General features: G+C 44.3%; 7 protein-coding genes across 15 annotated transcripts in view; 5 read left to right on the plus strand and 2 right to left on the minus strand.

Annotated features, from left to right (window-relative positions):
* Window positions 1-15,075: 15,075 nt before the first annotated feature.
* mmp9 (matrix metalloproteinase 9) lies at window positions 15,076-23,987 on the plus strand. Of its 2 annotated transcripts, NM_001124370.1 has the most exon segments (14): window positions 15,100-15,382; window positions 15,774-16,012; window positions 16,343-16,491; window positions 16,614-16,742; window positions 17,012-17,185; window positions 17,513-17,686; window positions 17,966-18,139; window positions 19,315-19,470; window positions 19,994-20,186; window positions 21,494-21,633; window positions 22,335-22,485; window positions 22,829-22,932; window positions 23,219-23,823; window positions 23,917-23,987. In NM_001124370.1, coding segments are annotated over 13 exon segments (2,028 nt in total). In that variant the 5' UTR covers window positions 15,100-15,247; the 3' UTR covers window positions 23,329-23,823; window positions 23,917-23,987.
* Window positions 23,988-25,107: 1,120 nt separating this feature from the next.
* On the plus strand, window positions 25,108-64,495 carry znf335 (zinc finger protein 335). 8 transcript variants are annotated; one of them, XM_090185412.1, is made up of 30 exons: window positions 25,108-25,607; window positions 26,839-27,078; window positions 28,335-28,475; window positions 29,688-29,850; window positions 30,109-30,192; window positions 30,972-31,088; window positions 31,228-31,373; window positions 31,638-32,715; window positions 34,778-34,927; window positions 36,802-36,972; window positions 37,184-37,442; window positions 38,149-38,323; window positions 42,867-42,979; window positions 43,294-43,312; window positions 45,080-45,220; window positions 45,473-45,549; window positions 46,369-46,529; window positions 46,798-47,018; window positions 47,873-47,972; window positions 48,182-48,270; window positions 48,961-49,095; window positions 51,002-51,159; window positions 51,315-51,438; window positions 52,478-52,684; window positions 53,854-53,996; window positions 55,037-55,179; window positions 55,422-55,714; window positions 59,670-59,813; window positions 60,886-60,991; window positions 62,943-64,495. In XM_090185412.1, exons 2-30 carry the CDS (start codon window positions 26,839-26,841, stop codon window positions 63,062-63,064), a joined length of 5,220 nt encoding a protein of 1,739 aa, XP_090041538.1. In that variant the 5' UTR covers window positions 25,108-25,607; the 3' UTR covers window positions 63,065-64,495. The 8 variants fall into 8 exon arrangements, 6 of the variants coding, with proteins under 6 accessions (XP_090041538.1, XP_090041539.1, XP_036844809.2 ...); XM_090185413.1 differs by having other exon boundaries at window positions 55,425-55,714; XM_036988914.2 differs by having other exon boundaries at window positions 45,101-45,220.
* Window positions 64,496-64,954: 459 nt separating this feature from the next.
* On the plus strand, window positions 64,955-72,133 carry LOC110532798 (uncharacterized). Its single transcript, XM_036988916.2, has 6 exons — window positions 64,955-65,088; window positions 68,514-68,825; window positions 69,044-69,173; window positions 69,301-69,410; window positions 69,590-69,636; window positions 70,180-72,133. Exons 1-6 carry the CDS (start codon window positions 65,055-65,057, stop codon window positions 70,357-70,359), a joined length of 813 nt encoding a protein of 270 aa, XP_036844811.2. The 5' UTR covers window positions 64,955-65,054; the 3' UTR covers window positions 70,360-72,133.
* LOC100301637 (pepsinogen) lies at window positions 71,829-75,232 on the minus strand. The gene is given in 9 exon segments (NM_001160475.1): window positions 71,829-72,131; window positions 72,306-72,404; window positions 72,657-72,801; window positions 72,966-73,082; window positions 73,292-73,488; window positions 73,824-73,942; window positions 74,363-74,480; window positions 74,883-75,024; window positions 75,141-75,232. Coding segments are annotated over 9 exon segments (1,134 nt in total). The 5' UTR covers window positions 75,200-75,232; the 3' UTR covers window positions 71,829-71,993.
* A 6,772-nt stretch (window positions 75,233-82,004) lies between these two features.
* Window positions 82,005-87,841, minus strand: prok1 (prokineticin 1). The gene is made up of 3 exons (XM_036988917.2): window positions 87,290-87,841; window positions 83,059-83,184; window positions 82,005-82,538 (listed from the first exon to the last, which is right to left on the minus strand). Exons 1-3 carry the CDS (start codon window positions 87,362-87,364, stop codon window positions 82,419-82,421), a joined length of 321 nt encoding a protein of 106 aa, XP_036844812.1. The 5' UTR covers window positions 87,365-87,841; the 3' UTR covers window positions 82,005-82,418.
* Window positions 87,842-111,519: 23,678 nt separating this feature from the next.
* lamtor5 (late endosomal/lysosomal adaptor, MAPK and MTOR activator 5) lies at window positions 111,520-117,712 on the plus strand. Its single transcript, XM_021616944.3, has 4 exons — window positions 111,520-111,698; window positions 111,786-111,847; window positions 113,378-113,495; window positions 116,749-117,712. Exons 1-4 carry the CDS (start codon window positions 111,664-111,666, stop codon window positions 116,807-116,809), a joined length of 276 nt encoding a protein of 91 aa, XP_021472619.1. The 5' UTR covers window positions 111,520-111,663; the 3' UTR covers window positions 116,810-117,712.
* A 3,153-nt stretch (window positions 117,713-120,865) lies between these two features.
* The window catches only part of slc16a4 (solute carrier family 16 member 4), an 81,023-nt gene continuing 69,388 nt past the window's right edge, over window positions 120,866-132,500 (plus strand). The window contains exon 1 of the mRNA XM_021616945.3: window positions 120,866-121,490. The gene's annotated coding sequence lies outside the window, so the exon portion shown is untranslated. The remainder of the gene's footprint in view (window positions 121,491-132,500) is intronic.

Consider the following 132,500-nt stretch of genomic DNA (forward strand, 5'->3'; position numbering starts at 1 on the left):
TAACCTCCAAACTGACTACCTCTCAATATCCTCATGCAGTACAGTACTAATGTAACCTCCAAACTGACTACCTCTCAATATCCTCATACAGTACAGTACTAATGTAACCTCCAAACTGACTACCTCTCAATATCCTCATGCAGTACCGTACTAATGTAACCTCCAAACTGACTACCTCTCAATATCCTCATGTAGTACAGTACTAATGTAACCTCCAAACTGACTACCTCTCAATATCCTCATGTAGTACAGTACTAATGTAACCACCAAACTGACTACCTCTCAATATCCTCATGTAGTACAGTACTAATGTAACCTCCAAACTGACTACCTCTCAAGATCCTCATACAGTACAGTACTAATGTAACCACCAAACTGACTACCTCTCAATATCCTCATGCAGTACAGTACTAATGTAACCTCCAAACTGACTACCTCTCAATATCCTCATGCAGTACAGTACTAATGTAACCTCCAAACTGACTACCTCTCAATATCCTCATGCAGTACAGTACTAATGTAACCTCCAAACTGACTACCTCTCAATATCCTCATGCAGTACAGTACTAATGTAACCTCCAAACTGACTACCTCTCAATATCCTCATGCAGTACAGTACTAATGTAACCACCAAACTGACTACCTCTCAATATCCTCATGCAGTACAGTACTAATGTAACCTCCAAACTGACTACCTCTCAATATCCTCATGCAGTACAGTACTAATGTAACCTCCAAACTGACTACCTCTCAATATCCTCATGCAGTACCGTACTACTGTAACCTCCAAACTGACTACCTCTCAATATCCTCATGCAGTACAGTACTAATGTAACCTCCAAACTGACTACCTCTCAATATCCTCATGCAGTACAGTACTAATGTAACCTCCAAACTGACTACCTCTCAATATCCTCATGCAGTACAGTACTAATCTAACCTCCAAACTGACTACCTCTCAATATCCTCATGCAGTACAGTACTAATGTAACCTCCAAACTGACTAGCTCTCAATATCCTCATGCAGTACAGTACTAATGTAACCTCCAAACTGACTACCTCTCAATATCCTCATGCAGTACAGTACTAATGTAACCTCCAAACTGACTACCTCTCAATATCCTCATGCAGTACCGTACTAATGTAACCTCCAAACTGACTACCTCTCAATATCCTCATGCAGTACAGTACTAATGTAACCTCCAAACTGACTACCTCTCAATATCCTCATGTAGTACAGTACTAATGTAACCTCCAAACTGACTACCTCTCAATATCCTCATGCAGTACAGTACTAATGTAACCTCCAAACTGACTACCTCTCAATATCCTCATGTAGTACAGTACTAATGTAACCTCCAAACTGACTAACTCTCAATATCCTCATGCAGTTCAGTACTAATGTAACCTCCAAACTGACTACCTCTCAATATCCTCATGCAGTACAGTACTAATCTAACCTCCAAACTGACTACCTCTCAATATCCTCATGCAGTACAGTACTAATGTAACCTCCAAACTGACTACCTCTCAATATCCTCATGCAGTACAGTACTAATGTAACCACCTAACTGACTACCTCTCAATATCCTCATGCAGTACAGTACTAATGTAACCTCCAAACTGACTACCTCTCAATATCCTCATGCAGGCTCCTTTGAAGAATCGAAAATTATTTGTTTAACACTTTTTTGGTTACTACATGATTCCATATGTGTTATTTCATAGTTTTGCTTATTTAGCAGAGTTCTCTTCAAATGACGTACTCTGTCACCATCAAACTGTCTTCTGGTTTGATGCAGGGTTTAATCTCATTCAGACACAATCACATGGTTATTTCTGTTTATGTGTGGCTCCTCAGGCAATCCACAAGCCTTCCTTTGAAAACATTTCCCACTAATTTCACATGGCGTCGAACACTTTATGAACACGGCTCTGTGGATGTCAGCTCTGAAAGACACATATGTTCAAATGTTTACTCTCTCTCTCTGTCTCTCTCTCTCTCTCTCTCTGTCTCTCTGTCTCTCTCTCTCTCTCTCTCTGTCTCTCTGTCTCTCTCTCTCTCTCGCTCTCTGTCTCTCTCTCTCTGTGGATGTTAGCTCTGAAAGACACATATGTTCAAATGTTTACTCTCTCTCTCTGTCTCTCTGTCTCTCTCTCTGTCTCTCTGTCTCTCTCTCACTCTCTGTCTCTCTGTCTCTCTGTCTCTCTCTCGCTCTCTGTCTCTCTCTCTCTCTGTGGATGTTAGCTCTGAAAGACACATATGTTCAAATGTTTACTCTCTCTCTCTCTGTCTCTCTGTCTCTCTCTCACTCTCTGTCTCTCTCTCTCTGTGGATGTTAGCTCTGAAAGACACATATGTTCAAATGTTTACTCTCTCTCTCAATCTCTCTCTCTCTGTCTCTCTCTATGTCTCTGTCTCTCTCTCTGTCTCTCTCTCTCGGTCTCTCTCTCTCTCTCTGTCTCTCTCTCTCTCTCTCTCTGCCTGTCTCTCTCTGTCTCTCTTTGTCTCTCTCTCTTTGTCTCTCTCTCTCTCTCTTTGTCTCTCTCTCTGTCTCTCTCTCTCTCTCTCTCTGACTTTGTCTCTCTCTCTTTGTCTCTCTTTCTCTCTCTCTCTCTCTCTCTTTGTCTCTCTCTCTGTCTCTCTCTCTTTCTTTCTCTCTCTCTCTTTGTCTCTCTCTCTGTCTCTCGATCTCTCTCTGTCGCTCTCTCTCTCTTTGTCTCTCTCTCTGTCTCTCTCTCTCTCTCTTTGTCTCTCTCTGTCTCTCTCTCTTTGTCTCTCTCTCTTTGTCTCTCTTTCTCTCTGTCTCTCTCTCTCTGACTTTGTCTCTCTCTCTCTTTGTCTCTCTCTCTGTCTCTCTCTCTCTCTCTGTCTCTCTCTCTCTCTCTCTCTCTGACTTTGTCTCTCTCTCTTTGTCTCTCTTTGTCTCTCTTTGTCTCTCTCTCTGTCTCTTTCTCTCTCTTTGTCTCTCTCTCTGTCTCTCTCTGTCTCTCTCTCTCTCTCTCTATTTCTCTCTCTCTGTTTCTCCCTCTCAATGAACAGGACTCTGTAGATGTTAGCTCAGAAAGGCCCACAATGTCTGAAAAAACACACATTTTGCCACGTTTGGCAGCGCTCCCCTTATTACACACAGTCACTTAGCAGTATCCTGTCACATATGTTGTCGGATGGTGCTCAGTCATCAACAAGCCCTTGAGTTAGACTAGAGGACGGCGCTGACAACGACATCAGGGTTGTGGGTTCGATACCCGCATTGGGAAACTTATAGTGAATCTATCAGTGGCAACAACAGGAGGTAATGATGCTAAAGCATCAACAAGCCCATCGGTGGGGGAGAGTACGGCACTGGCAACGTCAGAGTTGTGGGTTCGATTCCCGCACAGACCATATATAGAGTTGATCATATCAGAGAGCTGATGATGCATCACCAAGTTCAACACAACACAGCTACCAGAAGTAACAGAGTATCATAAAGCATATTGTGGTTCAGTCGTACCTTCATAAGGAGGATCACATTTACATCATAGGCCATTCAAGATAAGTCTCACATCCCAATGTGCTTATCTGTGATCAGTCTCTGTGCTTACTGGGATAGCAGAGAGAGACTGAGAGAGAAACAAAAGCTTTATAATATTGTCCACTGCATGTTTAAATGTTATATTCAACCATAGCTGTGGACCGTAACAATGTCATGTAGCACGCTGCGCTCCACATTGGAGTTGGAGCCCTCAGTTCAGCCAGTTAGGGCCTATGATCCAGGATCACTCCGTCTGGTGCCCTGGCCTATATAGCTTTTGTGATCACATTAAATTAAACTCCTTGTCATACCAAACATTGTGACACGGAGTACAAGGAGTGGAACCTGGATTTTAGGTTATGGCCTAGCCACCTTCCTTCTCAAATGTTTACAACTCACCACTTTTGGTTGACAACAAATCATCAGTTTTGGTGCTTAATCGTAACATGGCATGTCTGGTTTTAAACTGGCTTGTTAAATGTTTAAACAAACTGGCTTGTTGTTTCTAGAAGGCGGTAGGGTGGTTAGATACGCCACACTCACTTCCTGTCCCCCCCCCGTCCCCTCTCTCTCTCTCTGGGTTGTTTTGCAGTGTCTCTCCACTTCAGAAGCCCTCCGGTACTTTGTGGTCGTTGGTTTGTTGATCTAGTGGTCCACTGTTCAGATGTTGCAACACACTGCAGGGCATCTAGTGTTGTCCGTCCCCAGGGTCCAGGTCCATTACCCAGGCCTTGCTGAGCAGGATGTGTTGCAGAGGTTTTCTGAGAAACGTTGGTGTTTTTATACCCAAGCTTAGGGTTGGTGTACTGACATCATTTTTCGCCTTAATGACAAAACATATGAGGGGAGGCTAGTCCAACTCCAGGGTTGTGTTCCAAATTACATACTTGTGTGCTGCGTTCTCCCATTATTTTAATGGTGATCTTTCAAGGACACCTGAAAGAGCATACCTTCTAGTATGGGAGAACGCAGAGCGTTAGAGGTCGACGTGACCTCTAACCTAAACAGGAAACTGCGTCATCACACAGCCGGCGTCAAGAAAGCTAGCTTTTATGCTAGCTAGCTACGTCTGTAGCAGTGTGAGCAACTAGTACTAGCAATTCAGTGAACAACTATCCCAGAATGGAAATATTTAACACAAATAACAAGTAAACAAGTAACATAATAGATTTTATCAGTACCTGCTTGTAAAGTAAGCTGACACCGACCAATCATTTTTGTCCTCCTCTCACAAATTGCTTGCTCTGCTGCTACATCGTTGTGGACGTATGGCAGGTAAGTTTTCATGCATTGTACAGAGGCTGAAAATAAATTTTAAAAAACAATAATAATAGCAAAATAAACTATTTTGCTATCTGTTTAAGAATGATAAATAGACAGAATTTTGGTGTGTCACTGTAAAGCTAATATTGCATTGCAATAGGACGGCTGGTGTTGTATTTCCAATGAGCAGGCTTGCATTTTGATAAATAGTGATACATTCACTATAAACTATAACACCCCATGCATATTGTTAAATGACACTGATGTTCAAGATAGCTTGGTTTTATATTCACTGTAATGCTGTGCATTTGTCACACCCTGATATGTTTCACCTGTCTTTGTGCTTGTCTCCACCCCCCTCCAGGTGTCGCCCGTTTTCCCCATTAACCCCTGGGTACTTATACCTGTGTTTTCTGTTTGTCTGTTGCCAGTTCGCCTTGTCTCGTCAAGCCTACCAGTGTGTTTTTTCCCCGTACTCCTTTCTAGTCTCTGTATTCTAGTTCTTCCGGTTTTGACCTTTCTATCTGCCCTGACCATGAGCCTGCCTGCCGTTCTGTACCTTACTGATTCTGCCCTGGATTACTGACCTCTGCCTGCCCTGAGCCTGCCTGCCGTTCTGTACCTTACTGATTCTGCCCTGGATTACTGACCTCTGCCTGCCCTGAGCCTGCCTGCCGTTCTGTACCTTACTGATTCTGCCCTGGATTACTGACCTCTGCCTGCCCTGAGCCTGCCTGCCGTTCTGTACCTTACTGATTCTGCCCTGGATTACTGACCTCTGCCTGCCCTGAGCCTGCCTGCCGTTCTGTACCTTACTGATTCTGCCCTGGATTACTGACCTCTGCCTGCCCTGAGCCTGCCTGCCGTTCTGTACCTTACTGATTCTGCCCTGGATTACTGACCTCTGCCTGCCCTGAGCCTGCCTGCTGTTCTGTACCTTACTGATTCTGTCCTGGATTACTGACCTCTGCCTGTCCTTGACCTGTCGTTTGCCTGCCCCCTGTTTTGTATACAAACTGTCTGCATCTGCATCTGGGTCTTACCTTGATTCCTGAAAGTACGAACTGTCCATGACTGACCCAGCAGACTCGGACCAGCTCTGCAACAACATCTCCTGTCAAGGAGCCACCATTGGGAGACACAAGGAGTTATTTCTAGGTCTTATGGAAAGATTCCAGAACTTGGCGGAACGCCATGACCGTGCCTTGAATACATTGCTGCAGCAATTCCGTGGATTGTCTGTTAGGTAGCCAGCCATGACAGTAACCTCCCAGCCCCTCAGTAACCCCGCTGGCAGCAGCTCGTCTCTCCAGGCCTCCCCGGATTCCCGAGAACCCTGCTTACCTCCTCCGGAATGCTTGGCTGGAGAGTCAGGAAACTGGCGGGTGTTTCTCTCCCAGTGCTCCCTCATCTTCGAGCTGCAGCCCTTGTCCTTTCCCTCGAAGATAGCGTACCTCATAACGCTGATGTCCGGGAGGGCTCTCGTCTGGGCTAAGGCAGTGTGGGAACAACAATCTGCCGTGTGCTTCAGTCTGGAGAAGTTCATGACTGAGGTGAGAAAGGTTTTAAATTCTCTGTTGTCCGGGAGAGAGGCTGCCAGGAAGTTACTCTAACTTTGGCAAGACTCCCGCAGTGTGGCAGACTATGCGGTTGATTTCCGCACATTGGCTGCTAAGAGTTCCTGGAACCCGGAATCCCTGTTTGACACATTCCTTCATGGATTATCGGAGGAAATTAAAGACGAGCTCGCAGTCTGGGAGCTGCCTAAGGATCTCGACTCATCGCCTTGGCCGTCCGGATCGATGGGAGGCTACAGAATTCCGGTCTCACTTGCTCACTTGCTTGATCCCACCTCGCCTCCAAGGGATCCCAGAAGTCCCCAGCATCTATGTTCACGAGTCTTCGAGGTCTGCCGATTCGCCTCTACCGGAGCCGATGCAACTCGGCAGAGCTAGGTTGTCTCCAGCTGAACATTTACTCAGACTTAACACCAAGAGTTGTCTTTATTGTGGGACTATCAGTCAGTTTTCCTCCTCCCCTTACTCGTACCCCTCTCCATGCCATCCTGCTGTGGGGCGACCAGTCAAAATGTATCCGGGTACTCATTGACTCTGGGGCCAATGAGAATTTAATGGACACTATCCTGGTGTCAGATCTGGGCATCCCCACTCAGCCCCTCCCCATTCCCATGGACATCAGCAGCCTGCCCCGGAACGTCTTCCTGTGGGCTCGGAAGAAGCCTTGGACCTCTCCACCCTTCCCGCGGAGTACCAGGACCTCCGGCAGGCTTTCAGCAAGGCTCGGGCCACTTCGCTTCCTCCGCATCGACACTACGACTGCGTGATCGACCTTCTCCTGGGCACTACTCCACCCCGGGCACGGCTGTATTCTCTGTCGGGTCCGGGGAACAAGGCTATGGAAACATACATTGAGGACTCCCTGGCTGCAGGGTGTATCCGTCCTTCTGCCTCCCCCGTCAGCGCAGGGTTCTTCTTTGTGGAGAAGAGGAACAAAACCCTGCACCTGTGGGGAATTCGACTACCGGGGCCTTAATGACATCACGGGTTAAGAACCGCTACCCGGTACCACTCATCGCCTTGTCCTTCGAGCCACTCCATGGGGCCACCATTTTCTCCTTCAACACAGCTAGCGGACACTATGACTACCAGGTGATGCCATTCGGTCTGACCAACTCTGCTGCTGTGTTCCAGGCCCTGGTTAACAACGTTCTCCGCAACACGTTGAACCTGTTCGTGTTCGTCTACCTCGTCGACATCCTCGTTTTCCCCCCGCTCAGTTCAATGACACGTTCTCCACAGCCAATAAGTCCTCCAGCGTCTCCTGGAGAACCAGATTTTTGTCAAAGCAGAAAAATGCTAATTCCATCGCTCCACCTTTCTCCTTCCTAGGATACATCATTGCTGCTGGTAATGTGCAGATGGGTCCCGCAAAGGTGAGAGCGGTAGTGGATTGCCCTCAACCCACTTCCAGAGTGCAGCTGCAATTCTTCCTGCCTGCCACCATGGCTCCCATTGGAGCCTGGCCTTTGTGTGACAACGCTTTTGGTGGCCCACCATGGTTTCTGACGTCTCCGCGTTCATCGCCGCCTGCACTGTCTGTGCTCAGAATAAGACTCCTTGGCAACCACTTCCTGTCCCTCACCGTCCCTGGTCACATATATCCCTGGACTTTGTCACTGGTCTCCCTCCATCTGATGGCAACACCACTATCCTTACGGTGGCGTGCGGGTTTTTCAAAGCCACCCATTTCATTCCCCTCCTCAAGCTACCCTCAGCCAAGGAGACGGCCCAGCTCATGGTGCAGCTCATGTCTTCCGGATCCATGGACTTCCGGTGGCCATGGTGATTGACTGTGGTCCTCAGTTCTGTAAGGCTTTCTGCACACTCATTGGGTCGTTGGCCAGCAAGTCCTCTGGGTTTCACCCCCGGTCTAACGGCCACTCGGAGCGAACCAATCAGGATCTGGAAACGATTCCTCGTTGCCTCGTCTCAGCCAACCCCCCCACCTGGAGCCAGCAACTTGTGTTGGTGGATTACACCCGCAACACCCTTCCCTGCTCAGCCACTTGTCTCTCGCCTATTGAGTGTTTGATGGGTTATCAGCCCCCTGCTCTTCCCTGAGCAAGTGGAAGAGGTCAGCATAACCTCGGCCCAGATGTTCATCTGGTCGCTGTCACCATACCTGGAAGTGAGCCCAGTGTGCTCTCCTTAAGACCACCTGCAGGTAGCGTAGACAGGCAGACCGCTACCGGACCCTCGTTCCCCGTTATCGTCTCAGGCAGAGAGTATGGCTGTCTTCTCAGGATCTGCCCCTCCGGATGGAGTCCCGCAAACTCCACCCCCCCCCCCTCCCCCCGTTTTCTCTGCACTTTCCACATCTCTAAGATTCTTAGCCCCTCTGTGTTCATCTTCTGTTGCCCCGCACCCTCCGTATACATCCCGGTTTTCATGTATTAAGGAGTAAACCTCTGTCTCACTGCCCCCTGTCTCCTCTTTCCATGTCTGCATCTGGGACTTATCCCGAGTCCTGATAGCATTAAGCTTTCCTGAATATCTGGGCCAGGAGCATTTGTGGCCACGTTATTAAGACGACTTGGGAAAATGCTGATCCGCAACAGACGGTGCATCTCAGTATCAGCCAGACTGGTCTGCTACTGGGCACATCTAGACCTTATAAACTGTAGAGATTAGACACAGAACTGATCCAAACTGGAAAAAATTATTCAATCACCGGTGGCGCCGTTATTCAAATTAAATGTTCACTTCAGTTTAGTGCCTTGACTATAAATTTGTACTCACTTGAAAAGTATAGTTCAATTATTGATTGCATTGTGCTGTTGTATGTTACTATAGTCTAGGTCGGATAATTGTATTGTAGTGTTATGGGCTAATCTAGGTAGGATAATTGTATTGTAGTGTTATGGGCTAATCTAGGTAGGATAATTGTAGTGTTATGGGCTAATCTAGGTAGGATAATTGTAGTGTTATGGGCTAATCTCGGTAGGATAATTGTATTGTAGTGTTATGGGCTAATCTAGGTAGGATAATTGTAGTGTTATGGGCTAATCTAGGTAGGATAATTGTAGTGTTATGGGCTAATCTAGGTAGGATAATTGTAGTGTTATGGGCTAATCTAGGTAGGATAATTGTATTGTATTGTTATGGGCTAATCTAGGTAGGATAATTGTAGTGTTATGGGCTAATCTAGGTAGAATAATTGTATTGTATTGTTATGGGCTAATCTAGGTACGATAATTGTAGTGTTATGGGCTAATCTAGGTAGGATAATTGTATTGTAGTGTTATGGGCTAATCTAGGTAGGATGATTGTAGTGTTATGGGCTAATCTAGGTAGGATAATTGTATTGTTATGGGCTAATCTAGGTAGGATAATTGTATTGTAGTGTTATGGGCTAATCTAGGTAGGATAATTGTATTGTAGTGTTATGGGCTAATCTAAGTAGGATAATTGTATTGTAGTGTTATGGGCTAATCTAAGTAGGATAATTGTAGTGTTATGGGCTAATCTCGGTAGGATAATTGTAGTGTTATGGGCTAATCTAGGTAGGATAATTATAGTGTTATGGGCTAATCTAGGTAGGATAATTAAGTAGGATAATTGTAGTGTTATGGGCTAATCTCGGTAGGATAATTGTATTGTTATGGGTTAATCTCGGTAGGATAATTGTATTGTCCCTATACAAGATCAATAGGGGAGCTTTTTGAGCTTCTTGTCTTCACTGTTCTTTTATACACAATGACACCTCTCCGCTTATATAAAAAATTGGTGCAACTTTGAAAGATTTTATGTGTGGTATGATGCTAGTTAGCCTATTGCAGATCTGGACAAACAATCCACCTACCACTATTGTCACAATACATGGTGGATAAGAGGGCAGGACAGACAGACTGGTAGACTATATTAACCTGTGGTATAGTTAGTCTGTTAGAGGGAGGTATACACAGTTAGACTGGTAGACTATATTAACCTGTGGTATAGTTAGTCTGTCAGAGGGCAAGATAGACAGTTAGACTGGTAGACTATATTAACCTGTGGTATAGTTAGTCTGTTAGAGGGCAGGATAGACAGTTAGACTGGTAGACTATATTAACCTGTGGTATAGTTAGTCTGTTAGAGGGCAGGATAGACAGACTGGTAGACTATATTAACCTGTGGTATAGTTAGTCTGTCAGAGGGCAGGATAGACAGACTGGTAGACTATATTAACCTGTGGTATAGTTAGTCTGTCAGAGGGCAGGATAGACAGTTAGACTGGTAGTCTATATTAACCTGTGGTATAGTTAGTCTGTTAGAGGGCAGGATAGACAGACTGGTAGACTATATTAACCTGTGGTATAGTTAGTCTGTTAGAGGGCAGGATAGACAGACTGGTAGACTATATTAACCTGTGGTATAGTTAGTCTGTTAGAGGGCAGGATAGACAGACTGGTAGACTATATTAACCTGTGGTATAGTTAGTCTGTTAGAGGGCAGGATAGACAGACTGGTAGACTATACTGACCTGTGGTATAGTTAGTCTGTTAGAGGGCAGGATAGACAGACTGGTAGACTATATTAACCTGTGGTATAGTTAGTCTGTTGGAGGGCAGGATAGACAGACTGGTAGACTATACTGACCTGTGGTAAAAGTTAGCGCATGGAAAAGCGTAGACAAGGAAGGACCCGAACACCAGGATATAGGGGAGGCTCATGCAAGCAGATGAGGAAACATGGCTAGGATGGATGCAAGCAGATGAGGAAACATGGCTAGGATGGATGCAAGCAGATGAGGAAATGTGGCTAGGATGGATGCAAGCAGATGAGGAAACATGGCTAGGGTGGACGCAAGCAGATGAGGAAACATGGCTAGGATGGATGCAAGCAGATGAGGAAACATGGCTAGGGTGGATGCAAGCAGATGAGGAAATGCGACTAGGATGGAAGAAATTATTTTGTGAAACCTGCAAAATGTTTTTCATTTCCATCGTTTTATGGTTGTTACATTCAGCTGACTCCCACATGTTAGGGGACAAGAGATTTCCTCCAGTTTTATCAACACCTGTATCATTCCCAGCTGCAGACTGCTGCTCAGGTCTAGTGTATATGGGGGACCGAGTGGGCTGTCAGCCGTGTGCCCATCGGGGAAAAAAAGTCCCTCGTCCAGGTTTCTGTTCATGAGTCATCTTTCTGCTTTACTGCCACAAAGTGCTGCTGCCTACTCCCACATCATCATAACAGACTAGATGATATCACCTTGAGGTCACCAGATTGTAGCTGGTCTTTCAAGGTCATTATCCCCATTTTGTTTGGAAAGCTTAAGACCAAACTCTACCCACCGGGAACACACTGGTTGAATCAATGTTGTTTCCCGCGTCAATTCAACACAATTACTTTGAATCAGCGTGGAATAGACATTGAATTGACGTCTCTGCCCAGTGGGTATTTAGACTCTATTTATACTGATGAGAGTTTTGGCGAGAATATATACATATAATTCTATTTGAAATGTGTTGCACTGAAACTGCACAGGCCTGTGTAATGTGTTGCACTGAAACTGCATAGGCCTGTGTAATGTGTTGCACTGAAACTGCATAGGCCTGTGTAATGTGCTCGGATGGGCCGGAAATAAACCCGTCTTGACTGAGGAAATATCTCCTAGGCTGAGAAGAAAAAAAAAACACTAACGAGTTTGTTACCCCATGACCTAATATCCGTCACAAGTTTGATCACAATGATTTGAGTTACGATTCATGGCATGTCATCACTGACATGGTGACATTAAAGTAGATCGTTCCTTAAATTGAATTAACCACAGAGTATTGCAGCGACATTATTACACAGTGATGTACAGCAGGCCGTGTTGTGCAATGTGGCACAACGTGTGTGTTGTCTGTGGCTTTATATTTGATTAGTAATGTAGGTAGTATTAGTAGATGCTATCTAAATTCTCTATCAATGTATTTATCTTCATGATTGTAGCTATTTGGTTCAATGTCCGTTTTCATTCATACTCTTCTGAACCATACAACAGTTGCTGTACATGAATTTCACTACAACAGTTGCTGTACATGAATTTCACTACAACAGTTGCTGTACATGAATTTCACTACAACAGTTGCTGTACATGAATTTGATTATTGATATGTAGGGTCAAACACAGAGCGTTTTTTGATTGGCAGCCCTAGACAGTTACATAGTTTAGTGGGGATTGGCAGCCCTAGGCAGTTACATAGTTTAGTGAGGATTGGCAGCCCTAGACAGTTACATAGTTTAGTGGGGATTGGCAGCCCTAGACAGTTACATAGTTTAGTGGGGATTGGCAGCCCTAGGCAGTTACATAGTTTAGTGAGGATTGGCAGCCCTAGGCAGTTACATAGTTTAGTGAGGATTGGCAGCCCTAGACAGTTACATAGTTTAGTGGGGATTGGCAGCCCTAGACAGTTACATAGTTTAGTGGGGATTGGCAGCCCTAGACAGTTACATAGTTTAGTGGGGATTGGCAGCCCTAGACAGTTACATAGTTTAGTGGGGATTGGCAGCCCTAGGCAGTTACATAGTTTAGTGGGGATTGGCAGCCCTAGACAGTTACATAGTTTAGTGGGGATTGGCAGCCCTAGACAGTTACATAGTTTAGTGGGGATTGGCAGCCCTAGACAGTTACATAGTTTAGTGGGGATTGGCAGCCCTAGACAGTTACATAGTTTAGTGGGGATTGGCAGCCCTAGACAGTTACATAGTTTAGTGGGGATTGGCAGCCCTAGACAGTTACATAGTTTAGTGGGGATTGGCAGCCCTAGGCAGTTACATAGTTTAGTGGGGATTGGCAGCCCTAGACAGTTACATAGTTTAGTGGGGATTGGCAGCCCTAGACAGTTACATAGTTTAGTGGGGATTGGCAGCCCTAGACAGTTACATAGTTTAGTGGGGATTGGCAGCCCTAGACAGTTACATAGTTTAGTGGGGATTGGCAGCCCTAGACAGTTACATAGTTTAGTGGGGATTGGCAGCCCTAGGCAGTTACATAGTTTAGTGGGGATTGGCAGCCCTAGACAGTTACATAGTTTAGTGGGGATTGGCAGCCCTAGACAGTTACATAGTTTAGTGGGGATTGGCAGCCCTAGACAGTTACATAGTTTAGTGGGGATTGGCAGCGCTAGACAGGTACATAGTTTAGTGGGGATTGGCAGCCCTAGACAGTTACATAGTTTAGTGGGGATTGGCAGCCCTAGACAGTTACATAGTTTAGTGGGGATTGGCAGCCCTAGACAGTTACATAGTTTAGTGGGGATTGGCAGCCCTAGACAGTTACATAGTTTAGTGGGGATTGGCAGCCCTAGACAGTTACATAGTTTAGTGGGGATTGGCAGCGCTAGACAGGTACATAGTTTAGTGGGGATTGGCAGCCCTAGACAGTTACATAGTTTAGTGGGGATTGGCAGCCCTAGACAGTTACATAGTTTAGTGGGGATTGGCAGCCCTAGACAGTTACATAGTTTAGTGGGGATTGGCAGCGCTAGACAGGTACATAGTTTAGTGGGGATTGGCAGCCCTAGACAGTTACATAGTTTAGTGGGGATTGGCAGCCCTAGGCAGTTACATAGTTTAGTGGGGATTGGCAGCCCTAGACAGTTACATAGTTTAGTGGGGATTGGCAGCCCTAGACAGTTACATAGTTTAGTGGGGATTGGCAGCCCTAGACAGTTACATAGTTTAGTGGGGATTGGCAGCCCTAGACAGTTACATAGTTTAGTGGGGATTGGCAGCGCTAGACAGGTACATAGTTTAGTGGGGATTGGCAGCCCTAGACAGTTACATAGTTTAGTGGGGATTGGCAGCCCTAGGCAGTTACATAGTTTAGTGGGGATTGGCAGCCCTAGACAGTTACATAGTTTAGTGGGGATTGGCAGCCCTAGACAGTTACATAGTTTAGTGGGGATTGGCAGCCCTAGACAGTTACATAGTTTAGTGGGGATTGGTGAGAGACGGAGAGTTTTAGATGTCATATGTTTGATTGGCAGCCCTAGGCAGTTAAATGGTGTAACACATAGTAGTTATATCTTGAACCTCTGTGACCACTGACTCTGTTGTTTTCCCCCCAAAAACCTGAAAACAGAAAAGTAGAGGCAAACTTCATTCAATAAAATGTTGCAGCTATAATGTATTATTTTAAGATAACAGACGTACAGGTTCAAGTCCATTTTAGGTCATGATTTTACATTTTGGTTTCCACACGTCTTACAGTTACCTAAACCCACCGGCTAAACCTCACAGATGAATATGTCCATTGAATAAGCATACTGTTACCGCAGCTATTTATCTATTTATCTATGCGAGTTATATGTCTGCAGGGGCTTTTCCTAGAAATACAGCACTAATAGAATTCAAAAGATGCATGTGTTACTACAGCACTCGCTGTCGCCTTAGAATATAAGAAAACGGTACTTTTAGATTCGCATTATGTCAGAGTCGCTCTTCTAACCAAATGTCGTGCAATCTTTTGGCTTGAACAAAGGCAAAACATCCTAACGTAATTATTTTGATCATTTCCCTAATTGTATTGGTCAAATACTTCACCAGAAATGTGGCTAAAAAAAGGGTTCATTGATAGGAAGTGATGTACTGGGCTAAATGTGTAGATTAGTATATTTTGGAAAAACCCTAACAACAACATAAAGCCTAGTCCCTGTGGGAGTGGTGATGACTGGTATAGGCAGAGAGAGGGGGGGGGTGTCTAAAACTGAGAGCATAAATACTGAACCCAAAGCACCAAGGTCACAAAGGAGAACGGCAACAAGTCTCAAGAGCCGGCCACAACAAAGAGATTGAACAGCAACAAGAGCCAAGGGAGAAACTGTGCTTTTTTTTGTGTGTTTGTGTGTGTGTAGGCTGTCATTGACTGTCTATCTGGCACATTCTTGCATCTTCTCTGTCACCTTTGGTCTCACCATGAGAAGAGTTCTAGCTTTGTTTGTGTTGGGGATGTGTATGCTGAGTGGATGGTGCGTTCCCCTGAAGAAGTCTGTGTCCGTCACGTTCCCTGGAGATGTCCTCAAGAACATGACGGATACGGAGCTGGCAAATGTGAGTAACCAATAGAAAAATAGAGATTTGATCTATGTCTATGAACAAATGCTTTGTTTGTCCTGTTTTCTGTTCTGAAGACAAAACACATGACGTGAGGGTGGGAGATTTCTTTATAGTCACTAAAGAAATGTGGGTAATTGTCCAACGTCTTCATGTTTCAATGTTTTGGATTACGGCAACCTAAAGGGACACAAAATTCTGCATAGTTGGACATCATTTTATGATTTGCAATCATCTCAAAATTTGCTATAATCTTATCATCGTAATTTATCATCAGAACTACCTGAAGCAGACCTGAAGCATGTGTTATAATTTGACCTCATTTCATGAATTTGCAATGATGTAATTATCAAATAATCTCATGGTATTCATTATTTCCTACCTCCAGAGCTACTTGCAGAGGTTTGGCTACATGGACGTTCAGCACCGCAGCGGTTTCCAGTCCATGGCGTCCACCTCCAAGGCTCTGATGAGAATGCAGAGGCAGATGGGGTTGGAGGAGACAGGGACGCTGGACAAGTCTACGGTAGCAGCCATGAAGGCACCTCGCTGCGGGGTCCCTGATGTACGCTCCTACCAGACCTTCCAGGGGGACCTGAAATGGGACCATCACGACATTACGTACAGGTATGGTGAAAGATGGGATAATACAACCAAAAGACTGCACAGAGTGATGCTCCTAATACCTCTTGGTGCGCTCATGTATATTCATTAGCCCCGTAGCTAAGTGTAATGAGATGCATGTATTATCCTTACAACCCTTTTCCCCGACTGAGAAAGCACATTCCAGAGTTATGTCCGATGCTGTGCCTCAACAGACTTGAGTTGGAAATAGATACCTGAAACGGTGCGCTAATAGCGCATTGCAAAACAATGGCCTGCGATACTATCTAATTGAATCTGTGGATGTTGACTGCATTAGTGAGTTTGACCGTACTCTCTTGCTTTTCTCTCTAGGATCCTGAACTACTCTCCAGACATGGGAGCCTCTCTGATAGACGACGCCTTCGCCAGAGCCTTCAAGGTGTGGAGTGATGTCACCCCTCTCACCTTCACGCGACTCTTCGACGGCATCGCTGACATCATGGTGTCATTTGGAAAAGCAGGTAAAAAGGCTGCTATTGAAGAAACATGAAAGGAAGGAACTGAATTGACCAAACGGAAATGGAATTGACTCCGACTCTGCATGAAATGTATGCCGTTCATTCAATGCCTTGTTATTTTCCAGACCATGGAGACGGCTACCCCTTCGATGGTAAGGACGGCCTTCTGGCCCACGCCTTCCCCCCTGGTGAGGGCATACAGGGAGACGCCCACTTTGACGATGACGAAAACTGGACCCTCGGCAAAGGAGCAGGTCAGCATGGTGTATAGTCAAACCTGGCTGTTTCAGGCAGACAGTATTTCATGGAGCTATGACTCCCCCTACTGTCCATTTTAAGCATTTTCTTGACTGAGATTGAAATGAATTATATGCCTCTGCCAACATCTCAACATCAATCTGTAGGGTTGAATCCTTGAGCTGCAGTGAGCCATTTTTTTTTGTCAATTATACGTATTTAATAATGTCGGACATAGCTATCGTTCACAATTTCACCCAATAAAAACATCACTTTTTTGTTCCAGCTGTGAAGACTAGCTTTGGCAACGCAGAGGGTGCTCTGTGCCACTTCCCTTTTTCCTTCGGGGGCAAGCAGTACTCCACCTGCACCACAGAGGGGCGCTCTGACAACCTGCCCTGGTGTGCCACCACAGCCGACTACGGCAGAGACAAGAAATTCGGCTTCTGTCCAAGTGAACGTAAGATTGACAGTTAATACTTGAGAGGAATGATTGGTCAGAAAGTATTTTAGACAGAGAGTGCTATGACATGCCTCTAATCATATGCCCCTCCCTCTCTCTCTATCTCTCTCTCGATCTCTCTCTCTCTCGCTCCATCTCTCTCTCTCTCTCTCTCTCTCTCGCTCCATCTCTCTCTCTCTCTTTCTCTCTCTCTCTCCCTTTCTCTCTCTCTCTCTCTCTCTCTCTCTTTCTCTCTCTCTCTCTTTCTCTCTCTCTCTCTCTCTCTGTCTCTCTCTCTCTCTCTCTCTCTCTCTCTCTCTCTTTCTCTCACACACACACACACAGTTCTGTACACATTCGACGGAAACAGCAACGGCAAAGCATGTGTGTTCCCCTTTGTGTTTCTCGGGGAGACATATGAAGGTTGCACGACGGAAGGCCGCAGCGATGGATACCGCTGGTGTTCCACCACAGAGAACTTTGACAAGGATAAGAAATTTGGCTTCTGTCCCAACAGAGGTGAGGGATTGTCACTGTCACCACTACCAGACCTGGGTTCAAATAGTATTATTTTTATTTCAAATATTTTGAGTGTTTGATTGAGCCTGACAGGAGTAGCAAATGCGTGTGGTTTTGGGCCTATCCACTGATTCCATTGCACCAAGAAAAATCAATCGAGCACAGTTCAAATTAAATAGTATTTAAACCCAGGTCTGATCGCTGTCACACATACATGAATCACTAGCCTGCCGTCAGTGACACATGTTCGCTAATAGTATTGTGTCTGTGTTATGATAGATACGGCTGTGATTGGTGGAAACTCTGAGGGAGAGCCGTGTCACTTCCCCTTCGTCTTCCTGGGAAATAAGTATGACTCATGCACCAGCGAGGGACGGGGAGACGGCAGGCTGTGGTGCGCTACCACCAGCAACTTTGACACAGACACGAAATGGGGCTTCTGCCAAGATAGAGGTGAGTGATATAGACAGCGTCAGTGCACCTACCGTGCTGACTCAAACTGCTGGCTGACAGTAAGAGACAAACTGCTGGCTGACAGTCAGAGACAAACTGCTGGCTGACAGTCAGAGACAAACTGATGGCTGGCAGTCAGAGACAAACTGCTGGCTGACAGTCAGAGACAAACTGCTGGCCGACAGTCAGAGACAAACTGCTGGCTGACAGTCAGAGACAAACGCCAGTGCATCTATACCTGTTTCAAACTATTGTGCCGACTCGAACCGCTTAGTCAGATTTCCTTTCACATTGTCCTTTCCAGCATGGTTCTAGGTGGATGCATAACCAGCTCAATAGTATGGAAACTGTGTATTATTAGGTGCACTAGCCTGATCCCAGATCTGTTTGTAGCCAGTTAGCCTGATCCCAGATCTGTTTGTTGACAGTTAGCCTGATCCCAGATCTGTTTGTAGCCAGTTAGCCTGATCCCAGATCTGTTTGTTGGCAGTTAGCCTGGTCCCAGACCTGTTTGTTGACAGTTAGCCTGGTCCCAGATCTGTTAGTAGCCAGTTAGCCTGATCCCAGATCTGTTTGTAGCCAGTTAGCCTGATTTGTAGCCAATTAGCCTGATCCCAGACCTGTTTGTTGACAGTTAGCCTGATCCCAAATCTGTTTGTAGCCAGTTAGCCTGATCCCAGATCTGTTTGTAGCCAATTAGCCTGATCCCAGACCTGTTTGTTGACAGTTAGCCTGATCCCAGATCTGTTTGTAGCCAGTTAGCCTGATCCCAGACCTGTTTGTTGGCAGTTAGCCTGGTCCCAGACCTGTTTGTTGCCAGTTAGCCTGGTCCCAGACCTGTTTGTTGCCAGTTAGCCTGGTCCCAGACCTGTTTGTTGACAGTTAGCCTGGTCCCAGACCTGTTTGTAGCCAGTTAGCCTGGTCCCAGATCTGTTCGTTGACAGTTAGCCTGGTCCCAGATCTGTTTGTAGCCAGTTAGCCTGATCACAGATATGTTTGTTGACAGTTAGCCTGGTCCCAGATGTGTTTATTGCCAGTTAGTAAATGTCAAGCCAAACATGACAATGTGTGACGGGTAGTTAGCATGATAGCACAAACAATACTGACACTCAGGCTACAGGTGCAAACCACAGCTGACTTAATGATGTGTTTCTACTCACCCTCTCCTCTCTCAGGCTACAGTCTGTTCCTGGTTGCGGCCCATGAGTTTGGTCATGCCCTGGGTCTGGACCACTCCAACATCAGAAACGCCCTCATGTATCCCATGTACAGCTACGTGGAAGACTTCTCCCTGCATAAAGATGATGTTGAAGGCATTCACTATCTCTATGGTATGATATTATCACCATGTGACGTGATTAGAAAAGGCATTTTCACTGTATTTGAAACTTGATTATGCAATATCACTAGTCAGGGTCCTAGATCTGTTTGTGCTGTCTTGAGTGACACACAGACCTCCCACTGGGCACATACGTCAGTTTAACTTCTAGCTTTGATTTACATCTAACTGTGAATTCAACGTGAAATCAACAGCAAATGTCACCATGTCATTAGATTTAGGTTAAAAATGCCCATTGATGATTTTCTGCAAATCCGATCAGTTTTCCTCATTGACATATCATCACATACATTTTTTTTTTTTTCAACAATGTTGATTCAACCAGTTTTTGCCAAGTGGGCTGGGACCAGGCTGCAATGTCATGAGATCATACAGGATACACAACATACAGACAACAACGTAGCATTTCCCCTATATCACCACGGAGACCAGATGGCAATGGAACAAAAAATGACTATAGTTAAGTGTTGTTCATTTCATTTCATTGCATTAATTTCTAATATCTTCCCACCCAGGGTCCAAGACAGGCCCTGACCCCATCCCCACCATTCCTTCACCTGGCCCTGAACCCAAGCCTGACACCACTACCACTAAGTCCACTACCACTACCACCACACACCCTGTGGACCCATCCCAGAGCCCCTGCCAGATTAACAAATTCGACACCATCACAGAAATTGATGGAGACCTGCACTTCTTCAAAGATGGGTGAGCAACCTTTACACTAGAAGAAAAAAAAGAAAGGTTTCTTTGCGGTTCAACACTGCAACCTTTTTTAGGGCAGTGACGTTAAATGGGTGTGTGCCCCTTTAAGAGCGCACAAGAGTTCAAATCAAATCAAATTTTATTTGTCACATGAGCCGAATACAACAGGTGTAGTAGACCTTACAGTGAAATGCTTACTTACAAGCCCTTAACCAACAATGCAGTTAAGAAAATACCTAAAAAATTAAATCAATAAGAATAACAAATAATTAAAGAGCAGCAGTAAATAACAATAGCGATGCATAGATAATAACAGAGACTAGCAGCAGCGCAAGGGGGGGGGGGGATGCAAACTGTCTGGGTATCCATTTGATTAGCTGTTCAGGAGTCTTGTGGTTTGGGGGGGTAGAAGCTGTTTAGAAGACTCTTGGACCTAGACTTGGCGCTCCGGTACCGCTTACTCTGCGGTAGCAGAGAGAACAGTCTATGACTAGGGTGGCTGGGATCTTGGACAATTTTTTTATGGGCAAATGGAGAGATACCCAGAGAGAGAAACAGAATAGTTATGGGCTAAGGGAGATATAACCAGAGAGAGAAACAGGATAGAGTTACGTGCTTCTACACCTGCATTGCTTGCTGTTTGGGGTTTTAGGCTGGGTTTCTGTACAGCACTTTGAGATATCAGCTGATGTACGAAGGGCTATATAAATAAATTTGATTTGATGGGCTAAGGGAGATATAACCTGAGAGAGAAACAGGATAGAATTATGAGATAAGGGAGAGATAACCAGAGAGAGAAGCAGGATAGAGTTAACCAGAGAGAGAAACAAGATAGAGTTATGGGCTAATGGAGAGATAACCAGAGAGAGAAACAGGAGAGAGAACCAGAGAGAGAAACAGGAGAGAGAACCAGAGAGAGAAACAGGATATAGCTATGGGCTAATGGAGAGATAACCAGAGAGAGAAACAGGAGAGAGAACCAGAGAGAGAAACAGGAGAGGGAACCAGAGAGAGAAACAGGATATAGCTATGGGCTAATGGAGAGATAACCAGAGAGATAAACAGGAAGTTTACAGGACAGAATGCAACTAAAGAAGCCATGGTTCACATATTTCTCCCGCTGGAGTCCCCTCTTACTACTAAGCACAGCTACACCACAACGACCATTAGAGCTAATGAACACTTGTTGGTTCTTTCTAGAAACCATTTCTTCTAACAGTGTAGCCCATTATCTTACAATGTAAATACTAGCGTTGAAATGTAGCTAAATTCATAATTGTGATGTTTTTTTTTGTTGCTGAATCCAATAGGCAATATTGGAGGATGTCGAGCAAGACTGATGGTGGCCTGGAGGGTCCGTTCTCCATGTCAAAGAGGTGGCCGGCTGTGCCAGTCGTCGTTGACACGGCCTTCGAGGACCTTGCGACCAAGAAAATCTACTTCTTCTCAGGTAAACAGAATATACACACACACCATTTTTTTAAATTTAACTAGGCAAGTCAGTTAAGAACAAATTCTTACTTACAATGACGGCCCAGGAACAGTGGGTTAAACTGCCTTGTTCTGGAGAAGAACAACTGATTTTTACCTTGTCAGTTTGGGGATTCAATCTAGCAACCTTTCGGTTACTTGCCCAATGCTCTAACCATTAGGCTACCTGCTGCCCCTACACTCTAACCACTAGACTACCTGCCGCCCCTACACTCTAACCACTAGACTACCTGCCGCCCCTACACTCTAACCACTAGGCTACCTGCCGCCCCTACACTCTAACCACTAGGCTACCTGCCGCCCCTACACTCTAACCACTAGGCTACCTGCCGCCCCTACACTCAAACCACTAGGCTACCTGCCGCCCCTACACTCTAACCACTAGGCTACCTGCCGCCCCTACACTCTAACCACTAGGCTACCTGCCGCCCCTACACTCTAACCACTAGGCTACCTGCCGCCCCTACACTCTAACCACTAGGCTACCTGCCGCCCCTACACTCTAACCACTAGGCTACCTGCCGCCCCTACACTCTAACCACTAGGCTACCCTGCCGCCCCTACACTCTAACCACTAGGCTACCTGCCGCCCCTACACTCTAACCACTAGGCTACCTGCCGGCCCACATCACTCTAACCTTTGTCTCTGTTGTCCCACAGGCACCAGGTTCTGGGTGTATACAGGACAGAGTGTCCTGGGACCCCGCAGCATTGAGAAACTGGGCCTGTCCTCCACTGTAGAGAAGGTGGAGGGAGCACTGCAGAGAGGGAAAGGCAAGGTGCTCCTCTTCAATGGAGAGAACTACTGGAGGTGAGTCAATCCCGAGTTCACATGGGAGGACTGGGTGCTGAGATAAGGTTCTGGGTTCAAGTTTCGAAGGGATCACACGCATACTAGAAATGTATGCATTGACTGTATTGTAAATTGCTTTGGATTAAAAGTGACGGTATTGTAAATTGCTTTGGATTAGAAGTGACTGCTAAGTGGCAGAATATAATATTATTAGCTGTATCATTTCATACAGCTAAACAACCTCCAAACGTAACTGGAAGTGGATCAGAAGAACTCAATGGAGGATTAGATGTATAACTATTTAAGTGTATCTGTAGGTCTGTGTCGTAATAACCAAACCAAATGTGTCTGATTCTTACAGGCTGGATGTGGAGGGCCAGAAAATCGACACGGGATATCCTCGCTTCACAGACCTGGTCTTTGGAGGAGTTCCCCTCGATTCCCACGATGTGTTCCAATTCAAGGGTAAATATTCAACTATATTTCTCCACTCACACCCTAGGCTTTTTTTAATAAGAAACAGCATAAGTATTGCAGCAAACTGACAAGTTTATACTTTTGATAAAGGGAATGACATGGATTAGTCCAGTTCTTAATTAAAGGGGATCCTTATTTGTAATGGGGATGCTCAGCCAGCCTCCTGTAATTGGAACCATGGCAACAAGACACTTCACACTGCTGTGTACCATCGTGTGTACTAAACACACAACACGTGAAAGAAGGTTAATCCTTGTGATTGTTTGTATTGTAGGCAACTCCTACTTCTGCCGGGATAGTTTCTACTGGCGAATGAACTCCAACAGACAGGTGGACCGTGTGGGATACGTGAAGTACGATCTCCTGAACTGCAGTGGCTCTTAACTATGGGGGCTGAAGATTGAAGAACCCTTTCAATAGGGCCTTAGAGTAGGGTCCCATATCTGTTTGTTGCCGTCTTGCCAACTTATATATTTAAATTGAAAGTAATTTAGCAGACACTCTTATCCAGAGCGACTTGAGAATGACGGCGAATGTCTTACGGTACGGTTTGTGTTTATGCAGTACCTTTTGGAAAGTTGAAACGTCACCCCAAAGCTTGTGTTTTGTAAAATGATTGGCCACCTTCCATGTACCAACAGTAGAATGGGTACTTTCCTTCAAACGGCGTGTGAGTTAACAGGTTCCTGTCATTTAACCTAGACTAGGGTCCAGAGAGATATAACCACAGCCCTGAAATAACCACAGCTCCAGCAGAATCGCTTCAAAATCTGTTGTGGCTTTCACCTGTCTCCCTGGCACAGATATTTTGGATGAGACATGAATTTATTTTTATTTATATTGCTCTTCAGTTTTATTTTTTGTGTTCAACAATACAATGTGTTTATTTAGAGTTATTTTTACATTTTTTGAACTGGCTCAAAAGCCAAGTATTTTGCACTGAATGGCACGCCATGGTCTCTCTCACTTAAGTTATTTTAGTATGTAAATCAATGTTTTGTATTAAAACAGAACTGAAAATTCAATAAACAAATAGCACTTCATTATCAGTCCTTGTCTATGTCACCATGTAGCTAGCTAATCATCTAGTGCAGCCGTCTTCCTCTCTGCTGTCAACACAATGAGGCTCCGCATAAACTACACAACAAAACTATAAACGCAACATGTAAAGTGTTGGTCCCATGTTTCATGAGCTGAAATAAAACATCTGCGGACATTGTCCATACACACAAAAGCTTATTTCTCACATTTTGTGCACAAATTTTACATTCGTTACTGAGCATTTCCCCTTTGCCAAGATAATGCATCCACCTGACAGGTGTGGCATATCAAGAAGCGGATTAAACACCATGATCATTACACATGTGCACCTTGTGCTGGGGACAATCAAATTTTAAATTTCTCTACCATAAGCCTCCTCAAGTAATTTTTAGAGATTTTGGCAGTACGTCCAAGCCGACCTCACAACCACAGACCGTGTGTATGACATTGTACGGGTGAGCGGTTTGCTGATGTCAACGTTGTGAACAGAGTGCCCCGTGATGGCGGTGGGGTTATGGTATGGGCAGGCATAGGCTACAGACAATAAAATTGCATTTTATCAATGGCAATTTGAATGCACAGAGATACAGTGGAAAGATCCTGAGGCCGATTGTCGTACCATTCATCCACCGCCATCACCTCATGTTTCAGCATGATAATGCATGGCCCTATGTCATAAGAATCTGTACACAACTCCTGGAATCTGAAAATGTCCCAGTTCTTCCATGGCCTGCATACTCAGACATGTCACCCATTGAGCATGTTTGGGATGCTCTGGATCGACGTTGAAGACAGCCTGTTCCAGTTCCCGCTAATATTCAGCATCTTCACACAGCCATTGAAAAGGTGTGGGACAACATTCCACAATCAACAGCCTGATCAACTCTATGGAGATGTGCGGCGCTGCACGAGGCAAATGGTGGTCACACCAGATATTGGTTCTCTGAGCCACGCCCCTACTTTTTTTTTTTGTATCTGTTTTCCCAGTCATGTGACATCCATAGATTAGGGTTTACGAATATATTTCAAGTGACTGATTTCCTTATATGAACTGTAACTCAGTAAAATCTTTTGAAATAGAGCTATGCCTGTTTTTTTGTTGAAATTCCACACAGCAGAGCCAGAGAGACTGAGCCAAACATCCAGCGATATTAGCCACTGCCATTATGTAAATCGATACATTGTATCATCTAACCAAACATCAAGCTACTATTTACAACTATAGTAGAACATTTTACAGCCATAACTACTGATTTTCCGAAACATTGCAGCATGTTCGCGCTACAATTGATATTGTTACTGCGCCCAGCACGCCGCTCGTTGGTAAATGATCTAATACGTCTTCATCTGGAAAAAAATGTCCTGTAATTTGCCATACGGTGCTCTATTGAAACTAAGATTTAAGACCTGCCATTAATATCATGAAAAAAAAACAAGGAGCTCATTTTAAAACAGCTTCCACTTTTCAGCAAAACAGAGAAATAAGATCCGGTCGGTCAAACAGGAAGTGAGGAGATACTGATGGCGCCCGACTAGAATGGAGGAGCAATTATCGCGTACAACTTCTTATACAGTTTTGTCGTGTCTACTAAGTCATAAACAAATTCAACTCGCAATACACAGTAAGTAAAAATCTCAAGGAATCTCGTGTTATATAGATACATTAATAAAATTTTCTTCAGGGACGGACGTTGGACGGTCTGTTTTTTTTTTACTGAGGCCCTCGAGGTCCCTCCGCCTTAGTAGGTTTTAGAATGCCTGAATGCAAAAACGTGGGCTCGCAGAGCAGGCAGGAGAGAGGGCAGCTAGGCCTGTTGAAATCCATAAAGATGGGTCGTTGCTAGCTCACACGCTGAACTCAAGTTGTGTTTAGTTAGAGTTGTCAACATACACAAATAAACAATAAGGACTGTTTGCGCTATTATTTCAACCACGAAGTATATAACTATGCCACTGATCTTGTTGCATGTTGATGTGCAACCTCACGTCAGCAGCTTTATTAGCAGGATCTGAACGGCTTGTCCGAGAGCCTTGTTGTCTTCCCAGAAAAACTACTATTACTAGTTTAGCTACTAGATAGTATATTTGCCTCTAAAGGTCACCAATGTGCTGTCTAAGCGCAAAGAAGAAGGAAACCACGTCCAGCGCAATTTACATTTACAGTTAGCGATGAAGCTAGCAAGCTCTCCAATACAGTGTTCCATCTAGTGTCAGTAATATTTACCTCTACACTGACTTCTCTAATGAACCTCAGAAATGCTACTCTACAGAAACTCCTTAAACTTATTTGCAATAATCTGCAATTCACACAATCAATATCCAATAAAAGGTACACACATTTTGTGTAAAAGCACACTAATGAAATAGTATGAAAGTTAAACTGGTATCCATCATCATGTCTCAGTCTCAATAATGTCTCTGTAGTGTGGCATTGCATCTTAGTGCTAGAGGCATCACTACAGACCCTGGTTCGATTCCAGGCTGTAACACAACCGGCCGTGATTGGGAGTCCCACCGGGGCGGTGCACAATTGGCCCAGCGTTGTGTAGGTTAGGGTTTGGCATGATGTTGACAATACCAAGGTTGTGGGTTTGATTCCCTCACACTGAACATGTGCCACTCATAAGTCCCGTGTGTCTCAGTTGGTAAAGTATGGTGTTTGCAATGCCAGGGTTGTGGCCTTGATTCCCCACTGGGGACCGGTATGAAAATGAACATACTCACTACTGTATATTGCTCTGGATAAGAGCGTCTACTAAATTACTAAAACAAACATATTTTTTTGGGGGGGGAGTCTGGGGAAAATGCAGTTCTATTCTTGAAGCTTAATGACCATATTATTTTCTATGCTAGATGGAAGGGGAGATAGAGGTGGAGAGCAGCAGTGATGTGGGTCCGTCGGGGTCCGGGATGGAGGAGCCGTCGGAGAGCGGTATGGGCATGGAGTCGTCGGAGGCCATGTCTGCAGACAGCAGCGACGCAGCGGCACCACACGCCTCACGCCACCACAGCCAGCACCGCCATGGGCACGGTCACCATGGCCAGGCCCCAGAGTCAGACTGCCATGTGGGACAAAGCTCAGAGGGTATCCCGGTAAGAACAGCACCACTATGTGAACTGTTCAGAATCCTCAAACTTTATTGGTATTCAACATCAAATCAAATTGTATTCGTTACATGCACATGCTTGGTAAACAACGGGTGTGGACTAACAGGGAAATGCTTACTTACGGGCCCTTCCCAACAATGCAGAGTGAAAGAAAATAGAGAAATAATAGAAAAGTAAAACATTGATGCACAACGTGTAACTATAACTTGGCTATGTACACAGGGTACCAGTACAGAGTCGATGTGCAGGGATATGAGGTAAATGAGGTACATATAACTAGGAATACATTGACAGATAGTAAACAGTAGCAGCAGTGTATGTGATGAGTCACAAAAAGTTTGTGCAAAAAGGGTCAATGCAGATAGTTAACCAAATAGCTAACCTAACAACTATTAGCAGTCTTATGGCTTGGGGGTAGAAGCTGTTCAGGGTCCTGTTGGTTCCAGACTTGGAACCAACAGGACCAGACTTGCGTAGTCTGGAGTTCCAGACTTGCGGAGAAAACAGTCTATGACTTGGCTGAAGTCTGCAACCATTTTTAGGGCCTTCCTCTGACACCGCCAGGTATAGAGGTCCTGGATGGCAGGAAGCTCGGCCCTAGTGATGTACTGGGCCATGCGCACTACCCTCTGTAGCGCCTTGCGGTCTGATGCCGAGCAGCTGCCATACCAGGAGGTGATGCAACCAGTCACGATGCTCTCAATGGTGCAGCTGTATAACTTTTTGAGTATCTGAGGACACATGCCAAATCTTTTCAGCCTCCTGAGGGGGAATAGGCTTTGTTGTGCTTTTTTCACAACTATGTTGGTGTGTTTGGACCATGATAGATCCTACAAGAGATAAAAACTTTTCATCTGTAATGGTAATACAAGGGAAGCCTGTGTGTTTGGACCATGATAGATCCTACAAGAGATACAAACTTTTCATCTGTAATGGTAATACAAGGGAAGCCTGTGTGTTTGGACCATGATAGATCCTACAAGAGATAAAAACTTTTCATCTGTAATTCACAAGGGAAGCCTGTGTGTTTGGACCATGATAGATCCTACAAGAGATAAAAACTTTTCATCTGTAATTCACAAGGGAAGCCTGTGTGTTTGCGATGATAATCATAATACATTTTAATAAAGCGCTTTTCAAGAATCCAAAGACTGTTCAGTGTTTGAATGGCTCGGTAGGGTCTCTGGTAATACGTTTCAGTTAGTCTCCATCTCCCCTCACGCTTGTTTCTGTGTTTCCAGGCGTTCTTACCAGAGACCAGCTCCAGTACAGACGTCACCCACCACAGAGCCACCGTCCACCTCCCGGACTCCTCCTCTGTGGCCCAGTCCACCAGCGTCTCCACCGTAACCCAGTCCATCCTGGTGTCCGGGTCGGCCCAGGTGAGCATCTCTAATATTCAAGAGCACCCTGGTTGACCCCCATAGCCAGCCTAGGTACCGGCCGGCCTAGCTGCCGTACTAGCTACCGGCCGTACTAGCTACGAGCCGTATTTGACAGGCAACAGGTGGCAGCCCACGCCGGTCAACAGGCAGAGCTAACTGAGCTAGAGATAATATTTAACACTGCTTACTGCATTGCCAAAGGCGATGGCTTTTACCAAATTCAGACCCATGTTACTTACCCAGAAAAATTATGAATTACAAATCAACCCACTCGTATGGAAACGAGTGGTCTTCCGTTAAACATTATCGGCACCATAGCGGACACTATCCGGGAAGAGGGTTAGTGCTATCCGGGATCGTTGGGATGTCCCTACTCTAACCATAAAACCAAGTCGTTTTTTTTTTTTTTAGCTTTTAGCTAGTCTTGTGATGCATTCTACATCAAAGCTAACAACTGATGACAATTTAAGAATAATAGGGACAGTCATTTGCAGTTAAAAAAATATATATTTTCTGTGCTCCTTACTTTTTGAGTGTAGTATTACACTCATATTACTCATATTACATAGTATTACACTCATATTACATAGTATTACACTCATATTACATAGTATTACACTCATATTACATAGTATTACACTCATATTACATAGTATTACACTCATATTACATAGTATTACACTCATATTACATAGTATTACACTCATATTACATAGTATTACACTCATATTACATAGTATTACACTCATATTACATAGTATTACACTCATATTACATAGTATTACACTCATATTACATAGTATTACACTCATATTACATAGTATTACACTCATATTACATAGTATTACACTCATATTACATAGTATTACATTCATATTACATAGTATTACACTCATATTACATAGTATTACACTCATATTACATAGTATTACACTCATATTACATAGTATTACACTCATATTACATAGTATTACATTCATATTACATAGTATTACACTCATATTACATAGTATTACACTCATATTACATAGTATTACACTCATATTACATAGTATTACATTCATATTACATAGTATTACACTCTCCCTTGTCTTTTCTTCTTCCCTAACATTGATTTGGCTAATAGTTGTGTTGAATGTCACTGACTAAGTCGCTTTGGTATAAAAAAAAAAGCGTCTGCTAAACGGCATACCGTATGTTGTATTACAGGTGACAGTCCACTCCAGTGCAGTGGTGTCAGACTGCGGGGGCATGATGGTGTCAGACTGCGGGGGCATGATGGTGTCAGACTGCACAGCCTCTACCTCCTCGGACCTGGGATCAGCCATAGACAAGATCATAGAGTCCACCATCGGACCTGACATCATGAACGGTGAGGGAATGAAAACCTTTGCCCCCCCCCCCCCCCTCCCAACGAAGGAAATTTGATTCCTAGTAATCATGAAAATATATATATAGAACAATAGACACAAACGTAACAAACCATGTGAGTACAAATACACCATTCAGGTCAATTATTATTATTATTTTTTTTTTAAGGACTTGGGTTGGTGTGATTCCTTTGTGGAGAACTGACCACACACTGTAACCTGTCCATCACAGCCAATATCTATGTATCACTGTTCTCCAGGATGTATAGCAGTGACCAGTGCAGAGGATGGAGCTGCAGAGACCAGCGAGGGGCAGTATTTAATACTACAAGGACCAGACGATGGTGAGCTTTTCTCTGAGGACTCTTTGGTATCGACTGTAGCTGTTAGGTCTTCCAAGTAGCACACTATATTACAGCAGTGGGTTTGGAGCAGTGGTTCCCAAACGGGTTTAGAGCAGTGGTTCCCAAACGGGTTTAGAGCAGTGGTTCCCAAATGGGTTTAGAGTAGTGGTTCCCAAACGGGTTTGGAGCAGTGGTTGGTTCCCAAATGGGTTTAGAGTTTGGGAACCACTGTGGGAAAGGGTCGGCAGGGGGGTCGCAAGCGAAATTGGGTAGTGCATCATCATTTTTAACTTGTCAGAAATGTCTACATCAACTAGCCCATGTCAGCTAACATTTTTGAGCTAGGTTTTTTAGCCCATAGATTTTGTTATAATGTTTGAGTAACTCAAGTATCACATGAACACATAATACATGGCAAAAATGTGTATATTACAGGAATTATGTTTTAAAACGGCAACATTTTATCTGCACCCCATGACACATTTGTAGAATTGAAAGAAATGAGATTTAAACCTGATACATTTTCTCTCCGCCAACAAGAAGGGTAAACAGTTTGTGTCATGAACAGTGCTTGTGCCCATACAAATAGACGTGGCGCGTGCAGGGAGGGGGCGCAGGTTGTTCCCCAATGCTGGAATGGGGGGGGGGGGGGTGTCTGAGTGCAATATGTTTTGGAAACTCTTATTTAGAGAACCAATGTTTCAGCAGCCAGTACGTTGTACATAGGAAAGTACATTTAGTTTTTTCAAGGGAACACAACATGCCTGTTTTCTTTCCAGGGGCCCCTATGGTAGCCCACATGTCGTCCTCGGCTCTGTCCAGCCATCACCGCATCGCCATCGAGGCTCTGGGAGAGGGTCCTACCTCCACCTGTCACGACCAGGGAGACATGCAGGGTATTAAATATACAACCTATGCCAGTGTTTGGTCATTGTAAAGTTAGTTTTTTTTTAAATGTTTTATGAAAGAAAAGCTTCATAAAGACTTCAAGTGAGTGCTATCCCTTATTTGGTTGATATGTTTATGACATGCAAGATAACCTGGATCCAGACCAGCCCTCTGGGAGTCACTCTCACTCCGGCCACTACCCAGACCACGAGGACCAGGACAACCAGCCTCAGCACTCACACGCGTCCCAGTACATGGAGTGTAGCGGTGGAGATGCGGACGGACCTGATCAGGTATGAGGGACAGACTCAGTTGAGGTTTGAAAACGTACGTTTTTTTTATTTATTTTTTTAAACTTGACCTTTTTTTAAATCATTGATTTTATTGTTCTTTATTTATGTTCTGTTTTTGATGCTTGTTTTATCTTCATCACCTTTATGTATTCTGTATTTTTTTGGGGGGGGTGAGGGTGGTATCTGTCATTCCATTGTTTTATGGTGGAGTGTGTTGTGATTTTTAAATGCATTTTAAATAAAGTTTAATTTTGTTTTAACCAGACTGGAGAGTCCTCCTCCTCATATGTAGACGATGAGGAACCCGACCAGACACGTTCCTCCCGCTCCCTCGTCCGGTCCCGTTTCCCTGAGTACGGTATGGTCGACAACTCTGGCCAGGACCTAAGGGGGTACGTGGAGTGTAGTGGTAGCGGTGCCACCGACTCCAACCCCTCGTCCCCTGCCCGCCTACGACACACCCACTATATGGTGGACTGCAGCGCGGGGACGGGAGCGTACCTGGAGTGTGCCGGGGACGAGGAAGAGGATTCGATGCAGCACCACTCTCGGAGTCACATCGACAGCAGCAGCAGTGCTAACCATTCCCAGAATCACCAAACTATGTCTAACCACTCCCAGAGTCACCAAACCCTGCGGCAGTATGTGGAGTCCGGGGCTGCGGTTGCAGATTCAGAGCAGCCCGGTTGTTCCAACTCCCACTCTCAGAGTCACCAAACCCTGCGGCAATATATGGAGTCTGGGGCTGCAGATTCGGAACAGCCACGATGTTACCAATACCAGGCTGAGGAAGGGCAAGGAGAGGACCCAGACCAGAACCAGGACCCAGACCAGCCACAGCACTCTGACCAGCAGCAGCCTCAGCACTCACACTACATGGAAACCACCAGCAGCAGCACTGGCCCAGAAGGCGAGGGTTCCACCACAGACCACCACCACCCCCAGGCAGACACCGCAGACTCGGGCTCAGCAGATCATCCAGAGGCTATGGAGTGTTCTGAGAGCCAGCCTGGCCCTTACATCAGTAGCAGTGGAACCTATTCCTACCACCCGGAGCCTGAGATGGAAGAGGCCCCTGAACCTACATGGTCCCCCAGTTTGGAGAGGCCTTCGAGGGGAGAGGAGGAGGAGGGCGGCGTGGTGGGGGGGTCTGGGGCTCCAGTCGTGGAGGAGGGGGCTGGGAGTGGATCAGGGGTCGCCGTCCCCCACACCATGGCTGAACTGGAGGAGATGATGGAGGTGGTAATCGTTCAGCAGTTTAAGTGCAAGATGTGTCCCTACAAGAGTGTCTCCAAAGACACCCTCATCAACCACATGAGAGACAGGCACTTCAAACCCACAGGTACAGTAGCCCCATCCCACATAGAGAGAGCTGAGAGACAGGCACTTCAAACCCACAGGTACAGTAGCCCCATCCCACATAGAGAGAGCTGAGAGACAGGCACTTCAAACCCACAGGTACAGTAGCCCAATGACACCTAGAGAGAGCTGAGAGACAGGCACTTCAAACCCACAGGTACAGTAGCCCCATCCCACATAGAGAGAGCTGAGAGACAGGCACTTCAAACCCACAGGTACAGTAGCCCCATCCCATCTAGAGAGAACTGAGAGACAGGCACTTCAAACCCACAGGTACAGTAGCCCCATCCCACGTAGAGAGAGCTGATAGACAGGCACTTCAAACCCACAGGTACAGTAGCCCTATGACACCTAGAGAAAGCTGAGAGACAGGCACTTCAAACCCACAGGTACAGTAGCCCCATCCCACGTAGAGAGAGCTGATAGACAGGCACTTCAAACCCACAGGTACAGTAGCCCCATCTCACGTAGAGAGAGCTGAGAGACAGGCACTTCAAACCCACAGGTACAGTAGCCCCATCTCACGTAGAGAGAGCTGAGAGACAGGCACTTCAAACCCACAGGTACAGTAGCCCCATCCCACGTAGAGAGAGCTGATAGACAGGCACTTCAAACCCACAGGTACAGTAGCCCTATGACACCTAGAGAGAGCTGAGAGACAGGCACTTCAAACCCACAGGTACAGTAGCCCTATGACACCTAGAGAGAGCTGATAGACAGGCACTTCAAACCCACAGGTACAGTAGCCCCATCCCACGTAGAGAGAGCTGATAGACAGGCACTTCAAACCCACAGGTACAGTAGCCCCATCCCACATAGAGAGAGCTGATAGACAGGCACTTCAAACCCACAGGTACAGTAGCCCAATGACACCTAGAGAGAGCTGAGAGACAGGCACTTCAAACCCACAGGTACAGTAGCCCCATCCCACGTAGAGAGAACTGAGAGACAGGCACTTCAAACCCACAGGTACAGTAGCCCCATCCCACGTAGAGAGAGCTGATAGACAGGCACTTCAAACCCACCGGTACAGTAGCCCTATGACACCTAGAGAGAGCTGATAGACAGGCACTTCAAACCCACAGGTACAGTAGCCCCATCCCACGTAGAGAGAGCTGATAGACAGGCACTTCAAACCCACAGGTACAGTAGCCCTATGACACCTAGAGAGAGCTGAGAGACAGGCACTTCAAACCCACAGGTACAGTAGCCCTATGACACCTAGAGAGAGCTGATAGACAGGCACTTCAAACCCACAGGTACAGTAGCCCCATCCCACGTAGAGAGAGCTGAGAGACAGGCACTTCAAACCCACAGGTACAGTAGCCCAATGACACCTAGAGAGAGCTGATAGACAGGCACTTCAAACCCACAGGTACAGTAGCCCCATCCCACATAGAGAGAGCTGAGAGACAGGCACTTCAAACCCACAGGTACAGTAGCCCTATGACACCTAGAGAGAGCTGATAGACAGGCACTTCAAACCCACAGGTACAGTAGCCCCATCCCACGTAGAGAGAGCTGAGAGACAGGCACTTCAAACCCACAGGTACAGTAGCCCTATGACACCTAGAGAGAGCTGAGAGACAGGCACTTCAAACCCACAGGTACAGTAGCCCTATGACACCTAGAGAGAGCTGATAGACAGGCACTTCAAACCCACAGGTACAGTAGCCCCATCCCACGTAGAGAGAGCTGAGAGACAGGCACTTCAAACCCACAGGTACAGTAGCCCAATGACACCTAGAGAGAGCTGAGAGACAGGCACTTCAAACCCACAGGTACAGTAGCCCTATGACACCTAGAGAGAGCTGAGAGACAGAAACTAAATGAATTCGAATCGAACTTTATTGATCCTCAGCCTAATTAATTAGAATGAACCTTTTATTTATCCCCAGCTGAATTAATTGGAATTAAACGTTATTGATCCCCCAGGGAGAAAAAAAATAGACTAATACAACCCTTTATCATTTATCGAACAAGCACTCTGCCAAAGAGGAAGTTTGAATTGATTAGCTGATTGATGGTGTTTGTGTTACTTCCAGGTGGCCCCCCTCCTAAGAAGCGTGGTCGTGGTCGGCCCCGGCGTAGTGATACGTTGGCCCGTCAGCAGGCTGAGGTGAAACCAGAGCCCCAGCCTGAGGAGCCAGAGGACGATGACATCGTAGACGCTGGGGCCATCGATGACCCTGAAGGTACAGTCCGTGGAGATCCCTGTCATTTTAGATCAATTATTGTACTTTACAGAAATGCATTGTCGCTAGGCAAAAGCAGATAGTTACTCACTCACTCACTCACTCACTGATCCACTGTCATCACTTGCTCATCAACTATAGCTGTTGCTGTGACCATATTACTGCCACACCAGCAGTCATGAGTCATGCCTGCAGGAAAATTGTTAATATCTTCTTATGCACTCTGGACAGTCAAAAGTTTGGACACATCTACTCATTCCAGGGTTTTTCTTAATTTGTTTTACTATTTTCTACATTGTAGAATAATAGTGACGACATCAAAACGATGAAATAACACATATGGAATCATGTAGTAACCAAAAAAGTGTTGAGATTCTTCAAAGTAGCCACCCTTGGCCTTGATGACAGCTTTGCACACTCTTGGCATTCTTTCAACCAGCTTCATGAGGTGATTCCAGATATCTTTGGTACATTGGTCTAGCCTAAATTAAACAAATTCACAGGTAGCCTACAATTATAGTTCATCTGTATTTGAGTTTGAATAGCCTAGTAATAGGATATTCTTTTAAATATTTTCATAATTAATAGGCTGACACATTACCTTTAGCTACAGAATACAGTATCTCACCACTGGGCTCCCGAGTGGCGCGGCGGTCTAAACTGCATCTCAGTGCTAGAGGTGTCACTACAGACCCTGGTTTGATTCCAGGCTCTATTGCAACCGGCCGTGATTGGGAGTCCCATAGGGCGGCGCACAATTGGCCCAGCGTCGTCCGGGTTTGGCTGGTTTCCCAAATTAAGCACTGGAGGAACTGCAGGAACAGGTTGGCGAGCCCTTGGCATGCAGAGTTTGGGCAGAATATCACCTGTTGTGCTGCAAAATGACCAGAGTAGCCTACCCGACATGAGTGGAAAAACGTACTGGCGGAGAAGTGGCTACAATTCCATTGCTTACAGGTGACATGTATTTTTGCTCCTTCCCCTGTTCCTTCCCATTTGATAATGGGCCATTCTAAATCCAAACTAATTCTACATATTAGTAAAGACCAGATTACATTGAGAATAGTCTGATGGGTGAAAATGATGATCACTTGATGAGAGAACAGCTGTGTAGCCTGAGGCAAGGAACAAGCTTTTTTTTTTTTTTTGACTTTCTCAACTCATTAACTGCCTTTGGTCGCATCTTGCAGCCCATATATGTGTTCATCTCTAAGACATTCTAAGGTTTGTATCATTCACAACTAAAGTTGCCAAATAACTCTGAATCTATCATATAAGACCTGTTTCAAATGACCACTTTAATGCTCAACGTAGCCACTCCAATATGCACACTCACTCCGGGATGGGAAAATATATATCCTTTCCATTTTATTAAGCTAAGTTAAATTATATTCTTCTTTATTCTAAAATAATGAAACTAATAAGCATATCTAGTCTTCTAATTGAACAAGTATACAGCCTATATCATGGGGCATAGACAGATAACGCACAGTAGGCCAACTCATATTCTGTTCTCCGGAATACAAAAAATATTCATATCATGTTTCTTTAGACCTGCCTAAAATAAAACATGGATTTATTGTGATGGTTTATATTGATTTATGTATTTAGATTTATTAGACTTTTTAAAATGTAGATGTTCCAAAGGTGCACATCAGCGGCTTGTAGCCAATGAGGAGGCCTGAAGATGCTAAACGTGTTTATGCTTAATTAGCTGTCAATTACCGTGAGACTGGCAGTCTTTTCCATAACAATAACCGGCTGGGAAAAAAATGTAATGATTGCAGATCTGCGCCTAGGGGCTAGCAGTTGATTTGGGATTTACACACTCACTCTCTCTCTTCCCCCCCCCCCCCCCCCCCCCCCCCCCCCAGAGGACAGTGACTATAACCCAGCAGATGAGGACTGTAGGGGCAGACAGCCTGCTCTCCTGCGACAACCTGTCCCCCCTCCCTGCTCCTCGTCCTCCTCCACAGACCGCCCCAGGCGCAGGGTGGGACGACCCAGGAAGTTCACCTACACAGAGGGCAGCTACAACGGCAAGGGTGGGTATCATATATACTGCACAAATACTCATGCCATGCACCACCTCTGTTTTTCTGAATAATCTGTCCATTGTAATATGAAGGCTTTCTAGCTGAAAAGCTGGTGGGAAACAAACTGCAGGAAGAGAATGCCGTTTTGTCTTTCATTTGAATTATCTTATTCAATAGGTTTGCTATCAGGGCATGAACTTCTTGTTTTGGATGTATGCAGAGGCAGTAGCAGACGGGACGTCAAAGCCTAAGGGGAGTGTGGATCCTCAAGGCTCGGAGGAGGCCAGTTCCTCAGGCCTGGGAAACGGCCCAGGTCCCTTGGCCAATGGAAACACAGCGGAAGCCGGCATCAGCCAATCGGACTCTGAGAACAAAGACCCGTCGTCCAATGGGAGGCCAGAAGAGCTTTTCCCAAGGAAACGGGGTCGACCCTCCAAGCGGTTCATCAGAAAGAAGTACAAGAAGTACATGAACCGCAAGTAAGACTCAGTTTCATATTATTACTGACACCTGGAGCGGCCTTTCTCACTGAGTCCTGTCAACAGCTATATACCCTTGTTGAAGTATTGGGAGGGCCCCAACTGTACTGGAAGTGAGCTGGCAAAAATACGTTTTATTTTCAAATGGTCCTTTTCCAGCAGATGTGATGAATGCAGTGCAGGTAGCTCAGCATTTCTCTGTAGTGTGAAAAAGGTATAACATTCTGTCAATAGATGTATCTGTAGGAAGAGCTCTCGCAACCAAACCATGACTACCTCATCCCCTGCATCCTCTAGATTGGTATTATAAGAGCTCTCGCAACCAAACCATGACTACCTCATCCCCTGCATCCTCTAGATTGGTATTATAAGAGCTCTCGCAACCAAACCATGACTACCTCATCCCCTGCATCCTCTAGATTGGTATTATAAGAGCTCTCGCAACCAAACCATGACTACCTCATCCCCTGCATCCTCTAGATTGGTATTATAAGAGCTCTCGCAACCAAACCATGACTACCTCATCCCCTGCATCCTCTAGATTGGTATTATAAGAGCTCTCGCAACCAAACCATGACTACCTCATCCCCTGCATCCTCTAGATTGGTATTATAAGCTTGTCAGTCTTCTCTGCGTCATCCAGAGATATAAAATACTGTGTGAGCTATGAAGCTTTTAGGAACCTCTTCCCCGTCTGTGCTGTTAGGTACTGTAAGTCTCTGAAGCCGCTCCTGAGGCCTCACAGTTGTTGGATCTGCGGCTCTCGCTTCCTGTCCCAGGAGGACCTGAGGTTCCACGTTGACTCTCACCAAGGAAACGACCCAGAGTGCTTCAAATGCCTGCAGTGTAACTACCGCTGCAAACGATGGTCCTCGCTTAAGGTGAGTGGGCCGGGGCGTACAGTCAGACGATCAGCCAGTCAGACGGTCAGCCGGTCAGTCAATTGTACAGTGCCTAGTGAAAGTTGTACAGTGCCTTGTACAGTTGTCATATTTTGCTGCCATAAAATGTTCTAAAACCCATTGCTCGTGTTTCTTGGCCCAGGCAAGTCTCTTCTGCTTATAAAAAGGGACTCAATAGTTTTATTTTTTTATACCCTACAGATCTACACAACCTGGTCCATATTTTCAAAGTGAAAGAAAAAAATATATATTTCAATTATTATAATTTTTTAAGCAAATGTTTTTTTTGTAACAAATTAGAAGCACCTTTGGTAACAAATTCTGCTGTAAGTCAATTTTAATAAGATTCGACCCACTCTGCACAACTCTTAGGGCAACATATATTCATTGTTTTTGTCAAAATCGCTCAAGCACAGTGCATTTGTTTGGGAATCATTGATGGACAACAATATTCAAATCTTGTTTATGATTTTCAAGCAGATTTAAGTCAGGACCGATACTGGACCATTCAGGAACACTCCACACCTCTTGGAAAGCCATTCTGGTGTGTCTTTGGCATTAAAATGTGTATAATTGTCCCACTGAGAAATAAACTCTATCCCAGGGTTTGGTTTTCAAAAGACTGAGGCATGTTTTCCTCTAACTTTTTACCTGGGTTTTGCTCCTTTCATATTTATTTTCATCCTGATAAACTCCCCAGAACCTGTCAGTAACAAACATACCCATAACATGATGCTGCCACCACATTACATGGAAATACAGAGGGTTTCACTCTGTGACGTGTTGGATTGGATTTATTTTTAAGCCATGTTGTCTTGCAATATTGTTGCTAACATAATTCAATTTTATTTTAAATTTGATGCATGCTTCCTTCTTTTCACAGGAACTTGGTACTGGTACTTCCTGTCCTGTACTTCCTGTATATATCCATCTTAATTTTACTCGTTATTGTTATTCCTCGTATCACTATTTTTTTTAAATGAATAAGAAGTTTGTATCTTTATATTATTTCTAACTCATATCAATGACCTTGTTGCCATGACCTCCACCATACCTCCATGACCTCCACCATACCTCCATGACCTCCACCATACCTCCATGACCTCCACCATACCTCCATGACCTCCACCATACCTCCATGACCTCCACCATACCTCCATGACCTCCACCATACCTCCATGACCTCCACCATACCTCCATGACTTCCACCATACCTCCATGACCTCCACCATACCTCCATGACCTCCACCATACCTCCATGACTTCCACCATACCTCCATGACCTCCACCATACCTCCATGACCTCCACCATACTTCCATGACCTCCACCATACCTCCATGACCTCCACCATACCTCCATGACCTCCACCATACCTCCATGACCTCCACCATACCTCCATGACCTCCACCATACCTCCATGACCTCCACCATACCTCCATGACTTCCTCCATGACCTCCACCATACCTCCATGACCTCCACCATACCTCCATGACTTCCACCATACCTCCATGACCTCCACCATACCTCCATGACCTCCACCATACCTCCGTGACCTCCACCATACCTCCCATTCTCTTTGCTGATGAAAACCAATTTGATTTTATCACACAATAATTTTTATTCACTAAAAATGTTCTGAATAATTCCAGATGAACAAATTATCTTTTAAATGTAAAAAAAAAACTAAAAGCCAGAATCTTAAAAGGTGGGAATGAAATGGAACTTGTCAAATCCACTAGATTCCTCTGAGTTCTAAGTGAGATCATAATCAATGTGTCTGCAGCAAAGTGAGGAAATCTGTTTGTATCATCTGGTGGTTTGGTTCATCAGCCTTGTTTCTTAAGTCTATACTAGAGCTTCTTTTACCCATCTCACATTTACTGTAATATTGTCTGTGCCAGAACATATGCCTTCTACTCATCGTACAAAATACATTTGTAAGACTAGCCACCTCTAATTACCTGGCTCCATCTGCACCTTTGTTTAAGAAACTCAATATCTTGTCTATTTACGACATTAATTTTCGCCAATTATGCACTTTCCTCTACGAATATTCATACCTCCCAGACAGTTTATCTAAACCCTTCAATGGATTCTTCCAGGTTAACACAAGACACTGCGATAACCTTCACCCTCCCCACTGCCGCACCTCACATAGTCAATTCTCTATCAAATACAGAGGAACCATATTCAGAGGAACCATATTCATAGGAACCATATTCCACCAGGAGGTGTGGAGTGTTCCAGGAGTGTTCCAGGAGTTTTCCAGGAGGTGTGGAGTGTTCCAGGAGTGTTCCAGGGGGATACAGTCTGTCTTTACTTTAAATCCGTTTGAAAATCAGACACAGTTTGAATATTGCTGTCCATGAATGATTTAAAAAATAAAATGGCTGCCAAACGTGCTACCACCAAGTATTACCTCTGGGGTGTGAAGACATATGCCAGGGATCATCAACTAGATTCAGCCACAGGTCGCTACATTTTTTTGTGGGGGTGGTAATCCCTTAGATTATATTTTCTGTGCAAGGGGCGTGTAGACTTTCACTAGGCACTGTACGGCTGACTCATTCACTGACTGACTGGATTACTGACTGACTGACTGGATAACTGAATAACTGATTGACTGGATTACTGAATAACTGATTGACTGGATTACTGAATAACTGATTGACTGGATTACTGAATAACTGACTGACTGGATTACTGAATAACTGACTGACTGAATAACTGACTGACTGAATTACTGAATAACTGACTGACTGGATTACTGACTGACTGACTGGATTACTGAATAACTGACTGGATTACTGACTGACTGACTGGATTACTGAATAACGGACTGACTGGATTACTGACTGACTGACTGGATTACTGAACAACTGACTGACTGGATTACTGACTGACTGACTGGATTACTGAATAACTGACTGACTGGATTACTGACTGACTGACTGGATTACTGAATAACTGACTGACTGGATTACTGAATAACTGACTGACTGGATTACTGAATAACTGACTGACTGGATTACTGAATAACGGACTGACTGGATTACTGACTGACTGACTGGATTACTGAACAACTGACTGACTGGATTACTGACTGACTGACTGGATTACTGAATAACTGACTGACTGAATAACTGACTGACTGAATGGATTACTGAATAACTGGATTACTGAATAACTGACTGAATGACTGGATTACTGAATAACTGACTGTCAGGATTACTGAATAACTGACTGACTGGATTACTGAATAACTGATTGACTGGATTACTGAATAACTGACTGACTGGATTACTGACTGACTGACTGGATTACTGAATAACTGACTGACTGGATTACTGAATAACTGACTGACTGGATTACTGAATAACTGACTGACTGGATTACTGAATAACTGACTGACTGGATTACTGAATAACTGACTGACTGGATTACTGAATAACTGACTGACTGGATTACTGAATAACTGACTGACTGGATTACTGACTGACTGACTGGATTACTGAATAACTGACTGTCAGGATTACTGAATAACTGACTGACTGGATTACTGAATAACTGAATGACTGGATTACTGAATAACTGACTGACTGGATTACTGACTGACTGGATTACTGAATAACTGAATGACTGGATTACTGAATAACTGACTGACTGGATTACTGAATAACTGAATGACTGGATTACTGAATAACTGACTGACTGGATTACTGACTGACTGACTGGATTACTGAATAACTGACTGTCAGGATTACTGAATAACTGACTGACTGGATTACTGAATAACTGAATGACTGGATTACTGAATAACTGACTGACTGGATTACTGAATAACTGACTGACAGGATTACTGAATAACTGACTGACTGGATTACTGAATAACTGACTGACTGGATTACTGAATAACTGACTGACTGGATTACTGAATAACTGACTGAATGACTGGATTACTGAATAACTGACTGACTGGATTACTGAATAACTGACTGACTGGATTACTGAATAACTGACTGACTGGATTACTGAATAACTGACTGACTGGATTACTGAATAACTGACTGACTGGATTACTGAATAACTGACTGACTGGATTACTGAATAACTGACTGAATGACTGGATTACTGAATAACTGACTGAATGACAGGATTACTGAATAACTGACTGACTGGATTACTGAATAACTGACTGACTGGATTACTGAATAACTGACTGACTGGATTACTGAATAACTGACTGACTGGATTACTGAATAACTGACTGACAGGATTACTGAATAACTGACTGACTGAATAACTGGATTACTGACTGGATTACTGACTGACTGTACATAGCCCTCATTACAGCAGCAGGTCATTAGTCTTTATTGCAAAATAATGACTTTGATTGAAGAAACAATCATTGAATCAGTCTTCAGTTGTTCTCTTGTATCTCAGGCCTTGTCTGTTCACTGTACTTTCTGTAATAACCACAGTGGAATGGTAAGAGCCTGTTGTCTCTGCTGTGTTAACAGGAACACATGTTCAACCACCAGGGGAACAAGCCCTTCAAGTGTGAGGAGTGTGACTACAGCAGTGTGTATAAGAAGGATGTCATCAGACACTCTGCAATACACAACAAGGACAAGTATGTACACACACACACACACACACACACACACAGGATATCATCAGACACTCTGCAATATACAACAAGGACAAGAATGTATACGGGCACACACACACAGGATGTAATCAGGGTACTCCGCAGTACACAACCAGGACCAGTATGTTCTCTCCTGCCACCACGTGGGCCATTCCCCTGTGAGCTCAATACAACTCGCCAGACCTACAGTACATTTACTGTTTTTTAAGATTTCAGATTGATCGACTTGATCTAAAAATACATTACAGTTCAATCAATCAATCATCAACCGTAAATTATTTTTCTTCCGTTCACAGGAAAACAAAGTCTGAGTCAGTAAGTATTTCCCCCTTCTCTTTTTTTAAATCTATGAATATTCAGTTACCATAGTAAGGCTTTTCTATCCAGATCATCCCTTTATAAAAGAACCAACTATATCAGTATCCTATACGTATATACATGATGTAGTCCTATAACCTAGCTCACTACGGTAAGACACTGTTCCTCACCATGATGTAGTCCTATAACCTAGCTCACTACGGTAAGACACTGTTCCTCACCATGATGTAGTCCTATAACCTAGCTCACTATGGTGAGACACTGTTCCTCATCATGATGTAGTCCTATAACCTAGCTCACTATGGTGAGACAGACTGTTCCTCATCATGATGTAGTCCTATAACCTAGCTCACTACGGTAAGACACTGTTCCTCACCATGATGTAGTCCTATAACCTAGCTCACTATGGTGAGACACTGTTCCTCATCATGATGTAGTCCTATAACCTAGCTCACTATGGTGAGACACTGTTCCTCACCATGATGTAGTCCTATAACCTAGCTCACTATGGTGAGACACTGTTCCTCATCATGATGTAGTCCTATAACCTAGCTCACTATGGTGAGACACTGTTCCTCACCATGATGTAGTCCTATAACCTAGCTCACTATGGTAAGACACTGTTCCTCACCATGATGTAGTCCTATAACCTAGCTCACTATGGTGAGACAGACTGTTCCTCATCATGATGTAGTCCTATAACCTAGCTCACTATGGTAAGACACTGTTCCTCACCATGATGTAGTCCTATAACCTAGCTCACTATGGTGAGACAGACTGTTCCTCATCATGATGTAGTCCTATAACCTAGCTCACTATGGTAAGACACTCTTCCTCATCATGATGTAGTCCTATAACCTAGCTCACTACGGTAAGACAGACTGTTCCTCACCATGATGTAGTCCTATAACTTAGCTCACTACGGTAAGACAGACTGTTCCTCACCATGATGTAGTCCTATAACCTAGCTCACTACGGTAAGACAGACTGTTCCTCACCATGATGTAGTCCTATAACCTAGCTCACTACGGTAAGACAGACTGTTCCTCACCATGATGTAGTCCTATAACCTAGCTCACTACGGTAAGACAGACTGTTCCTCACCATGATGTAGTCCTATAACCTAGCTCACTACGGTAAGACAGACTGTTCCTCACCAGACAGTTGCTTCTACATCAGGTGTGTGCCACACAGACACCGACACACCACACCTGTTCTGCTCCTCCACCAGAAATAATCATTAGAACAGATTTGCCATTGCTTGCACTTGCCAGGCTTTAAAAAACATATTTTATCAGGATCCGTCTCGTTGCTGTGGCGATTTTGCGCTACAGCCCAACTGTCATTTTAGCTGATAATTTTTTTTGGGGGGGAGGACCAATGGGGGCAATAGAATCTTATATCACAATATTTTTTGGGTACATAATCACGATAGGACAAAGGTTGACATGGCGCAACCCTACTAAGGTGTTGTCGTTCCCGTTTCCAGTGTGGTCTGTCTGACTCTCAGCTGGTATCTAAGGTGTTGTCGTTCCCGTGTCCAGTGTGGTCTGTCTGACTCACAGCTGGTATCTAAGGTGTTGTCGTTCCCGTGTCCAGTGTGGTCTGTCTGACTCACAGCTGGTATCTAAGGTGTTGTCGTTCCCGTGTCCAGTGTGGTCTGTCTGACTCACAGCTGGTATCTAAGGTGTTGTCGTTCCCGTGTCCAGTGTGGTCTGTCTGACTCTCAGCAGGTATCTAAGGTGTTGTCGTTCCCGTGTCCAGTGTGGTCTGTCTGACTCTCAGCAGGTATCTAAGGTGTTGTCGTTCCCGTGTCCAGTGTGCCACAGAGTCTACCCCATGCAGAAGAGACTCACTCAGCACATGAAGACACACAGTACCGAGAAACCACACATGTGTGACAAGGTAACAGCACTGAGACACACATACGCACGCTCACACACACGCATGTTCAAGAAAGTAAATTAAATGAATTCATCTTAATTATCAACTTTGTTTTTAAATGTGAACGAGGAGACCTGTGTATTATTGGAATAGTTAATCACTGTCACCATTAATCATTACAATAATCCACTCAAATCAATAATGTTTTTTGAGTTACAATCTCAGGTTTTCATTTAAAATCTTTATAAATCTCTGTATGTGCTTTGACTGCAGTGTGGGAAGTCCTTCAAGAAGAGATATACGTTCAAGATGCATCTCCTCACACACATCCAGAGTGTTGACAACAGCAGGTCAGTACAGGATGTAGTGCCATTTTCGCTAACGTAGCCCCTTAGCGGAACTTGGCCCCTTAGCGGAACGTAGCCCCTTAGCGGAACGTAGCCCCTTAGCGGAACGTAGCCCCTTAGCGGAACGTAGCCCCTTAGCGTAACGTAGCCCCTTAGCGGAACGTAGCCCCTTAGCGGAACGTAGCCCCTTAGCGGAACGTAGCCCCTTAGCGTAACGTAGCCCCTTAGCGGAACCTAACCCCTTAGCGGAACGTAGCCCCTTAGCGTAACGTAGCCCCTTAGCGTAACGTAGCCCCTTAGCGGAACGTAGCCCCTTAGCGGAACGTAGCCCCTTAGCGTAACGTAGCCCCTTAGCGGAACCTAACCCCTTAGCGTAACGTAGCCCCTTAGCGTAACGTAGCCCCTTAGCGGAACGTATGCCCCTTAGCGGAACGTAGCCCCTTAGCGGAACGTATGCCCCTTAGCGGAACATATCCCCCTTAGCGGAACATATCCCCCTTAGCGGAACGTAGCCCCTTAGCGGAACATATCCCCTTAGCGGAACGAAGCCCCTTAGCGGAACGTAGCCCCTTAGCGGAACGTATCCCCTTAGCGGAACGAAGCCCCTTAGCGGAACGTAGCCCCTTAGCGGAACATAAACCTAGTCAGTCCTGTGAGGCCATGGTGGTGTTCAGTACACACTGGAGCAAAAACAATTTGCACCGTGAAAGAAAAATCTACTTCGAATTCACCCTGTTTCAAAACCTTTTTCTCCTACCATACAAGACACAGTCGACATGTTTGGATTCAAGACCTGCGATCTAATGCATGTTTCTATTCCAGGTTCAAGTGTGAGTTCTGTGACTATGACTGTGACAACAAGAAGCTCTTGCTCAACCACCAGCTGTCCCACACCAACGACCGGCCCTTTAAATGTGACTACTGTAAATACTCCACCTCTAAAGAGGACTTCCTGGTCTCACACCTGGCCATCAAACACACAGGTGAGTCACCAATGATTTGATTTGGCAGAGTAGCTAGCCTAGAGGCTAGCGAGACGGAGCAGTAGCCAAAAGGTTGCTGGTTCAAACCACAGGCCTAGCGTACAGTGGGAACTGAACTGCTGGTCTCTGATCTCCTGTCATTGTACCCTTGATTATGGCACTCAGCCCCTTAATTGCTCTCCTTCCAGGGGGCGCTGCACTGAGACTGACCCTGTGCCTCTCCGTGGCTAATGCATGTTTCCGTGTGTAAAACATTTCTTCCTCCCAGGAGAGAAACCGTTCTCCTGTGAGATGTGCCACTTCATGACGAAACACCGTAAGAACCTGCGTCTGCACGTCCAGTGTCGCCACCCGGAGGCGTTTGAGGAGTGGAGCGCTACGCACCCTGAGGAGCCCGTCAGGCGGAGGAGGAGACCTTTCTTCACCCAGCAACAGATAGAGGAACTCAAACAGCAACACGACGACACACCGGGCCTACAGAACACTATAGTACGTCTGGAGAGCCTGGTCCCAGATCTGTTAGGGTTGATTACAGGCATAGCCTGGTTCCAGATCTGTTAGGGTTGATTACAGGCATAGCCTGGTCCCAGATCTGTTAGGGTTGATTACAGGCATAGCCTGGTCCCAGATATGTTAGGGTTGATTACAGGCATAGCCTGGTCCCAGATCTGTTAGGGTTGATTAGATGCATAGCCTGGTCCCAGATCTGTTAGGGTTGATTACAGTCATAGCCTGGTCCCAGATCTGTTAGGGTTGATTACAGGCATAGCCTGGTCCTAGATCTGTTAGGGTTGATTAGATGCATAGCCTGGTCCCAGATCTGTTAGGGTTGATTACAGGCATAGCCTGGTCCCAGATCTGTTAGGGTTGATTAGATGCATAGCCTGGTCCCAGATCTGTTAGGGTTGATTACAGGCATAGCCTGGTCCCAGATCTGTTAGGGTTGATTACAGGCATAGCCTGGTCCCAGATCTGTTAGGGTTGATTACAGGCATAGCCTGGTCCCAGATCTGTTAGGGTTGATTACAGGCATAGCCTGGTCCCAGATCTGTTAGGGTTGATTACAGGCATAGCCTGGTCCCAGATCTGTTAGGGTTGATTACAGGCATAGCCTGGTCCCAGATCTGTTAGGGTTGATTAGATGCATAGCCTGGTCCCAGATCTGTTAGGGTTGATTAGATGCATAGCCTGGTCGATTAGCCAATTGGAAAGACATCACAAACTGATCTGTAAACAGGCTTGGTGAGCTTCTCTTGCATTTCTATGCTTTGGAATATGAACAGCTGCAGGTTCAGAATAGAAAAGCTGCAGGCCTGTGACTCAGTTTTTTTCCCCTGTGTTAGCTGGCGGTGGATCCTGATACACTACAAGCCATGCAGACAATGCAGAACGCCTCAGTCTCCCAAGATGCAATGGGAAACACCACCATCATCTACGAACAGGGTCAGTGATTCCTGCCATACAAAAGGACAGACACAAATGACATGGATGAAAAAATACCTTTTTATGGCTCAATATAAATGTATTGTCTCAACAGAAATTGATCAGTTGATCTCCTCCAAACACATTAACAACATTTGCATGTACTGTATAGTATATTGAGTGTAAGGCATGACTGAACCATGTCTGAGACTCTCTCGCCATCTCCACAGCCGGAAACTCAGACCTGTCAGCCCAGAATGCTTTGGATCTGCTGTTGAATATGAGCAACGCCAGAGAGCTGGTGGGAAACTCACTGCAGGTACTGCCCAAAGCTTTGGTTTTTACATCCTGACAAAGTTCTATCCTGCCCTCTATCTGACAATCCATGGTTAGTTGATCTATCCATGGTTAGTTGATCTATCCATGGTTAGTTGATCTATCCATTGGTTAGTTGACCTATCCATGGTTAGTTGATCTATCCATGGTTAGTTGATCTATCCATGGTTAGTTGATCTATCCATGGTTAGTTGATCGATCCATGGTTAGTTGATCGATCCATGGTTAGTTGATCTATCCATGGTTAGTTGATCTATCCATGGTTAGTTGATCTATCCATGGTTAGTTGATCTATCCATTGGTTAGTTGATCTATCCATGGTTAGTTGATCTATCCATGGTTAGTTGATCTATCCATGGTTAGTTGATCGATCCATGGTTAGTTGATCGATCCATGGTTAGTTGATCGATCCATGGTTAGTTGATCGATCCATGGTTAGTTGATCGATCCATGGTTAGTTGACCGATCCATGGTTAGTTGACCTATCCATGGTTAGTTGATCTATCCATGGTTAGTTGATCTATCCATGGTTAGTTGATCTATCCATGGTTAGTTGATCTATCCATGGTTAGTTGATCTATCCACCCAAGGAGCAGTAGAAATGCTATGGTCTGCGTGAATAGGAATGCATCTGCATTCTGTCTATGAGCAGCCTTTCTGTCTGTTACCTCAGGTACAGGTGTTGAAGTCGTCTGACTCCAATGTTCTAGAAGCAGGCTCCTGGACGGGCGTTACCTCGGCGACAGGGGGAGGGCAAAAAGTAGTGACCTTTCACGTGTCTGAGACCGGCGAGACCCTGGTGCAGGAGGTACATTTATGACATATATTATTATATACTAGTATTATGATATTATATGCTATTATTATAGTATACTATTATAATATATTATTATATACTATTATTATAATGTATTATATTATTATTATTATTATTATAGTATACTATTATAATAAATTATTATATACTATTATTATAGTATACTATTATTATTATATATTATTGTATATTATATACTATTATAATATATTACTATATACTATTATTATAATACATTATTATATACTTATTACAGCATACTATTATAATAAATTATTATATACTATTATTATAGTATACTATTATTATAATATTATTGTATACTATTATGATATATTATTGTATACTATTATTATGATATATTATTATATACTATTATCACATTATTATATACTATTATTATGATATATTATTGTATATTATTATTATAATATGTTATTGTATAATATTATTATGATATATTATTGTATATTATTATATACTATTATTATAATATACTATTATTATGATTTATTATTATAGTATACTATTATTATTATATACTATTATATACTAGTATTATATTTATTATTATAGTATACTATTATTATGATATATTATTATATACTATTATTATTATTATTTATTATATACTATTATTTTATATATTATTATATACTATTATTATTATATTATTATATACTATTATTTTATATATTATTATATACTATTATTATGATATATTATTGTATACTATTATGATTTTTTGTTTATGATATGATTTATTATTATGATATACAATTATTATTATATATTATTGTGATATATTGTTGTATACTATTATGGTATATTGTTGTATACTGTTATTATTGTATATTGTTGGATACTGTTATTGTTGTATACTATTATGGTATATTGTTGTATACTGTTATTATTGTATATTGTTGTATACTGTTATTATTGTATATTGTTGGATACTGTTATTATTGTATATTGTTGTATACTGTTATTATTGTATATTGTTGGATACTGTTATTGTTGTATACTATTATGGTATATTGTTGTATACTGTTATTATTGTATATTGTTGGATACTGTTATTGTATATTGTTGGATACTGTTATTATTGTATATTGTTGGATACTGTTATTGTTGTATACTATTATGGTATATTGTTGTATACTGTTATTATTGTATATTGTTGGATACTGTTATTATTGTATACTATTATGGTATATTGTTGTATACTGTTATTATTGTATATTGTTGGATACTGTTATTGTATATTGTTGGATACTGTTATTATTGTATATTGTTGGATACTGTTATTGTTGTATACTATTATGGTATATTGTTGTATACTGTTATTATTGTATATTGTTGGATACTGTTATTGTATATTGTTGGATACTGTTATTATTGTATACTATGATTGATTTATCATGGGCGTTTGATTTATCATGGACGTTTGATTTATCATGGGCGTTTGATTTATCATGGGCGTTTGGTTTATCATGGGCGTTTGATTTATCATGGGCGTTTGATTTATCATGGGCGTTTGGTTTATCATGGGCGTTTGGTTTATCATGGGCGTTTGATTTATCATGGGCGTTTGATTTATCATGGGCGTTTGATTTATCATGGGCGTTTGGTTTATCATGGGCGTTTGATTTATCATGGGCGTTTGATTTATCATGGGCGTTTGATTTATCATGGGCGTTTGGTTTATCATGGGCGTTTGATTTATCATGGGCGTTTGATTTATCATGGGCGTTTGATTTATCATGGGCTGGACCTTTTTACTTCTAGATGACGTTGTGTGGTGTCGACTGGGTTTGTTGTCTGTTCTGTTTGTTGGTGTTCATCTTTTGTTTTTCACACAATCAAAATGTTAATCACCCAAATAATGATCCATTAGGTCCAGGATGTGCAGGAGGGTTATGAGGCAGGGACCAATGAGAATGGAGAGATCACCCAGGTGGCCATCCAGGCCTATGAGGGGGCAGAAGGCTTCAGTGTGTTGGAACAGGTGGAACAAGCTACAGAGGAGATTCACAGCACCGGACCTGGGTACAGGTACAACACCATGGTCTCACCAGGGTCGTGTTTAGTAGAGCAATGTGAGAGAGAAAAAAATCCTCTGCTCTCATTGGACAAGTTCAGGAAGTTCAGGAAGCACTCCCTCGTTTTCACTGCATTCCTATGTGTGTGTGTGTGTGTTGTGTTTTCAGCAGTGGCGAGGGGAGTCCTCAGCCCATGGAAGAAGAGGAGGAGGGAACAGAAATAGTCAGAGAGAATGGAGAAAAGTACTACCTGACCTCCGGGCTAGGGGATGGGGTGCTGCAGCAGGTCGAGGTAAGCCTGAAGCGAACCACCGCATCCATAGCTCTGTCTATGAGTGGTTACATTTATCCAGTCCCGTCCCTCAGCTTTATACCAAACCATGTGGTCAGGATTGTGGCTTTTTGGTTCTGTTCGGTTGAACAGAAGATGGCTGAGAGGTCATCAGTGGAAAATTTTAGTACGGTTGTACTAGATGATTTTGCCGTTCCAGACTAATTTTCATGATTGGGGTGAAATCCTGTGAACTTGGGCTAGGATCAGTACGTCGGGTCTCTTGTAGTATGAACGGGTCAGATACGCGTCGATGACGGCTGTTCCGTTCTCCAGACTTCTGTCGGAGGTCCCGATTTGTAGTACATTTTCGGACATGTCAGAAATGTTGGTGGTGCGATTTTGTAGTCTGAACAGCGTTACGACGCGCAATTGGGCAAAGGGCTACAGCCAATAGCCAATGAGCACTCAGCATGTGAGACCAAAACGACGACGGTGAAGAGGAAGTCATCATCATCATCATCAACAACAACTAGCAGCAGCAAGGCACCGTGTGGACTGAAGTGATGGGAGACAGACTGGTGGAGCTGTGGAGAGAACACTGCTGGCTTTTCAATATTAATATTATCCACGTCTGCCCAACCATTGGCTGGTCCATAATTTCCGCCTCTTTTTTTAGAAAATTGATTTTATTTATTTTTTATAATAATAATGCAGCAGCTCGGGAATTTCCGTGGATTTTTTTTTTTTTTCCCTCTCCCGACACCTGAGAAACGCAGGGCAGAATCAACTAGGGAGTCATGGTGTAAAGTGAGCACCCACGTCCTGGGGTTTGGGATGGGCGGAAGGAAAGATCTGGGATCAAGGAAATGTGAGCAGGTCCAAGTGGTTAAGATTTTAGAAGTCATGTAGTTTATGCCTCGTATTAGGCTGCAGAAAGCCGTCTCACCCTGGGGCATCTAGACAGAGGGAGGATATCAGAACCAAGTCCACCCCAGAAGTCTGCGTTCTGATAAGTCTCATCCTCACGCTCTCTTTCTTTCTCTCACTCTCTCTCCAGCTGAGCAGTGAGGCCCCGGGTTCTCCCTCCATGGTGGGTTCTCCCCAGCAGAACCAGCTCAACCCTAAGAGGTTCTCCTGTCGTATCTGCATGGAATCGTTCCACGGCCGCAGTGACATGGAGAACCACAAGAGGGCCCATATCGACCCCTCCACCTTTAAGTGTCCCGACTGTGACTTCACTGCCTCCTCCTGGCCAGTTGTCAAGGTGGGTGGGGGGGTGTAAACTATCTTTGATCAGCTTTGAGACATTTTAATTACATGGTGAATTACTTGGTGAAATACATGGTGAATTACATGGTGAATTACATGGTAAATCTCAAAAGGGTTTTTCTTGAGGAGAAGGTCTGAGGGGCTGAAACGTTCTCCTCCAATGCCTTTTCAAAACAAGGGTAGGAGATGGGGCACGGAGGGCGGCTAGGAGATGGGGCACGGGGGGTGGCTAGGAGATGGGGCACGGGGGGTGGCTAGGAGATGGGGCACGGAGGGCGGCTAGGAGATGGGGCACGGAGGGCGGCTAGGAGATGGGGCACGGGGGGCGGCTAGGAGATGGGGCACGGGGGGCGGCTAGGAGATGGGGCACGGAGGGCGGCTAGGAGATGGGGCACGGAGGGCGGCTAGGAGATGGGGCACGCAGGGCGGCTAGGAGATGGGGCACGGAGGGCGGCTAGGAGATGGGGCACGGAGGGCGGCTAGGAGATGGGGCACGGAGGGCGGCTAGGAGATGGGGGGCGGCTAGGAGATGGGGCACGGAGGGCGGCTAGGAGATGGGGAATGGAGGGCGGCTAGGAGATGGGGCACGGGGGGCGGCTAGGAGATGGGGCACAGAGGGCGGCTAGGAGATGGGGCACGGGGGGCGGCTAGGAGATGGGGCACGGAGGGCGGCTAGGAGACGGGGGCGGCTAGGAGATGGGGCACGGGGGGCGGCTAGGAGATGGGGCACGGAGGGCGGCTAGGAGATGGGGCACGGGGGGTGGCTAGGAGATGGGGCACGGAGGGCGGCTAGGAGATGGGGCACGGGGGGTGGCTAGGAGATGGGGCACGGAGGGCGGCTAGGAGATGGGGCTCGGAGGGCGGCTAGGAGATGGGGCACGGGGGGCGGCTAGGAGACTGGGCACGGGGGGCGGCTAGGAGACTGGGCACGGGGGGCGGCTAGGCGACTGGGCACGGGGGGCGCCTAGGAGACTGGGCACGGGGGGCGGCTAGGAGATGGGGGGAGGCTAGGACATGGGGCACGAGGGAAGACTTTTGACAGTCACCACATAAATAGAGGTTGAATGTATCGTTTACAGCCTGTAAAGGCAGCGTTGATCTTGTCCTGATCTACAACTACTTCCAAAGCATTTCAACACATGGTTGTCCCATTCCTTTCCCCAGACCCACATGGTCATGCATGCCTACCTGAGACCTCACAAGTGTCCCAGCTGCAGCTTTGCCTCCAAGAACAAGAAGGATCTGAGGAGACACATGATGACGCATACCAACGAGAAGCCCTTCACCTGCCAGATCTGTGGACAGAGGTATGTACCCAAAGACAGTCAGATTGCAGATTTCTCTTGTTCTATTAAGATTTATACATACAGTGCACTGAAGCAATTCCCTACACAAAGGCATTGATTGGTGTAAACATAAGCTAAAGCAGTGATGACACTGGTGTGTCCTGAGAAACTATGAGGTGTGCCTTGAGGAACTATGAGGTGTGCCTTGAGGAACTATGAGGTGTGCCTTGAGGAACTATGAGGTGTGCCTTGAGGAACTATGAGGTGTGTCCTGAGGAACTATGAGGTGTGCCTTGAGGAACTATGAGGTGTGCTCTGACACTTTCCCTAATCTGAACACTCACTTATGAATGGTTAACTTTTTATTAAGGAGAACCAGTGACACTGGAAGGAAAAATCCCGCCCAGAATAGCCAGGCACACGTGTGAGAGGCTGTTCCATTTTGTATCATTTGAGGGGCGCGCATCACGAGTCAACTAATTTTGTATAATTTTTACTTCGCCTGTAAGAACCATTAGCACAGGCAAGTCTGATTTTAGGTTTAGCTGTGCCAGCTAATCAAATAAATGTATTCATCACGGTGGGACCATTTTACGAAGCAGAAAGCCGCTCGTCTCAAGCCCAAATCGTTGAAAAGTAAAGACCCATGCATATCAAGTTATTATATTGCATATTCGCCGGACGCTCTTAAAGGGGTACACACAAATTAATCATCATGAGTAAGGAGCTATAACAATAGTTCAAATCAACACTACTTAATCTATTTTAAAATTTTAAAAAATGTAAAGTTTGTACTGAAGAAGTGATGATTTGCAGTATAGATCAGATGAGATGGAGGGCATTACCACTAAATAAATGACTGTGTCACAGTTCCAAATCGTATGGGAACCACTGGGCTAGAGAAAGGTTCCGCCATATTTCTTACACCAGTCCTTTCCTTTTTTTAAAACATTTTTTATTTTTTTTTATTCATGAGGGGATGTGAAAAAGTGCACACTTGGAGCAGAAGGGTAGAGAATGGTGACTCATGATTTAGTGAAATATCCATGTTATTCTTTCAGGTTTAATCGCAACGGCCACCTCAAGTTCCATATGGAGCGACTCCACAGCCAGGACCCTCCGACAAAGAAGAGCCGCTCTGGAGCAGGCTCCCAGCAGACCATCATAGTTAACAATGACGAGGAGGCTCTCGTCACGCTACAGTGTAAGGGAACCATACTTAAGAGCCTACACACTAGCACACACACACACAGATCGTTTCACTGGTTGAATATGTCAATCTCCATCCATACCATCTGACAGTCTGGTTGATATACTGTACACACACCCTAGGGCAGTACACATAGCTCCCCCAAAGGTGGTTTTGAAATGCTCACATTTTAATGTTATTCTATGGTAGACATTAGCCTATTGTCTGACCTGGTCTTTGTCCCTGTGTGTCTCCAGCAGCTCTGCAGGCAGGACAGACTATCAGCCCAGAGCAGCTACAACAGGCCTTGGGTCAGGACCACATCATAGTGTCCCAGGAACAAGCCTTGGGTCAGGACCACATCATAATGTCCCAGGAACAAACCTTGGGTCAGGACCACATCATCATGTCCCAGGAACAAACATTGGGTCAGGACCACATCATAGTGTCCCAGGAACAAGGCCTGGAAGACCAAGAGGAGGCCACGTACATTCAGCAGATCACCACAGTGGACGGACAGACGTTACAGTACATGACAGGAGACAACCAGGTGACTGATGTACACTGTAGATCAGGGGTGTCAAACTGGGGCCGTGATGTACACAGTAGATCAGGGGTGTCAAACTGGGGCCGTGATGTACACTGTAGATCAGGGGTGTCAAACTGGGGCCGTGATGTACACTGTAGATCAGGGGTGTCAAACTGGGGAGGGGGGGGGTCAACAAGGTCCAGGAGGTCTTCAACGAGGTCCAGGAGACCGCACTGAAAATCGGTTATATTTTCTCGCCACTAAAATTTGATAAAAAGTCCTCTATCCAGTACTTTAGAATTTTCAATGTTCCATGACTATCTATCTTTCATTTCTGTGATTTATTTGTGAGCTGAACACAGTCAATAAACTGTATGAATGTGTAGATCCATCATATTTTATGAACAGTTTTAGAGTATTTTAAAGTAATATTGAGTTTATTATAATTTTTTACTCAAACCAACCGCGGGCCGGATTGGACCCCCTGTCGTACTGGATGTTTGATACCCCTGCTGTAGATAGAGCTATATCTAGATACCAGAGGTGAACAGAGGTGGATAGAGATATAGGAGGACGGTCACATGGTTTCCATGTGTTCGATATCTTTCCACCCGTTCCATTCTAGCCACTACAATGAGCCCGTCCTCCTATACTTCTACCCACCAGCCTCCTCTGCTAGATACATACAGTAGATTCCTTTACAAATGGAGCTAGATATGACTACTTACAGTGTATTCGGGAAGGATTCAGACCTCTTGACTTCTTCCACATTTTGTTACTTTACAGCCTTATTCTAAAATGGACCAAAACATTTTAATTCCTCATCAATCTACTAGACACAATACGTCATAATGGCAAAGCGAAAACAGAAATACCTTACTTACATAACTATTCAGACCCTTTGCTATGAGACTTGAAATTGAGCTCAGGTGCATCCTGTTTATTTATTATGGGGTATTGTGATGTCATTATGGGGTATTGTGACGTCATTATGGGGCATCGTTTGTAGATTGACGAGGAGTAATTATTTATTTCATCTGTTTTAGAATCAGGCTGAAACGTAACAAAATGTGGAAAAAGTCGAGGGGTCTGAATAATTTCCGAAGACACTGTAACAGTATGATACAGAGACGGGACAGACAGTGACAATCTAATTCTCCTCCTTTGCCCTCCCAGGTCTAGTTCTCCTCCTTTGCCCTCCCAGGTCTAGTTCTCCTCCTTCGCCCTCCCAGGTCTAGTTCTCCTCCTTCGCCCTCCCAGGTCTAGTTCTCCTCCTTTGCCCTCCCAGGTCTAGTTCTCCTCCTTTGCCCTCCCAGGTCTAGTTCTCCTCCTTCGCCCTCCCAGGTCTAGTTCTCCTCCTTCGCCCTCCCAGGTCTAGTTCTCCTCCTTCGCCCTCCCAGGTCTAGTTCTCCTCCTTCGCCCTCCCAGGTCTAGTTCTCCTCCTTCGCCCTCCCAGGTCTAGTTCTCCTCCTTCGCCCTCCCAGGTCTAGTTCTCGTCCTTCGCCCTCCCAGGTCTAGTTCTCCTCCTTCGCCCGCCCAGGTCTAGTTCTCCTCCTTCGCCCGTCCAGGTCTAGTTCTCCTCCTTCGCCCGCCCAGGTCTAGTTCTCCTCCTTCGCCCTCCCAGGTCTAGTTCTCCTCCTTCGCCCGCCCAGGTCTAGTTCTCCTCCTTCGCCCACCCAGGTCTAGTTCTCCTCCTTCGCCCTCCCAGGTCTAGTTCTCCTCCTTCGCCCTCCCAGGTCTAGTTCTCGTCCTTCGCCCTCCCAGGTCTAGTTCTCCTCTTTCGCCCTCCCAGGTCTAGTTCTCCTCTTTCGCCCTCCCAGGTCTAGTTCTCCTCTTTCGCCCTCCCAGGTCTTGTTCTCCTCTTTCGCCCTCCCAGGTCTAGTTCTCCTCCTTCGCCCTCCCAGGTCTAGTTCTCCTCCTTCGCCCTCCCAGGTCTAGTTCTCCTCCTTCGCCCTCCCAGGTCTAGTTCTCCTCCTTCGCCCTCCCAGGTCTAGTTCTCGTCCTTCGCCCTCCCAGGTCTAGTTCTCCTCCTTCGCCCGCCCAGGTCTAGTTCTCCTCCTTCGCCCGTCCAGGTCTAGTTCTCCTCCTTCGCCCGCCCAGGTCTAGTTCTCCTCCTTCGCCCTCCCAGGTCTAGTTCTCCTCCTTCGCCCGCCCAGGTCTAGTTCTCCTCCTTCGCCCACCCAGGTCTAGTTCTCCTCCTTCGCCCTCCCAGGTCTAGTTCTCCTCCTTCGCCCTCCCAGGTCTAGTTCTCGTCCTTCGCCCTCCCAGGTCTAGTTCTCCTCTTTCGCCCTCCCAGGTCTAGTTCTCCTCTTTCGCCCTCCCAGGTCTAGTTCTCCTCTTTCGCCCTCCCAGGTCTTGTTCTCCTCTTTCGCCCTCCCAGGTCTAGTTCTCCTCCTTCGCCCTCCCAGGTCTAGTTCTCCTCCTTCGCCCTCCCAGGTCTAGTACTCCTCCTTCGCCCTCCCAGGTCTAGTTCTCCTCCTTCGCCCTCCCAGGTCTAGTTCTCCTCCTTCGCCCTCCCAGGTCTAGTTCTCCTCCTTCGCTCTCCCAGGTCTAGTTCTCCTCCTTCGCCCTCCCAGGTCTAGTTCTCCTCCTTCGCCCTCCCAGGTCTAGTTCTCCTCCTTCGCTCTCCCAGGTCTAGTTCTCCTCCTTCGCCCTCCCAGGTCTAGTTCTCCTCCTTCGCCCTCCCAGGTCTAGTTCTCCTCCTTCGCTCTCCCAGGTCTAGTTCTCCTCCTTCGCCCTCCCAGGTCTAGTTCTCCTCCTTCGCCCTCCCACGTCTAGTTCTCCTCCTTCGCTCTCCCAGGTCTAGTTCTCCTCCTTCGCCCTCCCAGGTCTAGTTCTCCTCCTTCGCCCTCCCAGGTCTAGTTCTCCTCCTTCGCCCTCCCAGGTCTAGTTCTCCTCCTTCGCCCTCCCAGGTCTAGTTCTCCTCCTTCGCCCTCCCAGGTCTAGTTCTCCTCCTTCGCCCTCCCAGGTCTAGTTCTCCTCCTTCGCCCTCCCAGGTCTAGTTCTCCTCCTTCGCCCTCCCAGGTCTAGTTCTCCTCCTTCGCCCTCCCAGGTCTAGTTCTCCTCCTTCGCCCTCCCAGGTCTAGTTCTCCTCCTTCGCCCTCCCAGGTCTAGTTCTCCTCCTTCGCTCTCCCAGGTCTAGTTCTCCTCCTTCGCCCTCCCAGGTCTAGTTCTCCTCCTTCGCCCTCCCAGGTCTAGTTCTCCTCCTTCGCCCTCCCAGGTCTAGTTCTCCTCCTTCACTCTCCCAGGTCTAGTTCTCCTCCTTCGCCCTCCCAGGTCTAGTTCTCCTCCTTTGCTCTCCCAGGTCTAGTTCTCCTCCTTCGCCCTCCCAGGTCTAGTTCTCCTCCTTCGCCCTCCCAGGTCTAGTTCTCCTCCTTCGCCCTCCCAGGTCTAGTTCTCCTCCTTCGCCCTCCCAGGTCTAGTTCTCCTCCTTCGCGCTCACAGGTCTAGTTCTCCTCCTTCGCCCGTCCAGGTCTAGTTCTCCTCCTTTGCCCTCCCAGGTCTAGTTCTCCTCCTTTGCCCTCCCAGGTCTAAATCCCCTCCTTCGCCCTCCCAGGTCTAGTTCTCCTCCTTCCCCCTCCCAGGTCTAGTTCTCCTCCTTCGCTCTCCCAGGTCTAGTTCTCCTCCTTCGCCCTCCCAGGTCTAGTTCTCCTCCTTCGCCCTCCCAGGTCGAGTTCTCCTCCTTCGCTCTCCCAGGTCTAGTTCTCCTCCTTCGCCCTCCCAGGTCTAGTTCTCCTCCTTCGCCCTCCCAGGTCTAGTTCTCCTCCTTCGCCCTCCCAGGTCTAGTTCTCCTCCTTCGCCCTCCCAGGTCTAGTTCTCCTCCTTCGCCCTCACAGGTCTAGTTCTCCTCCTTCGCCCTCACAGGTCTAGTTCTCCTCCTTCGCCCTCACAGGTCTAGTTCTCCTCCTTCGCCCTCCCAGATCGAGTTCTCCTCCTTCTCGCTCCCAGGTCTAATTCTCCTCCTTCGCCCTCCCAGGTCCAGTATATCATCTCTCAGGATGGAGTCCAACACTTCCTACCTCAGGAGTACGTGGTGCTATCAGACGGGAACCACATCCAGTTGTCAGATGGCCAGATCATCCAGTATGAGCATGATGGGGCCTTCCTGCAGGAGCAACAGGTGAGGGAGAGAGGACCCCCAAAAACAAAATGACTCAATCCAGAATAAATATTTATTTTAGTATAATTATGTAATGGAAAGGTGCTATACAGTGCCTTCGGAAAGTATTCAGACCACTTGACTTTTTTCAAATTTTGTGACGTTACAGCCTTATTCTAAAATGGATTAAATAAATAAAATATCAATCTACACATAATAGCCCATAATGACAAAGTGAAAACAGGTTTTTAGATTTTTTTGCAAATGTATAAAAAAAAAAAACATATCTTATTTACATAACTATTCAGACCCTTTGCTATGAGACACGAAATTGAGCTCAGGTGCATCCTGTTTCCATTGATCATCCTTGAGATGTTTCTACAACTTGATTGTCCACCTGTGGTAAATTCAATTGATTGGACATGATTTGGAAAGGCACACACCTGTCTATATAAGGTCCCATAGTTGACAGTGAATGTTAGAGCAAAAACCAAGCCATGAGGTCGAAGGAATTGTCCGTAGATCTCCGAGAAAGAAAGGATTGTGTCGAGGCACAGATCTGGGGAAGGGTACCAAAACATTTCTGCAGCAAGGTCCCAAGAACACAGTGGCCTCCATCATTCTTAAATGGAGTTTGGAACCACTAAGACTCTTCCTACATTTGGCCGCCCAGCCAAACTGAGCAATCAGGGGAGAAGGACCTTGGTCAGGGTGACCAAGAACCTGATGGTCACTCTGACAGAACTCTAGAGTTCCTCTGTGGAGATGGGAGAACCTTCCAGAAGGACAACCATCTCTGCAGCACTCCACCAATCAGGCCTTTATGGTAGAGTGGCCAGACGGAAGCCACTCTTCAGTAAAAGGCACATGACAGCCCCCTTGGAGTTTACAAAAGGATTCTCAGACCATGAGAAACAGTATTCTCTCCTCTGATGAAAGCAAGATTGAACTTTACAATAAGTCTGTAATGTAACATAATGTGGAAAACTCAAGGGGTCTGAATACTTTCTGAATGCACTGAATGTGCATTGCTTACTCTATTGTTTGATAACCGTATGTTAGATTGTTAACTGTTTGTCAAACTGTCTTGCAGATTGCCCTGAGTCATGACGGGCAGATCCAGTATCTTCCCATCAGTTCAGAACAACAGATGGTCAGTCCTGAGGACCTGGAGGTTGCTGAACATTCTGCCATTACTGGTATGTTAACACACGGTCTGCTTCATACACACGGTCTGCTTCATACATGCTGTCTGCTTCATACATGCTGTCTGCTTAATACATGCTGTCTGCTTCATACACACTGTCTGCTTCATACACGCTGTCTGCTTCATACACGCTGTCTGCTTCATACACGCTGTCTGCTTCATACACGCTGTCTGCTTCATACACGCTGTCTGCTTCATACACGCTGTCTGCTTCATACACGCTGTCTGCTTCATACACGCTGTCTGCTTCATACACGCTGTCTGCTTCATACAAGCTGTCTGCTTCATACACGCTGTCTGCTTCATACACGCGGTCTGCTTCATACACGCGGTCTGCTTCATACACGTGGTCTGCTTCATACACGCGGTCTGCTTCATACACGCGGTCTGCTTCATACACAGTGTCTGCTTCATACACGCTGTCTGCTTCATACCCGCTGTCTGCTTCATACCCGCTGTCTGCTTCATACACAGTGTCTGCTTCATACACAGTGTCTGCTTCATACACGCGGTCTGCTTCATACACGCGGTCTGCTTCATACACGCGGTCTGCTTCATACACGCGGTCTGCTTCATACACGCGGTCTGCTTCATACACGCGGTCTGCTTCATACATAGTGTCTGCTTCATACACGCGGTCTGCTTCATACACGCTGTCTGCTTCATACCCGCTGTCTGCTTCATACACAGTGTCTGCTTCATACACAGTGTCTGCTTCATACACAGTGTCTGCTTCATACTCAGTGTCTGCTTCATACACAGTGTCTGCTTCATACACAGTGTCTGCTTCATACACGCGGTCTGCTTCATACACGCTTTCTGCTTAATACACGCGGTCTGCCTCATACACACGGTCTGCTGCAATCACACGGTCTGCTGCATACATCTGACCAGGGTTCTCAACTCCTGCCAGCTACGGGATGTGCAGGCTTTCCTTCCAACCCTGTAGCAACACCTAGTTCAGTCCATCCAACCCTGTAGCAACACCTGGTTCAGTCCTTCCAACCCTGTAGCAACACCTGGTTCAGTCCTTCCAACCCTGTAGCAACACCTGGTTCCGTCCTTCCAACCCTGTAGCAACACCTAGTTCAGTCCTTCCAACCCTGTAGCAACACCTGGTTCCGTCCATCCAACCCTGTAGCAACACCTGGTTCAGTCCTTCCAACCCTGTAGCAACACCTGGTTCAGTCCTTCCAACCCTGTAGCAACACCTGGTTCAGTCCTTCCAACCCTGTAGCAACACCTGGTTCAGTCCTTCCAACCCTGTAGCAACACCTGTTTCAGTCCTTCTAACCCTGTAGCAACACCTGTTTCAGTCCTTCTAACCCTGTAGCAACACCTGGTTCAGTCCTTCTAACCCTGTAGCAACACCTGGTTCAGTCCTTCTAACCCTGTAGCAACACCTGGTTCAGTCCTTCCAACCCTGTAGCAACACCTGGTTCAGTCCTTCTAACCCTGTAGCAACACCTGGTTCAGTCCTTCCAACCCTGTAGCAACACCCGGTCCTTCCAACCCTGTAGCAACACCTGGTTCATGTTATCCCAAGGACTTCTGAGTGGCGCAGCGGTCTAAGGCACTGCACCTCAGTGCTAAAAGTGTCACTACAGACCCTGGTTCGATCCCCTGCTGTATCACAACCGGCCGTGATCGGGAGTCCCATAGGGCGGCGCACAATTGGCCCAGCTTCGTCCGGGTTAAGGGAAGGTTTGACCGGGGAAGGCCGTCACTATAAAATTAGAATTTGTTCTTAACTGACTTACCTAGTTAAATACAAATCCTCATGGTCTCTATACGTAACACCAGGATTTGTTGATTATTTGAATCAGTGGTTTTAGAGGGCACGGGCTGGAACAAAAGGGCTCAAGAACTGGAGGTTGAGAACATTGAAGTGGTTGTTCATTAGTTTATTAACACTACCTGCTCTCCCTCCCTCTCTGTTCCAGCTGTAGCAGATGCAGCCTTGCAACAGACCCAGACGGTCTATACAGAGGCCACACAAGAACAGCTGGAGCAGCTACAACAGCAGGGAATCCAGTATGATGTCATCACCTTCACCGATGAGTAGAGACCCTCGGATGGAAGTCGGGAGGGATGGCTCTCTGTGATTGCGGACTTGTCTCCTAGTATGATGTCTACTATTGGCTGCCTGATGTCCGTATGTAGTGAAGGACTAGTACGGGGGAACCACGATGACCAGTGACCTCCAGCATGGTTCGACATGATCGGCCCGAGCGAGACTGCAGAGAATCTAAAAATCATTGTATAAAATCATCCAAAACAGCTACTCATTATGCGATCAAGATTGGCAAATCTTGGCAGGGTCTTGCCTAGGTCCATCCCCTAGAACACACTGCTCTACTCTCTAGAAGCTCTGCCGTGCTTCAGATACCCAGAACCCACTGCTCTACTCTCTAGGAGCTCTGCCATGCTTCAGATACCCAGAACACACTGCTCTACTCTCTAGGATCTCTGCCGTGCTTCAGATACCCATAACCCACTGCTCTACTCTCTAGGATCTCTGCCGTGCTTCAGATACCCATAACCCACTGCTCTACTCTCTAGGAGCTTTGTCATGCTTCAGATACCCATAACCCACTGCTCTACTCTCTAGGATCTCTGCCGTGCTTCAGATACCCATAATCCACTGCTCTACTCTCTAGGATCTCTGCCGTGCTTCAGATACCCATAACCCACTGCTCTACTCTCTAGGAGCTCTGCCGTGCTTCAGATACCCATAACCCACTGCTCTACTCTCTAGGAGCTCTGCCGTGCTTCAGATACCCAGAACCCACTGTTCTACTCACTAGGAGCTCTGCCGTGCTTCAGATACCCAGAACCCACTGCTCTACTCTCTAGGAGCTCTGCCGTGCTTCAGATACCTGGGATGCTCGAAGCAGCCCCAGAGAGGATTCTAGTGGCTGGTAGATCTATCACTCATAGTGGGAGTGATGAATAGATGAACTCTCACTGTTAAGTAGATCTATAAACAGAAGCTTTTGTAAATTCTAAATATTGTACCCGTCGCTTCTAAGTTAATCAATAGGGGCTGATGTACATTAAAGAACAAAGTTACACATGGTTGGATGATCTAGACTGTGTCTGAAATGCCACCCTATTTCCTACATAGTGCACTACTTTTGACCAGGGCCCTTCAAAACTGGTGCACTAAATAGGGAATAGTTTGTATTTTGGTACGTAGGCACACTCTGTAATTATTTAAGATCTGCGGTTTCCTCAACACCTGCTTTGACTTGCAAGACAATGTCACAAAAGAAGAAATTGAAATGGACTGTGTGAAGACTGCCTCTGGAGGATCGGAGGACTGTCAGACTACAGGGTTGATTGTGATTTGTGGTTTAAAAGGAGTGATTAATCATTTGGTCATTTGTACATATCTTTTTGCATATGAAGCATTTTGTTCCATGATTTGCTTAAATGAAAATTGCTGAATAAGCTAAAAGCTGATGCCAAATAAATCACAACATTTACATATGAATCATTTTGCAGACGCTCTTATCCAGAGCGATTTAGAGGAGCAATTAGGGTTAAGTGCCTTGCTCGAGGGCACATCGACAGATTTTTTTCACCTAGTTAACGCAAAGATTCAAACCAGTGACCTTTCGGTTTCTGGCTCAGTGCTCTAATCGCTAGGCTAGCTGCCACATTACTACATTCTGTCAGATCTTTCACTTCCCTTATTGTGATTTTGTTTTCTGATGCTTTAATTTTGACCAGATAATTTTGTTTTTCTATGACAAAAACATTCTAGAGGTGTTGTGATACTACTTGAAACTGTGATACCTGAGCTGGTACCATGACAACAGTACAACCAATCATCCTTCTACTCTAAGCCAATAATAAGTGTTCTGAAACTTGTAAATTGCAAGTTAGAGACGCCCCCCCCCCCCCCCCCACCCAAATGAAGGAAGTGTGAATCACAAGGCTGGTCTCGGAACAATACAGTAAAAGACCTGTCAACTCCAGTTGCCTTTTTTTGGTTGGTGACTAGGATGTGTGCGAACAGCTGCACAGCCTCAGTGAGTACTTGACTGAAGATGAAGATTCTCTTTCTCTTGATTCTTCTGTTAGGTGAGATTTTATCCAGTTTTGTCTCATTTAAGATTAAAAAATATATATGTATATATATAAAATTTGCGAGAGTCCCACATGAAAAAATTATCTAGTATACTGTAGTGTTTTTGCAGACTGTACTATACTGTAGTATTTACTGTAGTGTTTTAAAAAATATATATTATTATCTTTGGCATTGAGGCTTTCTCCTTCAGGAATCCTACTGGAGAAATACTAAATCCTTGTTCACACTTCAGACCTTAATGCTCTAATCAGGTTTGTTTTCAAAATCTATTTTGGACAACTGAGCAAGTTACAAATGACCAAATTAGATGTGTGTTCAGACAGCAGTCGTTTGCTGACACGGCTACGCTAGTTGTCATAGTAACGACAGGAAGTTTCCCAGTTGCTTTGAATGTTGAAAATCATAGTGTAAAAACACTTTTAAAGCCTCAAAGGACAAAGATGATCCAACTTTCAAAACAAGTTAATTTTGGTTATCCACAGCAGTTAACTAGCTAGCTAGGTACAGCGCATTCAAAAATAATTCACACCCCTTGACCTTTTCCACATTTTTGTTTTTAAAATGGACTCAATTGAGATTGTGTGTCACTGGCCTACATATTACCCCATAATGTCAGTGAAATTGTGTTTTTTTTTAGAAATGTTTACAGATGAATTTAAAATGAAAAGCTGAAATGTCTTGAGTGAATAAGTATCCAACGCCTTTGTAATGGCATGGACTCACTCTGTGCAATAATAGTGTTTAACAGGATTTTTTTAATGGCTACCTCATGTCTGTAGCCCACACATACAATTAGCTCTAAGGTACCTCAGTCGAGCAGTTCATTAAATTTCAAACACAGATTCAATCACAAAGTCCTGGGAGGTTTTCCAATGCCTCGCAAAGAAGGGCACCTATTGGTAGATGGGTATAAATAAAAAAAGACATTGAATATCCCTTTGAGCATGGTGAAGTTATTTATTATACTTCAGGTGGTGTATCAATACACCCAGTCACTACAAAGATACAGGCGTCCATCCTAACTGAGTTCCCGGAGAGGAAGGAAACAGCTCAGGGATTTCACCATGAGGCCAATGGTGACTTTAAAACAGTTTATAGAGTTTAATGGCTTTGATAGGAGAAAACTGAGGATGGATCAACAACATTCTAGTTACACCACAATATTAACCTAAATGACAGAGTGAAAACAAAGGAAGCCTGTACAGAATACAAATATTCCAAAACATGCATCCTGTTTGCAACAAGGCATTGAAGTAAAACTGCAAATGTGGCAAAGAAATTAACTTTGTTCTGAATACAAAGCTTTATGTTTGGGGCAAATCCATGGTGGTGGCTGCGTCATGTTATGGGTATGCTTGTCATCAGCAAGGACTAGGGAGTTTTTTAGGATAAAAAATAAACGTAGTAGAGCCAAGGACTGGCAACATCCTAGAGGAAAACCTGGTTCAGTCTGCTTTCCAACAGACATTGGAACAATTCACCTTTCAGCAGGATAATAACCTAAAACAGTTGTGATTTAAATCTGCTTGAATATCTGTGACAAGACTTTGAAATGGTTGCCTAGCAATGATCAACAACCAATTTGACAGTGCTTGAAGAATTTTGAACAGAATAATGGGAAAATATTGTACATTCTAGGTGTGCAAAGCTCTTAAAGACTTAACCAGAAAGACTCACAGCTGTAATCGCTGCCAAAGGTGATTCTAACATGTATTGACTCAGGTCTGAATACTTTTTTTTTTTTTTGTAACTTTTTTTTATGTGCAAAAAAAATCTAAAACAGCTTTTCACTTTTATTATGAGATATTGCGTGTAGATGGGTGAGGGAAAAATATATATAATCTGTTTGGAATTCATGGTGTTAAACAACAATGTGGAATAAGGCAAGGGTTATGACTCATTTCTGAAGGCACTGTAGGAAGGTGGCTTGAAATGGCTTTTTGGCTGTTCACAATGCAGGAAAAATAACAGATTTTAATCAGATATGCAAAAAAAAAACACTTCAAACTGCCCATGGAAACGAGGCTTAAAAGAGCACATTTTCCATAACCTGTAGGTAGGACTGGGGTCTGAATGGATTCTTCTCTCTTTTCAATAAGCTGTAGACAACACAATATGTTCTATACTTGGCATGTAGGTCTCTCACTTATGGGTGGCACACAATAAGATATGGGGAAAGGGCAGGGTGCATTCAGAAAGTATTCAGATCCCTTGACTTTTTCCACATTTTGTTACGTTACAGCCTTATTCTAAAAATGTATTACATGTTTTTTCCTCATCAATCTACACAGAATAAAAAAACAGTTTATATTTTTTTATTTTAGCAAATTTATTCAAAAATATCTTATTTACATAAGTATTAAGATCCTTTGCTATGCAACTTCATCCTCCTTGAGATGTTTCTACAACTTTATTGGAGTCCACCTGTGGTAAATTCAATTGATTTGGACATGATTTGGAAAGGCAAACACCTGTCTATATATGGTCACACAGTTGACAGTGCATGTCTGCAAAAACCAAGCCATGAGGTTGAAGGAATTGTCCGTGGAGCTCCGAGACAGGATTGTGTTGAGGCACAGATCTGGGGAAGGGTGGCCTTTATGGTAGAGTAGCCAGATGGAAGCCACTCTTCAGTAAAATGAACATGACAGCTCGCTTGGAGTTTGCCAAAATGCACCAAAAGGATTATCAGACCATGAGAACCAAGATTCTCTGATCTGATGAAACCAAGATTGAATTCTTTGGCCTGAATGCAAAACGTCACTTCTAGTGGAAACCAGAACAATACCATCACTACGTTGAACCATGGTGGTGGCAGCATCATGCTGTGGTGATGTTTTTCAGTGGCAGGGACTGGAAGACTAGTCAGGATAGAGGGAAAGATGAACAGAGAAATGTACAGAGAGATCCTTGATGAAAACCTGCTCCAGAGCGCTCAGGACTTCAGACTGGGGTGAAGGTTCACCTTCCAGCAGGACAACAACCCTAAATACCCAGCCAAGACAACACAGGAGTGGCTTCAGGACAAGTCTCTGAATGTCCTCGAGTGGCCCAGCCAGAGCCCGGACTTGAACCTGATCGAACATGAAAATATAGCTGTGCAGCGACACTCCCCATCCAACCTGACAGAGCTTGAGAGGATCTGCAGAGAAGAATGGGAGAAACTCCCCAAATACAGGTGTGCCAAGCTTGTAGTGTCATACTCAAGAAGATTCAATGCTGTAATCTCTGCCAAAGGTGCTTCAACAAAGTACTGAGAAAAGGGTCTGAATACTTATGTAAATGTGATAGTTAAGTTTATTTAAATTTTAATGTTTCTATAGTAAGTACTGTATAATATTATATAGTTAACTAGTATTTTTTCATGTGAGGGGGGAGGAATCTGTTTGTTTCATTTCTTAGTGTGTTTGTTTGATAGATGTCCCTGAGATGGAAGCACAACAGAGGATGGTGGTGAATGGACAAGCGTTGCTGAGATTTGTCTTTCCTCCTTTCTACAACGGTTATGAGAAGTTCTGTTCTAAACTATATCCTTGGGGAGTTTCTGTTATTGTGAATACCAGGGGATATGTCAACGACTTCTACGAGGGAAGAGTATCCACAACCGAATACAACGGTGGAATGGACGTCGTGATATGGAATTTAAAGCCAGTGGACACTGGCAACTACAGGTGTGCTATTGTCACCATTGGATGGAATCATATCTACAAAGACTATAACCTCCAGATTGGTAAGAATGATCATAAATAAATCATACCATATCTTATATGAAGTTTCATCTGGGGTTAGAAAGTTATTCTGTTGTATTCTAGGAACAGTCTAGAGAACAGTCTACAACACTTCAACAGTGTTGAAGACAAATCTGTACAGGATGAGGAAGTCACCTTTTTTAAAATAACAACATAACTGTATTGAAATGAGTGCTTATTAAACTCAGTCTCTGTTTAGATAGTGGTCGACGTAGCGGTCCAGTATCCCCTCGACCTCCGGTCAGGTCAACCATCAGCCCCTTCATCTTCTCTTCCTCATCAGACACCTCTGGGCCTGTTTTCACCAAGGACCACAGTGACAGCCCCAGGTGCAATCTCTCCCTAACACTGGTTAATTATTCCTCGTAGTTGATCGTGTTATAGTTGATCATATTTCTGGGAGCGTTTTAATGCCTGTGTTAATATGTTGTCATGTTTGTCTAATTCACCTGGTAGTGTTCCCTGGAGCTTTGGTTTACCACTAGCTGCAGGTCTTTGCATCGCTATGGTGATTGTGATCAGCTCAGTAGTCCTTGTTGTGGTTCATCACAAAATCATCACGAAAAGTAAGAGGACAAACCTTCAGTGTTTCATAGATAAATTGCTGTTCATGTTGAAATCATTTTTAAAATGCGTAGGCTATGACCTTTGTAGCCAGTAGCAATGATTTTTTTTTAAATAAAAAAAATTGTAGCACTGTCTGTTCTTTGTTTTTAAATTGATGTAATAACCTCGTTCTTCGCAGAGAAATGTGGAGCAACTTCCAGTGACTCAGCTGCACACATCCTCTCAGTAAGTGCTAAAGGTGGACTTTGTCTCTGTGACTCAGTGTCAAACGTCTTTTGTCCCAGAAACAACAACCAAAGAATAATTATTGTGTTTGAACTTGACGTTGCCATTATGTATTTTCCCTGTTGACGTCTTCTGTAGTGTGCCCCGTACTGAACAGTTTATTAACTACTTATAAATATGTATTACTACTCATAACGTATACCTTAAAGTCCCAATGCTGCTGTTTTTATCTCATCAAAACATATGTGCGTAAGAATTAGGTACCTTACTGTAATAGATGTTTCATTAGAATGGGCAAAAATAAATGTCTCAAGCAATAGGACTTTCTGGGAGTGTTCTAAGTGGGGACACTTCTGCTCATGCAAACCTGATGATTTTAGAAAGTCCTGTCCTGTGTAGAATGTATTTTCAACCAGCGACTATCAGGAAATGGTACTGATCACATGTGTTCTCACTTTCAATGTTAGTTTCTGTGTTATTGCACAACGGCTGATGAAACTATGAAAAAACAGGAAAAACTGAATTTAAATATGTAATATGCAGGATGTCCTTCAGGAGGAGAACAGTATTGTCTACACCACAGTGGACTTCAAGCCTCATGAGAACCATACCACTGAGCTGTATGCTAACCTACAGACACTCCGCAGCCCCAGAAGCACCGACTCACACAGAGAGCCTGCTGGAACAGTGGTGTACTCCACACTGGCTAGCAACCAACGCTGAACCGGATTATCTTCCTGATGATCCCAGAACTCCAATGTTAGAAAACCTGCATTGTATAACCTCAACCTGGTTTAGGGCTCTATTCAATCAGATCCACTTTAGTCGATGATTAAAGTGGGGGGGGGGGGGTTTGCGGTATTGGAGGTGGAACTGCTTACAGGTTTATCAAATCCACAAGCGGCTCCGGGCATTATACCTAAAGGTGGACACTGCCATTGGCTGCACGGTGTCACCATAATAGAAAACCCACGCAGCTTTGTTTACACGTTTGAACGCTGTTTGAACGCTGTTTGAACGCTGTTTGAACACTGTTTGAACGCTGTTTGAACACTGTTTGAACACTGTTTGAACACTGCAATGTGAGATGTAATCTACACCTCGAATTAGGCTTATTTTTTGATTTGAGCGTCATTATTTCTGTTTATAAACTGGGTGGTTCGAGCCCTGAATGCTGATTGGCTGACAGGCGTGGTATATCAGACCGTATACCACGGGTATGACAAAACATTTATTTTTACTCCTCTAATTAAGTTGGTAACCAGTTTATAATAGCAATAAGGCACCTTGGGGGTTTGTGATATATGGCCAATATACCACGGCTAAGGGCTGTGTCCAGGCACTCCGCGTTGTGTCGTGCATAGAACAACCCTTAGCCGTGGTATATTGGCCATATACCACACCTCGACGGGCCTTATTGCTTAAATAGCCTACATATTCTTGCTTTGAACTTCTAACAGGAGTGGGACGGGTGCGATCAATTGTCACGCAGACACAAGAGCAGCTGCTTACCGATTTGACCGCTCGAACACAGTTCCACCTCCGACACCGCCAAAACATCAGCTGTAGGGGTGTCGGCTATCGCCAGTTAACGCTTGATTTTCCATCGTGTTGATGTCGTGTTGATATCATGGGACGGTCAGTCGTTGTATCCACAGCTCTGTCTATTCATTTGAGAGTGGTTACATTTCTCCAGGCCCATCCCTCAGCTTTTTACCCAAACAGAGGTGGGGTGACCACTTTGTTTCAGAAACAGATTCTAGCTTTAAAGATTCTAGCTTTAAAGATTATAGCTTTAAAGATTCATATCTATTTTGACTTATAAACCATACAAATAAAGTATGAATCCACTGCACCAGAATTTATTTTTGAGTTTGATATCAGACTGTCTTTCAACAAGCTGGTTCTATTGACATGCTGAGATCGATACGGTATCTATCTGGACATCAGGTTATCTGGCATCCAATCACCATGTCTTTATCAGTTTCCTCTGGAGAAAACCCTTACAGGCGGAGCATACCCGAGTCCTATAAGAGATGGTTATCTATGGTTTCTGGGCCTACCTGCCTTCACCATGTCCAGATCTATATTCTATAGTATTCTATTACTTTTCTTACATTAAGAGGTTCCACAAGAGGACAGTTTCACTTCAGGGAGAAAGAGCTACAGACAACCAAACACACATTTTAGCATTGGGAATATAGTGTTTTTTTATTATTTGGCAACTGTGCACATTTCACAATCTACAACATTTCTCCAACTATGCCAATTCTAGTGCTACAATCACATATATAACATATTACTATTCATAACTGGAAGACTTAGATTCAATCCAGACTTATTTCACAGTAGATATCTTACGCGATCTGGGCCAGACCGACATTGTTGTTCTGTCTGTCAAAGATGGCATAGTACTGCCTGATGAAGACATCTCCAAGGATCCAGAGCTGCTGAGTTCCACCGTTACCAAAACCAGTCATGCAGCCGTTGGAGTTCTACAGATAGAGAGAGAGAGGAGGAAAGTCAGGCATGTGACGACCTTTGCTTCTAGGATCTAAAGAAAGGTTGAGCCTCAGATGTACATGTGTTCTGATGAAGGAGCTCTGAAACACATCCGGGTTAAAGATCAGATGGGACATTTAGGTTGTATGTAACATTCAGGAGACTACCTGGGAGGTGTAGGCAGCGGCAGGGATGGTGAAGGCGTTTCCGTTGAGGGTGAAGGTCACCTCAGGCATGTTGGGGATGTTGTTGCAGTTCACGGTGGCCTAGGAGAGGAGTAATAACATGTTATAACTTATTCTGTGGTTAATCAAAGGGGAGGCGGTGATTGAGGGGAAAAACATCAAGAACAGATTTACACACGACCACGCCGGTCCCAACCCAAGTAGTTTTAGCATGGTCGTTCCAACAACTAACAAGGCAGCTTAGTGCAGCTTGGTTTGGCTTGGTTCCGCTCAGTAGTGTGAAAAGCCTTCTAGTTGGACAAGTGTGTGTGTGTGTGTGTGCGTGTAACTCACATCTCCATACTGGTCAGTAGTGGCTCCGACCCAGCTGTTCATGTTGTTGATGTCAGTGGTTGGCCCAACGATCTGGGAGGTGCCAGTATCTATGATAGCCTGACACCCACCATTGCAAGCCACTGTGTTGCCGTTGATGGTCACGCTGGAAGGACAAATACTAGCTGAGTTTACCTGTTCTTCCTGTATTTGGTTGTATGTATATTTCTTGCCGTTTTTAGGTTTTTGTTGCGAGCAAATAAACTTGAAGTGCACAGCAACATTTAGTCAATGAATACTTATGTAAATGTATGATAGATGTGTACCTACCTGTCCATGTTGATCTGCCAGTAGGTCTCGGAGGACAGGGGGATCCAGGTGATCTGTCCGGTGTAGTAGTTAGACTCAATGTCTCCGAAAGACACCACACTACCCTGTGCTGAGTTTCTATTGGAGGAGGAAAAAAGGTCATTAAGGTTGTTTAATCATCAACACATGTCGAAATGGATGTCTCCTCTTCTTCAAAGACCATTTTAAAGCAGTTGTATAATTGTATTAAATATTAATTCACTGGATACGTTCTTGCTTCATTAATATCACAGCTAAGAGAAAAGGCCACCTCCCATCCAGTTGTATTTCTACAGTTACTATGTTACCCGCTCAGGTAGACAGAGAAGAGGTTCTGGGAAACGAGGCCCTGACTCATCATGTTGTCAAAGACTGGTGTGGCCCCAGAGGCCGCCAGGTTGGGGAAAGCCAGGCCCAGGATACCGTCGGCAACCATGTTGGCCATGAAGGGAGCCTCGGTCTGACTGGCTCCAAAGATCTGCTGAGTCACAGAGATACCGCCCACCTGGAAACACAACAGCAAGCGTCAGTCACTGGGCACCATAGAAATAGAATTACTAGAATAGGATTTCCCCATTCAAGTCAATTGTTTGGTGGCGTGTTGACCGGCATCCATATTGATTGTACCCAAAATAGTCATTATATTTCTTTGCTGACTATACTGGAGTCGGTACCTAATATACTTTTTTAGCATGTAATGATATAAAACAGGACCACTTTGGGAGGGCGGGTGCTGAATGGAAGATTATTTGAGGGGTTTGCATTGTATGTAATGTACGGTACGTTGTAATTGAAAGTGTTAATTAAACACGTGTCACAGTAATGTCTACATTTCCATACCGAAACAGTGTCGTATGCCAGCCGCCCAGTCATGCTGCCAGTTCCGTACTGAATGGAAACGGGCTTGTTGGCCCACGTGAAGGTGCTGGACTGTGCAGGATTGAATTTGGCATGATTTTCTATTTAAAAACATGAGCATGTTCATTACAGACCATTTAAAAACATGAACATGTTCATTACAGACCAAGTACATACTGTGCCATTGCAAAACTGAACGTTCATTTATTCATTGGTAGTGATCTATTCGCTACCATCCACGCTCTTAAGGGGACGATATTAAAAATAAAAAAAATAGAAAATGCATTGATCCTATTCTATTGTTTAACTGTGTTGAGCCAACCCTCTTATGATGTTAACCCTCAGCCCCTAACCTCAACCCCACAACCAAGTCTCCCATTCTCTGGCTAAGTACTCAATATGAAACTGTATTTTACAACTCTTGTCACAAGAGACTACTCAGAAACAATTTTGAAATGTAGCTATTATAGCTATGCCAACGGTATTCTACAGTATTCTACAGACGCCTACGGTATACTCACGGCAGGCCTGGCTGGAGCAGTAGACCGAGGGAACCCACAGGTTGGAGGAGCCAGTGTCAAAGATGACGTTGAAGGACTGGGGAGGTGTTCCAATAGAAATCACGCCGTAGTAGGACAACTGCAAGGAGACGGTGACAGGGTCACACAAGTGAACATTTCAGAGTCCTACGAAGAAACAGACATTTGTCTAACAACATAGCTAGTTACATGTCAAGAAGCATGGCTGGCTATATGCTCATCTTTAAACTCATAGTTAATCTGATTATGCCAGTGTACATTTAATTTAAACAAGAACACAAACTCTAGAGCCAATGGGTTCAAACTATGCAGTCACAATATCCAACATGTAAGGACATTTTTGTAACGATAATCATTTAGCCTATAGACTAGCCTGGTCCCAGGTCTGTTCGCGCTCTATAGACAACTCCCATGGCCATTAGCTATAGAGCAAAAACAATTGTGGGACCGGTCAGCAGGCTAATGCAGTATTTCACCACACTGCTGTCTGTCTGTGCCTTACATCAGCATCGTTGGTCATAGCCTCATCACCATTCTGGTAGAACTTGGCCATAGGTTTGTAGGGGAACTTCAGCCTGGTCTCCTCCCATATACCCTTCTCCATCAGGGTCTCTCTGGCAGTCTTCCCCTTGATCAGAGAGATCCTGAAAACACACAATCACAAATCCACTTTGTTCACCACACTTACACGTACCAGGACCTGGTGTCAGGTGCTGACAATAATACACAGAATATGCAAACTGAGAAGAACAGAACTTACTTGACATTACACTCGGACAGGGCCACTAAGGCACACAGGAGGACAGCCCAGTTCATCATGGTTGCTTCTGGTTCTTCTTGGACAGAGGGAGTGAAGTTAGAAGGAGGAGAACCCAGGCCTTATATACAGTCATCCTGGACACCAGGACCCAATCCCACAGCCAATCGACCATGTCAATGCCCTCCTTCAGCACACAATGTCAAAGCTATGGGTCATGTCCAAAAATGGCATGCTATCCCCTATATAGTGCACTACTTTTGAACAGGGCCCATATGCCTATGGTCAGAAGTAGTGCACTATGTAGGGCACAGGGTGCCATTTTGAGCACTACGTGATAACACAACTTCAGATAAGAAGTGTGAAGTGGTTACACATATAAAACGCCTATGTAGCAAAAGTAAATATGCTTCAGGAACAATGTTAAAGAACAGTCTGTCATCTAATCTAGAAAGCAAAATATATCTGGATACTAGTCTGTGCCACAGTGGGGTCAGTTCAGCTAAACCTAGAGTATGGGGGGTCAGTTCAGATAAACCTAGAGTATGGGGGGTCAGTTCAGATAAACCTAGAGTATGGGGGTCAGTTCAGCTAAACCTAGAGTATGGGGGGGGGGTCAGTTCAGATAAACCTAGAGTATGGGGGGTCAGTTCAGATAAACCTAGGGTATGGGGGGGGGGTCAGTTCAGCTAAACCTAGAGTATGGGGGGTCAGTTCAGATAAACCTAGAGTATGGGGGTCAGTTCAGCTAAACCTAGAGTATGGGGGGGTGGGTCAGTTCAGATAAACCTAGAGTATGGGGGGGGTCAGTTCAGCTAAACCTAGAGTATGGGGGGGATCAGTTCAAATAAACCTAGAGTATGGGGGGGGGGTCAGTTCAGCTAAACCTAGAGTATGGGGGGTCAGTTCAGCTTAACCTAGAGTATGGGGGGGTCAGTTCAGATAAACCTAGAGTATGGGGGGTCAGTTCAGCTTAACCTAGAGTATGGGGGGGGGGTCAGTTCAGATACACCTAGAGTATGGGGGGTCAGTTCAGCTTAACCTAGAGTATGGGGGGGGGGGCAGTTCAGATAAACCTAGAGTATGGGGGGTCAGTTCAGCTTAACCTAGAGTATGGGGGGGGGTCAGTTCAGCTAAACCTAGAGTATGGGGGGGGGGGGTCAGTTCAGCTAAACCTAGAGTATGGGGGGTCAGTTCAGCTTAACCTAGAGTATGGGGGGGGGGGGGTCAGTTCAGCTTAACCTAGAGTATGGGGGGGTCAGTTCAGATAAACCTAGAGTACGGGGGGGTCAGTTCAGATAAACCTAGAGTATGGGGGGGGTCAGTTCAGATAAACCTAGAGTATGGGGGGTCAGTTCAGCTTAACCTAGAGTATGGGGGGGGGGTCAGTTCAGATAAACCTAGAGTATGGGGGAGTCAGTTCAGATAAACCTAGGGTATGGGGGGGGGTCAGTTCAGCTAAACCTAGAGTATGGGGGGGTCAGTTCAGATAAACCTAGAGTATGGGGGGTCAGTTCAGCTTAACCTAGAGTATGGGGGGGGGGTCAGTTCAGCTAAACCTAGAGTATGGGGGGTCAGTTTAGCTTAACCTAGAGTATGGGGGGGGGGCTCAGTTCAGATAAACCTAGAGTATGGGGGGTCAGTTCAGATAAACCTAGAGTATGGGGGGTCAGTTCAGATAAACCTAGAGTATGGGGGGTCAGTTCAGATAAACCTAGAGTATGGGGGGTCAGTTCAGATAAACCTAGAGTATGGGGGGGTCAGTTCAGATAAACCTAGGGTATGGGGGGGGTCAGTTCAGATACACCTAGGGTATGGGGGGGTCAGTTCAGCTAAACCCAGGGTATAGGGGGGGGGGTCAGTTCAGATAAACCTAGAGTATGGGGGGTCAGTTCAGATAAACCTAGGGTATGGGGGGGGGGGGTCAGTTCAGATAAACCTAGAGTATGGGGGGTCAGTTCAGATAAACCTAGGGTATGGGGGGGGGGGTCAGTTCAGATAAACCTAGGGTATGGGGGGGGGGGGGTCAGTTCAGATAAACCTAGGGTATGGGGGGGTCAGTTCAGATAAACCTAGGGTATGGGTGGTCAGTTCAGCTAAACCTAGAGTATGGGGGGTCAGTTCAGCTAAACCTAGAGTATGGGGGGGTCAGTTCAGATAAACCTAGGATATGGGGGGTCAGTTCAGATAAACCTAGGGTATGGGGGGGTCAGTTCAGATAAACCTAGGATATGGGGGGTCAGCTCAGATAAACAGGATATGGCAAAGTGGGGTCAGTTCAGATAAACCTAGAGTATGGGGGGGGGGTCAGTTCAAATAAACCTAGAGTATGGGGGGGTCAGTTCAGATAAACCTAGAGTATGGGGGGGTTAGTTCAGATAAACCTAGGGTATGGGGGGGGGTCAGTTCAGATAAACCTAGAGTATGGGGGGGGTCAGTTCAGATAAACCTAGAGTATGGGGGGGTTAGTTCAGATAAACCTAGGGTATGGGGGGTCAGTTCAGATAAACCTAGGATATGGGGGGTCAGCTCAGATAAACAGGATATGGCAAAGTGGGGTCAGTTCAGATAAACCTAGAGTATGGGGGGTCAGTTCAGCTAAACCTAGAGTATGGGGGGGTCAGTTCGGATAAACCTAGGGTATGGGGGGGGGGGAAGTTCAGATAAACCTAGGGTATGGGGGTGTCAGTTCAGATAAACCTAGAGTATGGGGGGGGGGGTCAGTTCAGATAAACCTAGGGTATGGGGGGGTCAGTTCAGATAAACCTAGAGTATGGGGGGGTCAGTTCAGATAAACCTAGAGTATGAGGGGGTCAGTTCAGATAAACCTAGAGTATGGGGGGTCAGCTCAGATAAACCTAGAGTATGAGGGGGTCAGTTCAGATAAACCTAGAGTATGGGGGGTCAGTTCAGATAAACCTAGAGTATGGGGGTCAGTTCAGCTAAACCTAGAGTATGGGGGGGTCAGTTCAGATAAACCTAGAGTACGGGGGGTCAGTTCAGATAAACCTAGAGTATGGGGGGTCAGTTCAGATAAACCTAGAGTATGGGGGGGTCAGTTCAGATAAACCTAGAGTATGGGGGGGTCAGTTCAGATAAACCTAGAGTATGGGGGGGTCAGTTCAGCTAAACCTAGAGTATGGGGGGTCAGTTCAGATAAACCTGGAGTATGGGGGGGTCAGTTCAGATAAACCTAGAGTATGGGGGGTTAGTTCAGATAAACAGGATATGTCAAAGTGGGGACTTTTTTGAAAGTTGAAGCTCATTTACTGCATTTCTACACCGTTTAAAAACTCTATACTACTATTTGGAGAACAGCAAAAACAAACAAAAATGACCCCAACCATGAATTATCACTGCAATGTTAGGTTTAAACGTCTGTGGAACGGCACATACACTGGGTGTACAAACCATTAGGGACGACTAGCTAATATTTCTTTTTTTTGTAGGGTCATGGATTATACAAGGTGTCAAAAGGGTTCCACAGGGATGCTGGCCCATGTTGACTCCAATGCTTCCCACAGTTGTGTCAAGTTGGCTGGATGTCCTTTGGGTGGTGGACCATTATTGATCCACACGGGAAACTGATGAGCGTGAAAAACCCAGAAGCTTTGCAGTTCTTCACACACTCAAACCGGTGCGCCTGGCACCTACCACCACAGCCCGTTAAAAGGCACTTAAAACTTTTGTCTTGTCCATTCACCCTCTGAATGGCACACATACACAATCCATGTCTCATTTGTCTCAAGGCTTACAAATGATTATTTAACCAGTCTCCTCGCCTTCATCGACACTGATTTAAGTGGATTTAAGAAGTGACATCAATAAGGGATCATAGCTTTCACCTGGATTCACCTGGTCAGTCTGTGTCATGGAAAGAGCCGGTGTCCCTAATGTTTTGTAACTCGGTGTATAGTGTCGACCATTACCCAACCTCATCGTATATCGTCTCATTTACTTGTGTGCAACGTGAAATAGGCGCGTAGTACATATGATCAAATCACAACAAGGCCGCCTTCAAATGCCGACATGCGTAGGCGGCACGTGAGTTTCAAGTTTAGGGAAGCTCTTTTTTTTTCACCATAAAATGTAACTTTTATATTAAAGGATTGCGTGCATCTATCATAGCAAAAACTTATGTAAGATAGGCTACCATTCTTTATGTGATGAATAGATTAGGCTAATAACGTAACTCAATCACTGTTTTGTGAAACGTGAGACGACAAGGAGAGAATATCTGTCGTTAACCCTAATTTGCTCCTGGGGGGGGCGTCGTACCCTCTACAGCAACATATTTCACTGCACCTATATGGGGACTAAGTAATGCTGAATGTATCTTTGCAGAATCTTATCAAAATGTCCCATGTTTCCATTTGGAAAGTAGACGAGCTTGCCGTTGCCAAAGTTATTTGATAACAGCGTTCAACAACAGCAATATATGAAGAAAAAGGTCAATGTCACAGACAATACACAGAATATTGACTGACCAGCACAAGTTTATCTACATCAGTAATGAACAATTGGTCTGTAATCAGGCGTTGGTTATCAGTACCTTAAACAGAATGTCTGAAGGTGTAGTAGAGGTCGTCTCTGACAGCACATTTAAAGATCACATTTGAACCAGTTTAAAGATGAAAATGCTTGTTTCTTTTCTACTTTAGAACAACAACATAAAGATGACGTGCTGGACACAATTCGAACCCTTGAAAGGATATATACTGCTTTGGTATGGCATCCTCCACATTATAAATCAAAACGCTAATATTTTTTTATTTAACTAGGCAAGTCAGTCAAGATCAAATTCTTATTTACAATGACTGCCTACCCCAGACAAACCCGGACGACGCTGGGCCAATTGTTCGCCGCCCTATGGGACTCCCAATCACGTCCGGATGTGATACAGCCTGGAATCGATCCAGGGACTGTAGTGACGCCTCTTGCACTGAGATGCAGCACCTTAGACCGCTGCGACAATCGGGAACCAAATGACGATGATGATGATGATTATGAGGAATGTGTAAGGGACAGTACAGTGCTTAATTATGACGCTTTCTAATTGACTGATTGGCTGGGAAAACATTGTGTTTGTTAACAAACAGAACGCAGCTATGAATATATAACTAAAACTGTTTTCTGAGTCAGAGTCACGACTTGTATTGACAATCTCTTTGATCCCAATTATGTTTCTATGGCCACAACATATGTTGAATACAACCTTAGTTCCGGACTCATTTGACATTGATTCTCACATGTTTCAGTCATAGGAAAGGCAAGGGCTCCAGGTTGTTTTGTTTTTTTGAAGAGGCTGATTACGGCCACGTAATACTCAAGTAAAACAAAGAGGTATGGACTTTCACTAAGAGATAAGATATTACACTAAACAAAAAAAACATGTAAAGTGTTGGTCCCATAAGCTGAAATAAAAGATCCCCAGAAATGTTCCATACCGTATGCACAAAAAAAACTGATTTCTCTCAAATTTTGTGCACAATTTTTTTTATACACATCCCAGTTAGTATTTCTCCTTTTCCAAGATAATCCATCCACCTGACAGGTGTGTCATATCAAGAAACAGAAACAGGATGCTCATTACACAGCAGTACTTTCTGCTGGGGAGAATAAAAGGCCATTCTAAAATGTGCAGTTTTGTCACACAACACAATGCCACAAGTTTTGAGGGAGCATACAATTGGCATGCTGACTGCAGGTATGTACACCAGAACTGTTGCCAGAGAATTGAATGCTAATTTCTCTACCATAAGCCACCTCCAATGTCGTTTTTGAGAATTTGGCAGTACGTTCAACCGTCCTCACAACCGCTGACCACGTGTAACCAGTCCAGCCCAGGACCTCCACATCTGGCTTCGTCTGAGACCAGCCACTCGGACAGCTGATGAAACTGAGGAGTATTCTGTCTGTAATAAAACTCATTCTGATTGGCTGGGCCTGGCTCCCCAGTGGGTGGGTCTATGCCCTCCCAGGCCCACCCAGGACCTAATTTATTTATTTGAAGTGTCTGATTTCGTTATATGAACTGTAACTCAGAAAAGTCATTGAAATTGTTGCATGTTGAGTTTATATTTTTCTCCAGTATATATAACTTACATAATTACTTACATAACAACAACAGACAACACACAGTGTAAGTACATATTTTTCACAGTGGTATGATACAGTGGTATGATACAGTGAGTTTAATTTGCAAAAATGTTGAACATAAATAAAAACATTACATTTGCATATGAATTAAACCGTATATTATTATGATTTACATCAAGCTTTTGACAGGCCTGTGTATTAAAACTATAGTCTGCAAATGGTACATACATAAAAAATTAAACATTTAGCTATGTATCTTTCTTGGCACAGTTTAGCATGTATATATTGTCTTGGCATGTCTTTGGTGGCCAGTGGGGCACAGTGAGGTGTATTTACAGATGTTATATTCTCATGAAATATAACAGTTCCTATAGTATATAGAACAAAGACTAAGTAGAGGGAAAAGAGTGAAGGTTGTGTGTGATTGAGGGACTAAGTAGAGGGAAAAGAGTGAAGGTTGTGTGTGATTGAGGGACTAAGTAGAGGGAAAAGAGTGAAGGTTGTGTGTGATTGAGGGACTAAGTAGAGGGAAAAGAGTGAAGGTCGTGTGTGATTGAGGGACTAAGTAGAGGGAAAAGAGTGAAGGTCGTGTGTGATTGAGGGACTAAGTAGAAGGAAAAGAGTGAAGGTCGTGTGTGATTGAGGGACTAAGTAGAGGGAAAAGAGTGAAGGTCGTGTGTGATTGAGGGACTAAGTAGAGGGAAAAGAGTGAAGGTCGTGTGTGATTAAGGGACTAAGTAGAGGGAAAAGAGTGAAGTTCGTGTGTGATTGAGGGACTAAGTAGAGGGAAAAGAGTGAAGGTCGTGTGTGATTGAGGGACTACGTAGAGGGAAAAGAGTGAAGGTCGTGTGTGATTGAGGGACTACGTAGAGGGAAAAGAGTGAAGGTCGTGTGTGATTGAGGGACTACGTAGAGGGAAAAGAGTGAAGGTCGTGTGTGATTGAGGGACTAAGTAGAGGGAAAAGAGTGAAGGTCGTGTGTGATTGAGGGACTAAGTAGAGGGAAAAGAGTGAAGGTCGTGTGTGATTGAGGGACTAAGTAGAGGGAAAAGAGTGAAGGTTGTGTGTGATTGAGGGACTAAGTAAAAGGGAAAAGAGTGAAGGTCGTGTGTTTGAATGTGCTGCTGTCATTGTTTCCCATCTTTCTCCTCTTCTTCTCTCTCCTCTTCTTCCTCCTCTGTCATCAAAAGTCTAGGTTTTTGAAGTCTTTGGTACACCTGTATGTGCTACCTGTGTAGCTGGTACAGACCAAATGAGGAAGACATGGACAGGTGTGATGCTGTCTTTTTCCTGGATAGGGCACCTGGAAGAAAAATACATGATCTACATTTGATTCAACTTCTCCCTTAGGATCCATTAAATCACATTGAGCCAACAGCTCTATGGGCTAAATGAACAGACTTGGCCAAACGCCACCAGAGATCATGGAACAATTCCAACGGGAAATGGAGAACCATTCAGTTGTCAATTCCCAGAGATAAACTTTGTGGAGTGAACTAACCCGGCTGGAGGCTGAGCCGATCTCCAGACGATCAAAGTGATGTATTACTTCCATTGGTTTGATTCATGATGAAAACATGTCAATAACTTCAGAAGTTATCATCCTAAGCAACAACTGCTGTATGTATGTTTGTGCATGTGTGTGTTTATGTGCACTTCTGTGTGTTTGTGTGTGTGCGTGCGCTTGTGTGTGTATACCGGAGTGTGTGAGTGTTTGTGCATGTGTGAGTGCGTGTGCCAGCCAGTACGTGCCATCAAGCATATGAATGTGTGTTTGCGTGTGTGTGTGTGTGTGTGCGCGTACGTGCGCGTGTGTTCCTCACCTTGTGACTGAAGGGGTGGCACTCGTCCCCCTCTTCCCCTCGTGGAATACACATCCGCAGTCCCCTAAGCCACAGGCTGACAGCACAGCATAGACCAAACCCACACTGAACATCTCTATCACACGCCTGACAGAGATGGGGAGAGAGAGAGAGAGAGAGAGAGAGAGAGATATATAGAGAGAGAGAAAGACAGGGAGAGGCAGAGAGAGAGAGAGAGAGAGAGAGAGAGAGAGAGAGAGAGAAAGAAAGTGGGGAAGAGAGAAAATGAGAAAGAAAGAGAAAGAGAGAAAGACAGGGAGAGGCAGAGAGAGAGAGAGAGAGGGAGAGACAGAGAGAGAGAGAGGGAGAGACAGAGAGAGAGAGAAAGAAAGTGGGGAAGAGAGAAAAAGGGAAAGAAAGAGAAAGAGAGAAAGACAGGGAGAGGCAGAGAGAGAGAGAGAGACAGAGAGAGAGAGAAAGAAAGTGGGGAAGAGAGAAAAAGAGAAAGACAGAAAGACAGAGAGAGGCAGAGAGAGAGAGAGAGATGACCATCACACATTTTTTACTCAGTTTGGTTGCAGGTTTTCTGTGTCGGTCTGGTGTTGTAGTAAAGCTCTGACTCTGACCACACATACCCACTGGAAACAGGAAACACATACCTACTGGAAACAGGAACAAATAGCCACTGGAAACAGGAACACATACCCACTGGAAACACATACCAACTGGAAACACATACCAAATGGAAACACATACCACTGGAAACACATACCCACTGGAAACACATACCCACTGGAAACACATACCCACTGGAAACAGGAAACACATACCCACTGGAAACAGGAAACACATACCCACTGGAAACAGGAAACACATACCCACTGGAAACAGGAAACACATACCCACTGGAAACACATACCCACTGGAAACACATACCCACTGGAAACAGGATTCACATACCCACTGGAAACAGGAAACACATACCCACTGGAAACAGGATTCACATACCCACTGGAAACACATACCCACTGGAAACAGGATTCACATACCCACTGGAAACAGGAAACACATACCCACTGGAAACAGGATTCACATACCCACTGGAAACAGGATTCACATACCCACTGGAAACACATACCCACTGGAAACAGGAAACACATACCCACTGGAAACAGGAAACACATACCCACTGGAAACAGGATTCACATACCCACTGGAAACAGGAAACACATACCCACTGGAAACAGGAAACACATACCCACTGGAAACAGGAAACACATACCCACTGGAAACAGGATTCACATACCCACTGGAAACAGGATTCACATACCCACTGGAAACAGGAAACACTTACCCACTGGAAACAGGATTCACATACGGACTGGAAACAGGATTCACATACAGACTGGAAACAGGATTCACATACAGACTGGAAACAGGATTCACATACAGACTGGAAACAGGAAACACATACAGACTGGAAACACATACAGACTGGAAACAGGAAACACATACCCACTGGAAACACATACCCACTGGAAACAGGATTCACATACCCACTGGAAACAGGAAACACATACCCACTGGAAACAGGATTCACATACCCACTGGAAACAGGATTCACATACCCACTGGAAACAGGATTCACATACGGACTGGAAACAGGATTCACATACAGACTGGAAACAGGAAACACATACCCACTGGAAACAGGAAACACATACCCACTGGAAACAGGATTCACATACCCACTGGAAACAGGAAACACATACCCACTGGAAACAGGATTCACATACCCACTGGAAACAGGATTCACATACCCACTGGAAACAGGAAACACTTACCCACTGGAAACAGGATTCACATACGGACTGGAAACAGGATTCACATACAGACTGGAAACAGGATTCACATACAGACTGGAAACAGGATTCACATACAGACTGGAAACAGGAAACACATACAGACTGGAAACACATACAGACTGGAAACAGGAAACTGGAACCAGGAAACACAGGATATTTTTGCAGAATTCTGCATGCAGAGTCTCAATTTGGTGTTTACTCTCTCTGTATCTGTCTCTCTCTCTACCTTCTAATGACCCCTACTCTCTGTCTCTCTCTATATTTGTCTCTCTCTCTCTACCTTCTAATGACCCCTACTCTCTGTCTCTCTCTATATTTGTCTCTCTCTCTCTACCTTCTAATGACCCCTACTCTCTCTGTATCTGTCTCTCTATACCTTCTAATGACCCCTACTTTCTCTATATCTGTCTCTCTCTCTATCTTCTAATGACCCCTACTCTCTCTCTACCTTCTAATGACCCCTATTCTCTCTATATCTGTCTCTCTCTACCTTCTAATGACCCATACTCTCTCTATATCTGTCTCTCTATACCTTCTAATGACCCCTACTCTCTCTATATTTGTCTCTCTATACCTTCTAATGACCCCTACTCTCTCTATATCTGTCTCTCTCTCTATACCTTCTAATGACCCCTACTCTCTCTGTATCTGTCTCTCTCAGTGGTGTAAATACCTAAGTAAAAATACTTTTTGGGGGTATCTGTACTTTACTATTTATATTTTTGACAACTTTTACTCCACTACACTCCTGAAGAAAATGATGTACTTTTTACTCCTTACATTTTCCATGACACCCACAAGTACTTAGTACATTATGAATAGTTAGCAGGACATGAAAATGGTCTAATTCACGCACTTATCAAGAGAACATCCCTGGTCATTCCTACTGCCTCTGATCTGGTGGACTCACTAAACAGAGAACATCCCTGGTCATTCCTACTGTCTCTGATCTGGTGGACTCACTAAACAGAGAACATCCCTGGTCATCCCTACTGTCTCTGATCTGGAGGACTCACTAAACAGAGAACATCCCTGGTCATTCCTACTGCCTCTGATCTGGCAGACTCACTAAACAGAGAACATCCCTGGTCATTCCTACTGCCTCTGATCTGGTGGACTCACTAAACAGAGAACATCCCTGGTCATTCCTACTGTCTCTGATCTGGCAGACTCAATAAACAGAGAACATCCCTGGTCATCCCTAATGCATCTGATCTGGCGGACTCACTAAACACAAATCATTTGTTTGTACATGATATCTGAGTGTTGAACGGTGCCCCTGGCTATCCGTCAATTAAAAAACAAGAAAATCGTGTTTTCTGGTTTGCTTAATATAAGACATTTTAAATTATTTATACTTTTACTTTTGATACTTAAGTATATTTAAAACCAAATACTTTTAGACTTTTACTCAAGTAGTATTTTACTAGGTGACTTTTACTCAAGTAGTATTTTACTAGGTGACTTTTACTCAAGTAGTATTTTACTAGGTGACTTTTACTCAAGTAGTATTTTACTAGGTGACTTTTACTCAAGTAGTATTTTACTAGGTGACTTTTACTCAAGTAGTATTTTACTAGGTGACTTTTACTCAAGTAGTATTTTACTAGGTGACTTTTACTTGAGTCATTTTCTTTTAAGGTTTCTTTCCTTTTACTCTGGTATGAAAATTGGGTTTTTCCACCGCTGGTCTCTCTCTCTACCTTCCAACTGTCTCTGTATCTGTCTCTCTCTACCTTCCAACTGTCACTTCTAATGACCCCTACTCTCTCTACCTTCCAACTGTCACTTCTAATGACCCCTACTCTCTCTACCTTCCAACTGTCACTTCTAATGACCCCTACTCTCTCTACCTTCCAACTGTCACTTCTAATGACCCCTACTCTCTCTACCTTCTAATGACCCCTACTCTCTCTACCTTCTAATGACCGCTACTCTCGCTGTATCTGTCTCTCTCTGTCTTCCAACTGTCACTTCTAATGACCCCTACTCTCTCTGCATCTCTGTCTCTACTTTCCAACTGTCACTTCTAATGACCCCTACTCTCTCTGCATTTCTCTCTCTACCTTCCAACTGTCACTTCTAATGACCGCTACTCTCTCTACCTTCTAATGACCCCTACTCTCTCTACCTTCTAATGACCCCTACTCTCTCTACCTTCTAATGATCGCTACTCTCGCTGTATCTGTCTCTCTCTGCCTTCCAACCGTCACTTCTAATGACCCCTACTCTCTCTGCATCTCTGTCTCTACCTTCCAACTGTCACTTCTAATGACCCCTACTCTCTCTGCATCTGTCTCTCTCTACTTTCAATCGTACGTTTCACAATGACAACTCTATTAGTTCAAATTTCCACACAGCTTATGAATGAAAGGTTTGTCACTCACCCCAGTGATGACAGCCCCCATGGACCAGTTGAAAGAAATCATTAAGATGGAGAGAAGCAGGACCCTGGTCCCCATGGCCGTAGCAGCAACAGTAGCACAGGATAGTGTAGGGTACCACTCTCTCCTCAACACAGTAATACTGTAGCCCCCTTCAGCGCAGTGGCTACTTTCTGTTGTCAGTCTCTATTCAACACAGCAATACTGTAGCCCCCTTCAGCGCAGTGGCTACTTTCTGTTGTCAGTCTCTATTCAACACAGCAATACTGTAGCCCCCTTCAGCGCAGTGGCTACTTTCTGTTGTCAGTCTCTATTCAACACAGCAATACTGTAGCCCCCTTCAGCGCAGTGGCTACTTTCTGTTGTCAGTCTCTACTCAACACAGCAATACTGTAGCCCCCTTCAGCGCAGTGGCTACTTTCTGTTGTCAGTCTCTATTCAACACAGCAATACTGTAGCCCCCTTCAGCGCAGTGGCTACTTTCTGTTGTCACTCTCTCCTTCTTGTGCTGTCCGTCTGACTCACTGTGCCTGGTGTCATGTCCAAGCTCTCTCTCTCTCTCTTTCATCCTCTCCCTCTCCCCTGACCCCCCATGTATGTATGTATGTATGTATGTATATAAAATGAAATACCTTATTTCTATAAATATTCAGACCCTTTGCTATGAGACTCAAAATTTCATTGATCATCCTTGAGATGTTTCTACAACTTGATTGGACATGATTTTGAAAGAAACACACACCTGTCTATATAAGGTCCCACATTCCACAGTGCATGTCAGAGCAAAATCCAAGCCATGACGTCGAAGGAATTGTCCGTAGAGTTCCAAGACAGGATTGTGTCGAGGCACAGATCTGAGGAAGGGTACCAAAATATTTCTGCAGCATCGAAGGTCCCCAAGAACACAGTGTTCTCCATCATTCTTAAATGGAAGAAGTTTGGAACCACCAAGACTATTCATAGATTTGGCCGCCCAGCCAAACTGAGCAAATCGGGGGAGAAGGGCCTTGGTCAGGGAGGTGACCAAGAACCTGATGGTCACTCTGCTAGAGCTCCAGAGTTCCTCTGTGGAGATGGGAAAACCTTCCAGAAGGACAACCATCTCTGCACCACTCCACCAATCAGACCTTTATGGTAGAGTGACCAGATGGAATCCACTCATCAGTAAAAGGCACATGGCAGCCCGCTTGGAGTTTACCAAAATGCACCTAAAGACTCTCAGACCATGAGAAACAATATTCTCTGGTCTGATGAAATCCAGATTGAACTCTTTCACCTGAATGCCAAGCATGGTGGTGGCAGCATCATGCTGTGGCAATGTTTTTCAGCGGCAGGGACTGAGAGACTAGTCAGGATCAAGGGAAAGATGAACGGAGCAAAGTACAGAGAGATCCTTGATGAAAACCTGCTCCATAGCACTGAAGACCTCAGACTGGGGTGAAGGTTCATCTTCCAACAGGACAATGTTGGAAGCACACAGTCAAGACAACGCAGGCAGGAATGGTTTTGGGACAAGTCTCTGAATGGGCTTAAGTGGCCCAAAAAGAGCCAAGACTTGAACCCAACCGAACATCTCTGGAGAGACCTGAAAATAGCTGTGCAGCAATGCTCTCCATGCAACCTGATAGACCTTGAGAGGATCTGCAGGAAGGAATGGGAGAAACTCCACAAATTCAGGTGTGCCAAGCTTGTAGCGTCATACCCAAGAAGACTCGAGGCTGTAATAGCTGCCAAAGGTGCTTCAACAAATTACTGAGTAAAAGGGTCTGAAAACGTATGTAAATGTGATATTTCCGTTTTTTAATTTTAACAAATTTGCCAAAATGTATAAAAACCTGTTTTTGATTCGTCATTATGGGGTATTGTGTGTAGATAGATGGGGGGGACGGGACAATTTAAACAAGTTTATAATAAGGCTGTAACGTAACAAAATGTGGAAAAATTAAAGGGGTCTGAATACTTTCCGAATGTACTGTATATACCTCTTCCTATTCCAAGTATAGCTCCGTATTCTGAGTAAGTGACCAGACCAACAGTGGTGACTGACTGACCAGCATGTCTGTTGAAAGGGCTTTATGAATACACACTAGTACAGTATGTCACGGGACTGAAAGACACCTGCTACCGGGACAAAACATTTATGGAAGTGAATAGGGAATTTCCACGTCGAAGGTATACATGTCATTCCACAGTAAATTATTATTATTATCATATATATATATATATATATATATATATATATATATATATATATATATATATATATGTATATATATATATATATATACATATACATATACATATATATATATATATATATATATATATATATATATATATATGTATATATATATATACATATACATATATATATATATATATATATATATATATATATATATATATATATATATATATATATCTATGCTATATGAGTTTTCTTATCTCTCTCAGATACTTCAAGACATTGTTTTGATATATTTTTGGACCAATCTGTTTTTCCATATATGAATCTGTTATTCGTTGTGTTTCTATGGGCTAATAGCAGTAAGACCAAATTCAATGTTTCATCAAATATATATATATATATTTTTTTTTACACCTATAGGGTTCCTAAAATCAAATAGTTAAATGATCCATGGTATGACCATCTTAAAACAATTCCATATGTTAGTTTAGGGTTGTAGAAACCCAGCCCAGGCTTTTGGACTGTAATGGGATTTATGTAACATCCTGGTCCCAAGGTGTCCATCTGTTTGTCTGGAGCGGAGACAGGACCATCCGTCATAGAAGACCCCAAAGTTATTGCCATAGAAATAGAATGTCATTGCAGCTCACACTTCCGGTCGGCCCATCGTCTCTTTCTAAGACGAGGCTTTCAGGTAAATCACTACATAATCGATCACAACTTTCTACTGAAAACAATGAGGCAGTTGCAAACCGTATTCTGTCTTTTTTTTATGGAGTAACTGCTCATAGAGAGAAACTGAGAAAAATGACTTCAAAGTTATTTTTTATTGTCCAGCCGAATGAGTTGTAGGCAGATCATTGGAGATGTGGTTATCTGTTGTCTTACTATGAGGTCATTTTTTAAAGTTCATATTTACCCTGACCAGTGACATGACCTTTGACCCCAAAAAGACAGTTACTGCCTTCTTGCTTGGTACAGCCACTGGAACACTTTTCCATGGCAATTATTATTATTATTATTTTTTGACAAACTTGTGTTAGAATATTTCATTGTATGTGGCTGTCAGTGTCATATAGTTTGATACTTGTATTAGCAAAGAACAATAAATAATATCAAAGTTTACCGTAGACACTGCAGCCCAAAGCTCAGTGAAACCAAGCGAAAAGGCAGTAACTGACGGGAGTAATGCCAGCGAATGCCTTTTTCCATGGTTTCACTTTAACTTCTTACAGTTACTGCAAACATGACCCCCCATTTTCTCCATAATACAACACAATTGAGTCATGATATTTGTACACATGATAAAGCATGTTTTTCAAGTATTATTATTTTATATTTTTAAATAACTCATTTTTTGACCAAATGTGCAGTTACTGCTCTTTCGCCCTATTAGGGCAGCATAGTGCACTAAATATAATAATAATAATACATTTAATTTGAATAGTGCTTTTCATTACAGAGTTACTTCAAAACTCTTGTCAAAAGTAGTACACTAGGGAGCTATTTGGGAAGCAGCCCAGGATCTCTAGACTAGACTGCCCTTTAAATGAGAAGCAGCCCAGGATCTCTAGACTAGACTGCCCTTTAAAATGGGAAGCAGCCCAGGATCTCTAGACTAGACTGCCCTTTAAATGAGAAGCAGCCCAGGATCTCTAGACTAGACTGCCCTTTAAATGAGAAGCAGCCCAGGATCTATAGACTAGACTGCCCTATAAATGAGAAGCAGCCCAGGAACTCTAGACTAGACTGCCCTTTAAAATGGGAAGCAGCCCAGGATCTCTAGACTAGACTGCCCTTTAAATGAGAAGCAGCCCAGGATCTCTAGACTAGACTGCCCTTTAAAATGGGAAGCAGCCCAGGATCTCTAGACTAGACTGCCCTTTAAATGAGAAGCAGCCCAGGATCTCTAGACTAGACTGCCCTTTAAAATGGGAAGCAGCCCAGGATCTCTAGACTAGACTGCCCTTTAAATGAGAAGCAGCCCAGGATCTCTCTATACTAAACTGCCCTTTAAATGGGATAGAGAGGTACAGTATAGCATGACAATATTGTGTGACACATATCATATACTAGTGTGATATTGTGTGCCCCATATCATATACTAGTGTGATATTGTGTGCCCCATATCATATACTAGTGTGATATTGTGTGCCCCATATCATATACTAGTGTGATATTGTGTGCCCCATATCATATACTAGTGTGATATTGTGTGCCCCATATCATATACTAGTGTGATATTGTGTGCCCCATATCATATACTAGTGTGATATTGTGTGCCCCATATCATATACTAGTGTGATATTGTGTGCCCCATATCATATACTAGTGTGATATTGTGTGACACATATCATATACTAGTGTGATGACTCATTGTGAGTTAAAGGTCAATCAAGGGACCGTCTGTGGACAGATATGTGCAGTACTGATTGATATACAGTAACTAATAGCAGTTAAGACACCTATTCCTTTTCACCAACTCCCTCTGGCCGTAAAGTGGACGAGGATGGATTATCTGTGTGTGTGGGCGGAGGGGGTGAAGAGGGGTGTGTGATGGTAATGGACAGGGAGGTGTCAATAGGATATGCAGGTTTCTGATTTAGGGATGAAGAGAGGGATGAGAGGAGAGGAAGTATACCCCATGGGTTAGTCAGCAACACATTACCCAGAATGCTGTGTAGCAGGTGATGGATTTCTCTGAAGGACTCCTGGCTACATAATTACATTCCCTTGTTTCTGCCGTGTCAGCAGAAGAGAAGCAGCAGGCCTCTGAGGACCGATAGGACAGAAATCATCCAGAACCCTGTCCTCCCTGACTTGGGCAAAGTACAGTCGTGGCCAAAAGTTTTGAGAATGACACAAATATTATTTTCCACAGTTTGCTGCTTCAGTGTCTTTAGATATTTTTGTCAGACGTTACTATGGAATACTGAAGCATAATTACAAGCATTTCATAAGTGTCAAAGGCTTTTATTGACAATTACATGAAATTGGTGCAAAGAGTCAATATTTGCAGTGTTGACCCTTCTTTTTCAAGACCTCTCCATTCTGCCCTGACATGCTGTCAATTAACTTCTGGGCCACACTGATGGCAGCCCATTCTTGCATAATCAATGCTTGGAGTTTGTCAGAATTTGTGTGTTTTTGTTTGTCCACCCACCTCTTGAGGATTGACCACAAGTTCTCAATAGGATTAAGGTCTGGGGAGTTTCCTGGCCATGGACCCAAAATGTCCATGTTTTGTTCCCTGTGCCACTTAGTTATCACTTTTGCCTTATGGCAAGGTGCTCCATCATGCTGGAAAAGACATCGTTTGTCACCAAACTGTTCCTGGGTGGTTGGGAGAAGTTGCTCTCAGAGGATGTGTTGGTACCATTCTCTATTCATGGCTGTGTTCTTAGGCAAAATTGTGAATGAGCCCACTCCCTTGGCTGAGAAGCAATCCCACACATGAATGGTCTCAGGATGCTTTACTGTTGGCATGACACAGGACTGATGGTAGCTTTCACCTTGTCTTCTCCGGACAAGCTTTTTTCCGGATTCCCCAAACAATCGGAAAGGGGATTCATCAGAGAAAATGACTTTACCCCAGTCCTCAGCAGTCCAATCCCTGTACCTTTTGCAGAAAATCAGTCTGTCCCTGATGTTTTTCCTGGAGAGAATTGGCTTCTTTGCTGCCCTTCTTGACACCAGGCCATCCTCCAAAAGTCTTCACCTCACTGTGCGTGCAGATGCACTCACACCTGCCTGCTGCCATTCCTGAGCAAGCTCTGTACTGGTGGTGCCCCGATCCTGCAGCTAAATCAACTTTAGGAGATGGTCCTGGCGCTTGCTGGACTTTCTTGGGCACCCTGAAGCCTTCTTCACAACATTTGAACCGCTCTCCTTGAAGTTCTTGATGATCCAATAAATGGTTGATTTAGGTGCAATCTTACTGGCAGCAAAATCCTTGCCTGTGAAGACCTTTTTGTGCAAAGCAATGATGACGGCATGTGTTTCCTTGCAGGTAACCATGGTTGACAGAGGAAGCACAATGATTCCAAGCACCACCCTCCTTTTGAAGCTTCCAATCTGTTATTCGAACTCAATCAGAATGACAGAGTGATCTCCAGCCTTGTCCTCGTCAACACTCACACCTGTGTTAACGAGAGAATCACTGACATGATGTCAGCTGGTCCTTTTGTGGCAGGGCTGAAATTCAGTGGAAATGTTTTTGGGGGGATTCAGTTCATTTGCATGGCAAAGAGGGACTTTGCAATTAATTGCAATTCATCTGATCACTCTTCTGTTACGGTTTTCTTCGGGTGAAAGAGAGTCGGACCAAAATGCAGCGTGGTTGATTCGATACATCTTTAATAAAGACAAAAACACGAACAATACAAAAACAATAAACGTAACGTGAAAACCTATACAGCCTATCTGGTGACAACAAACACAGAGACAGGAACAATCACCCACGAAACACTGAAAGAATATGGCTGCCTAAATATGGCTCCCAATCAGAGACAACGATAATCACCTGCCTCTAATTGAGAACCAATTCAGACAGCCATAGACTTACCTAGAAAACCCCACTAAGCCACAATCCCAATACCTACTAAAACCCCAAGACAAAACACACCACATAAATAAACCCATGTCACACCCTGGCCTGACCAAATTAATAAAGAAAACACAAAATACTTCGACCAGGGCGTGACACTTCATAACATTCTGGAGTTTATGCAAATTGCCATCATACAAACAGAGGCAGAAGACTTTGTGAAAATGTATATTTGTCATTCTCAAAACTTTTGGCCACGACTAGACACCTTTATGGGGAACAAAAATACAGCAATACGATGAGAGAAGACAAAATATGTCCACCTCTCCTATCAGAGTCATTAGTTCATTTATTTTATATATGTAGCTCGTTTTTGGTCACAGGTCCAGGAATGGTTGAAGACCTGGACCTTTACCTGGAGCGAACTCTGCAGATAGCACTTCTGGGTGATCTGAAAACTCAAAGTCAATTGATCAATAATATAATAATACTTTTAGCAAAAATGTTTATCTTTAATTTACAATCTGTAGAAACTATCAGAATAGAAATGTATCAGTACTTTTGTGAAACATCACAGCACAGTTGAAAAATATATAGGGGAGGGGTTGAATGGAGCTGAACGTTGGGACTAATAACAACAAGATAACAAATGTAAGACATACGGGGTCTGTAAAATGTTTATAGGTTCAGAACTTTTGTGAAATAGCACAGTTAAAAATATATGGCAAATAGAAATCAAACTGGATGGACATCAGAAATAGATGGGAGAGGTTGAGGAAGGCCAGGACTAAAAACAAACACAATACAACTATTGTAAAATAGATTGTGCCGATAAATTATATATAAACTCAGAAAAAAAAGAAACGTCCTCTCACTGTCAACTGCGTCTATTTTCAGCAAACTTAACATGAGTAAATATTTGTATGAACATAACAAGATTCAACAACTGAGACATAAACTGAACAAGTTCCACAGACATGTGACCAACAGAAATGGAATAATGTGTCCCTGAACATACGGGGGTCAAAATCAAAAGTAACAGTCAGTATCTGGTGTGGCCACCAGCTGCATTAAGTACTGCAGTGCATCTCCTCCTCATGGACTGCACCAGATTTGTCGGTTCTTGCTGTGAGATGTTACCCCACTCTTCCACCAAGGCACCTGCAAGTTCCCAGACATTTCTGGGGTTCATTAATTGTTTATGGTTCATTGAACAAGCATGGGAAACAGTGTTTAAACCCTTTACAATGAAGATCTGTGAAGTTATTTAAATTTAAATTTAAATAAATGTATTAATTAATTACATTTTTACGAATTGAAAGACAGGGTCCTGAAAAGGAATGTTTCTTTTTTTGCTGAGTATAGTATGTATTAGCTGGAAGTAGAAGCCTAAGTGTTGTTGTTTATTTGTTTTCTCCAATTAGGAGAGGGGTGGTAGGGTTTGCTGGAAATAATAAAGGAAAATATATATGAATATATGTATGTGTATTTGTTTGTATGTATGTATGTAAATATATACTGTATATTTACGCAAAAAACATATGGGGGATTGGAAATGATGCAGACAATTACATTGATGGAAGCTACATTCTACTCGCAGTAGTAAAGCTGATCTACCCCCTAAAAAAAAAGAGAGAGAGATATATTTTTTTGTACATACTTTATTGGCCCAATTGTTACCAACTTTCTGCCTAAATAGACATACCCAAAAGTAATTATTTTTCATGAGATGACCATAAACAATAACTAGTAATGCTGCATAGTTCTAGACAGGTCTGGAACTAACCTTTCTCGTAAGAAACGGTTATAATTGCAGAGGCTTACTCACTTTTAAGGACACAAGCTCAAGTAGACTTTTTGTAGATTTTTTTCATATTATGAAAAAGTGGGGCAATGGGGCTTGAAATGACTGAACTGCTTTCTAAATATAGTTACAATCAAATTATAAATGACTTACGATAAGATTTCACATTTCTTATAACTGTAAAATAAATTTGATCATAATTAGTGACAGTACAATATTGGCCCTATTTCATATTACTGATAAAAGAGACATTTCTCCTCAATGTCCACTGAGTGGCACTGACGCCATTCAAATGTTTGCCCTAACCCTAACCCTAAACCCAACCCTAACCCATAACCCTAACCCTAAACCTAACCCTAACCCCTAACCATAACCCTAAACCTAACCCTAACCATAACCCTAAACCTAAAAATTTAAGCAGAAAGTGATTTTGTCCTTCTGTGACAAGGAGAAAGTGGTCTTGTTTAAATTCTATGAAATTATTTAGTATTTTTTCATGTTGAGAGCTCTAAATCCGACCTGAGAATATCACAAGATTGCTGAATTCGCTAAACTGTCCCCTTTAATATGCCGCAGGCTGGGCTAGTCTGCGGGAGAGCAAATTGATTATTTGTCTGGATAGGCCAGAAAATGTGACACATCACCCCTATGCAAATGTGGAGTCTGAAACATGACACTTCAAGTCAGCTCTACTGAGAGAGTGGAAACAGAGAGCTGACAGATGGGTCTTTCTGACACTATAAGGCCCGGGACTCTACGATGTTCACAGAGAGCTTTGTACACCAAAATGTCACTCGGAACTGATCCAGAACCACCCAATAGTCCCCCGTATAGGGGACTTAACATCTAATTAAAAGCATAAACTTTACTTAATTTTAACGCACCTAGAAAGTTAGAACCAAGCACCCCTCCTCGTCCACTGTACATAGAACCCACCTGACGCCCCACACCCCTAAAAAGTCCCCCTAACAGTTCACCAGCTCCCAGCTCCCAAATACATGCTCCAGTGTGAGCGAGCCTGCACCAGCCCCAGCAGCCCAGCTCTGGGTTCCGTACACCCCGCCCCCTGAACCTCATGTTTCCTGGTCTTCCACACTGCCATTTTTGCCTGCCCCAACAAGTAATTTACTAGGCAGTCCCTTTGCCTTGTTGGCTACGCTCTACCTACTGTAGGACCTCTAACATTTAAGTCCAGTCACCCCCAACCCTCGGCCCACCCCGGACAGAAAACAACCCCACCAGCCTGGAACAAGAAAAAAACCTTGCATTGTCTCCTCCTCTCCACAGAACAGACCCACTGATGGATCAAGGTGCAACGTGTATCTGTTCGAAGCGATAGGCCTGTGAATAGTCCTCTCCTGTAGATCAGCAATACGCTTCTCTCTGGGAGGCTTATACAGGGAGCGCCAATATCCTCTCAGAGAAGAGCCCGGTCCCAATCTCCGCCAGCCACCCCGTTGCCCTCAGCCCGTGAAGATGGTATTTCTAAGCCACATTGGGGCGGTAGCGTAGCCTAGTGGTTAGAGCGAAAGGTTGCAAGGTTGAATCCCTGAGCTGGCAAGGTAAAAATCTGTCAGTTAAACCCACTGTTCCTAGGCCATCATTGAAAATAAGAATTTGTTCTTAACCGACTTGCCTAGTTAAATAAAGATAAAATAAAATAAATAAAATAAATTCACAGCCACCCCATTGCCTTCAGCCTATGCAGATGGTATTTCTGAGCCACAGTCACCCCTCAGCACATGCAGATGGTATTTCTGAGCCACAGTCACCCCTCAGCACATGCAGATGGTATTTCTGAGCCACAGTCACCCCTCAGCACATGCGGATGGTATTTCTGAGCCACAGTCACCCCTCAGCACATGCAGATGGTATTTCTGAGCCACAGTCACCCCTCAGCACATGCAGATGGTATTTCTGAGCCACAGTCACCCCTCATCACATGCAGATGGTATTTCTGAGCCACAGTCACCCCTCAGCACATGCAGATGGTATTTCTGAACCACAGTCACCCCTCAGCACATGCAGATGGTATTTCTGAACCACAGTCACCCCTCATCACATGCGGATGGTATTTCTGAGCCACAGTCACCCCTCAGCACATGCAGATGGTATTTCTGAGCCACAGTCACCCCTCAGCACATGCTGATGGTATTTATGAGCCACAGTCACTGCTCAGCACATGCAGATGGTATTTCTGAGCCACAGTCACCCCTCAGCACATGCAGATGGTATTTCTGAGCCACAGTCACCCCTCAGCACATGCAGATGGTATTTCTGAACCACCCACGTACAGAGTATTTTTGCTGGCTGTGCAAAAGGTCCCTAGCTCCGGGGTCTTGTACGTCACAATAATTACCTCACCCTGCTGGTTCTCCCCTGCAGCAGCAATGGTTCCTCCATTATCAATGCTTCTAGCTGTGAAACGTCTCTGTGCCCAACGCACAGCGAAGTAGAACGAAGTTATAGCTGACATATGGTCCTGCTCCAGATCCATCAGGAACAAGTGCCCGTCATATCCAAGGTCCCCTGCATTGTTGGTTAAGGGCTTGTAAGTAAACATTTCACGGTAAGATCTACACCTGTTGTATTTGGCGCATGTGACAAATACAATTTGATTTGATTTTGATTTTCTCTCCTCAGAACAGACCAAGAGTCTCTTCAGACCAACAGTCTCTTCAGCACACCCCCTTCTGGTACAGAAGTCTCTGTGCAGCTTATAGATGGAAAGCTGTCACTTTGGACCCAATGGGCATATACTTACCTAATTGTGCGTCGCCCCACGGACCTCCCGGTCGCGGCCGGTTACGACAGAGCCTGGGCGCGAACCCAGGGACTCTGATGGCACAGCTGCAGTACAGCGCCCTTAACCACTGTGCCACCCGGGAGGCCCCCGATTGTCCAGTGTTGACCAAAATCGATCCACCAGTAACCTCTGCAGTTGCTTGATGAGACTCTGTGGGCAATCCAACACCATCAGCCAGTGCCTGAGCATTGAAGCAACCAAGTTGTTAGTGACAAGGACCTTTACAAGGTCCAATATGCAGGAATCGATCAACCATTTCCTGGTTGCTAACATTCTAACAGTTTGTCTAATGTCAATTTATGTGGCAAAACAAGCAGTCATTGTGTAGAGAATCCTTGTACCATCTAAACCGCTGTGAAATATATTTTCCAGAACCCAAAATATTGTGTTGTCAGGTGTTTGAAGCTGGTGTACAAAACCCAAAATGAAAATATGCAAAACTGAAACTTAAAAACGGGAAGCATAGGATTAGCGCACATAGAACAGATATACCACTTCTTAGACTTGATTTCATTGAGAAGGACGGATCTATAACTTACATTTCTATGTGAATTTGGTCGGGTCGCCCCAAAAAAAGTCACATATTGCAGCTTTAACTAAAAGACATCAGTGGCAACAACCATTTAGACAACTTAGCTGTAACCTTGTCCACCAGACCCGCCCAGTGTCTCTCTTAAACTCTGAAGTCCCCAAGAACACCCCCAAAGAACTCCCTACTCTGCCCCACTGTAACCCCCCCCCCCCCAGAAAGACTAGGAGACCCTTCTCTGGCCCATCCCCATAAATCAGACCCTCATTCTGCTCCCAGTTCACCTTAGCTGATGCCAGTATATGCCCAGTGAAACCTGGAGCGGCAATCCTGTTACAGCTCCAATTACAGACATAAAACCTACATAGCCTCGCTGCACTAAGCCTCTTGCCTGGCTACCCAGACTTCTTGCTCCAGCCAAAATAACTCTAGTAGACAGTTTAATGAGAGCGGCTGAAGAATCCATACCAAACTCTAAATCATTCAGAAAGGGCAAGGCTGTCCCCCGGTGGTCAAGTGAGTGCCATACAGTTGTCAAGGAGAGAAACCGAGCCTTTAAAGCCTTAAAATAACTCAAATAGGTTCACAGAGCTGATTGAGCATCAAGGAAAAAGAGTAATAGCAAGAATAATCAAATGGTCAAACAGACTTATTGGAGAAAGTACTGTGACATCACACTTATTGGAGAAGGTACTGTGACATCACACTTATTGGAGAAAGTACTGTGACATCACACTTATTTGAGAAAGTACTGTGACATCACACTTATTGGAGAAAGTACTGTGACATCACAGTTATTGGAGAAAGTACTGTGACATCACAGTTATTGGAGAAAGTACTGTGACATCACACTTATTGGAGAAAGTACTGTGACATCACACTTATTGGAGAAGGTACTGTGACATCACACTTATTGGAGAAGGTACTGTGACATCACACTTATTGGAGAAAGTACTGTGACATCACACTTATTGGAGAAAGTACTGTGACATCACACTTATTGGAGAAAGTACTGTGACATCACACTTATTGGAGAAAGTACTGTGACATCACACTTATTGGAGAAAGTACTGTGACATCACACTTATTGGAGAAGGTACTGTGACATCACACTTATTGGAGAAAGTACTGTGACATCACACTTATTGGAGAAGGTACTGTGACATCACACTTATTGGAGAAGGCACTGTGACATCACACTTATTGGAGAAAGTACTGTGACATCACACTTAATGGAGAAAGTTCTGTGACGTCAATGGCCAGGAGACAAACATAAAGGGACAGGTTGGGAATGATCAAGAAAATGAATGGCATCAATAGAAGACGGGCCATCCCGGGCACTAAAATCTGACGAAAAGACTGCAATGCACAGATGAGGAGCAATCAGACATGTTAGTGGAGGCCTTTGCAGGTATCCACAGCACTGCATCCCTAAGCCCAGAACTAAGCTAAGAAGCAGGGAGACCATGCTGGAGACGAACTGAACTACACACCAGAGGAGGATCTCAGAGTTAAAACACCAATCCTTTTGGATGCAGAATGCTCTTTGGCTGAGATAACGAAGGCGAGTAAAAGCAGCTGGCTGACACAATATGCTATGAAATGTTTCCCGAGACCTATCAGACAATTGCATACAAATAATTCTCAATAAAATTAAAAAAAAAAAAACTGATTATGAGAAACAGTATTATTACCCAAAGCCCTGGAAACACGCTCTAGCAGTCCCCATAGCTAAACCAGGAAAAGAACCAGGATCTATCTCTCAACTCAAACACATATCAAGGAATGGAATGTATAGTCACAGACAGACTCTTGTATGTAACTAGATCGGACAATACAGGTCCGGATCGGTTCTACTCTCACAACCAGTCGTGAAGTGGAGAATGGGACCGCCCAGGGAAGAGTGTGATCAACTGACATTTTCAACCTCTCCCTGATCGAGTCTGTGATACCCACATGTTTCAAGCAGAACACCATAGTACCTGTCCCCAAGAATGTGAAGGTAACTTGCCTAAATGACTACCACCCGTAGCACTCACGTCTGTAGCCATGAAGTGCTTTGAAAGGCTGGTCATGGCTCACATCAATACCATCATCCAGTTAATCCTAGATCCACTCCAATTCGCATACTGCACCAACAGATCCACGATTGACACAATCTCACTGCCCTATCCCACCTGGACAAAAGGAACACCTATGTGAGAATGCTGTTCATTGACGACAGCTCAGCGTTCAACAACATAGTGCTCACAAAGGACCCTGGGACTAAACACCTCCCTCTGCAACTGGATCCTGGACTTCCTGACGGGCCGCTCCCAGGTGGTAAGGGTAGGTATCAACACATCTGCCATTCTGATCCTCAACATGGGGGCCCCTCAGGGGTGCGTCCTTAGTCTTCTCCTGTACTCCCTGTTCACCCATGACTGTGTGGCCAAGCTTGACTCCAACACCCTCATTAGGTTTGCAGAACAGTGGTAGGCCTGGTCATCAACAACGATGAGACAGCCTATAGGGAGGAGGTCAGAGACCTGTCAGTGTGGTGCCAGGACAACAACCTCTCCATCAATGTAAGCAAGACAAAGGAGCTGGTCGTGGACTACAGGGAAAGGAGGGCCGAACAGGCCACCATTAACATTGACGGTTGGCCTCCAGAGTGGCACAGTGGTCTAAGGCACTGCATCACAGTTGCTAGCTGTGCCACTAGAGATCCTGGTTTGAGTCCAGGCTCTGTCGCAGCCGGCCGTGACCGGGAGACCCATGGGGCAGTGCACAATTGGCCCAGCGTCGTCTGGGTTAGGTGAGGGTTTGGCCAGCAGGGATGTCCTTGTCCCATCGCGCACTAGCGACTCCTGTTTTGCGGGCCAGGTGCATGCACGCTGACACAGTCACCAGGTGTACGGGGTTTCCTCCGACACGTTGGTGTGGCTGGTTTCTGGGTTAAGCGGGCGTTGTGTCAAGAAGCAGTGGGTTGTGTTTTGGAGGACGCATGGCTCTCGACCTTCTCCTCTCCCGAGTCCGTAAGGGAGTTGCAGTGTTGAGACAAGACTGTCTCAGAGAGAACAGTCTATAACTTGGGTGACTGGAGTCCGACAATTTTTTGGGCCTTCCTCTGACACTGCCTGGTAAATAGATCCTGGATGGCAGGGAGCTTGGCCCCAGTGATGTACTGGGCAATACGCATTACCCTCTGTAGCGCATTGTAGTCGGATGCCAAGCAATTGGATACCACGACAAATGGGGAGAATAAGGGGTAAAAGTAAATATATATATATACTGTATGTGAAGAATGCAACAAAGATGCAGAATCATCTGGCCAAGTGCATAAAGTTCCCTCAGCGCTCAACAAGCAACCTCTGTCAAATGTCCCTCTACTTCTATTCGAGGTGAAAATGTTGGATCAGACACCTTATCGATAGCAACAGCTCATGGTCCTACTGGAATCATATGTCCTTTTGACTCAATGGAGGAACGTAGTCAGATAAATGCTGATGAATGTCTTGCTTGAGCTGTGTATGCAACTGATTCCCCTCTGATGCTCACAGGCAATGTGTATAGGAAGAGATTTCTGAATGTTCTTCGCCCAGCATACACCCCTCCAACCAGACATGCTTTATCTACTCATTTGCTGGATGCAGAGTTCAGAGTTCAAGTGAAGGTCAAGCAAATCATAGAGAAAGTAGACTGTATTGCAATCATCTCTGATGGGTGGTCGAATGTTCGTGGGCAAGGAATAATTAACTACATCATCTCCACCACTCAACCAGTATTCTACAAGAGCACAGACACAAGGGACAACAGACACACTGGTCTCTACATTGCAGATGAGCTGAAGGAAGTCATAAATGACCTTGGACCACAGAGGGCATTTGCACTGGTGACAGACGATGCTGCAAACATGGCTGCTTGGTCTAAAGTGGAGTCCTACCCTCACATCACACCCATTGGCTGTGCTGCTCATGCATTGAATCTGCTCCTCAAGGACACCATGACACTGAAAACAATAGATACAATCTACAAGAGAGCCAAGGAAATGGTTAGGTATGTGAAGGGTCATCAAGTTATATCAGCAATCTGCCTCACCAAGCAAAGTGAGAAGAAAAAGAGCACCACATTGAAGCTGCCCAGCAACACCCGTTGGGGTGGTGTCGTCATCATGTTTGACAGTCTCCTGGAGGGGAAGGAGTCTCTCCAATAAATGGCCTTATCATAGTCTGCTGATATGGACAGCCCCATCAAGAGGATCCTCCTGGATGATGTATTTTGGGAGAAAGTGGTAAGCAGCCTGAAACTCCTGAAACCTATAGCAGTAGCCATTGCACGGATTGAGGGAGACAATGCCATCCTGTCTGATGTTCAGACTCTACTTGCAGATGTAAGAGAAGAAATACGTACTGCCCTGCCCACTTCACTGTTGATCCAAGCTGAAGACTTATGCCTGTTGGACTAGTAACCGAAAGGTTGCAAGATCGAATCCCCTAGCTGACAAAGTCAAAATCTGTTGTTCTGCCCCTGAACAAGGCAGTTAACCCACTGTTCCTAGACCGTCATTGTAAATAGAATTTGTTCTTAACTGACTAGCCTAGTTAAAAAAAGGTCAAATAAAAAAAAGCCCATACACACCGCAGCATACATGTTGGACCCCAAGTATGCTGGCAAGAGCATCCTGTCTGGTGCAGAGATCAACAAGGCCTATGGTGTCATCACTACTGTGTCTCGCCACCTCGGCCTGGATGAGGACAAGGTTCTTGGCAGTCTGGCGAAGTACACTTCCAAGCAAGGGCTTTGGGATGGAGATGCAATATGGCAGTCATGCCAACATATCTCATCAGCCACCTGGTGGAAGGGACTTTGTGGATCTGAAGCTGTTGCCTCCATCATCCTCCAAATCCCACCAACATCAGCTTCCTCAGGGTGCAACTGGTCCTTGTTTGGGAGCACACACACACACACACACACACACCAAAGCACGCAACAGGCTGACCAATACAAGGGTTGAAACATTGGTGGCCATCTGGGCAAATTTGAGGCTTTTTGAGCCTGACAACGAGCCATCCTCAACAAGGTTGGAAAGTGACAGTGAAGATGAGGCCTCAGAGTCTGATGTTCAAGATGTGGACATTGAGGAGGTCCAGGGAGAAGACATGGAAGCCTGAGAGGAAGACAACCAAAGCTTTAGTTCCTAGACTATCATTTTACAGATGTTTGTTGAAAACATTTTTAGGAGATGTGATGGATCATTGGGGATCATTCAATCTTCCCTTTCTTTTGTTGTTCAGTGAAATCATCCCATGTGAAGAGTCAATTCGTAAATAAATTGTAAAAAAATAAATTATATTGGAAGCATTTAATCATTTGCATTTATTTCTACTTATGATAAGGTTAAAGGTTTATATTTCTGTCTCCATATGATATGGTAAATATATCCAATGCAAAAAAACATCTACATTTAAATTTTATTAATATTAATTTGCATATATTTCTGTTAATTCCCATATATTCCCATTAATTCCCACAGAAAGTTTCCACCTCTGAATATTCCTCAAAATGTTGCAACCCTAGTCCCGACTGAAGCCCAGTGACTCATCCTATGGTTTCTTGGGAGAGTGTGCGACATGCTGACATTCTGCTGGAGGTCAAAGTCTATTTCCTTTTGTGGCACTTCTTTCAAATCGCCATTCATTCCTGCTGCCAATCATCACTCCGTATCCCTGCGAGACAGTTGATGAAAAGAATCTGGTTCAACTTGGGTTACGGTCCGTTTACTTAGAACTTGTCTACGTGACATAATGGGCGATCTCTAAGAAACTGATAAAGACCCAACCTGCCAATGGACATGTACGCATGAACAAAGAATTGGTGATGAATGTATGAATTAAATGAAGCTTCTAGGGGTTCATGTTTAGTAGTTATCTCACTGGACACCGGAACGGAAGACATTATCATAGCTTATTCAAGATATACATCAAATGGATGGGGAGAAATATGTATATTATTTATGGTTAATCTCACTAAAATTACACCTTCTAAATAGGAAGAATGATATGATTTGATATTTATTTTAAACCTCGCATTAGTACATGTTGTAGGCTTCTCATTAATGCATGAATCAACGTGCGAAGTAGGGCCTACATGAATATTGCCTTCATAAATGACATTCTATTTCCATGGTTTTATAGAGCACATTAACTGAGGGAGATTCAAAGTAAATCCTGAATGGCAGGGTAGCCTAGTGGTTAGAGCGTTGGACTAGTAACCGGAAGGTTGCAAGTTCAAATCCCCGAATTTGTTCTTAACTGACTTGCCTAGTTAAATAAAAGGTACAAAAAAAAGAGCATTCTTAACAACACAAAGAGAGAGAGAGATCAAGACATTGTTGCCGTGGCCACAGCAGGAAGTTAGCTTGTCTAGATAACAATCAACACCCCTTTTCAAATATTTGACAGACACTTCTGTTGAGCTGAATAGAGTAGATGTTTTTATAGCACCGTGATAAGGACACAGATTGGTGGTGGCTCAGACATGATCCTATCATAGAGGATATACCGAACAGCCTGTCCATCACCTGTTGCGAGTCAAGACATCACTGTCAGATGCGAGATGGGCTTAATAAGAAATGTTTGTAAAATGAGAAATATGGTGATGATTGTGTTAGAAGAAGACTGTAGCATACACCAGGTTAATTGTTTATACAGTAAAGCATACACTGAGTACACAAAACATTAAAAAGTCAATATTAGGAAGATGTTCCTAATTAAAAAAAAAAAAAAAATTCACCTTTATTTAACAAGGAAAGTCAGTTAAGAACAAATTCTTATTTACAATGATGGCCTACCCTGGCCAAACCTGGACGACGCTGGGCCAATTGGGACTCCCAATCACGGATGGATGTGATACAGCCTGGAATCAAACCAGGGACTGTAGTGACACCTCTTGCACTGAGATGCAGTGCCTTAGACCGCTGTGCCACTCAGAAGCAAATGTTTGGTATACTCTTTGTCCGTTTCATATATGTCAAAACACTTCTTTCATGTTAAGAGATTGATTTGTTAAAGTTGAGATGCTGAGAGGAGACTTTATAATGTTGCAAATGCACTAAACAAGTGATGGGATTTCAGTCCTGGCCCGCAACAGGTAACCCTCAATGACTCGTTTTAAGTCACGTCCTCGTTAGAGGCATAGGCGTGGATCAGACAACCAGTCAGTATCTGGTGTGACCAACATTTGCCTCATGTAGCATGACACATCTCCTTCTCATGATCAGGCTGTTGGTTGTGGCATTTGGAATGCTGTTCCACTCCTCTTCAATGGCTGTGTGAAGTTGCTGGATATTGTTGTGAATTGGAACACACTGTCGTACAAGTCGATCCAGAGCATCCCAAACATGCTCAATGGGTGACATGTCTGAGTATGCAGGCCATGGAAGAACTGGGACATTTTCAGCTTCCAGGAATTGTGTACAGATCCTTGCGACATGGGGCCGTGCGTTATCATGCTGAAACGTGGTGATGGAGGAAGATGAATGGCACGACAATGGGCCTCAGGATCTCGACACGGTATCTCTGTGCATTCAAATTGCCATCGATAAAATGCAATTGTGTTTGTTGTCTGTAGCTTATACCTGCCCATACCATAACCCCACCACCACCATGGGGCACTCTGCTCACAACGTTGATATCACCAAATCGCTCGCCAACAAGACGCCACACACGTTGTCTGCGGTTGTGAGGCCGGTTAGACGTCCTGACAACTTCTCTAAAACGACGTTGGAGGCGGCTTATGGTAGAGAAATTAACATTAAATTCTCTGGCAACAGATCCGGTGGACATTCCTGCAGTCAACATGCCAATTGCATGCTCCTCCAAAACTTGAGAACTCTGCGGCACTGTGTTGTGTGACAAAACTGCACATTTTAGAGTGGCCTTTTATTGTCCCCAGCACAAGGTGCACTTGTGTAATGATCATGCTGTTTAATCAGCTTCTTAATAGGCCACACCTGTCAGGTGGATGGATTATCTTGGCAAAGGAGAAATGCTTACTAACAGGGATGTGACAGGCTATGTTAGAGATGCAATCTAACTTTGTTGCCTAACATAAAGCCCTGGTTGGTTTAAAACTTGCACTGAATACATGTTGTTCTCTAATTCTCACGAAAAATGATTGGCCGATCGATTGGTTTCCCGCCTATAAATATCTGGACATTTGGATTGAGAAGGATTGAATGGTAAAAAAAAAAAACATACAGATGAGGTTAAAAAACGAAGATTTAAAATAAATAAATAAATATATATATATATATATATATACACATCTTACCTCTCCCTAAATAGTAGGAAGCAGATTGTACAGTCCTGCCAGTTCTTGACTATGGTGTCACCATTTACCAGATTGCAGCAGCCACTACTCTTAACCCTTTGGATGCTGTCTACCATATCGTGCTTTGCTTTATCACAGGTGACTCATTTTGTACTCACCACTGCATCCTGTATCAAAAGGTTGGCTGGTCCTCATTAAAGTCCCGTAGACTTCACTATTGCCTTTTTGGTTTACAAAGGTCTACTACCCAAGCTTCCAACTTACTTAGCTTCGTTGTTAAAATATGAAAAACATGAGGTGACAAACCCGTTCACAAGGTTGGTTAACTCTCGAGGTTCCTCGGGTTTCCAAACTAGGGAAGTCCTTTTTTTAGTTTTAAAGCCCCTCATTGCTCGAACCAACTACAAAATACATTACAATTGGATGTTCTGGTGCCGCTCGGGCAATTTAAAATATTGATTGGGAACTTTCTTATTGAGGACTGAAAATTGTTTTTCTTGAATATTTATGTTGTGCTGTATTTTACTGGTTTTATATTGTATTTGATTTTTGAAATTGTATACGCAGGACTCCCTTGTGAAAGAGACCCTGGTCTCAATGCTGACTCCCTGCTTAAATAACGGTAAAATGTAGTGTAAATTAAATCTGTTATGTAGGCTACAGTCAATCCGTCAGGGTGGTTGATGGCACTGCAATCCCAGAGTGCTCTTCTCCTTTTGCTTACTGTAGCTAAATGCACAGTGGCAGCCAGGCTGTGATTCAGGTCGGGACATACACAGTAAGCCATTTATAGAAAAGGGTCAAATATTAGTTTGGAATCGTTTTCACCAGGTGAATCACTCTGGGATGCCTATTTTGTTTATTTATCACTCACTTAAGGCCTAGTTCGGGGGTATTCAACCTTAGGTCTGCGGTACTCTAGGGGGGGGGGGGGGGGTCAGCTTTTTGTATTTATTTATTTTAAATGGGAAATGTTTGTATTTTATTTCAATGTTTTTATGAATATCGATAGCAGAATAAATGCATTTTGAATGACGTACTTACAGTAGAAAAAATGATGACAGAATATAGTTTCAAGAAGATATTCTAAACTATTTCACTCATTGCAGCTAATTACACTCACTGGCCTACCAGTAGAGGACTCACTGGCCTACCAGTAGAGGACTCACTGGCCTACCAGTAGAGGGCTCACTGCCCTACCAGTAGAGGACTCACTGGCCTACCAGTAGAGGGCTCACTGGCCTACCAGTAGAGGGCTCACTGGCCTACCAGTAGAGGGCTCACTGGCCTACCAGTAGAGGACTCACTGGCCTACCAGTAGAGGACTCACTGGCCTACCAGTAGAGGACTCACTGGCCTACCAGTAGAGGGCTCACTGGCCTACCAGTAGAGGGCTCACTGGCCTACCAGTAGAGGGCTCACTGGCCTACCAGTAGAGGGCTCACTGCCCTACCAGTAGAGGACTCACTGGCCTACCAGTAGAGGACTCACTGGCCTACCAGTAGAGGACTCACTGGCCTACCAGTAGAGGGCTCACTGGCCTACCAGTAGAGGGCTCACTGGCCTACCAGTAGAGGGCTCACTGGCCTACCAGTAGAGGGCTCACTGGCCTACCAGTAGAGGACTCACTGGCCTACCAGTAGAGGGCTCACTGGCCTACCAGTAGAGGACTCACTGGCCTACCAGTAGAGGGCTCACTGGCCTACCAGTAGAGGGCTCACTGGCCTACCAGTAGAGGACTCACTGGCCTACCAGTAGAGGGCTCACTGGCCTACCAGTAGAGGGCTCACTGGCCTACCAGTAGAGGACTCACTGGCCTACCAGTAGAGGGCTCACTGGCCTACCAGTAGAGCGCTCACTGGCCTACCAGTAGAGGACTCACTGGCCTACCAGTAGAGGGCTCACTGGCCTACCAGTAGAGGACTCACTGGCCTACCAGTAGAGGGCTCACTGGCCTACCAGTAGAGGGCTCACTGGCCTACCAGTAGAGGACTCACTGGCCTACCAGTAGAGGGCTCACTGCCCTACCAGTAGAGGACTCACTGGCCTACCAGTAGAGGGCTCACTGGCCTACCAGTAGAGGGCTCACTGGCCTACCAGTAGAGGGCTCACTGCCCTACCAGTAGAAGACTCACTGGCCTACCAGTAGAGGGCTCACTGGCCTACCAGTAGAGGACTCACTGGCCTACCAGTAGAGGGCTCACTGGCCTACCAGTAGAGGACTCACTGGCCTACCAGTAGAGGACTCACTGGCCTACCAGTAGAGGGCTCACTGCCCTACCAGTAGAGGACTCACTGGCCTACCAGTAGAGGGCTCACTGGCCTACCAGTAGAGGGCTCACTGGCCTACCAGTAGAGGGCTCACTGGCCTACCAGTAGAGGACTCACTGGCCTACCAGTAGAGGACTCACTGGCCTACCAGTAGAGGACTCACTGGCCTACCAGTAGAGGACTCACTGGCCTACCAGTAGAGGGCTCACTGGCCTACCAGTAGAGGGCTCACTGGCCTACCAGTAGAGGGCTCACTGCCCTACCAGTAGAGGGCTCACTGGCCTACCAGTAGAGGACTCACTGGCCTACCAGTAGAGGACTCACTGGCCTACCAGTAGAGGGCTCACTGGCCTACCAGTAGAGGACTCACTGGCCTACCAGTAGAGGGCTCACTGGCCTACCAGTAGAGGGCTCACTGGCCTACCAGTAGAGGGCTCACTGGCCTACCAGTAGAGGGCTCACTGCCCTACCAGTAGAGGGCTCACTGGCCTACCAGTAGAGGACTCACTGGCCTACCAGTAGAGGGCTCACTGGCCTACCAGTAGAGGGCTCACTGGCCTACCAGTAGAGGGCTCACTGGCCTACCAGTAGAGGGCTCACTGGCCTACCAGTAGAGGACTCACTGGCCTACCAGTAGAGGGCTCACTGGCCTACCAGTAGAGGGCTCACTGGCCTACCAGTAGAGGGCTCACTGGCCTACCAGTAGAGGGCTCACTGGCCTACCAGTAGAGGGCTCACTGGCCTACCAGTAGAGGGCTCACTGGCCTACCAGTAGACGACTCACTGGCCTACCAGTAGAGGGCTCACTGGCCTACCAGTAGAGGGCTCACTGCCCTACCAGTAGAGGGCTCACTGGCCTACCAGTAGAGGACTCACTGGCCTACCAGTAGAGGACTCACTGGCCTACCAGTAGAGGACTCACTGGCCTACCAGTAGAGGGCTCACTGCCCTACCAGTAGAGGACTCACTGGCCTACCAGTAGAGGGCTCACTGCCCTACCAGTAGAGGACTCACTGGCCTACCAGTAGATGGCTCACTGGCCTACCAGTAGAGGGCTCACTGGCCTACCAGTAGAGGGCTCACTGCCCTACCAGTAGAGGACTCACTGGCCTACCAGTAGAGGGCTCACTGCCCTACCAGTAGAGGGCTCACTGGGCTACCAGTAGAGGACTCACTGGCCTACCAGTAGAGGGCTCACTGGCCTACCAGTAGAGGGCTCACTGCCCTACCAGTAGAGGGGGAAAAATGCTACTGGTCAGCTTTCTTGTCTTGGGACATACATTTTTACCAACACATGGCTAACCTTTGTTTAACCAGATAAACAGCTGCTATTTGCAAAAATGCGTTTGGAGTTACCTTTCCAGGAATAGGCTATGTTAGAGTTTACACTTTCTCTTCCAATTATAAATGTGGAGACTACCAAATCTATTACTTTTTTTAAATGTTCATTATGTCTACTTTTCCTTGACACCACCATTCACCTGATAATAAGACAAGACATGTGATCAACATTTTTCTTGCTAAAATGAGGCGGGTCCCTGGGGTCACCAGTTTGCCTGGGTTGTGGTGTCTAAGCAAGAAAAGCTTGAAGCTCCCTGGCCTATTTGGTAAAGGATAGCCACTTACCAAAAGTACATTGTACATCTATTGCTTTTTGGGGGAAAAAACAACTGTTCTTACGTTGCTTTACCACCGATGTCTGTTTAAATGTTATAACATTGTGTTATTTCTCCCCCTCCTTTCCCATTACAGAAAAACCAGACGGAATCGCGTTTGGTGTTATTTTGCCTTCACGCGTTTCCGTAGGAATGCGTATCACGTGAGTTCGAGAAAAAGTCAGGAAGCAGACAATCACAAACAATTTCTTGCAAAATATCAAATGTATTAACTGCAGTTAACCCGATTTAGGCTTTTGTTATCATGGAGTCGACCCTCGAGCTACATCTTGATGATACGTAAGTGATTATCTGATCGAGACTCGTACAAAACCGTTACATTTTGTGTAAACATTCCTGAAACGTGTATCCATGTCGTTTTGATAGCATGAAAAATCCAGCCATTATCGGAGTTCTCTGCACCGACCAACAGGGACATATTCTAGGCTGTAAGTAAAATACAAATTTCTTGTTATTTTCATTATTTATCTTATTATTCAGCAGGCAAACATTTGACTGACGGTGTTTGAAAAGTGTGAAAATATCCCCTTGAAATGGCAGTAGCTAACGTTACAAATATTAGATAATGCAATAAGTAAAATGAATAGTAGCTATAGCCCAAGCTTGTTCTTTGGTAGGGGGTAAATCCATTTGAATTCAATCACTTTTTGACAGCACCCCTCTTTGTATGGAACGAAACCTTCCATACATATTTTACCATTGTATAATTGCTAATAAAAAGTGACATTTTCTACCCGAATAACAAAACATTCAAGAGAGCACCGTGTACAAAGTAGACATATTTTGCATACCCCACCATAGCCCAATAATGTACTCCTAAAGATGTGTAGGCGAGCAAAACATTACTCCTTAAAGGTAGACTCAGCGACATGAACATAGATGCAGAAGGTACACAGCACCGTGTGGTAATTTCCACAACTCGGTGTGCGTGGCCCAACTTCTCTATGTTGGTGACCTGACAACCACGCTGTGAACCAAGTCATGCATCTCATTCATCTCAATAGTTACTTGTTGCAACGTCATCTCGTGACGTCTACCTTGGATCCTATGTTCTTTTCAGAGCTAGACTGGCTCTGGCAGCCAAAACAATATCACGTCAGAAATAATTTCACAAATGCAAAATACACACTTACTGTTTTAACCGGGTTTATCACAGTTGCAGCCGACTGTATTTTTCTATTCCAACACGTTTCTGGTGGCATTCTTCCGTTACACACACACACACGCGTGTCAGGTGCATGCTATAGCTCATTAGCACAGATGGTCGCCTCTCTTCTGTCGGTCTTCCGTAGGCATATGCCGTAACATGGAGATATGGCCGTGTGGAAACAATAGCCCTATAAAGGTGTGTTGTAATTTAACATTTAGTTTAAAAATATTTATTTCTCGCTGATATGTTCCTTTTATGTTTTGAAAAACCACACGGCAAGCGATGCGTGTTCACGTTTAGACCGAGCGTCAGGTTGATTAACAAAAGCCACCGGGGAATCAGACGCCTTCTAGCATAGGCACTAAAGGTAGTTAGCGTCTATCAATGGGGTAACCCCACCATACCATGAGACATGTCTTTATCAATGGAAAAAGAGAAACGGTTGAGATTGATATAATTTAAACGTTTATAAACAGGGTTGTTAAAACTATTTCATACATTTTTTTACACTATTTTTTTTTTGTAAACATGTCATTTAAAAAAAACCTTAAATGTAAATGATCTAAAAACATGTCAAATCCCCCCCAAAATTGTTCATATTCGTTGAAACTTAAACCCTATTTTTACATAATCTGAGGTTTTTGTGTTGTTCCCGCCATTGGTTGAGACATGCTTTTGAATACAGGGCCTAGCTAATGTATCAGGCCCCCTTTTGATACAAGTGAACTTACCACAAGATCAGCCTACATTTTGCTCTGTTCTTCCATATGACTGAATCTGAGTCTACTTTGTCTTGTGCTCATTTCAGGTCGTGGCTCTCTGTCTGATGAGCATGGTGGAGTGGTGTCTGTACTGGCCAGACAGGTAGCCTCTCTCACCAAAGACCCTACAGACAGCCCCACAGTGTGTCTGGAGTCAGATTCAGGGTGAGGAACAACATCCAATCAGGAGTCAATATTAGGGGCGAGTTCCTTTTGTATCGTTTGGTGCCCCGGGGTTGGTAGAGATTTCAAAATGAACTCACCTTAGTTATATAACCAGTTTAACTGGTCCATTTACTATTTACAAATAGAGTTTCTAGCACCTTCCTCTTTGCCACTTCCGAACCATCTTAAATAAACATGCCCCATTCAAGAAATTTAGAACCAGGAACAGATATAGCCCTTGGTTCTCCCCAGACCTGACTGCCCTTAACCAACACAAAAACATCCTATGGCGTTCTGCATTAGCATCGAACAGCCCCCGTGATATGCAGCTGTAGCTAGAAGCTAGAAACCATTATACACAGGCAGTTAGAAAAGCCAAGGCTAGCTTTTTCAAGCAGAAATTTGCTTCTTGCAACACTAACTCAAAAAGTTCTGGGACACTGTAAAGTCCATGGAGAATAAGAACACCTCCTCCCAGCTGCCCACTGCACTGAAGATAGGAAACACTGTCACCACTGATAAATCCACCATAATTGAAAATTTCAATAAGCATTTTTCTACTGCTGGCCATGCTTTCCACCTGGCTACTCCTACCCTGTCAACAGCACTGCACCCCCAACAGCAACTCGCCCAAGCCTTCCCCATTTCTCCTTCTCCCAAATCCATTCAGCTGATGTTCTGAAAGAGCTGCAAAATCTGGACCCCTACAAATCAGCCGGGCTAGACAATCTGGACCCTTTCTTTCTAAAATTATCTGCCGAAATTGTTGCCACCCCTATTACTAGCCTGTTCAACCTCTCTTTCGTGTCGTCTGAGATTCCCAAAGATTGGAAAGCAGCTGCGGTCATCCCCCTCTTCAAAGGGGGGGACACTCTTGACCCAAACTGCTACAGACCTATATCTATCCTACCATGCCTTTCTAAGGTCTTTGAAAGCCAAGTCAACAAACAGATTACCGACCATTTTGAATCTCACCATACCTTCTCTGCTATGCAATCTGGTTTCAGAGCTGGTCATGGGTGCACCTCAGCCACGCTCAAGGTCCTAAACGATATCTTAACCGCCATCGATAAGAAACATTACTGTGCAGCCGTACTCATTGATCTGGCCAAGGCTTTCGACTCTGTCAATCACCACATCCTCATCGGCAGACTCAACAGCCTTGGTTTCTCAAATGATTGCCTCGCCTGGTTCACCAACTACTTCTCTGATAGAGTTCAGTGTGTCAAATCGGAGGGTCTGTTGTCCGGACCTCTGGCAGTCTCTATGGGGGTGCCACAGGGTTCAATTCTTGGACTGACTCTCTTCTCTGTATACATCAATGAGGTCGCTCTTGCTGCTGGTGAGTCTCTGATCCACCTCTACGCAGACGACACCATTCTGTATACTTCCGGCCCTTCTTTGGACACTGTGTTAACAACCCTCCAGGCAAGCTTCAATGCCATACAACTCTCCTTCCGTGGCCTCCAATTGCTCTTAAATACAAGTAAAACTAAATGCATGCTCTTCAACCGATCGCTACCTGCACCTACCCGCCTGTCCAACATCACTACTCTGGACGGCTCTGACTTAGAATACGTGGACAACTACAAATACTTAGGTGTCTGGTTAGACTGTAAACTCTCCTTCCAGACCCATATCAAACATCTCCAATCCAAAGTTAAATCTAGAATTGGCTTCCTATTTCGCAACAAAGCATCCTTCACTCATGCTGCCAAACATACCCTTGTAAAACTGACCATCCTACCAATCCTCGACTTTGGCGATGTAATTTACAAAATAGCCTCCAATACCCTACTCAACAAATTGGATGCAGTCTATCACAGTGCAATCCGTTTTGTCACTAAAGCCCCATATACTACCCACCATTGCGACCTGTACGCTCTCGTTGGCTGGCCCTCGCTTCATACTCGTCGCCAAACCCACTGGCTCCATGTCATCTACAAGACCCTGCTAGGTAAAGTCCCCCCTTATCTCAGCTCGCTGGTCACCATAGCATCTCCCACCTGTAGCACACGCTCCAGCAGGTATATCTCTCTAGTCACCCCCAAAACCAATTATTTCTTTGGCCGCCTCTCTTTCCAGTTCTCTGCTGCCAATGACTGGAACGAACTACAAAAATCTCTGAAACTAGAAACACTTATCTCCCTTACTAGCTTTAAGCACCAACTGTCAGAGCAGCTCACAGATTACTGCACCTGTACATAGCCCACCTATAATTTAGCCCTATCAACTACCTCTTTCCCTACTGTATTTATTTTATTTATTTATTTTGCTCCTTTGCACCCCATTATTTTTATTTCTACTTTGCACATTCTTCCATTGCAAAACTACCATTCCAGTGTTTTACTTGCTATATTGTATTTACCTTGCCACCAAGGCCTTTTTTGCCTTTACCTCCCTTCTCACCTCATTTGCTCACATTGTATATAGACTTGTTTATACTTTATTATTGACTGTATGTTTGTTTTACTCCATGTGTAACTCTGTGTTGTTGTATCTGTCGAACTGCTTTGCTTTATCTTGGCCAGGTCGCAATTGTAAATGAGAACTTGTTCTCAACTTGCCTACCTGGTTAAATAAAGGTGTTCTCAACTAGCCTACCTGGTTAAATAAAGGTAAAATAAAAAAATAAAAAAACTTGTATGGATCGTAAACTATTGGATAGGAAATGATGCAAAGTCTGCCCAGCCTTTCCATCAGAGGGAAAGGCCTGACATATTATCATGTTGCTGATACCTTTGCAAGTTTTTCCACATCTACATGGCGGGCATAGGTAGGAACTAGGGGTGGATTTGGGACTCGACTGGGAGCTTATCTGCAAAGTGCATGTGTGTCTTGTTGTCTAGTTAGGTTTTCTTTGACTGTGCTGCCACCTTGTGGACATCATAGGTATGTGCACAGCTTCATATAGTTCCCTGAACTTCACCTTTACATTGCACTGTGCATATCTGAGCAGTCAAAACAACTCATTTGAAACTGTGTGCAAGACATAGGCATAAAACACTGATCCCCAGTGGGCAACATGCTATATTTATAATGATGGACAGCTTAAATGGGAAAAGATCACATGGCAGCATCCTGTGGATGCAAATTACACCATGACATGCTGCCTATGGTATTTAATGGCATGTCGAGCAGAGCCAGAGTTGGTCAGTTACTGCTGATCAAGGATCAGTTTTGTAGTTTAGTGATGTCTTGATTGAAATGCAATTGATTGGCCACGGGCCATATTGTTTGTTTTCCCCCACAGGAATATTCTAGTGAGAGCACATGGAACCATCACAGTAGCTGTTCATAAGATGTCGTCATGAAGTCGCCCGGTGAAGATGGAGGAGTCTGTTTCTGTTTGTAAAAGCTGTTTGTTCACTAACGCTAAATAATCCCACACAATACTGCCCTGCCAAGCAAAAAGGCAGTAACTGCTTGGAACTGAGAAAAATGTATTTTATTTACCTTGGTTTAGCAGTTACTGCAAACATTTGACCCCCATTTTCTCCAACACATAATACAATGGAGGCAGGATACTTGTCTACATGATTAAGCATGTACCTAATGTAGCAAAAATGACATTAACTCATTTTTGACCACATGAGCAGTTACTGCCGTTTTGCTTGGTAGGGCAGAATACATTATCTGGATCTAGGAGGTCACATACAGGTGTTAGAAGATTCCATTTCTTCTTCTTCAACTGTCCGTCTGTTTGGCCAAGAGTCATATTTAACTGTCTGTTTGGCCAAGAGTCATATTAAACTGTCTGTTTGGCCAAGAGTCATATTAAACTGTCTGTTTGGCCAAGAGTCATATTAAACTGTCTGTTTGGCCAAGAGTCATATTAAACTGTCTGTTTGGCCAAGAGTCATATTAAACTGTCTGTTTGGCCAAGAGTCATATTAAACTGTCTGTTTGGCCAAGAGTCATATTAAACTGTCTGTTTGGCCAAGAGTCATATTAAACTGTCTGTTTGGCCAAGAGTCATATTAAACTGTCTGTTTGGCCAAGAGTCATATTTAACTGTCTGTTTGGCCAAGAGTCATTTAAAAGTCGAGTCCATACTATTTGAGTTATGTTTTGTAAGTTAATAGGTCTGATCAGTTTTTGTATCAATATTTGTTGACCTGGCAATTACTTTTTGGAACATTTTTAATCTGCAATCATGTCTGATTTCAAATTCCTGTAGAGATATTGTATTCATATTAAAAGCAATGTAACATCAATATGCAATTTTTCACTTTTGTTATGGTGTCTCTTCTGTAGTAAAAAGCGTACTGCCACGTCAGGGGGACTTAGTTATGTCACACTGTACTGGCTGGACCGAGATCCTAGTTTTTAGTGCAATTGTGAAGTATGCCAAATGAACTTACCACTTGTTAGGATACTTGACAGATGAACATTGAGTCCTCATCACAGTTCACTCTCTTAAGTGCTGTCTGTTTTCAAATGAGTGGTGTGGCACATTTCCCTCTTGTGGGATGAGTAAGTAAACTTGACCTACAGGCCTACAGGAGTTGAACATTGAGTCTGGGCCACCTCTCACAGTCTCCATTACAGCCGGAAGGTCACCAATAATCAAAATCAAATCACATTTTATTGGTCACATACAGTGCCTTGCGAAAGTATTCGGCCCCCTTGAACTTTGCGACCTTTTGCCACATTTCAGGCTTCAAACATAAAGATATAAAACTGTATTTTTTTTTGTGAAGAATCAACAACAAGTGGGACACAATCATGAAGTGGAATGATATTTCAAACTTTTTTTAACATATCAAAAACTGAAAAATTGGGCGTGCAAAATTATTCAGCCCCTTTACTTTCAGTGCAGCAAACTCTCTCCAGAAGTTCAGTGAGGATCTCTGAATGATCCAATGTTGACCTAAATGACTAATGATGATAAATACAATCCACCTGTGTGTAATCAAGTCTCCGTATAAATGCACCTGCACTGTGATAGTCTCAGAGGTCCGTTCAAAGCGCAGAGAGCATCATGAAGAACAAGGAACACACCAGGCAGGTCCGAGATACTGTTGTGAAGAAGTTTAAAGCTCGATTTGGATACAAAAAGATTTCCCAAGCTTTAAACATCCCAAGGAGCACTGTGCAAGCGATAATATTGAAATGGAAGGAGTATCAGACCACTGCAAATCTACCAAGACCTGACCGTCCCTCTAAACTTTCAGCTCATACAAGGAGAAGACTGATCAGAGATGCAGCCAAGAGGCCCATGATCACTCTGGATGAACTGCAGAGATCTACAGCTGAGGTGGGAGACTCTGTCCATAGGACAACAATCAGTCGTATATTGCACAAATATGGCCTTTATGGAAGAGTGGCAAGAAGAAAGCCATTTCTTAAAGATATCCATAAAAAGTGTTGTTTAAAGTTTGCCACAAGCCACCTGGGAGACACACCAAACATGTGGAAGAAGGTGCTCTGGTCAGATGAAACCAAAATTGAACTTTTTGGCAACAATGCAAAACGTTATGTTTGGCGTAAAAGCAGCACAGCTCATCACCCTGAACACACCATCCCCACTGTCAAACATGGTGGTGGCAGCATCATGGTTTGGGCCTGCTTTTCTTCAGCAGGGACAGGGAAGATGGTTAAAATTGATGGGAAGATGGATGGAGCCAAATACAGGACCATTCTGGAAGAAAACCTGATGGAGTCTGCAAAAGACCTGAGACTGGGACAGAGATTTGTCTTCCAACAAGACAATGATCCAAAACATAAAGCAAAATCTACAATGGAATGGTTCAAAAATAAACATATCCAGGTGTTAGAATGGCCAAGTCAAAGTCCAGACCTGAATCCAATCGAGAATCTGTGGAAAGAACTGAAAACTGCTGTTCACAAATGCTCTCCATCCAACCTCACTGAGCTCGAGCTGTTTTGCAAGGAGGAATGGGAAAAAATGTCAGTCTCTCGATGTGCAAAACTGATAGAGACATACCCCAAGCGACTTACAGCTGTAATCGCAGCAAAAGGTGGCACTACAAACTATTAACTTAAGGGGGCTGAATAATTTTGCACGCCCAATTTTTCAGTTTTTGATTTGTTAAAAAAGTTTGAAATATCCAATAAATGTCGTTCCACTTCATGATTGTGTCCCACTTGTTGTTGATTCTTCACAAAAAAATACAGTTTTATATCTTTATGTTTGAAGCCTGAAATGTGGCAAAAGGTCGCAAAGTTCAAGGGGGCCGAATACTTTCGCAAGGCACTGTACATATTTAGCAGATGTTATTGCAGGTGTAGTGAAATGCTTGTGTTTCTAGCTCCAACAGTGTAGTAGTATCTAACAATTCACAACAATACAAACAAATCTGAAAGTAAAAGAATGGAATTCAGAAATATATAAATGTTAGATCGAGCGATGTAGGAGTGGCATTGACTAAAATACAGTAGAATAAAATACAGTATATATATGAGATGAGTAAAGCTGTATGTAAACACTATTAAAGTGACCTGTGTTCCATTATTAAAGAGGCCAGTGATTCCATGTCTATGTATATAGGGCAGCAGGGTTGCGAAACGGGGTGGAAGCCGGCTAGTGATGGCTGTTTAACAGTCTGATGGCCTTGGGATAGAAGCTGTTTTTCAACGGCATCCTATTCCCAATTAACTATAGTTAAGTAATTAGTGCATTAAATGGAGAATAGGGTGCTATTTGGGACTCATTTGCAATCCGTGTGTTCATGACCATGGCAGAGACAGACACCGGGACTTAATTTGTTGGCTGACGGTAAACATGATGATGAGGACGATGAACCTATATTTGTACAGTGCTCACTCAAGTGTGTAACATGTATCACAGCCCCCCCCCCCCCCCAGTTTGATCTATGTATATTCCGAAAATATTTATTTTAGTGATGAGTTAACTCACAGATATGGAATTTAGCAATCAGTGCTCCCTCAAATGAGGGATGAGTGTGATTTATGTGTTGTTCAGCTGCTCGCTCTTTCTCTCCCTCACCTCTCTCGTTTAAATGTTATACGCGTTTTACGTCTGTGAATATTCACAGTTCACATGTCTCAACAGGTGCCCACGCTTCCAGCGAATGCATTTCCAGTTCAATGCATTTTTTTTAGGGCGTTTCAAGTAGATAAACTTTAACTGGAATATGGATTAATCTTCTAACCTTCTCCATGTCAAGTCTTATATTTTCTCCTTTTAGATGGTTCAGCATTTCTCTTAGCAAGCGCGTCTTGCAGAGGTAATTCTGTGCAAATAATAGGCCTAGGTGTGGTAGGAGGTATTCGTGTCAAAACCTAGAAAAGTTATATGGTTTTATACCATTATATCATCTCTCATTATTACACAATTTGAGTTCAGGTCACACAGATAAGATCTTGCGCTAATGTTTCTCTGCAGTGGATGGGATGTCCCGTTAGCTGCAGAGAGAACACTGCAGTCAGCGATTCCGCCTGGGCTGGCTGGCTGTCTGTGTCAACCTGCAGAAAGACTCACCCCAATCTCCGACTCTGTAATGGTTCTCAGCTAATAGCCTAGCTCTACATGAACCTACTGGCCAAGTTTTTAGCATGATGTTTTGACAGCAGAGCAGACGTTGTTTTTCTACGTTGGGAGGTTTTCAGAGAGAGCTCCACGTTTCAATCACGTGTCAGTCCCTGTGGAGGGCGGCTTTGGTTCACGCGACCTCTCTCACTTCATCGCCAATTTGCTGTTGACTGTTGAGGTGGTGGAGTTTGAGTCGCAACTCAGAGGACGGAATTCAAACGTTGAACTAAAGTTATTATGGCGACTTCACCCTCAGTGCCATCAAGTGAACGGGTCCTGTTCTGTAGAATTATATGCAAAGGAAACTTCTCCAAGTAGGCCTGCCTCCTTTCAAGTGCACTATCAAAAGGATGGATCGCGCACCTCAAGTGTAGGAATCTCCATCTCCTCGAGCGCAGAACACCACCGTTGTTATTTACTGAAGTTCCTATGTAAAGTCAAGAGGGAAATTGGTCAGAATCTTATTGAAAATTAAGGTATGTATATAAGTATACTAAATAGACTGGTTTTCAGTCATAATTAATCAATAGTTATTGTTCTAGACAAGTGTTTTTGCAGTTATGTATTTATTTTTTAAAGGGTTTTAGTGATATGTTTTAATATATATATTTTTTTTACTCACAAATACACAACAATTGAGTGTTTTCCCACCGGGCACAAATTGATTGCATCAACGTTGTTTACACGTCTTTTCAACGACTCAAAATACAATGGGGTCACGTTTAATCAACGTGAAAAACTGATTGGATTAGCAAAAATTAGCAAAAATTAATTCATGTAAAGGAATTTGGGAAATGTTTGTCTTTTTTTTTACCCGACTTTTAACCTACAGTGAGCTCCAAAAGTATTGGGAGAGTGACATTGTTTTTTTGTTCTGGCTCTGTATTCCAGCACTTTGGATTTAAAATGATACAATGACTATGGGTTTAAAGTGCATACTGTCAACTTTAATTTCAGGTTATTTTCATTCATTCATTTCGGGTGAACCGTTTAGAAATTATAGCACTTTTTGTACATAGTTCCCCTCTTTTAGAGGACCAAAAGTACTGGGACAAATTCACTTATGCTGTATGTGTATGAAAGTAGTCAAAAGTTTAGTGTTTGGTCCCATATTCCTAGCACACAATGATAACATCAAGCTTGTGAAGCTCAAATATCATACCGCCAAAACATGCTAACCTCTCACCCTTACAATAGGGGAGGTTAGCAGTTTTTGGGGGGGTATGATATTTGTGTGTCTGTAACTTTCTCATCATCATTATTCATGGTTCATTCAGTACTATCCGTAATCATGGTAGGATCCACATTAATGTCAAAGTGTTAAGAAACATATTATATTCTTATTTACAATAAAAGTGACTCTAAAATGACATTATTTACCAGTCATTTATATTAGGCACAAAATAATCTGAAACACAACCAAAACAAACAGCACGTGCATCCATCAAGTGTGTAAGAGTCACAAGCTTGATGTAATCATTGCATGCTAAGAATATGGGACCAAATACTAAACTTTTGACTACTTTAATACACACAAGTTAATTTGTCCCAGTACTTTTGGTCACCTAAAATGGGACTATGTACAAAAAGTGCTGTCATTTTTTACAATTTATTTTACCTTTATTTAACTAGGCAAGTCAGTTAAGAACAAATTCTTATTTTCAATGACGGCCTAGGAACAAGTGGGTTGTTCAGGGGCAGTTCAGCTGGCAGTTCAGCTGCCTGTTCAGGGGCAGAACGACAGATTTGTACCTTGTCAGCTCGGGGGTTTGAACTTGCAACCTTCCAGTTACTAGTCCACTAGGCTACCCTGCCGCCCCAATTTTTAAATGGTTCACCCAATATGGATGGAAATACCCTCAAATTATAGCTGACAGTCTGCTACTTTAACCTCAGTCATTGTATCATTTCCAATCCAAAGTGCTGGATTACAGAACCAAAACATTTTAAATAAATGTCTCACTGCCCCAATAGTTTTGGAACTCACTGTAAATCCAATGAAATGGTTCACATTTTGAAAAGCATTCCAGGTGAAGGTGGTTGAGAGAATGCCAAGAGTGTGCACAGCTGTCATTAAGGCAAAGGGTGGCTACTTTGAAGAATCTCAAATATAATATATATTTGGATTTGTTTAACACTTTTTTTGGTTACTCCATGATTCCATATGTGTTATTTCATAGTTTTGATGTCTTCACTATTATTCTACAATGTAGAAAATAGTTAAAAAAAATAAAGACAAACTTTTGACTGGTACTGTAGGTTGTAATCTCATTGATCAACATCTCAACCAAATACTACCCAATTATCCACGTTGAAATGACGTAGGGTGCCCAGTGGGATATGTGTTCCTCTAACTAAATCCAAACAGCTAGTGGGTAGTGATGATCTGTTGTTTGATGTCCGGTGAGTGAGGGGCAATAATGCAGCAAGACCTCTCTAGGAGTTCAAATTTACAATACTGTGGTGTTGTATGGTCCAGATCTGGGTTCAAATAATGTTTGAAATCATTTCAAAAACGTAAGCTGTGCTTGATTGCCTGCCCGTGGGCATACAGACCTGTCCACTACCTCCACTGACCATATGGCTATGAGCTTTCTGATCCTCTCAAGACTGCGGCTGCCCATCCGGAGGCTTCAAGAAGTACTCGAGCTGACTTGGATCTATCTGATCTAGCTATTGTTGTAGCCTATATTTCTTTTTACATGACTTCTGGTTTATTTAGCTTAACAAGCGCTTTGAGAATCTGTCTGTAAGGAAAAGCGCTATAAATGTTTCATTTATTATTATTATTATTGTTGATTGAGCTCTCCCTGTCGCAATGGAACTAATAGAAACGTCCCAAAAGTGCAAACCCTGTGCATCTGGCACTCCAGGCGAGCTAATGCATAACGCTCAAAGTTTGTGGAAGATTTAAAATAGTACTTGAACCCTTTTGAATACTTTGGTGTATGAGTTCACTGTACTGTGGTGTATGGTCGTTCCGTTCTCTTTTTCAGGGATAATAAACTAAGCCAAAAGCTTTTCATCTAACCACCAAGCAGCTTTTTAGCGACGTAATCTCACCATTCCTCATGACTAATGTATTTTGCTTTTCTTATTAACACTAAAAGAGAATGTGAGAATGTCGGATTGGCTTTTAGTATGGTATTGTATTACTGGAGTCTACTGGGGAGGCAGAGCTACAGTAATTGTAGCTATGGATCCGTGGTCACAAAGCTTGTTCGTACACTAATGCCTATCAAAGTAAACTGATACAGTATCTCATTGTATTCAACACTTAATAATGTCTAAGGTCTTCATTTCAGTTATTTGCTCTCACATAATGAAAAACCTTGAGTTGAGAACAATTACTCTGAGATGAGAGCCTCTTTTGTTCTGTTAATTGAACTTTGATGACCAAAAACCCTCTTCCAACCCGGTCTACTCCGGCATAAACTAATCTACATGCTTAATTCATTGTAATGGATTGCCCTAGTTGACCAAACACTACAGAAGAAGTTGGATGTTGTAACTGTAGGTAACTGAACCCACTGGGCATAGTCAATGTCAATTCAACGTCTATGTGAATTCAAGTGAAATTAAATAAAATGTTGAATTATGTCTTTGGATTTAGGTAAAAATTGGATGAGAAAGAAATACCCAAATTTATGTCGATTACTTTTTGGTAAATCCAAATAGTTTCCCCATTTTGATTCAATGACATCAGAAGGAAAAACTGACTTTTTTTGCTGAAATTATGTGGAAACAACATTGAATCATCCAGTTTGTGCCCAGTGAGAAAGCTTCTAACCACAGGAGGTTGGTGGCACCTTAATTGGGGAGGACTGGCTCGTGGTAAAGGCTGGAGTGGATTTTTTGTTGTTGCTATTTTCACTATTACAATTATAGGCGCACTTGTTGGCCTTGGCGTGAAAGGGCTCGGTTTTGATGAATTAACACGTTGTGGGTGTGTCGAGGCTTGGACCCTCGCTGACCAATCAGTGCTCCATGGCCAAATATGTGGTTGCTCGAAGTAGTTTTTCTTATGTATTGCCTTGGAATCAACTCCAACTCCAATGTTAGTCCGTTATAGTTTGTGAAATGGCTTACAGAAATGAAATAACAAAATGTAGACCTATATTTGTTAAATACGCAAACTTGAATCCATTTTACAGTCCACATTGTTCTAAGCAAATTGCATGGCTTCAATAGCATTCACACTGACATAGGGGATGTCAACAAGGATGGCAACAGGATGGCAACAACAACTGCTCAAGTTACACCAGGAAGGCACAATCCCTACATCAGTGCTCAGACTGTCCGCAATAGGCTGAGAGAGGCTGGACTGAGGGCTTGTAGGCCTGTTGTAAGGCAGGTCCTCACCAGACATCACCGGCAAAAATGTTGCCTATGGGCACCCACCGTCGCTGGGCCAGACAGGACTGGCAAAAAGTGCTCTTCACTGACGAGTCAAGGTTTTGTTTCACCAGGGGTGATGGTCGGATCCGCGTTTATCATTGAAGGAATGAGCGTTACACTGAGGCCTGTACTCTGGAGCGGGATCGATTTGGAGGTGGAGGGTCCGTCATGGTCTGGGGTGGTGTGTCACAGCATCATCGGCCTGAGCTTGTTGTCATTGCAGGCAATCTCAACGCTGTGTGTTACAGGGAAGACATCCTCCTCCCTCTTGTGGTACCCTTCCTGCAGGCTCATCCTGACATGACCCTCCAGCATGACAATGCCACCAGCCATACTGCTCATTCTGTGAGTGATTTCCTGCAAGACAGGAATGTCAAGTGTTCTGCCATGGCCAGCGAAGAGCCCGGATCTCCATCCAATTGAACACGTCTGAGACCTGTTGGATCGGGGGGTGAGGGCTAGGGCCATTCCCCCCCAGAAATGTCCGGGAACTTGCAGGTGCCTTGGTGGAAGAGTGGGGTAACATCTTACAGCAAGAACTGGCAAATCTGGTGCAGTCCATGAGGAGGAGATGCACTACAGTACTTAATGCAGCTGGTGGCCACACCAGATTACCCCCCCCCCCCACCCCCCTTTGTTCTGGGATACATTATTCAATTTCTGTTAGTCACATGTCTGTGGAACTTGTTCCGTTTATGTTTCAGCTGTTGAATTATCAACCATGTGTAATGGAATCAGTACATCAAAAATCTGTATGGCGCAACTGTCAACTCCTCTCAAACTTGATGTTTTAATAAAGCTTTGGTGATTAAGATTTATTTCCAATCAGTCTCAGGAGCCAAACCCTCTGTCGACATTCTTGACTACTTTGCGATTGCATTGGGCAAAAAAAATATATATATTTGAGAGGAGGGAGGCTACGCTTGGTTTTTAAGCAAATACGAAGTATACAGGCACCAAAATCACATTAGTCTACTCTTGTTCCATGTCATATGGTCAGTGTGCATCACGGCTGGATGGGCTGCATTTCCGCTGTCAAAATTCATACCATAACCAACTGTGTTACTGCTAAAACTAGATTTTGGTTGGTCTAAAATATCTCTATCAGCGCTGCCTGAAATTAGCACTTCGGATAGTAGACTGTATGCAGCTGCTGTTGTTAGTAGCCGAATGAAGAATCGTCTCGTTTCCATGCAGTACAGCATGTCAGGTCGCTACAACATTTATGAAAATAGTTTTTTTGCTTGTATCTGTCGCAGTTCAATACTGCGATTTCTATTAATCTGATTGGTCAATACAGCCTATAGGGACGAGGTCAGTGACCTGGCAGTCTGGAACCAACAGGACCCTGAGCAGCTTCTACCCACAAGCCATAAGACTGCTAATAGTTTGTCCGGATAGCTATTGGTTAACTAATTAACTGTGTGCATTGACCCTTTTTACACCTAACTCTTTTGATTCATCACATACAGTACAGAGCCTTCAGAAAGTATTCACACCCCTTGACTTTTTGTTGTGTTACAGCCTGAATTCAAACTGAATTAAATATATATTTTCCCCACCTGTCTACAGACAATAGCCCATAATGGCAAAGTGAAAACAACATGTTTTTAGGATTTCTACACATTTATTGAAAATGGAACTATTCACACCCCTGAGTCAATACTTTGTAGAATCACCTTTGGCAGCGATTACAGCTGTGTCTTTCTGGGTAAGTCTCTAAGAGCGATTACAGCTGTGAGTCTTTCTGGGTGAGTCTCTAAGATCTTTCCACACCTGGATTGGTAGTGATTACAGCTGTGAGTCTTTCTGGGTAAGTCTCTAAGATCTTTCCACACCTGGATTGTGCAACATTTGCACATGATTCTTTTCTAAATTCTTCAAGCTCTGTCAAATTGGTTGTTGATCATTGCTATTTTTAAGTCATGCCGTATATTTTCAAGCAGATTTAAGTCAAAACTATTAACTCTGACATTCAGGAACCTTCACTGTCTTCTTGGTAAGCATCTCCAGTGTAGATTTGGCCTTGTGTTTTAGGTTATTGTCCTGCTGAAAGGTGAATTAATCTCCCAGTGTCTAGTGGAAAGCAGACTGAACCAGGTTTTCCTGTAACAACTAAATGTGTAAAAAGTCAAGGGGTGTGAATACTCTCTGAAGGCCCTGTACGCTGCTGCTACGGTTTATTATATATCCTGTCGCCTAGTCACTTTAACCCTACCTATATGTACATATCTACCTCAATGACCTCATATCCCTGCACATTGACTCAGTACTGGTACCGCCTGTGTATAGCCAAGTTATTACCTCATATCCCTGCACATTGACTTGGTACTGGTACCGCCTGTGTATAGCCAAGTTATTACCTCATATCCCTGCACATTGACTTGGTACTGGTACCGCCTGTGTATAGCCAAGTTATTACCTCGTGTTCCTGCACATTGACTCAGTACTGGTACCCCCTGTGTATCTCCAAGTTATTACCTCATATCCCTGCACATTGACTTGGTACTGGTACCCCCTGTGTATCGCCAAGTTATTACCTCGTGTTCCTGCACTTGGATGACTGGAGTCTTGGACAATTTTAGGGTCTTCCTCTGACACCGCCTAGTATATAGGTCCTGGATGTCAGGAAGCTTGGCCCCAGTGATGTACTGGGCTGTACCCACTACCCTTACAGTCGCATTTGCCATACCAGGCGATGATGCAACTGGTCAGGATGCTCTCGATGTTGCAGCTGTACCAAGGAACTTGAAACTCTCAACCCGCACCATTACAGCCCCATTCAATGTGAATGGGGGCATGTTCTGCCCTCCTTTTCCTGTAGTCCACGATCATCTCCTTTGTCTTGCTCACGTTGAGGGAGAGGTTGTTGTCCTGGCAGTGTCTCTGACCTTCTTCCTATAGGCTGTCTCATCGTTGTTGGTGATCAGGCCTACCACCGTTGTGTCATCAGCATACTTAATGATGGTGTTGGAGTCGTGCTTGGCCACAGGGTCGTGGGTGATCAGTGAGTACAGGAGGGGACTGAGCATGCACCCCTGAGGGGCCCCTTTGTTAAGGATCAGCGTGGCAGATGTGTAGCTAACTAACCTTACCACCTGGGGGTGGCCTGTCAAGAAGTCCAGGGTCCAGTTGCAGAGGAAGGTGTTTAGTCCCAGAGTCCTTAGCTTAGTGATGAGCTTTGTGGGTAGTCTGGTGTTGAACGCTGAGCTGTAGTCAATGAACAGCATTCTCACATAGGTGTTATTTTTGTCCAGGTGGGAAAGGTCAGTGTGGAGTGTGATTGAGATTGCATCATCTGTGGATCTGTTGGGCAATTTAGTGTTTCCGGGTTGATGGTGATGCCATGACCAGCCTTTCAAAGCACTTCATGGCTACCAACGTGAGTGCTACGGGGTGGTAGTCATTCAGACAGGTTACCTTTGCTTTCTTGGGCACAGGAACTATGGTGGTCTGCTTGAAACATGTAGGTATTACAGACTCGGGCAGGGAGTGTTCGCAAATGTCAGTGAAGACACTTGCCAGTTGGTCCACGCATTCTCTGAGTACACGTCCTGGTAATCCGTCTGGCCCCGTGGCCTTATGAATGTTGACCTGTTTAAAGGTCTTGCTCACATCAGCTACTGAGAGCATGATCACATAGTCATCCGGAACAGCTGGTTCTCTCATGTATGCTTCAGTGTTGCTTGCCTCGACGCGAGCATAAAAGGCATTTAGCTCATCTAGTAGGCTCGCGTCACTGGGCAGCTCGTGGCTGGGTTTCCCTTTGTACTCTGTAATAGTTTGCAAGCCCTGCCACATCTGACGATTGTCGGAGCCAGTGTAGCAGGATTCAATCTTAGTCCTGTATTGACGCTTTGCCTGTTTGATGGTTCATCTGAGGGCATAGCGGGATTTTTATAAGATTCCGTATTAGTGTCCCGCTTCTTGAAAGCGGCAGCTCTATCCTTTAGCTCGGTGTGGATGTTGCCTGTAATCCATGGATTTTGGTTGGGATATGTACGGTCACTGTGGGGATGTCGTCGATGCACTTATTGATGAAGCCTGAGGTGATATACTCCTATATGCCATTCAATGAATCCCAGAACATTTTCCAAAATGCAAAACAGTCTGACCACATCTGTATTGAGCGAGTCACTGGTACTTTCTACTTTAGTTGTTGCTTGTAAGCAGGAATCAGGAGTAATGTAATCAGTAATGTAACCAGGAGGATAGAATTATGGTCAGACTTGCCAGATGGAGGGCTAGGGAGAGCTTTGTACGCGTCTCTGTATGTGAAGTAAAGATGGTCTACAGTTTTTTTTCCCTCTGGTTGCACGTGACATGCTGGTACAAAGGAGGTAAAACAGATTTTCATTAGCCTGCATTAAAGTCCCCGGCCACTAGGAGTGCTGCTTCTGGATGTCCATTTTCTTGTTTGCTTATGGCCTTATACAGCTCGTTGAGTGTGGTCTTCGTGCCAGCGTCGGTTTGTGGTGGTAAATAGATGGCTACAAAAAATCTAAATGGAAAACTCTCTTGGTAGATAGTGTGGTCTACAGCTTATCATGAGGTACTCTACCTCAGGCGAGCAATACCTCGAGACTATCTTAATATTAGACATTTTTCACCAGCTGTTATTGACAAATAGACCCTCACCCCTCATCTTACCGGACATAGCTGTTCTATCCTGCCGATATATGGAAAACCCAGCTGGCATATCTTTTATTTATCCATTATTTTACCAGGTAAGTTGACTGAGAACACATTCTCATTTGCAGCAACGACATGGGGAATAGTTACAGGGGAGAGGAGGGGGATGAATGAGCCAATTGTAAACTGGGGATTATTAGGTGACCGTGATGCTTTGAGGGCCAGATTGGGAATTTAGCCAGAACACTGGGGTTAACACCCCTACTCTTACGATAAGTGCCATGGGATCTTTAATGACCTCAGAGAGTCTGGACACCCGTTTAACGTCCCATCCGAAAGACGGCACCCTACACAGGGCAGTGTTCACAATATCTACACGGAAGATGGATATGCTAGCTATCCACATGGAAGATGGATATGCTAGCTATCCACATGGAAGATGGATATTCTAGCTATCCACATGAAAGATGGATATGCTAGCTATCCACATGGAAGATGGATATGCTAGCTATCCACATGGAAGATGGATATTCTAGCTATCCACATGGAAGATGGATATTCTAGCTATCCACATGGAAGATGGATATGCTAGCTATCCACATGGAAGATGGATATTCTAGCTATCCACATGGAAGATGGATATTCTAGCTATCCACATGGAAGATGGATATTCTAGCTATCCACATGGAAGATGGATATTCTAGCTATCCACATGGAAGATGGATATGCTAGCTATCCACATGGAAGATGGATATTCTAGCTATCCACATGGAAGATGGATATGCTAGCTATCCACATGGAAGATGGATATTCTAGCTATCCACATGGAAGATGGATATTCTAGCTATCCACATGGAAGATGGATATTCTAGCTATCCACATGGAAGATGGATATTCTAGCTATCCACATGGAAGATGGATATTCTAGCTATCCACATGGAATATGGATATTCTAGCTATCCACATGGATGATGGATATGCTACCTATCCACATGGAAGATGGAAACACATACATTGGCACACCCTCCCTCCCCCTCAGGCACACACACGAACACACTAGTGGTTCAACAGCTTGTTGAAGTTTGTTCAACAGCACCTGCCCGAAGGTGCTAATAACCAATCCGAAACTGCCCAATGTGATAAAGTGAACATCTGAGGCCCGCGCCCGACCTTAATCCACTCATATAGAAAATGCATTGTAAGCTACAGTTGGCGACGGCGTAACAATTTTTTTGGGGTGCTGGATTTTTTTGTTGATGGCTGATTTAGATATGTTTCTGCTTATAAATTCAAAAATGTTTGTATGCTATTTGTTAGTCAACTTGTCTATAATTTTACTGAACAAAAATATAAATGCAACATGTAAAGTGTTGGTCCCATGTTTCATGAGCTGAAATAAAATATCCCAGAAATGTTCCATAAGCACAGAATGCTTATTAATCACAAATGTTGTGTACAAATTTGCATCTCTAACAAAGCCTGTTACATCCCTGTTAGTGAGCATTTCTCCTTTGCCAAGATAATCCACCCAGCTGACAGGTGTGGCATATCAAGAAGCTGATTAAACAGCATGATCATTACACAGGTGTACCTTGTGCTGGGGACATAAAATGCCACTCTAAAATGTATAGTTTTGTCACCCAACTCAATGCCACAGATGTTTCAAGATTTGAGGGAGCATGCAATTAGCATGCTGACTGCAGGAATGTCCACCAGAGCTGTTGCCAGAGAAATTAATGTACATTTTTCTACCATAAGCCGCCTCCAACTTTGTTTTAAAGAATTTTGAAGTATGTTCAACCAGCCTCACAACTGCAGACCACGTGTAACCAGCCCAGGACCTCCACATCCAGTTCCTTCACCTGCGAGATTATCTGAGACCAGCCACTTGGACAGCTGATGAAACTGTGGGTTTGCACAGCTGAAGAATTTCTGCCCAAATGTCAGAAAACGTATCGGGGAAACTCATCTGCGTGCTCGTTGTCCTCACCAGGGTCTTGACCCGACTGCAATTTGGCATCGTAACCGACTTCAGTGGGCAAATGCTCACCGGTTTCACCTGTACCTGACAGATGACAGACAGCGTGTGTGGCGTTGTGTGGGTGAGCGGTTTGCTGTTCGTGAACAGAGTGCCCCGTGGTGGCGGTGAATGATATGGGCAGGCATAAGCTACGGACAGCGAATACAATGGCATTTTATCAATGTCAATTTGAATATACAAAGATACTGAGACGAGATCCTGAGGCCTGTTGTCGTACCATTCATTCGCCGCCATCATCTCATGTTTCAGCATGATAATGCATGGCCCCATGTCGCAAGGATCTGTACACAATTCCTGGAAGCTGAAAATGTCCCAGTTCTTCCATGGCCTGCATACTCAGACATGTCACCCATTGAGCATGTTTGGGATGCTCTGGATCAACATGTACCACAGTGTGTTCCAGTTCCCGCTAATA

Source organism: Oncorhynchus mykiss, chromosome 9, assembly GCF_057628025.1.
Source record: "Oncorhynchus mykiss isolate SJ-2025 chromosome 9, ASM5762802v1, whole genome shotgun sequence".
NCBI lineage: Eukaryota > Metazoa > Chordata > Actinopteri > Salmoniformes > Salmonidae > Oncorhynchus > Oncorhynchus mykiss.

Coding starts and splice junctions, on each gene's coding strand:
- mmp9 (XM_036986917.2), top strand. CDS start 15,248: ATGAGAAGAGTTCTAGCTTTGTTTGTGTTGGGGATGTGTATGCTGAGT. Junction 19,471..19,993: donor AGGCATTCACTATCTCTATG/GTATGATATTAT, acceptor CTTCCCACCCAG/GGTCCAAGACAGGCCCTGAC. Junction 22,486..22,828: donor AATGGAGAGAACTACTGGAG/GTGAGTCAATCC, acceptor TGATTCTTACAG/GCTGGATGTGGAGGGCCAGA.
- lamtor5 (XM_021616944.3), top strand. CDS start 111,664: ATGGAGTCGACCCTCGAGCTACATCTTGATGATAC. Junction 111,848..113,377: donor ACAGGGACATATTCTAGGCT/GTAAGTAAAATA, acceptor TGCTCATTTCAG/GTCGTGGCTCTCTGTCTGAT. Junction 113,496..116,748: donor TGTCTGGAGTCAGATTCAGG/GTGAGGAACAAC, acceptor TTTCCCCCACAG/GAATATTCTAGTGAGAGCAC.
- LOC110532798 (XM_036988916.2), top strand. CDS start 65,055: ATGAAGATTCTCTTTCTCTTGATTCTTCTGTTAG. Junction 65,089..68,513: donor TCTCTTGATTCTTCTGTTAG/GTGAGATTTTAT, acceptor TTTGTTTGATAG/ATGTCCCTGAGATGGAAGCA. Junction 69,637..70,179: donor CAGCTGCACACATCCTCTCA/GTAAGTGCTAAA, acceptor TGTAATATGCAG/GATGTCCTTCAGGAGGAGAA.
- prok1 (XM_036988917.2), bottom strand. CDS start 87,364: ATGGGGACCAGGGTCCTGCTTCTCTCCATCTTAATGATTTCTTTCAAC. Junction 83,185..87,289: donor TGGGGGCTGTCATCACTGGG/GTGAGTGACAAA, acceptor CATCTCTGTCAG/GCGTGTGATAGAGATGTTCA. Junction 82,539..83,058: donor GCCACCCCTTCAGTCACAAG/GTGAGGAACACA, acceptor TTTTTCTTCCAG/GTGCCCTATCCAGGAAAAAG.
- znf335 (XM_090185412.1), top strand. CDS start 26,839: ATGGAAGGGGAGATAGAGGTGGAGAGCAGCAGTGATGTGGGTCCGTCG. Junction 28,476..29,687: donor TGGTGTCCGGGTCGGCCCAG/GTGAGCATCTCT, acceptor GTTGTATTACAG/GTGACAGTCCACTCCAGTGC. Junction 31,089..31,227: donor CGACCAGGGAGACATGCAGG/GTATTAAATATA, acceptor ATGACATGCAAG/ATAACCTGGATCCAGACCAG.